Source organism: Marmota flaviventris, chromosome 5 (assembly GCF_047511675.1).
Source record: "Marmota flaviventris isolate mMarFla1 chromosome 5, mMarFla1.hap1, whole genome shotgun sequence".
Lineage (NCBI taxonomy): Eukaryota > Metazoa > Chordata > Mammalia > Rodentia > Sciuridae > Marmota > Marmota flaviventris.
Genome location: NC_092502.1, coordinates 38,867,492 through 38,981,287, shown reverse-complemented (window position 1 = coordinate 38,981,287; position 113,796 = coordinate 38,867,492). Strand labels below are relative to the sequence as shown.

The 113,796-nt window shown below is 42.1% G+C and overlaps 2 protein-coding genes across 10 annotated transcripts; one reads left to right on the top strand and one right to left on the bottom strand.

Annotated features, from left to right (window-relative positions):
• Window positions 1-20,244: 20,244 nt before the first annotated feature.
• On the top strand, window positions 20,245-36,531 carry Rnf44 (ring finger protein 44). 6 transcript variants are annotated; one of them, XM_027941030.2, is made up of 11 exons: window positions 20,245-20,442; window positions 30,873-31,023; window positions 31,214-31,403; window positions 31,803-31,970; window positions 32,406-32,582; window positions 32,743-32,904; window positions 32,994-33,118; window positions 33,388-33,475; window positions 33,563-33,684; window positions 33,820-33,919; window positions 34,107-36,531. In XM_027941030.2, exons 2-11 carry the CDS (start codon window positions 30,917-30,919, stop codon window positions 34,167-34,169), a joined length of 1,302 nt encoding a protein of 433 aa, XP_027796831.1. In that variant the 5' UTR covers window positions 20,245-20,442; window positions 30,873-30,916; the 3' UTR covers window positions 34,170-36,531. The 6 variants fall into 6 exon arrangements, with proteins under 6 accessions (XP_027796831.1, XP_071468266.1, XP_027796828.1 ...); XM_071612165.1 differs by lacking the exon at window positions 20,245-20,442 and adding an exon at window positions 20,768-26,082 and having other exon boundaries at window positions 32,409-32,582; XM_027941027.3 differs by lacking the exon at window positions 20,245-20,442 and adding an exon at window positions 20,768-26,082.
• A 13,760-nt stretch (window positions 36,532-50,291) lies between these two features.
• Window positions 50,292-111,743, bottom strand: Faf2 (Fas associated factor family member 2). Of its 4 annotated transcripts, none has more exons than XR_003583556.3 (12): window positions 111,578-111,743; window positions 77,327-77,395; window positions 70,882-71,016; window positions 67,811-67,887; window positions 65,214-65,352; window positions 63,502-63,587; window positions 63,313-63,404; window positions 61,326-61,503; window positions 60,093-60,264; window positions 59,150-59,293; window positions 51,415-53,481; window positions 50,292-51,102 (listed from the first exon to the last, which is right to left on the bottom strand). XR_003583556.3 is itself a non-coding variant. In XM_027941059.2 (12 exons), exons 3-12 carry the CDS (start codon window positions 77,372-77,374, stop codon window positions 53,299-53,301), a joined length of 1,254 nt encoding a protein of 417 aa, XP_027796860.1. In that variant the 5' UTR covers window positions 77,375-77,395; window positions 90,118-90,264; window positions 111,578-111,685; the 3' UTR covers window positions 50,292-53,298. The 4 variants fall into 4 exon arrangements, 2 of the variants coding, with proteins under 2 accessions (XP_027796860.1, XP_027796858.1); XR_003583555.3 differs by having other exon boundaries at window positions 50,292-51,474; window positions 52,211-53,481; XM_027941059.2 differs by adding an exon at window positions 90,118-90,264 and having other exon boundaries at window positions 50,292-53,481; window positions 111,578-111,685.
• Window positions 111,744-113,796: the final 2,053 nt, after the last annotated feature.

The following is a 113,796-nucleotide window of genomic DNA, read 5'->3' as shown; positions in this document are numbered from 1 at the left end:
AGAAGGGTTAGCCTGAGGGCACACAGAGAGTCAATGATAAGACCATGCGCTGAACACAGACAGGCCTTTTGGATGGTACAATGCACACCTTAACTACTATGCTACCCTGCCTGTTTGTTCACATTAATAGCATCCTTCAAACTCAGGGGCCTTGATTGTTCAAGACCATCAGTGACATTATGGGTAGGCAGGGTCCTTTGTCCCACTTGCTGATTCATTTAATAGCTGCCTTGTCAGCTTTTCTCAAAGTGTGTTCCATGGAAGCCAGCCCTGTAAGATTCTTTGCAGTAGAAGGATTCCCACCAAGTCACGTCATTTTGGTAAAGGGTGTATGTGCACTCCTCTTATTGATTGACAGCTACACAAGCACCCTTGGAAAACTCAATCTTCTTGGTCATCTGAAATTACAAGCCGTCCTTCAACCAGGAAAAGGAGAACATTGTTTTCCTGTTATTCAGAGATCTAAAACTCCAAGTCTCCTTCATGCCAAAGGACAAAGTGGCTTATTACACTAAAGAAGGAGCGAGCAGGACGGGATCCTGAAATGTTTTGTTTTCTGTAAAAAAAAAAATTTTTTTGAGCCAGGTGTGATGGTACACACCTAGAATCCCAGCGTCTCAGGAGGCTGAGGCAGGAGGATCTTGAGTTCAAAGCCAGCCTCAGCAACTAAACTAGGCCCTAAGCAATTCAGCAAGACCCTGTCTCTAAATAAATATCAAAAGGGTCTGGGGGGTGCTGAGGTTGTGGCTCAGTGGTAGAGCACTTGCCTAGCACGTGTGAGGCACCACATATAAACAAACAAGTAAATAAATGTCCATCAATAACTAATAAGAATGTTTAAAAAAAAAAGGTCTGAGGATGTGGCTCAGTGCTTAAGTGACCTGGATTCAATTTCAATTCCCAGTATAAAAAAAAAGAGAGAGACTTTTTGTATGCTGCTGCTCTGTAATTATTCTATCAGATAGCACCTTAGCCTGTATATTGTGCTAAGTGAATGAATTAACTTTTCCAAATATGAATTAAATCAAAGCTTTAAAGCAAATAAAAGAACAGTTGTGCCAAGCACCCTCACCTGATCCTGGGCACCTCCCCATCCACTCTCCCTCCTGCCCAGTGTTTCTGCACTCAGTACCTTTCAAGAGGGAGGCCAGTGGGAGAGAGAGGAGAGGGGTATAGAGGGGCTTCCAGAGTTAAAACCTTGACCAAGGGAACCTTGACCTTGAAACACCAGAACTCCTCTCCTTCAAACCACCTAACCCTCCTCCTGAGTTTCCACCTCAAAGATCCACCCATTTGTCAACGTCAATCTTAACGCCCCCTTTTCCAGAATGCACACATGTGTGAGTCCCTCTCCATTCCACTCCAATCTGTCTGCACCTCCCGCCGCCCCAGTGGCACCCTTCCCCTCTCCCCAGCTCTGTGTTACCAAGCTTCCTGGAAGGCTCCCTTCCCCAACCTCTCTAATTCTCCATTCCACCACAGTAACCCTTCTTCACCCAATCCCATGACCTCCCTACCTTGCTCAAACCGTCAATGGCTCCCCATTGCCAGAGTCCAAAGTCCATAAAAGGGCTTTCCAAAGACCCTCTGTGACCAGGCCGTGATGTCCCTCTCCATCTCTAGCCAGTCCCTGATTCTCTCCTCCACACCACTCTGCTTTTTCCTCACTGCTGGCCCTTTGCCCACGAAGTTCTCTTTTTCTGGAATGTCCTTCCCTGCCTTGCTGCCCAATATGCTCCTGTTCATATTAAAATCCTCATTCCAGGGTCTCCTTCTGTCCAGATACCCCATCAACGTGCCCGTGGGTGGAACCTATTTGTCCTTCAATCCTTTCTGAAATCTCCATCATTTCTGAAATAGTGGATCCCTGTCACCCCAGTGGGCTGACATGGAACACCTGGGAGTGGACCAGAGAGTACGACTAAGTATGTGGACAAGAAACCCTGGGTGCAAATCCAGTGTAATCTTGGGCAAGTAATTTTACTCCTCTGGCCCTCAGTTTCCTCAACTGTAAAAATGGGAAGTAGAATGCCATCTATACCATGGGATTTTTGGTGAGGCTCTAGCAACGCCTAGCTCACAGAGAGTATATATTACATGTTAACAACTACCATTATGGGAAAAGAAAGGTCCACCTCTCATCCTGCTCATTTTGGGGTCTCATTCCTGGTCCCTCTTTTCCCCAAATTCTGCCGTGGCCAGCTTTGGTCATTTCACAGACTCCCTTTCAGTGTCCCCTAGACACTCAGACAGACCTTGGTTCTATCGGACCTTCTACATCCTAGGTTGCTCCGTCTGCCACAAAGCCCAGAAAGAGGCTTCTTCTTACTTTTAATTCACATTTATCATGTCTGATTAGAAACATTTGGGAATTACGAGGACTGGTAATTTTAAATATCTGCTGATATTTCCCAAGTGCCTACTATGTGCTGAGTACCCTGATTGATAATTCATTCGCTTAATAAATATCTATGGGTCTCCATGATCCACTGTGCTCCAGCCCTTGTTCCCAGAGCTGGAGATACAACTGAGAGCAAAACAATCTGGGTGCTGCCCTCACTGAGCACATGACTTAAGGGACAAGCAGACTCTAAACAAGTAAATAAAGCAACAAATAATAGTCAGCTGCATTAGTGCTATGAAGGAAGAGACGTTATTACAAGAGTATAAAGAGAAACTATTTTGGTGGTATAGAAGACAAAAATAGGTTACAACTGTTTTTTTTTAATCTCTCCATGCAAAGGATGGGCACTATGTCCACTCCCCTGAATCCGGTGTATTAATCATGCTTTAAAAAAGTGTTCTGTGTTTTATAAAGCTTTGACATCTTTGGGGCCTTGCTGTCTGGGGAAAGGCCATCCCTCCAGGGCAAGCTAATTCCTAGAGATGGTAAACAACTTGCCTTCAGAGATGCCATTCATATATAAACCAACCAACCCAAAGCCCACATTCCCAACCACTCCCTTTATCTAGGTCCCACACACCCAATCAATATTTCCCCACCCCAGGGCCAAGTACTGGACAACTCAGGGACTGTAACCTACTGTAACCCAGAGCTCATTGAGAAACCAGCCAGTCCTAATCCTGTTCAGCTGCTTAACTGCTCCTTCCCACCTTCCTTCCCATGAATACACCATAAAGACTCTGACTCAGGCTTCCTCCTCCCTCCTTCTGCCTCCTGACCTACTCTGGGCTTTCCCTGTGTAGTCCTGTATGGTACAGCATGTCCCCTCTACTTGGGACTTTGAGTATCCAAATTTTCAAATTTCCTTTCAATACCATCAGCTCCTCTGTGTTGTTACTCAGTGACCTCTGTAAATTTAACATCCTGTGGGTACAATGAACATATCTGGCAAAATTCTGTGACTGACTGATAGAACATGGCTCCAGAGATGCTTTCTGGGCCCAGGCCACAGATACTGACAGCTTCCCCTTTCTATCTCTTGGAATACTCACCCTTGGAACTCAGCAGCCATGCTGCAAGGAATCCCAAGCAGGTCCCTGAAGGGGTTCATGTGGAAAGGAACTAAGGCCCTGGCCCAGTCAAGCTTTGATTTGATAGTCAAAACCTACTTGCCATTCATGTGAGAAAACCACCCTGAAATGAATCCTCTACCTCCAGATGAACCATCCATGCTGAGCCTTGCCCAAATTGTAGATTTCTAAAGATAATAAATGATGGCAGAAATTATTTGCCAGTAAGTCTGGGGGTAGTTTTTTCATGCAGCAGTTGATAATAGGAATAGATAGGATGGGGTCTCTGAGGAAGCAAAGTTTCAGCAGAGATCTGAAGAATAAGAAGAGAAACTCGTGAGTGGAGAAGGAAGCCTCCTATTATGCATGGATGATTCTATGTCGAGCTTCACCTCCTCCCTCTTGAGACCCCACTAAAATGATGTAAGGAAGCTGGAAAGAACTAATGAGAGATTAACAATTTACCAAGCTAATGATAATCGAGTAGGGTATACACACAGGAAGCAGACCCCAAGCCCCAGGTAGGCTAAAAGATTGAAGGTTCTAGAACCTTCTGAAAGCAGAGATGTGAGATGGCCTGAGAGAAGGCAAACTGGTTGGAAGTTTCTAAGAGAAGCAATTAGACATCCAGATACCATTTCCCCACATGCAATGAGGTGGCTACCCCACCCCACCCTCTGCACCAGAGGAAGTTGAATCAGAGAGCTCTGGACTTGGGAACACTAGCATAGAGGAGATGAGAATACCATAACAAATGGATTAAGTGAAAGACTGCACGCTAAATGGTGCCCTTCTTAACCCCCTTCCCCCACTTAATTCCAAGAGAATTGGCTGCCAGATGATACAACACCAATAACCAGAAATAAAAAGTTAAGAAAATGGATCTGTCTAAAACAAAAACAAAAACACAACAACAACAAAAAAACAACCCACAGATTCTGGAATGTGTGTAGTGGGGTGTCCTTCATTGGATCATTTAAGGAGAAGCCTCCAGGAGACAAGTCCTACCCAAAACTCAGGGCTATCAATCAGTTTTTAAAGCATTAATCTCTGCCTCTTCTTCCTCCATAGCTGGAAATTAAACCCAGGGACTCACATGCTAAACAAGTGCCCTACCACTAGCTACATGCCCAGGTCTAGAGCCTCATTTTTTATGAACACACAGATAGGAATCATTAGAAATTGAAGGTAAGGTGGAGAAAATTTGCCAAATTTTCAGGAATTCTGCATGGTGGTTAATATCATGTAGATAGCTCAAGATCAGCCACAGTGGAAGTATTTACACTAGAGAAATTGGGCAAACACAGGGATTGGGGATGTGGCTCCATGGTCAATGATAGAGCACTTGTTTGTATGTATGAGGCCCTGGGCTTGAGCCTCAGCACAAAAAAAAAAAAAAAAAAAAAGAAATGTAAGATGGTGTAAACACAACAATGAAGTTTTTTTCTCTCCCCCATGAACCTGCACACCAATGGATAGACACTGAGAAATCCAAACCAACTCAAAAGCCTTTCAGAAGGAACAAGACAATGGAAGAAACTGAAGAAAATCATAATTAGAATTCTCAGAGCCATAAGAGAAAATACTAGATTCATTAACATGAATATGGAAGATAATATAGATATTTTTAAATACAAAGAACAAAAAGAGTTCTTATAAATCAAGATTTCTCAACCTTAGCACTATTGACATTTTAGGTCAGTTGATTCTTTGTTGTGGAGGCTGCACTATGCATTGTAAGATGTAAGAACTCTAGCTTCTACCTACTAAAGGCCATTAGCAACTCCCAAGTTAGGATAGTCAAAAATGGTAGATTCTAGGGGCTAAATTCATCCCTCATCAAGAACCAGTGTTACCAAAAAAAAATTATGGTACTGAGCTCAAGACCCCACATATGCTAAGCAAGCACTCCGCCACTAAAATACATGCCAAGCTCTTCAATTTTAACTTTGTGAGAGGATATCACAAGGATCAAACTTGTGATCCTTCTGCCTCCATCCTCCTGCCTTGATATCCCAAGAAACTAGAATTACAGGTGTGTGCCACCATGCCTGTAATAATAACAGGAATAAAAATTTTAATAGATAGATAAAAATATAAAGTTGAAAATGTAAAATATGTGAAAAAAACATAAAAAATTAGAGGACCCAGTGGGTCCTATGTCAGGTTAACTGAAGTTCTTGAAAGAGAAGTCAGAAAATGGAAACTATCAGAGAAGTATAAAAATAGTTTCTCATAAATGAATAACAAATTTCCAGATTGAAAGGCTTCCCAACAAAATGCGGGGGGCTATAACAAAGGATTTTCAGAATACTAGGGATCAAAAGATCATGAAATGTGAAAAGAAAATACAAGTTATAGAATCAGAAGGCCATGGAACTTTTCAAGAACAATCCTAGGAAGTAAAAGACAATGGAACAATAAGCAGTTAATAAGTTAATTAGTGGTGTCTTCATCAAGAGGTGAAATCTGGGCTGGGGTTGTGGCTCAATGGTACAGTGCTTGCCTTATACATGTGAGGCACTGGGTTTGATCCCCCTGCCCCCAGCACCACATTAAAAAAGAAAAAAAAAAAAAAAAAAAAAAACAAAGAGGTGAAATCTAATCACATGCTCTTGAATCTGAACTGGCCTTCATGACTTGCTTTACCAACAGAGTGTGGCAGAAGTACATTCTGGAACTTCAGAAGAAGGCTTTCAACTTACACCTAGGCCTCATGAGACATTTGCTCTTGGAACTCCAAGGTGCCTTATGAGAAGTCCAACTACTCTACTATCAGGAAGCCATGTTATAAGGAAGCTCAAGCTAACCACATTGAGAGACCTAAAGAGAGCAGGATACTCAGCAACACCCACTGCTCTGGCCCTCAGCCTTTCACAAAATCCTTTCTAAAGTCCCAGACACTATGGAGCAGAATTAAGCAATTCCTTATATGCCCTATCCAAATTCATGACCTAGAGAATCATAAAATATACTAACAAATCATTGTTTAAGTAACTAAGTTTGGTGGTATTTTGTTATGTAGAAGTAAATAACCAGAATGCTATGCCTGCAAAATGCTGAAGACAAATTACTTTTCAACCTAGAATTTTATACCTACCAAAACTATCAATTTCATGTGCAAGCAAAATAAAAACATTCTTAGACACACAAAGTCCAAACGTTTACCTCTTATACATTTTTTCCCCTGGGGAAGCTAGTCAGGAACATAATCCATTATATTTATCAAGGGAGTAAGTTAGAAAAAGGAAAGGAAGGAATCCAGGAAATAGAGGATGCCAACACAGAAAGTGGAGAAAGGGAGCTGAGAGAGCAATGGGTCTCCAGAGGACTGTCTCTAAGAAAATGGAAACAGGGCTGATTGTTTCAACATTTTAGGGGAGATTTACACCTCGGCTAGAGTGAAGAGGGATCCTATACAGGAAACTAAGCAGAAACAGCAAAGGAGGTGGGTGGGAAATCTTTTCTGGAAAGGGCACAGGAACATAATACACTGAGGGGTTGGATGTGAATGTTTCCATAGTCAGTGGGCTGTAAACTTATTGTGAGCATAAGGGGAGTGCACTGAGGTATAAAAGAATAAAATCCTCCAGCTGGACCTGTAGCTCAGTGGTGAAGTGCTTGCACACATGAGGCCCTTGGGTTCAATTCTCAGTACCTTAAAGAAAATAATAATAATGAGGAGAGAGAGGGAGGGGGATGGAGTGAAGAGTGGGGAGAGAGTAAAATCCTCAACTTTCACTTTAGGAAAGAAACAGAAAATGTCTAAAGTGGAAAAAAAATTCAGAAATGACCATATAAACATATTTAGAAACATGCTGACAAATAGAAGAAACAGCTAAAAAAACTAAAGCAGAGAGTGGTTTAAGTTCAATACCCACATGGCTTTGATCAGATGAGCATTGTTATGTGGATGAGAGGTATTCCAGATATCATGGACACTGTAAGAGATGACCTTGGGTCAGGTAAGAACCCAGTGTGTTCCAGGAATTGAAAGAGGGTCTGTGTGGCTGGAACACAGGGAGAAGGGGAGAAGGGTGAAAGGGGAGGGAGGGGGAGTAGGCAAGTGCTATAGTTGGGATCTAGAGTGTCCACAAGGGCCCAGGAGTTAAAGGCTTGGTCCTAGCCTGTGGCACTGTTGAGAGGTGGTGGAATCTTTTAATGTCTAAGGAGCAGGAGGTCCTAGGTCATTGACAAGGTGCCTCTGAAGGAGATAATGGGCCTTCAAAAGAGGTTATGGAACTTCGGTATCTTCTCCTCCTTTTCCCCCACCACTTCCCAGCCATGAGGGAACAGCTTTGCTCCACCCCTCAAGTGCTCCTTCCACAATGTGCTGCTGCCCTGCCACAGGCCCAAAAGCAACAGGGCCAACTGATCATGGGCTGAAATCTCCAAATTATGGGCCAAAATAAACCTTTTCTCTTTTTTTGTTGATTATCTCAGGTATATGTTATAGTAATGGAAAGTTGACTGGCAAAGCAGGGGCCAGATCATGCAAGGGCCCACGAGCACAATAAAGATGGCTTTTTATTCTAAGAAAAATTGAATAAGACTTTAGAGTCTTAAGCAGGGATTTTGAGGAGCAGGCATTTTGCTCTTCTAAAAGACCTTTCTAGCTTTTGTGTGTTGGCAAACTGAACTGTGGCAGTAGAGTTGGAGAGAAGAGGCAAACGTAAAGCTATAGTTTGGAAGCAGAATGTTTAGAATTCACAGAATTTTTTCACAGCAACCCGTTACAGATGAGGAAACTGAGGCACTAAGTGATGTGCTGAGGATCTCACCATTGGAAGGGAGTGGGATTCACTCCCAGTTTCTCAAGCCCAAGACCCTGTTCTGTGCTTGACACAGAGGGAAGGGTATAGCCCTGGCCTTTCCCTTGGACCCAACAGGAAAGAAAAAAAAAAAAAAAGCACAGTTCAATGTGGACCCCAAACCTCCAAATGTTTATCCTTTTGGAACCAGTCATCCAACTAACCTAAAACAAGGAAGCTCTTTTTTCAGAATGTTGTCCATCCAAGTGAAGATTCCAACCCTGGCCAGTTGGAAGTCACCTAAACATGGCACACAGGGAATGGGTAAAGAAGAGGAGACCAAGCACTGGGTGGAATGTTTGGCAGCCATTAAACACTCTGATGATGAGCAATAATAGCTGCCACATAATGAACACCAACTGTGTGCCAGACACTGAGATGGGCACTATTTAAGAGCCACAAAAACCTTTTAAGGTAGGTACTATTATACCCACTTTACAGAAGGGAAAACTAAAGTTCAGAGAAATAGGGCTGGGGATGTGGCTCAAGCGGTAGCGCGCTCGCTTGGCATGCGTGCGGCCCGGGTTCGATCCTCAGCACCACATACAAAGATGTTGTGTCCGCCGAGAACTAAAAAAATAAATATTAAAAATTCTCTCTCTCTCTCTCTCTCCCTCCCTCCCTCTCTCACTCTATAAAAATAAAATAAAATAAAATAAAGTTCAGAGAAATAAAGATCCCTCTGGGTAGCACACTGCCCTTCTCCGAGCCTGTTTCCTCCTCTGTACAACAGGAATGGAAACCCTAGGAAGTGATGAGGGTGAGCAGGGTGTAGGGATGATCCGAAGGAAAGCTCTTTGTCAATGTCATGGGGCAACTTTTCATAAATGTACTCATTTGATCATAACACATGCTCAGTTGTTTTGGGAAATGCAGACGAACCCAGCCGCTCAGGAGGAATTAATAATCATCCACGGTCCTCACAATCCTTGGCAGTGCTGAGCCATGCTCAGCCCTCAGTGAGATGGTGAGAATGCTGTGCATACACCATGCTGTCAGAGTGTGGGTGTGATGGAGTTAGGGACAAGGGCAGTGACTGGGATGCTGCTGGAGCTGGTCCTGGAGGGGTTGACAGGGATAAGGCAGTGTTCACGTGGCGGAAGGGATGGCAGTGGGGATGGAAGTGACAATGGTGCACTGCTAATGTGTATGATGGTTAGGAGGGAGATCCAGGTGGAGCTGGTAGAGGTGGTGATTTTGGGGTAGAAATGTTGGTGGACTGGAAATGGAGGTACAGATAGAGTTCTTGGAGGCAATAGTTGTGGGATGGAGATGATGGTGGTGGGTGGAGACGCAGCTGAGCATAAGTGATGGGGTACACTGCTGATGTCCACCCTGTGAGGAAAACTCAGGGGCTTTCATGCTGGGTGGACATGTCAGGACCTGGCATCCCTGAGGGGCTGTAATCGTCCACTTAATCTCTCATCTCTTCTGTTCTCTCCTCTCTCCTCCTTCAGAAGTGAGTCAACAGTTGCAAAAACAGTCATTAGGTGCACAGCCAGCAGGAGTAAAAGGTATATTTATCTCCATTACAAAGTCCATCTCAGTCCCTCTCCCAAGATGGGAGATTACTGTCCTCAAGATCCCTCTACCCAGTCCTCAAGAAAAAATGGAGCTGACAAGAAGGGCCACGTGCTGTGAATGGCACTTTGTACCCATTATCACTGAGCATACGAGGTGGGGGAGAGACAGGGACCAGTCAGTAATGGGGGTCAGATCCAAAGCCAGGTAATCTGTGCTCTCTGTTCTGGCCTTCTGGTGTTTCCTTCCTGACCTGCCAAGATCCGCCCCCAGGTAGGTGAGGTTGAGGGAGATCAGCCTGAACCAGGACCCTCATTCCCCACCATCCCTGAGGCCTCCCCTCACAGCGCCCTTCCTCTGTACTTCCTCTTGCTGTTCAATTTGTCCCATTCCCGTCCCACTCTCATGGTGAGGGGGAGGTCAACAAGTCTACTGTCCTTACTCAACAAGGATGGGACCCTTCATCTGCATAAGCACATACAAAGTCTCCCTGCATCTGGTCCTCAACACCCCCTGGAAGGAAGAGGAGGCTCCTCAGCACCCCCAACCCCCATTTCCCATGGGGACCCAGAGTCTCAGGGAAGCAAAGGCTCCTGCCCAATAGAGGCCACCAGCCAGAGGGGGAGCTGGGATGGCGCCCTCCTGACTTCTGGCCTAGAGAGCTCTTTCCTGTCCTCTTGTCTCTCCTCCCTCCGGATCAGCTGGGTAGGCCCTGGGTTTCATTCCATCTTGCTTCCTCTTTGTCACACGTCACAGCAACTTTTCATAAACATACTCATTTGATCGTAATGAGGCCAAAGTTCAACATCATTCCCGGCATTTGGTTACTTAAGGAAAAAAATGTCCTGTGTGAGCCTGGGAAGGCACCAGGGCAGGCTGCCCTCTCTGAGAGCCTTCCCATCCGGCTGGGCTCACTTGCTTCCAAACTCAGACTCCCCCACGGCTTCCCCTGGCCGCAGGACACCCTTCCTGCCCTTCCCCCTGGCAGGCAAAGTCCTCACAGGGTCCGGGTCTCAGTGTTCATACCAGCCGTTCTCTCCCCTCCTGTGGTCCAAGGACACGGAAAGCCCCAGTTCTTGGTTCACACCCTGCATTTTCTCTCCTTCCTGCATTTGCATCTGTCCTCCCCTCTGCCCAAAAGTCCTTCCCATGCCTTTGGCACGTGTGCAAATTCTCCCATCTTTTAAGGCCTAGGTCAGGGGTGGAGCCATGTTCCAGCAATTGGTATTTCCCCCTCTGGGCCCGTAATTTTTGGTACTCCAGCAAGGCACCAATGAAAAGAAAGTGGGTGGACTTGCCCATGGGCAACTTTCTCTGGGTACCCCCTTCTCCCAGCAGGCGCAGCCTCAGGCCAAGCTTGGTTCTGAAGCAAGGCACAGTCCAGTTCCAGCTCCAGCCATCGCCATGCACAACTGTATGCGGTCTCCTTTCTTTCGGTTTGTTTCACTAAGAGTTGGAGACTCTACATTCTGAAAAGTCTGCTTCCTTGCCCCCAAGCTCTGGTCCCACTCTTATTCTTTCCCACTCTTTTTTTTTTTCTTCCAGGGCAGGGGGGGCAGGGGGGGAGGGCGGAGGGGGGGAGGCCGGGCGGGGGATGGTGCTGGGAACTCAGGGGCACTTGACCACTGAGCCACATCCCCAGCCCTGTTTTGTATTTTATTTAGAGACAGGGTCTCACTGAGTTGTTTAGCACCTCACTTTTGCTGAGGCTGGCTTTGAACTTGTGATCCTCCTATCTCAGCCTCCAGAGCTGCTGGGATCTATTCCTACTTTTAAAAAGTGTTTGGGGCTGGGCATGATGATGAACATCCGTAATCTCAGTGACTCTGGAGGCTGAGGCAGGAGGACTGAAAGTTCAAAGCCAGCTTCAGCAAAAGCAAGGCACTCAGCAACTCAGTGAGAACTTGTCTCTAAATAAAATATAAAATATGAGGCTGGGGTTGTGGCTTAGTGGTAGAGCACTTGCCTAGCATATGTGAGGCACTGGGTTCAAATCTCAGCACTGCATATAAGTAAATAAAAATAGATGGTCCATTAACAACTAAAAAATAAAAAAAATAGGGGGCTGGGGCTGTAGCCAGCGCTCAGTGGCAGAGCGCTTGCCTAGGTTTGAGGCACTGGGTTTGATCCTCAGCATCACATAAAAATAAACAAATAAAATAAAGGCATTCTGTTCATTTACAACTACAAAAAAATATATATTTAAAAATATATAAAAAATAGGGCTGGAGAGATGACTCAGTGGTCAAGTGTCCTTGAGTTCAATCTCTGGAACCAGGAAAAAAAAAAAAAAGTGTTTGAGGAAAGATCAGAGGCAAATGAGGAGATTCTGGACCACACCTCGGAGAATGCAGATAGTCCCTGGGTGTCCTCTTTGGCCCTGCTGGGCCCTGGAAACACCAGCTCATCAAGCTCATTTGGAGGAGGCTTCAGACAGCTCAGAACAGTCCAGGGATGTTCTAGACTTTCTAGAATTCAGATCCACTGGGATTCAGAGCCTCCAGGAGGATGAGAAGGGAGGCCTGCCCACCTTATCCAAGGGCCTAGCCACACCACCCGCCACTTACCACACTTTCATTTCTGCTTTCTCTTGTTGCCTTCCCAAGGAATTATCATTCAGATCACATCATTCTGAGAAAACTGAGGCTCAGAGATGCTCAGAGAAGGATGCCCAAGAGCAAGGGGCAGAGAATTAGACCCAGAGCAGCTTTAAACGCAGGAGACCCTGGCCAAGGTCTGGTTTGGGCTCCACTCAATCATTCCATGGCTATATCTGCAGACACCAACTCAGCTAGGGTGTTCCAGGGTGAGGATATGGGACTCACCACCCCTATAGTGCCCCTCCCACAGTTTGCTGCATCTGAGAGACAGATATGGAGTCAGATGGATTCCAACATTTCATCTACTCATGCAGCCCCAGGCCAATTCCTACCCCCCTCCCTGGGCCTCTGTTTCCCACACTGAGAAGTGGGACTAGGATAAGGTCATGGCCTGTTTTGTTTTATTTTTGTGGTGCTGGGGATCATACTCAAACCCTAACGCTTGCCAGGCAAGTGCTGTACCACTGAGCCACATCCCCAGCCTGCCCGGCCTGTTTTGATCAACAGACTCTCATGCTCACTGAGACCCTACCTTGGGCTTGTGCTAACCCAGTAAGCCAGTCCCTACCTTAGGAATGAGTCCGGGCCCCCGGGGGCAGCTTAGTCTCCACCATATAGACCACGGCAAGGTGATGTAGTAGGGCCTGGAATGAGCCAGGTTTGGGGGCCATTAGTCCCCACCTGACACCTCCTCATCCTGGCTGAGGTAGCACTGGACTTGATCACTGAGTCTGGAGAGAGTATACAAGCACCCAACCCTGCCTGCCTCCGGGCTGTTCAGCTTCTTGGCTGTACTAGCATCCCCACCCTACAGATGAGGAAACTGAGGCCCACAAGAGTTATGCAGTCCAGAGCTTAGATCTAAACCAAGCAGTCAGGGTCAGAGCCCAGCTTTTTCTCCTAAACCTCTAGGGCTCCCAAGGCTCACTTACCTTGTCCTCATCCTTTCCAGTCTCCTATGAAAGGAGCCCAGGTGGGTTAATTAATTTGCCTGGGAGACCCTGCCTCCCTTCCATCCTGAGAAGACTCTTCCGTAGGCCACATTACCCAAGGACTTGGAAGAGCAGGAAGTAGGCATTATCCCCATATTCCAGAAGAAATGGAGACCTCGCAGCTGGTTGGGACTCAACTCCAGGTGTGTCCAGCCCAGCACCACAGCTAGCTCCATCTGGCAGGCATTCCCACCCAGCGGCAGGCGGGATCTTTAAAGACCCCCAAGCTTGCCTCATCTCCAAGGACCCTACCTTACCCCCAGCCAGAAAATCCCAGAGCCCACTGCTGCATCTGAGCCGTGTGTTCCCTACCTGTGCCCCGGAAGGGGCCACAGAGGCGGAGATGATCACCAGCAAGCACAGATAGGCACTGTCTAGGCCTGGCAGCAGCACGCCCTGCAGACTTTGGCACCATCTCTGCCTCTTCTGAGCAATCATTAACCCTGCCAGAGACCACACCTCCCGGGATGGGGCTGACTCCTCAGGAGGCACTGACCACAGCTGGGGGCCAGGGGAGGAGGAAAGGACAGTTCCAGGGCTCACAGTGATCCTGAGACGAGAGTTCAGACTGGAGGAGCAAGGCGGGAAGGACCTGGAAGACCCCCAGCTCAGAGCACCTGGGAACAAAGATCCAGCCCTGTGGTAGGCGGGAGATGGAGAGGGTAATGGAGTGGGGGATGTCAAGACCCTCCCTGCTACAAGAGTCTCCAGGGACAGGGACTTGTGGAGAAGGCAGGGTTAGGACAGGAGAGGAGACTAGTAAAATGGTTTGACAGTCAAACGTGGCGACTCCAGGACAGCCCGAGAGGTTTATGCAGGGGAGCGAGGCACCCTGGAACTGCCCCTCCTGTCATTGCTATTTATTCTCTCCACTGAGGCCCTCAAAGAGCAACCACCCTTCTCCAGGAGTTTCATCCACCCCAGGCTGGCTAAAGCTGTCTCAATGCCAATGGCTTCCCATCAGGGACCGAGCCCCCAGCCCCTTCTCAGCCAACCTCAAGGCCCAACCATCCCATGTGAACACAAGAAAAGAGGGTCCCAAGTACAAGATCATCAGCCTTGTGTCCTGCCTCTTTCTAGCTGGGGAAGACAGTACCCCCTTCTGAACCATGCTGTCTGCACCCAGGTCCCTCTGGCACCTGCTGGGAGCCTGTAGGGTAGACAAGCAAGCACAGCGAACCCCGGCACTTCCAGAAGGGATCACGGGATGCAAATCCTTGGAACTGGCATCTCACGATCCAGAGAAGTTCTAGTGAAGGCTGATGTTATGCCTTCCAAAGGGAGTTGGAATCAGCATTTATTGAGTACCTACTGTGTGCTTTACATCATGTTCTCAATGATGCCTGACATCACCTAGGAGAGTTAGAGACCCATCATGCCCATTCCACAGAGGAGGAACCTGAGGTTTAGAGAGAGGAAGTGACCATGCCAATGTCCCCTCAAGAGCAAATAACTGAACTGGCAACACATTCTGACTAGAGCCTCAGGGCTCCACAAATGGAAAGGGCAGGGGAGTGGCCACCGTGTCCTTGCTCACTCACCTGGACCCTCCCTCTTGCTCCTTTAGAGGGGGGATTTCTCTGTGCACTTCTTTCCTTGTCTCCGTCTGCCTACCTCCCAGAAGGTCTCCCCTGTTCCCTGGCAGTGGGCACCTGATATTCCCATTGCCCAGTAGTCTTTCTCCTGGCAACAGCACCCTAGTTTTTATTTGGGGAAACTCCATGCACCACTCTCCTCTGCTCCATGCTAGGCATAAATGAGGCTGAGCCAGTCAAGTCACAGTGTCTCCTGGTCTGGGCAGGTGACCAAAGTTGGGCCAATAAGAATGAATGGGTCTCAAGTAAAGGATTTTTGTTGGAATGGTCAAGAGCAAGAACTTCCTCCCAGTTGGGATGTCTGAGTTGTAAGAAAGTGACTCTGGGGCTTCCAAACGCTATCTTACTATTTGGAAGGCAAAGTCTGACTGAGACATAATCTAAGACTGAGTAAAGCGGAGCTAAGAAACAGAAACACACAGATTCCTTGTGACTCTGTGTGAGCCCCTGATGCAGCCTGTTGAACCCATCTATCACCAGATTTTTCAGTTACTGAACCAAAACATTGCCTTTTCTGCTACAGCTTGTTAAGTTGGTTTCCGATCTGACTACAGTCCTCTTCAAGATGGAAGTTCCCTTTCTTCAACACCCAACCCTGATGCAAAGAAAGGGCATAGACAGGTGAGCAAGAGAGACAGAGTCTGAATGTGGCTTGGCCACTTCCCAGTTAGTAAGCCTCTTGGAGTCCCTGCTCCTCCTTGTATCATGATATCAGAAACCCTCATTTGTTTTGTTTTGTTAAACATTTAGTTTTTAGTTGTAGGTTGATACTGTACCTTTATTTATTTATTTATTTTGCTGAGGATCAGATCCATTGGCTCACGCATGCTAGGCAAGCGCTCTACCTCTGAGCCACAACCCCAGCCCCAGACATTCTCATTTATAACTCAAAGAAAATATTACCTACTGCATGGGATCTTGTGAGGATTAAATCAGGTAACTGAGACACCACTCAAGTCATGGGATCTTCCCACACACCCTCATCTGGGCTTCCCTAGCATTGAATTCATAACTTTCTTAAGGCATATGCCCTCCATCTTGTCAGCCCCATAGGGTGGCCTGTTCCTCATGAGCAGGAACCACATCTGATTCACATTCAATGGATACACATCAGTTAGTTACTATAGCCAGAAATTTTAACAGGATAATTTGTTCCCCAGCTCCTCAAATTTAAAACAGATTACCAATATATATGCTACAACAAGCTTTAAAAGGCAAAGAAATCTGAGGCTGGAATTGTGGCTCAGTGGTAGAGCGCTTCCTAGCACACGTGAGGCACTGAGTTTGATCCCCAGCATGACAGAAAAAGTACTAAATAAAGGTATTGTGTCCACCTAGAACTGAAAAATAATATTTTTTAAAAAGGCAAAGAAATTTGAAGGGAAGATGCTTGAGAAAACAAGGAGAATCTAAGCTTGAATGGAGTCCACAGAATATTTGCCTTAAAATTATGGGTAAAAGAGGTGGGCCATGAATCAGGTTCTGAGCTTTTCAGCAGGAAGGCAAAAAGGGAAACATGATCCACTGAGTCCGGCATCCATCTGTTTAAAACTACAAGTCTAGGCCAGGTACTGTGGCCCATGCCTATAATCCCAGTGGCTCAGGAGGCTGAGGCAGGAGGATCATGAGTTCAAAGCCAGTCTCAGCAAAAGCAAGGTGCTAAGCAACTGATCCTCGAAGTAGCAGAATGTGTCTTCATGCGCAGGTGTGCCTTCCTGCAGCCCATGGGTGGAGCTGTGCTCACCTGTACCTTTGTGATATTACCCCTTGCCCTGTTTGGGATAGAATGTTCCATGGAAATGCCTTTTGTGTGTCCCCTTCTCTTGCTCTGCCTTTGGGTGTGGCCTACCCAGGTGTCAGTCAACCTGCTGACAGCAGACATCAAGAAGCTAGATTCAACCCCCTGAAAACTGACCCCTTGCCTCATTTGAGTGGCTTCTCCTCAATAAAAGGGTCAGTACGTGCTCTCTCTTTCTGTGAACTCTTAAGGTCAGAGGAGCTGCCACAGGACCCCCCAAAGAAAAAGGTATCTCTGTCTCTTGTGTGGTTATTTCATGCAGCCCAGTTCCTGTGGAGTGACCCTTAGTGTTTTTGTCGCCAGGAATGTGACAGAAAGGATGCTGTGAATGGTTGGACAGCACTTGACATGACTGGCACAGAAAAGCAGTTAAGAGAACAGATCAGGGTGAGACTCCTGGGTTCAACTTGGGGAGAGGCAAGCTACACAATATCTCAGAGCCCTAATTTCCTCATCTGTAAATTGTGGGTAATGTATGACACCTTCCTTGGAAGGAGGTGGTGAAGATGAAATGAAGTCACATATCTAAAACCCTAGGCTTGGCTGGGGATATAGCTCAGTTGATAGAGTGCTTGCCTTACATGCACAAGGTCCTGGGTTCAATCCCCAGCACCACACACAAAAAAATAGCCCTAGGCTGGGTTCCTGCACAGAGTGAAATCCCAGTAAATGTTAATTTTTGTTGTGGTGGTGGTTGCGTTGTCATTACAAATATTGTCTTAGCCAGGCATGGTGGTGCACACCTGTAATTCCAGTGGCTCAGGAGGCTGAAGCAGGAGGATTGCAAGTTCAAAGCCAGTCTCAGCAAAAGCAAGGTGCTAAGCAACTCGGTGAGACTCTATCTCTAAATAAAATACAAAATAGGGCTGGGGATGTGGCTGAGTGGTCAAATGCCACTGAGTTCAATCCCCAGTACCCCAAAAAGCAAATAAAAATATTATCTTATTTAGTCCTCCCCAAAACTTTAAGGATGATCTTTCCCCTATTACAGATGGGGAAAATAAAAGCCCAGGCAGGCTGTGTCAGCATCTGAGGCCAGACTGTCAGTAGGCAGCAGAACCAGGACAGTAATACATATCTGCACAACTATTCTTGCCCCTGGATTTCCTGCCAGTTATCAGATTCTCCTCTGAAGAAAGTAGGCTCTAATTATCACTGGTGGCTGATAGGTAGAAGGAGAGGCAGATAACCTCACCCAAGGCTCCAGGTTCCAAGCTCCAGCTCTATTTCAGATCACAGAAGTAAGCCTGGTCTCTCTGCACAGACCCCAGACACAACCCTCTGCCCTCCTTCCATGCTGTGATGACTGGGGCCATCAGTTCTGAGTCACTGTTCTGGCTGTTAGATGTACCCTAGTCTACTTAGACCTTTGGACAGCACCTGGATGAGCCAAATGTGATCCTGGCCATCTCAAGGGACACCCTTTCACCTACCACAAGGCAGCCTGGGAAGCTCGCTGTGTTCTAGGCTGTGATGAGCCAGGTCTGAGTAACATGTGCAGGTTCACTTACTTTCAGGAAGCAAAAGACCAAGAGCCCAGGATGACCAGGATCCTCATGTCTTCTCCCAAATTTACCATCTGAAGCCTTGGGCAAGGTACTTCATCACTCTGAACCTTAATATCCTTATCTGTAAAATGGGTATAAGGGCAGACTCCAATTCACAGAATTATTTTTTCTTTAATATTTATTTTTCAGTTCTTGGCGGACACAAGATCTTTGTTTGTATGTGGTGCTGAGGATCGAACCCGGGCGGCACGCATGCCAGGCGAGCGCCGCTACAGCTTGAGCCACATCCCCAGCCCAACACAGAATTATTTTTAAAGATCAATCATTTCATGCATGAAAGCATCCAGCACAGGATAAGTAATAGTGATGTGCACATGAGGTAACAATTTAGATACACATTAGGGTTCCTTCATAACCACTGTTTTAAGTGGGTGCTTTTTCAAAAAGTTGGTCATAAAAACGTCATTGTTTATCTTTGCTAAGTGCACCCCTTATGTGCTCAGAAATTGATCAAGTCCAAACCAAGTGCTAGCTTGTCCCTGACTAGCTGAAGCACACTGGCTAGTTATTCTCTCTGAGCGGCCACTTCTTCATATGCAACATGGAGACATCCCCTAATCCCCACCCTAGTGGTCACAGGTCACCTTCAGAGCCTGAAGATGGCTGCTTAGCGCAAATCCACTCAATCTTTCCTCAATGTCCCAGTCATCCCTTGATGCTACACTCTGTCCAGGGTACAAAGTTAATTCGTTGTTGTTTACAATTAGTAGACCAGCCCAGGAAGAGCCCTCCTTGTTGTCTCAGATTTATTCACTGCCTCCCACCCCAGAAAGAACTTTGGGATACAGGAGACCATCTCTCTCCCTGTCCTCAAACCACAGACCCTTGAGCCCACTTCCAAGGCACACATTCCCTTTAAAGTGCTCTTTCCAGGTTGCTCTTCTACCAAAAAAGGAATCTTTAAAAACTAACCTCGTTGTGCTCTACATGTGTAATACGAAATGAATTACATTCTGCCATCATGTATAACAAATTAGAATAAATAAAAAAATAAAAAGAGGGGCTGGGGTTTGGCTCAGTGGTAGAGCGCTTGCCTAGCACGTGTGAGGCACTGGGTTCAATTCTCAGCACCACATATAAATAAGTGAAATAAAGACCCAATGACAACTAAAGAATATTAAAAAAAATGACACATTTTTAAAAATTAAATAAATAAATAAAAAGAAAGTATACATTTTGATGGAAATTAAAAAAAAAAACAAAAAACTAAGCCTCGAGTGTGCCTAACCAACATCAGCATAGGAGCTAAGTCCTGGCCTAAGAAAACCGGACACGCCCCGCGGGGAGCCTCTGGGAGGCGTGGCCTACAGGTCCCCGGAGACCTGGCAGCGCGTCACCCTCTGGGAGCTGTAGTATCTATTAACCTGCTCCTTCTGGGGCTGGGGCTCCCAGGTCTGTCAAGCTCTAGTCCAGTCCTATGTAGTGTTAGGTATACAGGGAACGTGGGAACAGAGCTGCAATCCCTTGGCCAGTAGCCTTGTCTTCTTGTCACCGGAGTCTCCCAACTTTCTCCTGAATAAATCGTCATCGCTCCATCTCGCAGACATGAGATCCAGAAAATGGCCCAAAGGAGGAACCAAGATCTATTGAGCCCGTTCTTATAGGTCTACCAGCGCCCCCTGCTCCATTCCGAGGCTGGGGAAGGGGCACAAACTTTCCGGGAAGCAAAGACTCTTTGAAAGGCCACCGAGTCGTATTATTCCTTATTTCACAGATGAGAAAACGGACACAGTCTTCTTCCAAGGTCACAGAGGTAGTAAGTGGGCGCTTTGCTCTTGCGCACCCTTTGCAGCCTAACGTGAGTGGGCGTGGCCGAAAACCGCCCGCCTTCTCCCGCCTGCCACCACCCCCTCGCTTGGTGCGGTCCAGCCAGTTCCATTTGCTCGGGAGCCTGGGAGGGCCTAGCGTGGATTCCCCCGCGCGCGCCCGGGTGGTGAAGTCCGCGGACGGTTCCACAGTGCGAGCCCAGAGGGGGGGCCCGCGGCAGGCGCGGCGTCCGGGCCGCCGCCCGACCGAGACCCTGGGCTGCAGCGGGAGCGACGAGCTGCCGCGGGGTCGGGGAGCAGCCCCACCACCGCCCCAGGTAACGCCCGGCCGCGACCCTGCGCCGAGCGCCCCAGGCGCAGGGTCAACGAGGACGCAGCGGTAGGGGGCGGCCGCGGGCTGGCAGAGTTAACGCTGGGGTTCCAACGAGGCCTCTGCGTGTGCTCACAGCCAGAACTAGCTGTTGTGCATCTGGGTGCCAGTGTGGCGCTCTCTTCCGCCGGTCAGCTATCGAAGTGCCTCAGCTCGGGGATGCCTGGGCAACTACAAGTCCCACTGAGCCCTGCGCCCCGCGCCTGCCCTGATCACAGCCCCCCAGGTGGGTCCAGCTTCACCTGAGATCCAGGCATCCGGGAGCCTAAGAGGCGCTGCAGTCCTAAGGCCTCGTTATGCTGGTCCCAAACATTTTTACTGACGCCCTTTGTGCTAGCCACTGGAATAACCAGAATGACCCGGGCCCTGCCCTGTAGCGGCTGCCGGACCAGGGAACAGACCTCCAGCCGTCCTTACTGCATTCAGGAAGCTGGAATTCCGAGGGGGCAAGAGAGGATCAGTGTCTTTTCCAAGACCACACAGCTTCTGTTGTTTGAAAGCCACTAAGCTCTATTCGAGCTGGTGCCGGGAGCCAGAAAGGAGAAGAGGTGAAAGGGGATATTTAATGTGGAGGAAAAATGGGGCACTCGGTTGAACTCATCTCCCGAGTCTGCCAGACACTGTACTCCTGCAGACACAGGTTATCATCTGTGAACAGTGGGTCGTGGTTCCTAATCCTTTTGCGGACGTTGACGCTCCAGTGATGAGAGTTACAGGGACTGGGGTGAGTCAGAAAAGGGAGTCCCCCTACACACACACACACACACACACACACACATCCAAATGCAGATCCGGAACCAGAAAGTTAAGCAAGTGTCTCACAAAATGTACAACACACTGAGATCGGTACTCTCATCCCTATTTTACACCTGGATAAAACAGCCTCACAGAGGTTCATGACTTCTTCAAGGTCACAGAGCTCTTAAGACAGAGCAGTTCCTTCATTTAACCATTAGTGTAGTCCTAACTTCTTAGAAACCTAAAGGAGATGAACAACAGTGCTGGGTTGATCCTTTGTGCTCAGTAAATGTCACTGTAATTAGAACTATCATTATTGCCCAATCTTAGAGATGAGAAACCAAGATTTAGAGAAGGCAAATAAATTACCTAGGGTCTCAAAACTGGAGCCAGAATGCTGCAGACATGAACCTCATACCCTGACATGTCTACAAGATACCCAGCACGGTTGCCCCACTGATGCATCTGCACAAACTGTTCTTTTTAAAGAAGCCAAAACTTAAGGCCTCAGATACATTCAGTCCTGCTCTCAACAGAGAGGATTTGTCAGGGAACCTGTCAACTCCCAGGTATTTGAGTCTCTAGGCTCAAGTCTGATACTCTGTGTTATCTGGGAGGTCTGAGTCCTAAACTGGCTCTACCAGGCTCTGCTTTCCCCTGAGGTGGTACATCAGTCTTTATCTCCTGCCAGCTCTATCCTGGGAAGGTTACTGTACCCTGCCTCTTTGGAGGAGGATTTGAGGAGCCATGCAAGAAGAGTGGAGTGCTCTGTGACTCTGAGGGAGGGAGGAAGGCAGCCTGCTGTCCAGGCTCTGAGTAGGTGGAAACCCTGGCTGGGCAGGGCCCCAGCAGGAAGTGATGACCACACCCTCCTCTTCCGGCCTCAGCCTGCCCAAGCCCCTCCCAGCTGCAAAGGAGTTCTGGAGGAGGAAGCTGGAATGTAGTAGCATCAAGTGCTTTATACTTGAAAGCATTAGGATTTGAGCCCCTCTGGCTTTCATCTGCTCTGTGTGACTTGGAGCCACCCACTAGTCCCTGAACCTCTGTGGTCTCCTCTTGCTTTTTTTTTTTTTTTTAAGTTGTAGATGGACACAATACCTTTATTGTATTTGTTTTTATTTTTATATGGTGCTGGGGATCGAACCCAGTGTCTCACACCTCACACATGCTAGGCAAGCACTCTACCACTGAGCATCAAGGCCCCTCGTCTTGCTTTTGATTATTGAGCAAGTTGAGTAATTATGGGGGCCTTTGTTGGCATTTGCTTTGCCTGAACCAAACTTCAAGAATGTGATCCTAAGGGCTGGGGATATAGCTCAGTTGCCAGAGCACTTGCCTCGAATGCACAAGGCCCTGGGTTAGGGTTGCCTCTTAATGGCTGTGTAGCATGGTGACTCATCACCTCTCACTTAAGTTTCTTCATCTGTAAAATGGGACAAACATTGGCACATAGCATTTAGTTCACTGTCAGATGATCATGTGGGATTGATCATCTGATCAATCCCACATTGCACCTGCATCTTTCCACAAACACTCAGCAAGTTACCCCCACCTTTGGTTTCTGGAGCCCACTGGCCACATTTCTGGGGCAGTGAGTTCCTGTCTCTGAACCACTTTTATTAGTAATATGAGAGTAAATAGCACTTGCCTTCAAGGGGGCAAGTGTGACGAGAAAGAGGCACATATCACTACATAGGGAGTTGTAGGCCACATCCTCACATTGTAGTTCCACCAAAGTATAGGATTTTGAAGAAAAGTTCGGATTTCTGCCTTGTATTGAAAATTTAGGATATCTGATAAATTTATGTCCCCTTTTCACTTTGCTCCAGACTGGCTTTCCTTGTGCCCAGAAAAGATATCTTATTGACCTCTGATCTTAGTTGATCTCCAAGGGACTCTGGAAATTTACTGAGGACTTCCTGGTCATGCCTAGACACAGGGGATAAATAAGAGAGTTGTACAGGGGCTGGGGTTTTGGTTTGGAGGTAGAGCACTCGCCTAGCATGCGTGAGGCACTGGATTCGATTCCCAGCACCACATACAAATAAAATAATGTGTCCACCTACAACTAAAAAATAAATGTTAAAAAAAGAGAGAGAGAGAGAGTTGTGCAGGAGAGATGATGGGGAGGAGTTTCCTGGACAAGGATGAGGGGCAAGTACAGAGCCTTTGCTTTGAGCATCCATCACCTAGTATGAGCCAGGCCCTGGACTGGTGTCTGGGCCCTGCTGGGAACAGGCTTCTGTTATTGTGATACAGTGTGACAATTCTGCTGGGAGGAAGCCAGAACAAGCCAGCAGGTTAGGGAAGGCTCAGAAGAGGTAGTCTTTGAGCTGTCCCCAAAGCTTGAACAGGATTTCGCCACAGGTGAGTAGGGGGAGTTGAGGATATATTAGACAAAAATTATGGCACAGTCAGAGGTTGGATCATGGCTGGAAAGTCCCTTTCTGAGGGTGAGAAGTGGTTAAGGTATTGTGTGGGTTTTTTGGCAAAGTCACTTTGCCTTTGTGAGTCTGAAATATTCACCTGTAAAATGAGATTGGGTCACCCCTGTGCTGCCTAACTTCCAGCAAAGGCCGACTGTTGGCACACTTAAAAGGGCTGAATCCTCTCAGCCAGCAAGAGGATTATTAAGACACGCAGTGATTGTGACAGGGCCATGTGCAAATTAAATGGCATGAGGGGAAGGTCAGGTACTAGCCCTGTGTGCATAGATGGAGGTGTTCAGTACAAGCTGGAGATATCACAAGCAGCTTCCTGAAAGAGGTGAGACGAGAGCAGAGCTTCAAAGGGCAAAAAAGAAGAATGGATTGGTAGGGATTCAGAGGGCATCCAAGACAGGTAGGGAAGGCCAGAGGGAAGCCATGGTGTGGGAGAGAGTTGAGGAGAGGTGAGCCCAAAAGGTTTGGACAGCGAGAATTTGTTAAGTACACCCCAAAGACTTAACAATGTGTCGTTGGCAGTAGGAAGTCACTGCAAACTCTGCCCCTGTTGAAGCAAGGGATGCTCTTACAGATGTAGACACCTTTAAATGTGGGGAGGGTTTTCCAACTGCTTTTATATGATGGGGAAAATTAAAAGGTTAAGATTATATGGGCGGTGAAGGAAGAACTGATGATAGGGAGCCAACTGAAGAGATCATCGTGTGAGCTGGGGTGTGTGTAGTGGTCGAGTGCTGGACAAATACAGCATTCCAGGTTACATCTGTAGCACTGTTTCAAGAACTGGGATCTTCTATTGCTTAGAGATCTGCAAATACCCTGCTGGGTACCATCTTTAGGATGTGCATCCACAGTAATACTGATTTGTTGTTGGTCTACTTGATATGTGATAAGCAAGTCTGTTCCCCAAACATCTTTCTGGATTCTTCCAATGGACATTTCTACTGAAAAGTGATTTCTGATTTCGAGAAAACAAAAGCTTTTATTGCTTAAAAAACTTAAAACATACTCTTATATGGTAGTTTTTATTAAATTTCCCAGTAGCTTGTACTCTAGAAATTTTTTAAATGAGCAAATGTATATGTTAATATACAAAAAAAAGTCTATCCTCCTGATTCAGTTCTCCTTGAGGACAACTGTTAATCAGTTTCCTGGATATCCTTTCAGAAATATTCTATGCAGATGTATATATCTAATTAAAGATATTGATAGTACCGTTACATCCTGTTCAGTATTTTGGATTCAATTTTTATTTTAAAATTTGAGATTATGGCTGGCTCAGTGGTAGAGTACTTGCCTAGCATGTGCAAGGGCCTGGGTTCAATCCCTAGTACCACAAAAACAAACAAACAAAAAAAACAAATTTGGGGTTACAAAACACCCAAGCAGCGTAAAAATGAGCCCCACCCTGTAGTCCATCACACAGATTTAATAAATCATAAACTTTGCGCTCGCACTTTGTTTCGAGCTGTCCTGGAAGTAGCCCCATGGAAATATCCCTGTAGCTGTGCAGGGGTTCAGTTATTAGTTGAACGGTTGCACTCACCAGTCTTTATTAGGCTTGTCCCCAGCTCTGGGACAGCTCTAGCATATTACTGATTGTTGTTTGTTTATATAATTGATGTGTTATGCTGCATTTTGTATGATGTCTCTCTGGGGAGGCATCCAGGCAAAGGATAACAAGGCTTGGCTTTGGTTCAAATGCCTGTCCCCCACACTTACCAGTTCTGTGATGTGGGGCGAGTGAAGGCTCATGCGCATGCACCCCCGCCCCTAAGGTGCTGGGGATCAAACCCAGGGCCTGGCACATGCTAGGCTAGCGCATCCTCAACCCAGGTTAGGTATTTATTAATCTTCATTTTCCTCATCTGTAAAATGGGATGATTGTCATAATCTCTCGTTTTATAGCTGCTGGGAGGGATAGAAAATTTAAGTATGGAAGCGTGACACAAAACTTCCTCGCCCAGCCAAAAGTAACTAGTGCCTGGTGACTCCAGTTTAATCTTAAACTACAATCTGTTCCCCGCCCCTTTCCCGTGGTCACGTTGGGGGCGGGGCGGCTAATTATCTCTGTGACGTCAACGCGCGCAGGACCAATCTCCCCACCTGGTAGACGTTAGCTCGTTTGCATGGATCACCCCTCATTGGTCTGTTGGGCAATCTAGGCCGTCCCACTAAATTAAAGGGGCCGCACAGTATAAACAAGGAGATGTGGGGCGACCGGATCATGATGTCATCGCGGTGCTGCAGCTCTTGGAGGTGACGTCATTCTGGGAAGGTTGCTGTCCCGGGGCTGTTGAAGCATCCTAAGTACTCGATCCGGCTGTCCCTGTCCCATTGGAGGTCAGCCCCACTGCACTTCAGTGTCCGAAGCGGCACCTGGTCCCCAAGGAGGTGACCATGACACAGTAAGTCTGGGCTGCGGCTCTGCTGGCGGGACTCATTTCTCCCGCAGGGAAACTAAGCCTCAGAAGCGCGAGTAGTTAGCGAGTTTGCATAGCATGTTTGAGTTGCTGCTCATCGGTCTTGTGCACCCCGAGGTCTTCAGCTTTTTATCAGGCTCTGTTGCCCCGCCCCTTGCCTTTAACAGTGGCTGCTGCGGTCGCTTTAAGTGCGAAGGTGGAAGCGAATAAGAGATTTAAAAAAAAAAAATCTTGTCTTTCAAGATGGCGGTCCGCCAGTCACGTGCCTGGCTGCGATGAGTGATTGGCTTTCTGGGCTGCCGTGGGGAGGAGCCCCTGGCGTGGGGCGGGGCCGCCGCAGGCTTGCAGCCGGCTACTGTTTGCCTAAATCTCCCGGCGCGCCCCCGCGAGCCCCCCTCCCACCCGGCGCGCGACCCCGCCGCTTCGAATGTTGTGAATCAAATGTGGGGTTTGTTACATTCCGCTGCCGCCGCGGCCAGTTCTTAAAGGGCCAGCCGCCGGCAGCCGCGCAAACCAACTGCGTCCTGCGCGTCCCTCGGCTCCCCTAGGGCCTGGGCCAAGAAAGACCGACCGCGCTTGGGCCTCGCGAGGCGGACGCCGTCCGGCGGACAACAAAGAGAGAGGGCCCCGGAAGGAGCCGGGCTGCCCCCGGACTGGGGGGTGGGGAGGGGAGCACATTGTTCCGCAGGGCGGGGACTCTTAAAGGGTCCAGGCAGCCCCCCCCCCCGCCCCCCTGCCCGGCCTAGCCTTTCTAGATCGCGAACAAAGGAGTCACCGTGTGGCCGGGCGGCCGAAGGTGAGTCAGGGCCAAGGCCCATAACTCCCGATTCCCGCACCCCTGAAACTCAGTTTCTTTCCCCGGGGAATGGGGTTAGTGATCCAGCTGGCTCTGCAGGGGTTAATCACGGGCGGTAGGGACTGGGAGCAGCGAGACCCCTGAGATCAGGGAAGCCCCCCTGCGCCCTCCAAGGCCGGGCCGGGTCTCCCCTCTCCAGAGGTAGAGCGCTGCGGTTGGAGAGGAAGGAGCCGCCCCCTCCCCCTGCGGCCGCCACTTCCTTTGTTGTTGCTTTTGTCTCACGCCGAGCACATGGTCCAGGATCCTCAGCTCTTAAAGTCACAGCGCTCCGGCCCCGGCGCTGCAGTCGGGCCTCCCGCCCCTACTGTCCCTCTGAGCGTGGCACAAAGGAATAGGAAAGAGACGCGGGAGGCCGCGCTCGGGGCAGGTATCCGAGTCTCAGATCTCTACCCCATCCCCAGGGATGGCTGTGGAAGGTTCCTGGAGCCCCACGACTTGCGCCTGGCCAGATCTGGAGAGGAGCCTGCCCCTTAGGGACCCGGGCTTTCCTCCCCCTTCTAATATGACCTCCAGTTTTCTTGTCCCCTGCGGCCTTTGGGTGGCATTCCGGGGAAGAGAGATTTCTACCCCATTTACAGTTGGGGCTGCTGAGACTTTCAGAAGCTAAGGGATTTCCTTGACCAAGGTCACCCAGAGAGTATGAACTAGCCAAAGACTTATGGCCCCGCGTGTGGTGGTCCCGCCTTCAACCGCCTCCAGGCACCACACGTTGGAGAGCTCCTCTTTGGAGTGGGGGTGGGGCAGGAAAGTAGGGTAGGGGCTTCTGTTCCTGCCTGAGTTTACTCATTCTCCTAGGGTCTGATTTGCTCATCTGCAAAAGGGTGTCTTTCCTGCAAGCAGACCCCAGGTCCAAAAGGCTTGGGCTCCTTAAGCAAGGGTCAGGGTATCTGCATGGGGCCATGGACTGAGGGAGTTGGCTGACAGGGAAGTGGGTGGATGTGGGAGTGTCAGTGCAAAGTGAGATACCTGCTTCTAGGCAAGGTTGGATTTAGAAAGGGGACAGTCAATCCATTTACACTAACGTTTTTGAAAGCAGAGCGTTAGTGTGGAAAGGCAGAGCAGTTAAGCTGGCCACCCTTGCTGTTTGACCTTGAGCAAGTTGCTACCTCCAACTCGGCCTCACTGGTTTCTCTCCACAACAATGCTACTCACAGGTGCCTGAAAGACAGTGCTTTCTCAGCCTCTTTTATGGCTTGGAACAAAATCTTCCTTGGGCTATTGATGCCAGTGAGAGAAAGGAATTGAGAGAGTCTGAGCATAGGGAGCCAGTGAGGACCAATTGTGTTCCTCAGGTTTTGTGGCCTATATCAAGTTTCTTCCTGTCTCTGGGCCTCAGTTTTGTCAACTGTGCAGTGGGTGTGTCCCCTTTGCTGCCTGTGTTCCTTGTGCTTAAAGTAGTGCCCTCTTTCTGCTTGGGGTTTGGGGATGGAGGTCACTGTATCTTATTTTCTGATAATGATCATTCACACCCAAACTGAGTTCAAACTTTACAAATCACTTGTACTGCAGTCCTTGAGGAGCCTTGGGAGGCAGTTAGTGGGTTGTTCCCCTTTTAAAGATAAGAAAGCTAAAGCTCAGAAAAGGGGAAGCCATGTACCTAAAGTCTTCAACCAAGACTCCAGCAAGAAGCTGGGGGTGTTAGGTATGGGGCTGTGATGGCTGACGCTGTCTGTCTGCTGGTCTGGTTTCTCAGCTCCTTACTTACCTTTCCTGAGGACTAGGTGCCTTTGTCGGAGGTCTGGCCATGGAGCAGATTCCCACAGACCGGTCTTTGTGGGATTAGCACCCATGAGCAGTTGAGGCCACTGGCCAGTACTGAATTGATGGCTAAACATGGGTGCTTTATGGTCAAACTGGGTCATGCCTCAGTGTCCTTACCTCCAAAGGTTGTATGGGGACTCATCAAATTGGCACATGAGAAATGTTATAATTCTTATTGTTACTATTTCTCATTGGCAGAACTGTGGCTCCCTAGATCTCTGGAATCAGCTAGAGCAGAAGTTCCAAACCTGACTGTGCCATAGAAATTGCTAGGGAATTTGATAAAATGTAGGTGCCCATGTTCCCTGAACCTCCAAAGAGGGTCTGGAATGGGCCAAGAGTTTGTTGCTTCAGTTATCTGTGTCTCCCTTGGCCCTTGTTTGCTTGGTAGATGGATAGCAGGAAATAGGAGGGCTATGTATATACATGTGTGGTAAGGATGTGCCCATGCCCAGAGTTCACAAACACTGTCGTCTATGGTGGGCAGGCAGAAAATGGGCTAGAGTGGCTTGGAGAGCACATGAGGAAGGCGTGCAGAAATAAGGCCCAGTGGGACCGAGTTTCTCACTTTTCTCCCCTCCCCTGAGAGGTTTTTTTTGTAATCTCCTGGTTTTTAATCACTGGCACTAATATCATCACTGCCAGACTATGTGGCCTTGGACCTGTGTGTTTGACTTTCTTCAGTGCACATTTATAACACCTGCCCTGTGCTAGACACAGAGTGGTCACTGCACCCTGTCCATACCCTCCTCTGAGTGCCATAGCTCTTGAGTTAGGGGAGAAATGTGAATTCCAACCTATATACCTCCTGCCTGTGTGGCTTCAGCCAGGCACTGTCTGTGAAGTGGAGGTAATAATTCCTAGGAAGGCTCATTTTCAGAATTAGGGCCCAAGCTTGTAGAGCCCAGCACTGAGGAAATGGTTCTTGTAGCTATTGGCAGGAAGAAACAAGATGTTGAACTGACAGTTAACACCAGTTCCCTGGCTGTGTTATTGACAAATAAGGAGGTGACATTTCAAGTTGGGTCTCAAGGATGTATTGGAAAATTGTTAAATGGAGAAGCGGTAGAGGGGGTTTCCCTGTGGCAGGAACAGCAAAGGGCTGGCCCTGTTTGATGTACTCTTCAACTTTGCAGGACCCGACAGGTTCTAGAGCTTTCCCTGCCAGGGCCTTATCCCAACCTATGAAGTTAATGAATGGAAGCCTGGGATTGAGCCAAGTCCCTCAGCTTCCCCCACCTGGGCCCCCTCTCTGACTCTGGGGAGGAGGTCCCGCCCCGCCTACTCTTTCTCAACTTCCTCTCTCAGGGTCTTGCTTCCCTTTTTTCCTTAGTAGGCCCCACGTTCCACTTTGGGGGCTGTGTTAGGACCCCCCACTTTTCCCCAGAACAAGGACCTATGCCAGACCCAATAAGCTATCAGTAACCACTCAGATGCAGGAACAGGCTTGTAGTGGCCCCTTTCCTAGCTTTAATGCTTACTGTGGGGTCTAGGGCCAGTCCTTTCCTCTTGCTGATCCTTGGTTTTTCTCCTCTGCCAAATGCTCTAACAATACCTTTCTTGAAGAGTAGATAGATTAAGTCACACTGGGGTGGCACTGTGGGAACTGGTCAAGGAAAGAAAACACTGCTTTGCCTGGAGCTGAAAACCCCCAGTGGCAGAAAACAGGTTGGAACCTCTTACCTGGTGATAGTGGGAGGAGAACTGGGTTCCAGGTCTCTTTGGGATCCCTTCTGAGCCAGCCAAATGGAAGGGAGGGTGTTTGGAGGCCAAGCTGCAGCCCATGGCAAAAGGAAAGGGAAGGTCCTGCCCAAGTCCTCATACCAGGGGTCAGTACCCAGGAGCCCTGTCCATTAGGATCCTTGCTGGAACCAGCTGGCCCCAACAAGTGTTAGCCAGAACTCTGAGGGGACTTGATGCCATTTCACAGAGCTGGAAGCTGAGGCCTACTTCCTTACAGGCAGAGCCTGTCCGTAATCTGTCATCCCTGGCCCCCAGGGTCCAGAGCAGGCCACTCTGAGGGTGCACATGGAGCCCAGGAGCATAATGAATATCACTGGCCCCTGCAGACATATTGCAGTGATTCGATTGAGTCTCCCCAGCCTGTAATGGGGCCAGTGACTGGACTTATCCACACCTCAGTATCTTTGCCTCCTAGGGTTGTGAGCCCTGGCCTAGCCCCTCCAACCCACTGTTCCCCTGATGCGACCATGGGCTCTGGCAGTGACTAGGTGGCCACCCTCTATCCCTGTGGGTCAGCGGCGATTCTCTGCAGGACCTAGCAGCACTCCAGGCCAGCTCTGGGGAAGGTAAGAGGGTATCTCCCAGGCCTGGTATTGAGGTGGCCAGCTTGACTAGGGCCTGGGGTTCCAGAGGGGTGGGGCCCAGGGTCCCAAGCTATCTTCCCTCCCCAGTGGGTGTACAACCCTGGCTTCTCTCCCTGCTCTGTGAATGAGTGGCACCCCTTCAGTCCTATGGGGCCTCCTCTCTGTGGTGCAGCCCCAGCCACGAGGGCCCCCTGGCCAGCCCACCTGCCCAGGATGAGCGCTTACCCTCCCAGCAGCCGCTGCCCCGACCACCACACCTCTTCTTAGAGGAGCACCGAGCCTCGGCTCCTGCCGGCGGGAGCCCACGAATGCTGCACCCAGCCACCCAGCAGAGCCCGTTCATGGTTGATCTCCACGAACAGGTAGGCACAACACTTGCCCACTCCCCCAGCCTTTGACAAACCAGTCTTAAGAAGCAAAGGCTACAAAACCCTGATTTCATCTTGCTTAACTCATTACATGGTTGTGGGAGACATTATTAGCCTTGTTTTACAGGTAGGTAAACTGAGGCCCAAACAAAGGCAGGGCTTTCCCTGGGGCCACAGAGTGAATGACTGAAAGAGATAGGTACCCTTCCTGAATTCCTAGAGGTCCTTCCCTGGGGTCCCTGGGCCAGGGAATAGTCTGGTCTGTAATTGGGTAGGTCCCTAGCTGAGAAGGGACAGGAACCTGGGAGTTGAGCCTGGCAGGACTTTTTCTCCTGAGGGTAATCTGAGTGGTGGGGCCTCCCTATAGTTCCCTGGCTCTCTCTCTACTCACAGGTGCACCAGGGACCTGTCCCTCTGTCCTACACAGTCACCACAGTGACCACCCAAGGCTTCCCCTTGCCTACAAGCCAACACATCCCTGGCTGCAGTGCCCAGCAGCTCCCAGCATGCTCCGTGATGTTCAGTGGGCAGCACTACCCCCTCTGCTGCCTCCCACCCCCGGTGAGTGGGTGCTTTCTTCTCCTACCCTCACCCCGGTTTCAAGCAGCTATCTTCCCCAGGACAGCTACGCAGCAACCCTGAACTGAGCTGAGCTTCCCGTGTTCCCCCAGGCTGTCACGGTTCCAGTCCGTAATCCTGAAAAGAAGTATCAAAGCATGCTCACTGGTAGTGATAGAGCGTTTCAGGTTCAGGGAACTCCCTGTACCCAGTGTCTTACATTGGCAGAGGTGCTAGAGTGAAGGCTGTGGGTCTTTAAAATACTATGTCCTCCTGGGAGCCTAAGACAGAGATGGGACTTCTAGATCCACTGAGGCTACTGGGTTTGTATTACAATGAGGATCTTTAGCTGGATGGAATAGCCTGTGGCCCTCATCACAAATTAAGGCCTAGCCCAGAACCTTCTCCAGCCTCCCCCTCCCCTTACCCCTCTCTCAGCAGCTGATCCAGGCGTGCACCATGCAACAGCTCCCTGTGCCCTACCAGACCTACCCCCACCTCATCTCCAGTGACCACTACATCCTGCACCCGCCACCGCCAGCCCCTCCACCCCAGCCCGCCCACATGGCGCCTCTTGGGCAGTTTGTATCACTGCAGACCCAGCACCCCCGTATGGTGAGTCTTGGTGTTGTGTCTGTGCTAGAGGGGGAGAGTAGAGGGGAGGGTTGGGCATGTGAGTCTTGGGGTTGGGTCTGTGCTAGAGGGGGGAGAGTGGTGGGGAGGGTTGGGCATTTCTTTTATCACTTCTGTGACTTACCACCCCTACCACTTCTAGCCCTTGCAGCGGCTCGATAATGATGTAGACCTGCGTGGGGAACAGCACCCCTTGGGTGGCTTCACTTATTCCACCTCTGCCCCAGGCCCAGCCTTATCCCCCTCAGTACCCCTACACTACCTGCCCCATGATCCATTGCACCAGGAGCTGTCTTTTGGGATGGTAAGTGCCAGCCCCACCTCCCATCCGGGCTCTGGGGCATTCAGGAAGCAGGCCTGCAGGCTGACCTATGTCCGGCCCCCCTCTTGCAGTCATATTCCCACATGGTGCCACGAAGACTGAGCACCCAGAGATACCGCCTGCAACAGCCACTGCCCCCACCGCCACCGCCACCGCCGCCAGCACCTTATTACCCAAGCTTCCTGCCCTACTTCCTGTAAGTACCAGCACATCTGCCCCAGAGAGCTGTGATACCCCATTGTCCTGGAGACCTTAGGTCCTCCGAAGCCATCTAGTATCCCCAGCAAGCCACATCCACACAACACTCTGTTGAGTTCCCATCCTAGAACAAGCATCAGGGTCCCCGTTGTAAACTGTGCAGAGCTGTGGACTGTTCATGGAAGAATTAGAGGAGCAGTTCTGTGCTCTTCCCGCCCCCACCCCATGTTAACCTTGACTTTGGGACCCCATACCTTCCTTCTCTAGCTCGATGCTGCCAATGTCACCAACAGCGATGGGGCCCACCATCAGCCTGGATCTGGATGTGGATGATGTGGAAATGGAGAACTATGAGGTTCCGTGGCTTCCCGTGCTGGGAGGTGGGGTTTGGGAGACCTCCAGCCCTGAGTGCTACTGACCCTCCCCTTCTGCCTTTATCTAGGCCCTTCTGAACCTGGCCGAGCGGCTGGGAGATGCCAAGCCCAGAGGCCTCACCAAAGCAGACATAGAGCAGCTCCCATCTTACCGCTTTAACCCAGACAGCCATCAGTCAGAGCAGACACTGTGAGTGCCATACCACCATCTCTTGCCCCTGAACAACTGGGCTGCAGTTGAGAGTCCCTTCAAGGAGAATTATACTCTGATGAGCCTTCCCTCAGCCATCATTGTGCAGCTGAGTGACACTGTGCTCCTCTCCAGGTGTGTGGTCTGCTTCAGTGACTTTGAGGCGCGGCAGCTACTCCGAGTCCTCCCCTGCAACCATGAGTTCCATACCAAGTGTGTCGACAAGTGGTTGAAGGTACGGTGGCCCCAGGTATTCCTCCCATGGTGAGGGGCAGGGCAAGCCTAGAGAACTTCTCTTCTTGTCCCTGCCATCATCCAGAAGTTCTGGCTCCGGGGACCAAGTCCTCACCAGGCAGCTGAACATAAAGGGGTGGGACGGAGGACAAGTGAGAGTGAATCCTGACTTGCTGCTGCTCCCCTAGGCTAACCGGACATGTCCCATTTGCCGAGCTGATGCCTCCGAGGTGCCCAGGGAGGCTGAGTGAAGCCCCACAGCTGCCCACGAGAACCCTGCCTGAAGCTCTGGAAACTCGGGGGGACCCAGGGAGGACGGGGAGGGAATGGCCCAGGCCTGCCCCTTCGTTCCCACCTGCATCTCCAGAGCTGGTGCCAGGGTCCTCCCTGTGAGAAGCCCCTGCAATAAGCCCCTGCATTTGCCAAGCTCCAAAGACTACTTCCCTGATCTGCCTGCCTGTCTGCCCGCCAAGGAGCTGCCTGGGTATCCCCAGCTCAGTCTCCCTCCTGTTCACCCTCGGGTCCTTCTTTTTCCTGCTGGCACTGAGAGCCAGGGGTCTGCTCCCCTCTTACGGCTGATAGAGATCCTTGGCCCCAGGATGGGCAACGGGCTCGCCGTCCTGGGTCATCTTGTCTCTTGCGCTGAGCGGTGTGCTCTCTGCCCAGGGGCACTGCCAGGCATGTGGACAGACGGTGGTATGAGACTATTTCCTAGGACCTGGAACTGAGTCCCCCTGCTTGACTCGGGCAGCCAGCTCTGTACAGGTTGCTCTGCAGGGTGTATCTGTGTGTCTCAAGGACCCTCGCCACAGGCGCAGTGATATTCCAGCCCCATCTCCAGGCTGGAGGACAGCCCAGACAGCCCTCCTGAGCAAATGGGAGACAGGCCCAAGCTGGGACACATATACCCTGAGGGGACCTGGGCCACACTGGGCAGGGTCCCTGTACTCCTGGTGGCTGCCCCTCCACCAGCTACGGGGTCAGATCCATGCCCAATCTTCTCCCCTGTTTTGCATGAATGTGAGGAGCAGCAGTTTTTGTTTATTCATTTGGCCCAAAAATGCGTGTAGGATTTGGGGGTGTGGATATTTAAGACATTTTTTTTTTCCTTTTGGTTTAATGGTAGGGGGTGGGGTATGGGGACCAACCAGGACCTAATGCCCAGGGGGCAGAGAAGGGTCGAGTGGTGCCGCCCAGCCTGCTTGCATGTGTGGGGCTGGGCTGGACGGCTGGCAGTCATGGGGCAGGGTTGGGGGGGGTCTGTGCTCAGCTGATAACTGCCATGCACTGTACTGCACACGTCCCTAGAGCCTACTGGGACCGTACGCTTTTCAGGGCATTTCTCCCTCTCCAGCCAGGGCCCGTCTCCCACCTGCCTGGGTGAGTCTCTTTCAAGGAATCCCAGGAGGATGGGGACCAGGGAGGGTATGGACCTCCACCTCCAGGGGACCCCTCCCAGCCTGATCCCTGCCCTCCAAGGTCTGGAGGAGGCCCCTGTAGGGTCTGGCTGAGCTCCCCACCTTCCTTCTCTGATCCTGTTCTTTCCTCTCTTACCCTCAGCTGGGGTTGCTGCCCTGAACGAACCGCGTGTGGGGCCGGCACATCCTAGCAGGCAGCCCTTGGCGCCTGCTGCCTCAGGGATGCTCCAACCACCCTCGTTCTCCCCGCAGCTGCCCTGGCTCCCTGCCTCCCACCCGCCCCAGCCTGCCACAGGACCTGTCAGCCTGGTCCTACCCCCATGGAGAACCCAAAGTCTTACTGTATATAACTCCAGGTGACGTTTCTATATTTATAGCAGTGTTGAAAACCCACGTGTTTTACACAAAGAACCACCCTTTCCAAAACCCCCCTCCCTTCCCACCCCAACAAAAGGTTTTCCAAACCCTTACCATTCCTGGGGCAGGCGGAAACAGGCTCACAGATTGTGTGTTGGCTGCAGCAATGATTCCAACAGCAGCTACTGGGGGGGAAACAACATTTTTTTTTTTTTTAAATCATCATAAAAAAGATTTATGAAACAATTATTTAGGATGTTTGTGATTTGCCGACCTTGCTATAGATGCCATGTTACCAATGATTTCCTGTGGTGGGGGCTTGTCATTGTTTACTCTTTTATTTACCAACTTCTGGCCTAGGCATGACAGTGGGCACCTTCCCCCAGCCCTGGCTGGGCCCAGCGCCTGTGTTCTGTGTTAGAAAGGTTTTATATATATATATAGTAACATATATATATATATATATATATATATATATATATATATAATTTCGGGGGCCCTGTTCCTTGCACATTTTACAGTTACCTCATTTTTCCCATGTATGTATTTGAGAAAATGCTAATATATAGAGAAAAAAAATGGTTCTTAAAGCTTAAATGTGTGGTTTTTTCCATTCCATTGGATTCACATTGGTTTGTAGCATTTAACATAACTAGTATGTTGTATTATATATATGTGTATACTGATTGAAATTTTTAACAGATTTGTACTTTTTTTAAAATGAAAGTTGCTAGTTCTGCTTGACCAAGTAGTGCAATCATTATTTTTTTTAATATTGTTGCTGATTTCAGAGGGATATTCACTAATAAATGTATGATGTATACCAAGTATCCACCAAGCTGCCTTTGGCTACCTGTGTTCTTTGGTGAGAAGTGGCGGATGATGTCAAGCTGAGGGTGTGGATGCGGGGACAAAGATGATCTGGGGGTGTAGAAGAGGTTGTTTTCTGCTGTGGAACTTTAGGGTAGTCAGCAGCACCTCATCAAGAGTGGCCTGCCAAGTCAGTTTAGTGATTACTTTTCCTGGGCACCTGTCTCAAATGTGAATTAGGTGAGATTCTGTTGGCAAGTAACAGGATTCCTTCTACCTAATTTGAGGGGGGTAGGGGGAAATTCTCGTTAGTGGCTCCAACTTAAAATTCTGAGGTGGTGGGCTGGGGTTAGACCTCAGTTGTGGAGTGCTTGACTAGCCTGTGCCATGCCCTGCATTTGATCCCCAGCACCACAACAAATAAAATATAAATGAATTCGAAGATGGTCTTCTGTTACAGCTGCTCAGGCCTGTCCTGAGGGGAAAAGGTCTCTTTCATCTTCTGACTTGGGCATCATCAAATTCCCATAGAATTTCTGGACTCAAGTCTTTTTAGACCAGTTTTGGTTGTGTTCCCAAACCTGAACCATTCACTGTGAGAGGGAGCCGTAATGGCGAGATTGATAGGACTGTTACATGCTGCCCATTCACAGGCCCCAGTGAAGCCACGGGAACTTGTACTCCTCAAACCTAGGCTCAGTGGGGAGGAAGTGCCCGAGACACCTCAAGTGCCTGATAGGCAATGAATTTACATTCCTCTTATCCAGAATGATGTCTAGTGCTGCAGGAATGGTGGCTGATTTATTAGCATGTCTAACAACATGATCCAACATGGTTTAGAGGCGCAGTAGGCTGAGATCTTATGTCTGATGCTACTAACTGGAGCCTTAGTCAGAGCTGCTTAGATTACCTGCAAGTTAGGGGACAATATCATTTGAGTAGTTACCTAAGTATGTTTTAGAAAAAGTCCAGTGGTAGCAATAACAGTTTGTGTATAATAAAAGCAGAAAAATACATAAGGCGCCTTTGGTCAGATAAGCTTGGTCAATTCCATGTTGAAGGCAGTAAGAGTATCAGGGTTTCTCTGAACCAGTATGACTCTAAATCTCCAAGAGTGGATGCTGGGGTCCACATTTCCTATATTGGTGTGTTTGGTCATGAGTAGGGCTCAAATTACATTCCCTGGAGCACTCTGGGACTTAGCAAGTTAGACCAGTAGTAGCAACTAAGTTACCAGGACCCTAGAAGTCTGAGAAAATTGTAAAGTGGGAGGAGTCTCTAAGCTTTTTTCACTATTTCAGAAAACCTAAAGAAAAAAAAAAAAATCACAGGATCAAATCAAATGATATAAAAAATTTTAATAAAATTCCTTATTTATCCATGATAAAAACTCAGCTGACCGGAAGAGTGTAACGTCCTCATCATCCTAAAGGACATCAACAAAAGTCTCTGCAACTTCATGCTTAATAGTAAAACACTAGATGCTCCGCTCTGATTAGGACAAGGCAAGGAAGCCCATCTCACTCGTCCTATTCGACACCATACTGAAAGTCCCAGCCAGTGTAATTCAGCAAGAAAAAGGAAATAAAGTGGGCTGGGGTTGTGGCTCAGTGGCAAAGCACTCGCCTAGCATGTGCAAGGCCCTGGGTTCGATCCTCAGCACCACATAAAAATAAATAAATAAAATAAAGATATTAAAAAAAAAAAAAGGAAATAAAGTTAGTCATACAGATTGGAAAGGAAGAAATAAAATTGTCCCAGTTGGCAGCTGACATGGAAGTCTGTAGAAAATTAAGAATCTTTCAGAAAACCGTCAAAACTAAATTCAGCAGATCAAAATATACAAGATCAACAAAAAATTATGTGAACCGATCCTGGTGGCATGCACCTGAAGTCCCAGCTACTCTGGAAGCTGAGGCAGGAGGATCTCTTGGGAGCCTGGGAAAACATCAAAACAATGTCTCAAATAAAACAAAAAATGTGTTTCATCCAGGCGCAGTGGTGCACGCCTGTAATCCCAGCAGCTCAGGAGGCTGCTGAAACCAGAGGATCATGTCTTTAAAGCCAGCTTCAGCAATGGCTAGGTGCTGAAAAGCTCAGTGAGACCCTGTCTCTAAATAAAATACAAAATAGGGCTAGGGATGTGGCTCAGTGGTCCAGTCCCCCTGAGTTCAATCCCCGGTACCAAAAAAAAAAAAAAATGTGTTTCTATAGCTTGCAATGAAAATGGAAATCGAATGCAAAAAACCCCACCATTTCTAATCAAAAGAAAAATAAAATACATAGATATGAATCTAGCAAAATATACAAGATTTGTATGCTGAAATCTTCAAAATACTGATGAAAGAAGTCAGAACTAAATAAGTGTAAACCACATGTTCTTGGATTGGAATAGGAAAATGCAAATTAAACCACAATGAGATATTATTACATACCTATTAATAACAAATATAGTAAAGAGATCATTTCTTCCCAAATTGATCTGTAATTTCTATCAAAATTCCAGGGAATCAGGAGGATTGCAAGTTCAAAGCCAGCCTCAGCAAAAGTGAGGTGCTAAGCAACTCAGTGACACCCTGTCTCTAAATAAAATACAAAAAATGGGCTTGGGATGTGACTCAGTGGTCAAGTGCCCCTGAGTTCAATCCCTGGTACCAAAAAAAAAAAAGAATTCCAGGGAAGTTTTTGTTATACCCCTACCCCTGCTTTCTTGCTCGCTCTCTCTCTCTCTCTCTCTCTTTCTTTCTTTCTGATGCATGCTTATTCTAAAATGTATGTGAAAAGGCATACAAAGTAGCTAAAACCATTTCGTAAAACAAGAATAAAGTAGGAAGAAATGGTTTTAAGACTTTAAACCTCACCTAGTTTTAAGACTTACTAGCAGAGCAAGGTAGCCCACACCTGTAATCCCAGCAGCTCAGGAGGCTAAAGCAGGAGGATCACCAATTCAAAGTCAGTCTCAGCAATTTAATGAGGTCCTAAGCAACTTAGCAAGATCCTGTCTTGAAATGAAAAAGGACTGGGGATGTGGCTCAGTGGTGAAGTGTTCCTGAGTTCAATCCCTGGTACAAAAAGAAAAAGAAAAATAGACTTACTGTATAGCTAAATAAATCAAGACAATGTATTAAAGATGGGAAAGACAAAGGAACAGAATAAAGAGCCCAGAATGTGGAATGTGGCCTGGTAGTTTCTTATAAAACTAACATAATCAACCTATGCAAGTACAACTGATTTTTTTTTTTTAATTTTTTAGTTGTAGATGGACACACACCTTTATTTATTTATTTATTTTTATGTAGTGCTGAGGATCGAACCCAGGGCCTCACATATGCTAGGCAAGCGCTCTACTACTGAGCCACAACCCCAGCCCACAACTGATTTTTAATCATCTGATGGATAGTCTTTTCCAAAAATCTCATAATTTGTACAGAAATTAACACAAAATAGAATTAAGATAACAGGTAAAAATTTTCAGGACCTGGAGCTAAATGAATAATTCTTAGATACAATATCCAAAAATGATCCATAAAAGAAAAAAAAATTAACTTCATCAAAATCAAAAACTTTTAATTTGCAAAATATATATCTGACAAAGGACTTGTATCTCATATATAGAGAACTCTCAAAACCCAAAACAAAACATCAACATGAATCTTATCAAAGAGGATATTTCACATGCTTATGAAAAGATGTTTGACACTGTTAGTCACTAGGAAAATGCAAATTAAACCACAATGAGATATTATTACATACCTATTAATAACAACTAAAAATATTGACTATAAACCAGGTGTGGTGGTGAACACCTGTAATCCCACCTATTTGGGAGGCTGAGACAGGAGGATCAAAATTTCCAGGCCAGCCTCGGCAATTTAGCAAGACCATGTCTCTTAAAAAAAAGGCAGGGGAAACTGGGGATGTAGCTCAGTGTTAGAGGACCTTTGGGCTCAATCCCTGGTATTAACAAACAAACAAACAAAAAAAATAGCCAATTCAAGTGAGAATGTAGAGAAACTGGATTTCATATATTATTTATGGGAATATAAAGTCACTCTAGAATATGGTTTGGTAGTTTTTTATAAAACTAACATACACTTAGCACTGCGGCCTTCAGAGGGATGGAGAGTTGAATACTTTCTCATCACTTTTGGCCTTTGTGTCCTTTGAGTTCTGCTTGTTAATTGACAGGAAATCAATCCCGAGGAGGATATAAAAACCTAGACACTCTATAAGGGCTATTTAATTGTCACTGTCTCCACAGGGCCTGGTATGGTGCTTGGCAGGTCATCTGTGCCAAATAAATTCATTGAGCAAAACTGACTGAGGCTTCTGCCCTGAGCCAACCCAGGCACTCTGTTCTAGACATCAGGATATCAGGAATCCCGTAGTGAACCTGACAAAGTTCCTGATTTCGGCATTCATAGGAGAGGTGAATATCTACAAATAAACAACCATTTCAAATTATAATAAGGGGGCTGGGGATGTGGCTCAGTAGTAGAGTGCTGGCCTAGCATGTGCAAGGCCCAGGGTCCAATCCCCAGCACCAATAAACAAATAAGGGCCATGAGGAAAAAGTGGTGAGTTAGAGGACCTAGGGCAGGGGCATCCTGATACAGGGGTGGCCTCTCAGAGGAGGTGACATTGAAATGAGTAAGACCTAAATGATGAAAAGAGCTAGTAAGGACAAGAGCCCTCCAAAGAGAAGGAACAGAATGTGCAAAGGCCCAGAGGCAAGGATGCACTTGAGTGGGAATATAGTGAAGTTTTCGAGGGTGAATCAGGTCCTAGGGGGCCTTATCAACCATAATGTTTTCATTTGCTCCTAAATATCCTGGCTAGAGAAATAATTTTGAGTTTCCTTTGGGAGGATTGAGACTCAGAAAAGCCTGGGTTTAAGCCCAGCTTCATAATGGAAAAATCAGCCCAGCTTTTCAGTCCCCACTCCTCTCTCTCTCTCCATCCCCCTCTGTAGTGGTGGGGAATAGAATCCTGGGCCTCATCACGTATGCTGGGCAAGTGCTCTACCACTGAGCTATTTAGCCTGCCCAAGAATCTGCTTTTGAAAGCGTGAAAAGAGAGGCCACTGGGTTTGGTTGGCCTTAGAACCTCTGAGATCGCTTGCTTGAGTCAGTTCTTCTCACCTTCTCCAGACTTCAGGTGTGCCCTCCCCAACCAGCCACCTACAGCTTCCCACCACAGGAGGATGTGAAAGCCCCTGTCCCTTGGAGGGGTTTTGAGGAGATCAGCTGAAACAGAAATTTTGTTAGTTTTTACTTTTTCTTTTTTTGAATGGAGAGATTAAAGTCAGCCCCAAATGTAAACCTTTGTCACTTCAGAGGAAAGTAAAGGATGTCAAGGAAATAGATTTCCTTGTTTGTCCCTTCCTCTCCCCTCTGTCTGCTCCACTTTCTCTGAGGGAAAAGATAGAGGCTGTGGGAGGACCAGCCTCCTTTGTCCACTCTTTGTCAACTCAGACCTCTCCCTCCTTCCTACCAGATGCTTAGGTTTTCCCCAGCCCACCTGCGGCCCCCGCCCAGCCCCTGTGCTCTTTCCTCTGCTTGAAGACCACTCACATCTATGAGTGACTACAGTGCTGCCTCATTATCTCTCATGGGATCCTGTTTTCTTGACTGTGAAACTCACCTTCCTTCTTAGTACCCACAGGAAACAGAGGCTCAGAGAGGAAGGATGACTTGTTCAAGGCCACAAAACCAACAAGAGTTGGGTTTCAGACCCAGGTGTGTGTGCCCCACCCCCGCGTCATACACTTCAGCCCATTGTCTCAGATGTTCTGCCCTCTCCCTCTCCCAGCAAGCAGGTTCCTTTTCCACAGCCCAGACCAAAGGCACCATCCAAGTCCAACCTGAGCCCTCGCTTCCAGCCTGCTGGCTTCCACTGGGGCTTCCACAAGCTGTCAGAGGGTTCTTCGTGTATCACCTGTCACAATCGTTCCTGCTGTTCCCCATCTCTCTGCTTCACTAGACTGAGGGTCGTCACATGCACATGTTCCCAGACCCTAGAAAAGGGCAAGAACATCATAGGCATCAGTATTTTCTGAATAGATGACTGAATAAGCAAACAAGTGGGTGGCTGCTGGGGGAGAAAGTATGTGGAGGTTGACCCCAGTCCTGGTGACTTGACACAGGCCCCACTCTTTCTTTCTAGTGGCCCACGTTAGTGAAACAGGGTGTGATATGTCCTTTATTATTATTATTATTTTTATTTTTGGTATAATGATAACTCCTTGTTCACTGTCCTCTGTGGTTCTGACAAACTGGGACAATTCCCTGTCTTTTGTGCTGTTTCTATTGAAAAGGGCCTCTGGGAAAGAGGCTCAGAGCAACCTCACAATGCCAGGTCTGCATTCGAGGCCAGCATCGGAGTCCAGCTCATTTCATGTTAGCCAAATCTCCTGCGTATAGTGGATTTTATTTTAGCATATGTATAAACATTTTCTGTGACTTTTTTTTCTTTTTGGTACTGGGGATTGAACTCAGGGGCACTCGACCACTGAGCCACATCCCCAGCTCTATTTTGTACTTAATTTTTTTTTTAGTTGTAGGTAGACACAATACCTTTATTTGGTTTTATGTGGTGCCGGGGATCGAACCCAGTGCCTCACTCATGCTAGACAAGTGTTCTACCACTGAACCACAACCTCAGCCCCATATTTTGTACTTTTTTAGAGACAGGATCTCACTGAGTTGCTTGGAGCCTTGCTGTTGCTGAGGCTGCCTTTGAACTTGCGGTTCTCCTGCCTCAGCCTCCGGAGCCGCTGGAATTACAGGCATGTACAACCTCATCTGGCTTCTGTGACTTTTTATCCAAAATATATCCACAGAAAAAAGCCCAATAGATATACCTAAGTATTAATGTTAATCATTTTGGATGGTGGAAATGTGAGCAATGATTATTTTCTTCTGTATATTTTCTGCATTTTTTTTTTTTTTAACAAGGCTCTGCCTCATCTTATGGAGTTCACCTGAGTACAGAAAACCCAGTATGCTTACTGGTTATGCTCCTTCATCCCAAAGGTGGATTCTGACAATGTTGTCCTTTATTTGTTCCTCTGTCCAACAACTAGGCTCAACCTATGCTTTTTGAGCTCTAGTTTTAAATTCTGGAACCCACCCAACTCTTCCAACAATCTTTCCCCCTTAAATTAGCTTTCTTGCCTGTTGCTTACAAATAAAAACCTCTGATATGGGGACCAAAAGTAACAGCTGTAGGTGTTAATCCAAGTATGTGCAGAGTTTGTGTTCGTATTAGCATACCATGCTAATTATGATTCATAATATTCTTTTTGCTAGTATCTGAGTTACACTGAATCCAAAGTTAAACCAGTTATTTTGGAGGGGGAAGGTACTGGGGATTGAACCCAGGGGTGCTTAACCACTGAGCTACCTCCCCAGCCCTTTTTATTTTTTAGTTTGAAACAAGTTTTCACCAAGTTGCTGAGGCTTGCCTTGAGTTTGCCTCAGCTTCCCCAATCACTGGGATTATAGGCACTTGCCACCATGTTTGGCTTAAACCAGTTTTATAAATATGATTCTGGAAATACCAGGGTCATGTGGTCTAGGCACTTCCCTTGTTGGCAATTAGAGGAGTTGGAGAGATTGACAGCATATCTTTTGTTTCTTTTTGTTTGTTTTTTGTGGTGCTGGGGATCAAACCCAGGGCCTTGTACATGCAAGGCAAGCACTCTACCAACGGAGCTATATCCCCAGGCCTAAGTTGATTCTCTTGATATCAAGAGATCAAAGAGAATAGTTGTCCAGCTATAGGCAGGAAAGTGCATGGTGTGTCTAGGAACAATCAGGGGATCCTAATTATATCCAACTCAAACCTGATGTGTGTGCCTCCATTAATCTCTCTGTCTCCCCCTCTCTTCTGTTTGTACTGTAGAGGATTGAACACATGAGCACTCTGACACTGATCTATATCCCAACATCCCTTCTTATTTTTTATTTATTTCTTCATTTTTTTAGTACTGGATATTGAACCCAGTGGAGTTTTAACCACTGAGCCACATCTCCAATTCTTTATAATTATCCTGTCTTCCCTAGTCTTAATTTTGAGACAAGGTCTCACTAAATTGCTAAGGCTGGTCTTGAACTCGTGATCCTCCTGCTTCAGCCTCCTGAGTCACTGGGATTACAGGGATGTGCCACCAATCCTGACTATTTTTTATTTCAAGACAGGGTCTCACTAGGTTGCTGAGGCTGGCCTCCAACTTGCAATTCTCTTGTCTCAGCCTTTTGAGTTGCTGGGATTATAAGCAAGTACCACCACACTTGGCCTCAACCCAAATCTGATGCTCTGTCTTGCTTAATGCCCTTCACTGGCCCTCAGAACAAAGTGTGAATTCCTTAACTTTAGTTCACATAATTTGATCTTTGATTTGTGGATTAGAGAACAAGGGGACATTTATTCTGTATCAGGTAGCTGCTTATTCAAAAGAGAATAGTTGGTAAAGGTTCTGGAGATGATGGAGACAGATGGGAGACTAAGCACACATTTATACGCTGCTGGTAGGAATATAAATAACTTTTCTGGATTACAATTTGGAGATACCACAAACATTTTTTAAAAAGTAAAAATTTCTCTCTCTCTTGACTCAGAAATTTCACTTCCAGGATTTTTACCCTCAGTAGGGCTGAGGATCAAATCCAGGACCTCATGCATGCTAGGCCAGCCTCCAGCCCCTGGATTCTTTTTTTTCCCTCCTGAGAAAATAAGCTTGGTGCCAGCTGTGGTGGCACACACCTGTAATCCCAGCAGCTCAGGAGGCCAGAGGCAAAAGGATCACAAGTTCAAAGCCAGTCTTAGCAATTTAGCAAGGCCCTAAACAACTCAGTGAAACCCTGTCTCAGAATTAAAATAAAAAAGGGCTGGGGAAGTGGCTCAGTAGTTAAGCACCCCTGGGTTCAATCCTCAGTACCAAAAAAGTAAAATTAAAATATTAAAATAAAAAGAGGCAGGGGATGTAGCTCTGTAGGAAGTTTTCTCCCTAGTACATCACACACACCAAAAAATGTGTGTAACCAAAATAATACAGTACTTATAATAATCTTGTTTCTATAGAAAAAAAGTTTTTATGTGCAATGAAAACTCCAGGAAGATATACATTAGAATATTAATACTGGACATCTCTGGACAGTGTGGTATGATTGCAGAGCAAGGCTGTCCACAGAGGTTCTCAGTCACCAGTTCTTTGCTGTCATGCTGGAAGGATTTCAAATGAGTCACTTAGAGTAGCAGGCATGGGTTTATTAGATGGAATTGGAAAAGGGAAAAAGGAACACTCTCAAAGGAGAAAGGGAGAGAGTGGATCCTCTCAGGAGAGGCACAGTATGTTCCTCCAGTCCTGTTTTATTGGGGGGGGGGGGGGTTTACAGGGAAATTTCTAGACTCCTGCACAGGCCCACTTCTTGATGATGTTTGACTGATAGTTGGATTGCCTCAAATCAAGTCCCATCTGCTCATTGTCTTACTCCATGAAGGATATATTTTCCTATTATAATGGCATGCTAAAGATCCAAGGCAACTCTGGGTCACTTTGGTCTGCCCTGACCAGTCCTAATTGTAACTAGTTTTTACATATTTTATGGTTGGGGACTTTGTTTCTAATCCTGTCTTCCCTAGTCTTGGAATCTGATCTGTGTAAAGGTAACAAAAGTTCCCCTTCAGGGCAACCCTTCCTCTTTCTATCTGCAGGGAAGAGTCTTTGGGGCTGCATTTCTCCTAATAGGAGAATCCAGAATTCCATTGATTGGAGCCAGGCAGGGCCAGAGCAGCCTCAAGCAAATTGCCCTTTAAAAGGAAGCTTTATATGAGGCACAGTAGGCCTGGTTCACAAAACCGACACCCAACTTCATATTCCTACCACTCATGTCTCTCTGCCACCTATCAGTATTACAAAATCATCTTTGTTGTCTTTTTTGTTTCTTTTCACTTCCTAAATTTTTATAAATTTTTTTTTTTTTTTTGTATCAGGGATTGAACTCAGAGACACATAACCACTGAGCCACATCTCCAACCCTTTTATTTTTGAGACAAATTCTTTCTAAATTGCTTAGAGCCTCACTAAATTGCTAAGACTGGCCTTGAATTTGTGATCCCCCTGCCTCAGCCTCTCAGTTGTTGGGATTTCAGGCATGCATGAGCCACTGTGCCCAGCTTCTAAATTTTCTTACCATGAAAAATAATTAAATCTTAATCAGGAAAACAATTTATAAAATCTTCCCCTTACCCATAGAGGCAGATTTCAAGAACAGGTAAAACTATGGGGAAAGAATTCAGAATAGTCATCAGCTCTAAAGGGGCTATCAACTGCAAAGACACAAAGGGGAATTTTCCAGAGTGGTAAGAATATTTTGCATCTTTTTTTTTTTTTTTTTGGTGTGCTAGGAATTGAATACAGGGACTTGCATGTGCTAGGCAAGAACTCTACAACTGGTCTACATCCCCAATCCTGTGTATGCTGCAGCTTATTTTGGTGGATACATAGTTAATTTTTAACAAGCTGTAGATTTAAGATTTGGGCATTTTACTGTATGTAAAGTACATCTCATTTTAAAAATATACCCATTAGACAGAAGAGAAAGAGGAAGCAGGTGACATTACAAAACAATTTTGAGGTGAAAAAGGAAGATAACAAAGTTCTGTGGCAAGAACTCAACTTCTTTCTGGCCAGCAGGCTGTTGTAATGGGCTTAGATTGGTGTGATGTGGTTAGACTTGGATTCAAGATAGTTCCTTTGCAGCAGAAAGGCAGGCATGGGAGCTGGATTAAAGGAAGGGGCACTTACACCCAGGCTTAAGGAGCATACAAGGAGGAAAAACAAATGGTTGCATGACCTTGAGAATTGTAAGTCAGACTGGCTTGTATTGGAGAAGAAAATGAAGACAAGAAAATAGGGGAAATGATATGAGTGGAGAGGAAAAAAAGGTTTTGAGGGCAGGGCAGGAACAGTGGGAGCTGGAAATATAAAGGTGGTCAGAGGGATTGGCATGAGTCCTTGAAAGTGAAGCAGTTACAAGTGCAAAATGGCACTCTAAGAGAAAGACAGGAAAGAGGACCACTGTATTTACAGAGCATCATCCACCCAATGCCAGACAGTTTGCACACACTGACTCATTTAAACAGCACCTCCACTTTGCAAGGATGTACTACTATTATGATATTTATAGATGAGGAAACAGGTTCTGAGGTCAATAATTTGCCTTAGAGCATATTAGCAAGCAGCAGAATAATTTCAAATCCAGATTTGACTCCAAAGCCTCTTCCCACCATGCTCAGCTGACCTTTAGGAAGAGAATTTTAAGGAATCCACATATGTAGAATTGGAAGTCCTCTAGTGCTAGTGGAGGTATAAATATAAGTAGACGGCATGTGTTTCAGCAGTATCTTTTAGAACCATGCTTCAAGTTGGCAACAGAAATAGAGATCCTATTAACCTGTTGGCCAAGAAAAGGGGAAATGTAACCTCCATTAACAGTTTTTTTTTTTTTTTTAAGCAAGCAGAGTCTTCAAGGGAAAACTAGGTTTTATTTACAGGTAAGAAACCTTGGAGTTTTGGGTCATCCTTCTGAGAGTTACAAAGAGGGACAGATGGGAGGGACTAGGGCTCTAAGGCTCAGGAAGCATGGTAGCTGAGCTCATAGGAATAAAGAAGGGACTGAGAGGGCTTGGAGTTCCATCAGGACATGTGGAGTTCCAACTGCAATGCCAGAGAAGTGTCAAGAAAAGTTATCCTGCATGAGTTGCCAATAAACAAAGCCTAAACCTCACCCCCCTCCTTCTTTCTCCTTTATCCATATCTTGTGTGAGTAAACTACAAACTTCTACGAACAGGAATAGGAGGCAATACTTACCAAATGCCTACTGTATGCCTGCATCCTGCAATGAAATTGACTTAAATATTTATTGCAATGCTACAATTGGTCCTGTTTTACAGCTGCTGAAACCTTTAGAATGAGAGCTGATGTGGCCAAAATCATGACATCAGTTTGAATTCTCCTTGATTTTGTTGATCCATGGCAATTTTTATACACAAGCCTCACAGTCAATTGTGAAACATTAATTTAGTGGCTTCTGACCTTAGGTGAAAAGAATCTTGCAGACCTAGACTAGAGCAGATGTTCTGGTTTACATTAAGAAGATGGAGAGCCCCAACTCCACCTCTTTGGATAAGCAACCAGGCAGACTTTGAAGGTAACAAGAATCCATAATTCAGCCAGGTGTGATGATTCATACCTGTAATCTTAGCAACTAAGGAGGAGAAGGCAGGAGTACTGCAGGTTTGAAACTAGCCTGGGCAGCTTGTGAGAGCCTGCCTAAAAAAATAACAAAGGGCTGGGGATGTAGCTCAGAGGTAGTATCACATGTACACACATACAAATCTGTAGTTTATAGGCATAAGTTCTTAGCACAGGAAAAGATAGGTGAAGACAGAAGAGAAAGGTTGAAACTTAAATGAAAACAGGGGGAAAATACCCTAGGAGAGGAATTCCAATAGCCCAGAATCTGTTGGAATGGAGTTACTCTTCTCTCATCACTGTTTTACCAGGATATAGCTCTAACAGGAGAAACAAAAACAGAGCTGGCGCTGGACACCTGAAATCCCAGCAACTCGGGGGGGCTGAGGCAGGAGGATCACAAGTTCTAAGGCAGCCTCGCAGTTCAGCGAGGTACTCAGCAACTCAAGAAGACCGTGTCTCTAAATAAAACATAGAAAAGGGCTGGGGATGTAGTTCAGTGGTAGAGAACTTGCTTAGCATAGCATGGGTGAGGCCCTAGTTAAATCCCCAGTGAGAGTTACCACTCCTCACCAAAAGAAAAAGGGGAAAAAAAATTGAATAAACTCCATATGAAAGGGAGTTTTTTTAAAAAAATATTTTTTAGTTGTCACTGGACATTTATTTATATATGGTGCTGAGAATCAAACCCAGTGCCTCACACATGCTAGACAAGCACTCTACCACTGAGCCACAACCCCAGCCCCGAAATAAGTTATTTCTGCAAGAAAATATTCCTTCAAAATATATCCTTACAGGAAAGGGGGAACAAATGATGGCATCTAAAGTATGTAAGGTGCTACACATTGATATGTTCTTTTTTTGGAGGCGAGGGGTTACTGAAGATTGAATCCAGGGGCACTTTACCACCAAGCTACACCCAGCCCTTTTTATTTCTGAAGACAGGGTCTAAGTTGCTGAGGCTGGCTTTGAACCTGCAATCCTCCTGCCTCAGCCTCCTGAGAGGCTGGGATTACCAGTGTGCCTCACCATTTTTGGCTAATTTGTTCTTCAAATCTATCCTGAAGAAGATGGCAAGTTTCATTTATGACAGTGGAAACTAAAGCTTATGGGAGCTAAGAACTCACCCGAGGTCAAAGCTAATAAATGAAAACGAAAATTTGATACCAGATCTGCCTGCTTTTTACACTACCATATTGCCTAAATTGCTATTTCTCACAGGGATACAACTCTTTATTTCTGATTTTTAAAAAAATTGTTATTGGGGATTGATCCCAGGGGTACCTTACTACTGAGCTACAACCCCAGCCCTTTTTATTTTTATGCTGACACAGAGTTTTGCCAAGTTGCTGAGGCTAGCCTTGAACTTGTGATTCTCTTGCCTTAGCCAAGCCGCCGGGATCACAGGTGTGCTGCACTGGCTTCTTGACAATGTGATGTCCCATTTACTCCAAAATGTTTTTCATCCTTTCCCTCACACATAGAAAAAGATGTCACACCTCTACTGGACAGAAAGACCCATAGCCAGTTGTGAAATTTTTGTTATAAAACATTTAATGTTAACCTACAATACAATGTAAACCTTTATGAAAAAAATTTAAAGTACACTAGATTTCTTCAGGAAATTATCGCGTAACTATTCAGCTGCAGTACAAGTTGGGGCACTGCATCCTTTGTGGATGGATTTCCCATTGCTGCGTTCCTTACAAATCCTAAAAAACAAAAAACAAACAAACAAAAAAAAACACCAGTTGTAAGGTGGAGCTCCTTGTTCAAGCACCAGGTGATAATACCCCCCTGACTTTGTTTTCTGGGAGTTACCACTCTTCATTTTCTGAAACTCTTTCCTTGGCCTTGGCACGGTTAACAATTTTCATAGTGACTGCTTAGTTGATTCCAGGTTCTTTTTAATTTTTTTTAAAGAGATAGTCTCCTTCTGCCATTCCTTCTCCAAATCTCATGGTAGAGGCAAGCAAGGAGAAATATTTGCTGCAGGAAATTCTGCACAAGTGGAAGAAAAGACCAGAAGGATCCCACCGAGGCTGCAAAAATTCAATGACCCCAATAGGTGTCTTTGCTTGATCGTGTTCCATGGTTATTCAGCTGTATCTACAACTTCAGTTTTGAGAGTGCAGAACAAAACTTCAAACAAGTGTTTTCTTCAGTTGATGACTTGCCATTTGAAATATCCCAGAAGTGATATGGAAATGAGCAAATGCTTGTAGCTTACCAGCACCTCAGCCTTTTCTCCCTTGCAGGTCCCATCAAGCTCCCAGAGGTCCTTGGGAGTAACAGACTGTACAGGCATTAAGTGATAAAATGTGCAGCCCATATTTCACCTACAAGGAAAGGAAATGGCATCCAGGCGGCAGTAGTAGGGGCAGCAAGGAGGCAGGCACAGGGTCTAAAAGGGACTAGATATGGGCAGGTGCTTCTGCTGAAGCTTCTTGAAACCTACAGTAAATTGGCAGGCTGTCCCAAGAGTTGTATTGATAGAGGGACCTTGTCTTAATATTCTGGCATCTGACCTCCTTTACTAAACAGTTATCAAAGAAAGGCAAGAGGCATAAAGTGCACATTTTAGAATGAGACTGAGTTATTAAGGGGAGAAAAAAATAACTTCCCCAAGGAGATGTGGGCAAAATACTTACATTGTACACCCAGCCTAATGAAGGTCCTTCACACCCTCCCATGTGCTGCCAGGGAAATAGCTGTGAATTGCAAACAGAGAGGGAGGCTCTGAGTGGAGAAATTCCTCTTTGCATGGTTGTCAATGAGCACACTTCATCCAAGGTTGAGTGGAGAACATCATTCATCTGATGTCCACTCCAGACACATTTTGGGAATTTGTGAGGGGGTAGTTTTCCACCCATCTGGCTCTAGGACAGCAGGAAACCAAGTGGAAGAATGATAGATAGGTAGGAACAGAACTACTTTCCTTACAGATGGTGTTCTAGATTCCTGTATCAAGGCCACTGGAAAATTCTCACACTACCCAGGTATTATGGATGAGGTACCTCCCTCAGTCCCATGGGTTTACCTCAACAAACCTGCAGAGGGCTGCAGAGAACAGTAAGCCTATTACTACTAGTAAAGAAAGTGGTCCTTACGTTTTAGTTAATCAACAGAGAAAGCCTTTGGAGACGACATATTAATCAAGTCGTACTTTAAACTTGACCTGAAGCCCTGCCCTTCACAGCATGCTAGCAACCACAGGACTTCTGAAGGCTTCCATGTATAAGCCTGCACCCATCAAGCTATTGAACAATAGCATGTTAATACATGGCCTGACCCATGTACCCAATATCATAAACTCAACCACAGACAAGACATCCAGAGGCTGGGTGGGGGAAACTATTACTTCAATACAGCAATAGAGGGAGAGGATAGGACCGCCTCCAGCTGGTAGCTACATCAGAAAGTGATCTGTGCCTTTCAACAGCTTACAAAGGCTGGGAGTCCAGTCTTGTTTCTCTTCAGGACCTCTCCTCTGGTTCCATCCTTAAAACACACTTCCACTGACAGGCAGGGCACTCTCATGTGTTCTGCTGGCTCCACAGCAGGCCATGTCAGTCCTTGGGAAGGCACCACGCTTGGCAATTCAGAAAAGCTGGGAGAAGCAGCATGCAATGTCAGAAGAGGAATGAAGAGCTGCTATCCTTTGGTTCGGACCCTTCACCACCACCTGGTACAGATCCAAGGCAAAGCTGCAGTTGTATGTAAAGGTGAACGTTCACCACACACATGGGTGTAATCTGTACATATATGGACTTTGTAGGGCTACAGATTCCTCTATTCCTCCAAGTGGGGTGGTTAGGTGGTAAGAAAGGACGGCAAGAGTTGGACCAAAATAGGACCTCTCTGGGAACATGAGAGGGGCAATAGCAGAAATAAGCACAAACCAGCCCGGGGCACCTTTATTACACTATTATGGGCTAAAGGAGCCCAGGGCATAAACTCATGTTTAAGAATTGGTTCTTTATCAAACAATGTTAAGGAAAAGAAATACACCTATGTCAGCCTCAATCCTTTGGTCATTACAAAGCAAGAGAAACAAAGTTATACATAAACTGTGGCAGTTCAAGGAACATCTCTGTTCTGTGCTTTCTCTTCCCTCTCTTCTCCAGAGGTGGAAGAAGCAAGTCCTCAGGAGATGCTGCTGTAGCTGTTTGATAGAGGTTTTTCACTTTTATTTTCCATAAAAGCAAGAATGAATGGAAACTAGTGGGAATGTCCCCTTCCCCAGTTGGGACAATGGACGGGTTGGAGGTGAAGAGTCTCCATTCACTTGGAAGATGCATGGTACGGAGGCCATAGGGAAGGGTGAGTTTGCCAAGTGGGTACGTTCACTGCTAACCTCGTGCACACACACAGGTTGTGACTCTTGCAGGCAGCATGGTTTCTGATCCTTCCTTAGGATGCAGCAGTCTTTTAAAAAAAATATTGTATTATAATAATAATAATATGAATTTCTCTTTTTTTTTTCTCCATTTCTTTTAGGGATTAGGGTAGGAGGGGGAGAGGAAGAAAAAGTGTCATTCGTCTGTTAGGTCCTGAACAAAGAGAACTTCTGTATGGCTGAGTCCCGCCTCCTGCAGTGTAGGAGGGGTGGGCCATTCCTCTGAAGGAACACAGGGCAGTACCCGCCTGGGAAAATTGGCTTCAATCTGAAACTTTTCGGGGCTTTCCTTCAAGGAGAATAAGAAGTCGTGGATTACCTGCAGAAGTCATATAGAAAAAGAATGACAGTGAGAAAAAGAGATGCATGCACCACTATAAAGTCAAATGTCACCCAACTCTTCCTAAGATGATTATGGAACATGAAGCAGTCATATTACACTGGAATTTTCAGGTGTTCCCATTTACCAGAACAAATATGTGGGGTAGTCCTTTAAAAAGAAATCACCTAAGATCAATATTAGTCCTACTCTGAATCGATTCATCTGTTAAAAAAAAAAAAAAAAACACTTTAAAATAATCACAAAGTTACAAAAAATCAGGATGTGTAGGATATAGAATTTTTTTTTCTTTGAACCAGGTCTGAGTGAGCTGCCAACCTGATGTCTCATCACCCCAAAATACTTGAAGGTATGTATGTTTTACAAACAGGACAACCTTCTACATGATGACAACACTGCCTTCAAAATCAGGAAATCTAGGGGCCAGGGTTGTGGCTCAGTGGGCAGAGTGCTTGCCTAGCATGCATGAGGCACTGAGTTCGATCCCCGGCACCACATAAATATAGACAAATAAAATAAAGGTATTAAAAAAATCAGGAAATCTAATTGACATATTATTACCATAATACAATATATCCCTCAGTATTCATGGGAGATTGGTTCCAGGACCCCACTGTGGATACCAAAATCCCCAGATGCTCAAGTCCCTTATATAAAATGAATACCAGTAACTCATTTCTGGATTGCTTATCATATCTAACAATGTAAATGCTATGTCGTTTATCTTCTGTTTTGTTTACAGAATAAATAATGACATTAAAATTTTTGATCTGTGTTGTTTGAATCCATAGATGCAAAACTCACAGATAGGGAGGGTTGGACTATATTACATTACTTGGGCCCCACTTAAGTTTTGCCAATTGTCTTTTCTAGCAAAAATTATCTAGTTTAGAACTGTTACATTTGTCATGACTCAAGTCTCCTTTAGTTCAGAAGAAATCATTCAATTTGTATATAAAGTATAGTCAAATATTTTTCAGAATGTCTTTCAGTTTGTCTGATATTTATTTATAATCAAATTCAGGTTGTGCATCCTTGATAGGAGTATTTCAGAAATGATGCTGCACTCTATTCAATGTACCCTATTCGATTGGAACACATTTTTAATTTGTTCCATTATCTATGATGTTCATTTTGATTATCTGTTTCAGTTGGTGTCTGCCAGGTCTCTCCACTGAAGTTATGCTTTTTCTTCAGTTACGATATATTTTGGGGATAGGATATATGTCTATTTCTATCAAACACTCTGAAACTATGAAGATATTCTGTTCCTTAAACATTTACATTTATTTGTAGCAATACAAATTTCTGTCTTCCTATTTTACTCAATAGGTTATAATGTTACAATCATTATTTTAATGTTCAAACTACTCCAGATACAGTCACTATGAATGGCTGCCTTCAGTATCTAACATGTCATCAATTTCTGAACAATTCCTTGCTTTCAGGGTCAAGATGTTCTAGGATAATCTTTTATATTCCTTGTCCAAGTCCTGGAATCAGGCATGTCCTCCAGAGAGATCTGGTTCTTCTTCTTTGTGGTGCTAGAGATTGAGTGAGTCCAGGACCTCATGCATGCTAGGCAAGTGCTCTACAACAGAACGTCATCTCCAGCCTGTTTTCTTAATGGACAATGGTATTCAAAAGCCAAGATCTTGGTGCTGGGTATGCTCATTTTGAATGAGAGGTGCTGTTTCTAGGCACTCACTATGGAGAATATGCCTATGTATGTATGGATAAACATATATACAAACTCCCACATCTAGTACATGTGTGTATAAAACCAAAACTTTAAATCTGTAAATCTATGACTCTCTATGTATATTCTTATTATGTTCAGATTTTTAGACACCAACCTGAGCTATCTGGACTCAGATTTGAGTTGCCATTCATGTAAACACACTCTTTAACCTGATCAAGATTTGACATTTGGGCTGGGGTTGTGGCTAAATGGTAGAGTGTTTGCCTAGCACATGTGAGGCACTGGATTTGATCCTAAGCACCACATAAAATAAATAAAAGGTACTATGCCCACCAATCAATCAATCAATCAATCAATCAATAAGAAAGAAAGAAAAAGATTTGATATTCTTAAAGAAGCTGAGGCAAGAGGGTAGAAAGTTAGAGGCCAACTGGGGCAACTTATTGAGACCCTGCCTCAAAAATAAAAGTTAAAAAGGGCCGGGGGACTGAAGTTGTGGCTCAATGGTAGAGCACTTGCCTGGCATATGTGAGGCCCTGGGTTTGATCCTTGGCACTGCATATAAATGAATTAATCAAATAAAAAAATCCACTGACAACTATAAAATATTTTTAAAAAAAGACTTAAAAACATTTAGTGCAAAGTGGGCAGTTAGCAGAACTCAGATTGCTAAAACTTAAAGTGTGAACAATCTGCTTGTATATAGGCCATGGTTATTTCTCCCTATCTCTTAATGCCCACATTAAGAACAGGTCATCTCCATCATGTTTCTATTTCTATCAAAGACTCTGTGTTGTGAATTGCGTTACTTTATTTCAGGTCAACCCTCAAAATGAGGAACACACCATTCAAATTATTCTTCCTTTTGTTTTGTAAGAATATATTTTCTTGGGGCAGGGCTGGGGTTGTGGCTCAGCGGTGGAGCACTCGCCTCGCACGTGTAAGACCCTGGGTTCGATCCTCAGCACCACATACCAAAATAAACAAGTGAAATAAAGGTGTTGTGTCCAACTACAACTAAAAAATAAATATTAAAAAAAAAGAATATATTTTCTTTTTGTTCTACCTCTCAGAACAATGAATTTTCTTGGCTTTTTCCCTTCTGCATGAAGCAGTCTTTCTCTCCTTTGTCTTCAATTCTTCAGAGAATTTTAAGAAGCTACATTTTTAGAATTTATGGATTAAATCTATTTCTCCCTTATCTAATGACTTTATAAACTTGTCATATTTTAGTCCATTAACTTCAAGCATTTTCTGATTCTTTGCAATCTCCATTAATACTAACTCTCATTTTCTTAAGATGCATCAGTTAGATTTACATCAAGTATTCTTGGTATGAACCCAAAACAGGTTTCATCTGAGAGTAAAATAATATATATATATATATATATTTTTCCTGGTGCTGGGGACAGAACCCAGGGCTCCATGCATGCTAGGCGAATGCTCTACCAGTGAGCCACATCCCCAACCCTGAAATAATATTTGTATATCAATTATTGCTTGAGACTATCCAATATTCTTATAAAACTGGCATGTTTTCACTTACCAATGAAAAGAGCTGACACCACCAATAAACATGTCACCACATTATGTCCCTTTTAGTTTATAATGGACAGAAAGATGAGTGCGTGGCTGAGTATAAAGTGGATCTTTTATACACATTTAATATTTATTTATTTTTTAGTTTTCGGCAGAAATAACATCTTTGTTTGTATGTGGTGCTGAGGATCGAACCCAGGTCACACGCATGCCAGGCGAGCGCACTACTGCTTGAGCCACATCCTCAGCCTCTTTTATACACATTTAAGAGAAAGCCAGATGCCACTTTTCTGCCCACTCATGGAATTTAGAGATTTTATCCTTTTTCATTTTAGCATTTTACCACTATCAAGAGCTGAGCATCATGTGCAAATGTGTCATTCTCTGATATTATATGTGGAGATCCGAGCTGATAGGAAAATGACACAAGATCTAAAGAGCACTGAAACATTCTAAATCATTATCTGGTTATATGTTGTTATGTCTGTGAATGTTAAATTCCAGGCCAGAATCAGCACTGCACTTCTCCTCCTTTATACTTTCTTTCTCCCTTTGCAAGCCCAATTTAAAACCAAACATTTCTTTCAGCCTCAGCTGGTTATGATGTTCTTTTTTTTTTGGTACTGAGGATTGAACCCAGGATGTTTTACCACTAAATTATATCCTATTATTTTTTTATTTTGGGACAGAATCTCAATATTAACTGCTTAGGGCTTTGCTAAGTTGCTGAGGCTGGCTTCAAACCTATGATTCTCCAGCTTTACTCAGCCTCCCAAGTCACAGGGATTATAGATGTGCACACCGGGCCCAGCAGGATGGTCTTTTTTAAGAAACATCTTTTAGGGAGAAACCTATTTACAAGTCTTTAGTTGAAAAGAGCTCCCAAGGGAAATACTGAAGACTGATATTGGCTAAATTATATTATGTGCATGTATGAATATGTAACAATAAATTTCACCACTACGTACAAATATAATGCAGCAATTAAAAAAATATGGAAAAAAGAAATAAATGGTTCCTCTTTAATCACAGGCCTATTCTTATTCTGTTCTACAATTTTTTTGGGGGGCGGGGGTGGGGAGTGCTGGAGATTGAACCCCGGACCTTGTGCATGCGAGGGAAGCACTCAACCAACTGACCTATATCCCCAGCCCACATTCCACAATTTAAAAAATAATAATTTTAGTTGTATACAGACACAATACCTTTATTTTATTTACTTACTTTTATGTGGTGCTGAGGATTGAACCCAGTGCCTCACATGTGCTAGGCAAGTGCTCTACCACTGAGCTACAAGCACACCCCATGTTCCACAATTTTAATAGATTTTTTTCCTCTAAAACTCTCAGAAGAGTAAATTGTGGTTATTTTATATACAGTTTTATCTGAGCTTTGGGGCTAGAAATTCCATAGAGCTCAGACGTACAAACTGTGAAACTTAGTAATACAAGCTAAAATCCACATGTCCATGTAAAACATGTAACTTGAGCAAGCAACTTAATAATATTATTATACCAATTTTACCAAAGAAGAAATTTAGGCTAGATATGTATCGCAACTAAAGAAATATATCTAGTAACTCTGATAGTATGACAGTTTGGTTCTCATTCTGTGAGACTCTAATAAGAGTCTCTGCTTTTAACTACTTACCTATGGAAATGACAATAACAAATATGGATTCCAAATTAAAAGGAGCCTCAGGAAGTGGGGCTTCTTATATGATAAGAAGGGCATAAAGGGAGAGATAAAGGCACCTGAACTACTTATATATATTCAGATATGTAATTCAGTGATTCTTAGGTCACTGAAGACAAAGCTTTCTTTAAACAACCAGGAGTTCTGAAGTCAATGTCAAAAGAGAACCTGGAAGAACCTCAAAGACATGGAAGAACATGGCCTTCTTCTTTTTTTTGTTTAGCAGAGTTCAAACATTATAATGAAAGAAAACCTTTTGAAAAAATGCTTTGAGCTCAGGCTGGGGTTGTAGCTCAGTAGTAGAGTGCTTGTCTCGAAAGCGTGAGACACTGGGTTTGATTTTTAAAGATATTAAAAAAAAAAAAAAAAAGTGCTAATAGCCAGAAAAAAAGCTGATAGCCAGAAAAGAAGAAACCTTCAATAGTTATTGTACTCTTCCTGGTGTTTTCTGATGTCACACCCGTTCTCTTGTTTCCTTCCCTGTTCATCAGAGCTGAAGATATACTAATAACACTCTCAGAAGGCTATGTAGGGGCTCAATGGTAGAGTGCTTGCCTAGCATGCACAAAGCCCTGGGTTCAATCCCCAGCACTGCAAAATACAGAAACAAACAAAACAAAACAAAAACAAATAAGGAATGAAGGCTATAAAAGCTTCTATACCTATGGCCCAGATGTCAGAAACACTTCAAGCCACTTAAGTGATGCTTACTGTTAGAGACTGTGAAAAGTGGAATCGTCTCTCTACTCGAGAATCATTGGGTAATTTGAAAATTATCTTGACACTTTCAGGGTCATCTGGGGAAGGCTCAGGAGGCAGGCACTCCAACTTCCTTTCCTTTTCCTCCTGTAAGTTCTGTAGAGACAAAAGCAAAGGTGAATACAGCTCAACTACAGAAACAGGATCATGTAGGTTTATTATGCACTTAGAAGAAAAACTAATAACTAATTACTCAGAAAAACCCCTGGAAAGAGACAAGAAACAACTATTGCATCACATATGTTATTTACTGATCATGTTCAGGTATTAGACTATTTGAGGAAAAGGGTAATGGCTAAAAGACCCTGGCTATAACAAGTACATTACTGAAACGTGTTATCAGCTTACACTAGTACTAAGAATGAATAAGGTCAAAAAATTATAAATCACCCATAATTACCACATAATTTTTCCTTTCATGTTTTCTTTTTTTTTTTTAGTTGTTGATGGACCTTTATTTTATTTTATTTTTTTAATTTTTTATTGTTGGTTGTTCAAAACATTACACAGTTCTTGATATATCATATTTCACACTTTGATTCAAGTGGGTTATGAACTCCCATTTTTACCCCGTATACAGATTGCAGAATCACATCAGTTACACATCCATTGATTTACATATTGCCATACTAGTGTCTGTTGTATTCTGCTGCCTTTCCTATCCTCTACTATCCCCCCTCCCTCATGTTTTCTTTTTCACATTTTTTTTCCACTTTTTTTTTTTTTTTTTTTTTAATTTCTCTAAGTTCTCCAGGCTGGCCTTGAACTTAAGATCCTTCTGCTTCAGCTTCCCAAGTAGCTGGAATTGCTGGTGTGTGTCAACACCAGGTTCCTTTCACACTTAAGCAATCTCAGTAGTTTGGGAATCACAGAGAACAGAGGCATGCTCCATCACCTGTCGCCTTCTCTCTTCTGCCAGCTTCTGCTGTTGCACCTCCTCCTCCTTCCGCCGCTTCCGCTCCCGTTCCTCCCTTTTCTTCCTTTCTTTCTCCTGGTCAGCCCTGAGAGAGGCCAAATAGGCCTCATCCTGCTGTTGTCTCAGCACCTGGGTCTGGTTCCTTTCTTCCCTATGAACAGATCAAAAGTATAAAAAGGAAAACAGCAATTTCACATAGCTCTGCGTTTTCATTCTCCGCCCCCCTCGCCCCTCTTTTTGTGTGTGGCATTCAGAATTAAACCCAGGGTTTCATGCAGTACTGACCATATCCCCAGACCTCTGTGAATTTTTATGTTGAAAATTTGGAACAGGGTGAAAATGTTGATCTTCTGAAGGATTTTAAAAGCAGAGAATGGCAGAATCTGAAAAAGCCACCTCTTTCCTCAGTGTAAGTTGGCAGGAAAAGAAATTACAAGCTTCCCTCTCAATTTTTAACTTTTAAAATAAAAGCTTATCCTTTATCATAACATTATTATTATTATTTTGAAATAATCATCAATACTGTATTTTATCAATACCCTTCTAAATTTCTGCACTATTGTATACACAGCACTTGACTCATACATACATCATAAAAGATTTGAAAAAGGTAGAAACGTTATTCAGAATTCTACTAACCACAATAACAACCCTTATCAAACCACCCCCATGACCAAAAATGAATTCCACTAAAAACATAAAATATCATAACAATTTGGTGTATTTCCTATTTTTTCACATAGCACAAATATTTAGCCAATCAAAATGGTTGAATAAATACATATTCTTATTTTATACTTTCTTCCCTTTTTTTTTTCCTTCCAGTACTGGGGACTGTATCCAGGGACACAGTACCACTGAACTACATTCCCAGCACTTTTCAGTTTATTTTATCAGGGTCTAAGTTGCCCAGGCTGGCCTCAAACTTGCAATCCTGCCTCAGCCTCCTGAATTGCTGGGATTACAAGTAAGTACCACCATGTCCGGCTCACAATACTTATTCCTGAGGATAAAGCCCTATATTTTGATTTATACCTCTAAGAACAGATGAAATGATGTAGAGTAATTCAGGTCAAAACATGCAAACATCTTGACCCCAATTAGGGAGGACTATTAAAATTGCTTAAGAGAAGGGAAAAAGGGTTTGTGGAGTTCCATGTCAGCCCTCCAGATACACAAACTGATCTTTTCCTTTCAGAAAGTCTCTCATACCTTTCTAAGCGTTCTGACACCAGGTATGTCTGGTTTGCATCCATAATAAATGTTAGCTGGTTAATGAGGTCATCGGGTTGAATAAGGCCCTCTAACCGTCCCACCACAGTCATTCTCCGATCCTTCAACATAATCATGGCCAGGAATGGATAGGTATTCTCTCGTAAAGCCTGTGAGACTGAAAGAAACACCCAAGAGATTAAGGGCAGAACTTGGGGATAAAACAAATCAACTCTCAAATTTTCCATAAAGGGAGAGAGAAAACTGCTTTAATCCCGTTGAGATAAATGGGAAATAACATTCATCTCTGCTTCTCTTTTCCCTTCCTAGACATTTTTTGTTTGTCTTTTTTTTTTTAACCTCAGGGATTGAACTCAGGGGCACTTAACTACTGAGCCACTTCCCCAGTCCTATTATTTTGTATTTAGAGACAGGATCTCACTGAGTTGCTTAGCATCTCACTTTTGCTGAGGCTGGCTTTGAATTTGAGGTCCTCCTGCCTCAGCCTCCCAAGGCACTGGGATCACAACCGTGCCCAGCTCCCTTCCTAGATTCTTAATCTTTTCTCTTTAAGGGTGTGGGGGAGAGGGGGGTTACCAGGATGGAACTCTGGGGTATTTGACCACTGAGCCACATCCCCAGCCCTATTTTTGTATTTTGAGACAGGGTCTCACTGAGTTGCTTAGGGCCTCACTTTTGCTGAGGCTGGCTTTGAACTTGTGATCCTCCTGCCTCAGCCTCTGAGCTGCTGGGATTACAGGTTTATGCCACCGCACCCAGCTCTCTTTGTTATATTTTTGAATCCCCACACCTAGGTGCTTAATTAGAATAGGACAGGCTTTCCAGGGGTGTGGTTAGTATATTGCAGACTTCAAAGACAATATCTTCCTTATGGTAGGAAAAGAATCTAAAAAAAATCTTTCTACTGTTTAGCATAGTTCACCCTAGGGGTCAAGCCTAAAAGGGGACAAGTTTACAAGTCTCACCTAGCCTGATGCTACTGGCGATGATTCCCAACATCGTCTTCTATCTTTTCTTTTTCTTGCTTAATTTCCTTCCTTATTACTTTCCCTTGGTCTAAAAAGGCTGTTCTGCTCCAAAGGAGAAAGAAAGATGGTCTCCAAATAACCAAAATTTGACCATAATGGAGTTCCATTTTCCTTATAAGAAGGGATTTTATAAATCTCTATAAAAAGTATCCTTAGTTTTTTCTCTTCATCTCCACTACCAGCCTCACAAAGCCATGTTAGAATGGCAAAATGTATGCTGCAGGAACATATCAGATGTTTGAGACATAATTAGGGAGTAAAACGATTCAGATTCCAGGATGCAAGGAAAACACCTGCTGCATCTTTGGTTCTTAAGATCAGCATAATGCCTGACATGCTATCACACACTCAGGGCTGCTGGAGACAAGGAGCTACAGAACAATGCCTTTTTCTTCACTGGATGTCTTCATATCTTCTAATGACTTCTAAAAATATTTATCTCCAATTAAGAGTTATTGTCAGCAAAGACCTGAGCTTCCTAAGTCCATATCAGAACTCAGGGTACTCAAACAGCTAACTCACTCTGCAAGAAGCTCTGTTAAAATTGCTGATGAGGAGAATAAATTCTTCAATAAAAATACCCATTGAGATTAAAGTGAAAATTACTAGCTAAGGCTCATTTTTAAAAATAAAAGTCTCTGGCAATGGTTAACTGTAAAGAATGAAAGTCTGTCAGACCTGATCTTGCTCCAAAACTTATTAACTATGTGATCTCAAGCCTGTGGCTTAAACTCTCTGAGACCGTTTCCTAAGCCACAAAGTAGAGGTAATACAATCCTCTCATGACTGCTAAGAAGATTAAATAACATAATATAAAAACCACAACTAGTACAGTGTCTACCACAGAACAGTCATGTTACAAATGACATGGTGTGTCTTTCAAGACCTTGGCAAAGATACCCCAATAATCTCAATAAGACAAAAGAAACACAACCTACCCCTGTATCCCTCAGGCTTGTTTGTAGAACATGCCCAGAACAGCATTCTCGTATTTATTAGTGAAATAACTTCAGGTGCACAGAGAGTATTGCTGTGGAAAAAGATGAAAAGAAGTAAGAACAACTTGTTGACTATAAACTGTCAGCAGAAAGGTCAGAAAAGAGAAAGAAAACAATTAATTAACTTACCGACAGAACTCATCAGAGTCCTGGTGGTCATCTCCATGAAGATAAACCAAAAGAAAGCGAAGCTCCCGCTTGGCATCATTAAGTGCCTATGAGAAAAAGAAGATCACTAATTATTATAAAAACAGTGCCCTGACCTTTTACTGAGGCTAAGGGTCCTAACATATACACTACAAACATAAGAAAAAAAGAAAAATAAGGAAAAAATGTGAGCAAGAAACCTAAAAAGATCCTGGGCTCCTACCTTTGCACCCCTGGTATTTTTCTCCCCATAAGAAATCCATACTAATAAGCTTTAATAAAAAGGTCTTAGAGTTGTTAGGATTTAAATTGTATCAAGCACATGAGAGTAGACAAGCTGACATACAAAGGTTCCTTACAAATCACAGAAAAGCCAGCTGTTCCCACAGTCTAAAGAAAAAACAGGAGAATCTGACCAGGTGAAAAGGGAGGTGAGAACTGTCACTTCACAGCTATAACATCCTTGAAATTAAAAAAAAAAAAAAAAAAAAAAACCCTGCGAAGATGACCCTGATCATAGGCCACATAACAAGCAGGAATGAAGGATTATGGGACTCAAAGTCATTCTAAGGAGCACAGGATTTAAAAGATTCTCAAAGTTAAGGCTAGTGTCCAAGAGTCTTGTTTATACTTTTGCATGTGTTTACTTCTGAGCACCATTTATTTTAATTATTTTCTGAATGGCCAATGGTGGTCTACCCCTAGGATCACAGGAAAAAGGGTACATGAGAGGTGCACATCTTTTTCATCCCTGTGTCTCCAGCATTCAGCACAGGGCCTTAATGCCATTATTAGATGCTTGCTGCTGGTTGGTTGCAGTGGTAGCAGCCAGCAAGGAGAATAACTGTGAGAAAAAGCAGATGTGGGAAAATCAAAGCAGAAGCAAGGATAAGCAGTTTTCTCTTTCTCTAGATAGATTCAGGAATTCTAAAGGCTGCAGAATAAAACTACCCTTTTGCCAATATCCACAGTCTTAATTCTCTTTTTCTCTTACCAACTACAGAAATGCCTAACATCCAGAAAACTCCAAAGTTTTCCTTCCCTAGGAGGTGATAGTCAGAGGTCTAAGTGGCTTAGGATAAATGAGATGAGCTACCCTGAGTCTAAAACTTATTCTGTAAGGGGTCATTCAAGCCATGTACAGTCTGGTAAAGGATATAAGACATGAACTCAAATAATTATAAGGAGGAAGTGGAAAATGCTATAAATTTAAAAAGGGGCAGGGGGAGAACAAAAGGAGAAATTAATATTTTAGACTACAAGGTAGGGCAGAACAGAACACAATAATTAGAATGGTTAGAAAGGGGAATGACATGAGCTGGTTGAAGATGGGCAAGATTTCAATTGGCCAAAATGTGAGGAAGGCATTCCATGTGGAGGGAATAGCAAAAGCAAAGGCACAGAGGTAGGAAAGTACAGAGTGTGTTGAGGGAAGGGTTTGGCTGGAACGTAGGATATAGGGAAATAAGTTATGCAAAAAGACCTCAAAAGAACATTGGAATTAGATCAAAGAGGGCCCAGCTAAAAGGTACAGTTTTTTTGTTGTGGTGGTGGTTGTTGTTTTCTTTCCCTGTAAGCAGTGAAGAGCTATTTAAGATTTTAGAGTAAAAAACATGATCAGTGCTGGGCTATGCTTTCCTTTGAGGACAGAATCATATCAGTAAGTTGGTATCTACATGGTTTGTGGCACTGACCTGGCTGTACGTTCCCTGGTAGAAGACAGGGTGTGCCCTCCCATATTTCTCTTCAAAAGAGTGCATAAATGAAACAATGTCCCCAACGGGGTCAGTGACCCGGCTGCGAGGGTCAGGCCGTATAAAACGAAGAGCAAACCTGGGGAAGAAGGAATAAATAATCACATGAATCCAGGTTACTGTAGTGCATATGGAGTGGGCCCATTTGTACAGTTTCCTACAACAGAGCCAGAGGCATGGCAGCAAAGGGAGGTGAATGGTCTAAGTGGATCATCAAACCTGGGAGTAGAATCTGGCTCAAAAGCCATCAAGCTGCAAGTGTTGTTCCATGGCCTGTTCAAGAAGAATGCAAACTACTAGGATTATAAATACCAACATTGGCCTAAACAAATGACTGGAGTGCTTTCTGCAGAAAAATTGAGAACTAGAAGGGGTGGAAAAGGAAGATACTATGGTAAAAAAAGACTAGGGGTCAGGCCATGCTCCCAGACACTGTTTAATAGAGTAGCACTGACCATTAGCCACTCTGGCTATTCTAAATTTAAATGTTATTAAATCAAAACAATTAAAAATTCAATGCCTCAGTCAGACATGCCACATTTCAAGTGCTTCACAACCATGTGGTCAGTAGCTTCCATACTGAACAGTGCAGAGATAGAATGATTCCATCATCACAGAAAGTTCTACTAGACAGTGCTAATCTAGAACAGACACCTCTTTCTATTTGTCTTATTTGCCCCTCTCTCTCGTTTCTGTTCTCCTGGTATTTTGGGTTTTTGTTCAAACTCCAAAGCAATTCAAATTATGGACTGAGACTTCAATCCTGAACTTTTTGTGATTTACTTGCTCTTCAAAGGGGCAAGTAAATTGGTTTGATAATTTATGGTTGATGTGTCCATGAAGGAAGATTTTTTAAAATAATCCACGATATACTGACAGATTTGTAGTATGGGTAGCTACTGTAAAGTTAAGGATGCATTACCTGATGGTAACACACATCTATTCCTAAAGAGCCCATTCTATTTGTATAGCACCATTTCTTTATGCTTCAAGCTTCCATAGAAGGCAATGGGACAGGGGCCAATGTGCTACACAACATAAACAAGTTGCCTGGATGATACAGCTGCATTAAAATTAGTAACACATGCCATGCATATTTTCCCAAAGAAAGCAAACAATAGTCATTTACTTCAACTTTCAGCACAGAAAAGGTGACTAAACTATGACATCTTCTTTATCAAATTCTAAGCCAATTCCTTCACCCCTCAACAAATCCCCCATGTGTATATAATTACACTAGATATTTTTCTGAGTAATCAAACCAAATTCATTGACACAAACATTCCACAGAAAATAAGAAACACAAAATGTAATAAGTTGTGTATGTAAGAGAGTCATTAGAAATCTTGCATAAAATTGATATTGTCTACTTTCTCTGAAATACTTTAGGGTTATCTTTTTAAGCATTCAAAATTTGAGAAATGGATAAAGATTTTAACTTTTTTATTTCTCATCACAACACATTCCTACAGCCAACACAATTTAGGACAGAGTCTTCATTATGATTTTAAAGGTTTTAAATGTGCCCATTCCTACAAGGATGAAAAAAGTACCAAGCAGGTAATTAGTGGCCATTAAGAACTTTGCTAAAGCAAGGAAGCCATTAAGCAGACAGTCTCATAAAACACCAAGAGGCCAAGGTATTATCTGATCCTTAAATTTCTGTAGCTGCTAGGTCCTAACTTCTAGCCCATCACTTCCAGCTTCTGCTCCTTAGAGCAGAGCAAAGCCAACCCCATATTTGGAGGAAGGTAAAGGTTATACTGTATGCAAGGCACAGGTCACATTTCTAGCTCCACCTGCTGGACTGAATACCCAAAACATGTTCATTTCCCATATAGCTTAGGTGTAGCTCTAGACAGATACACCAAATCTGAAAGTCAGGCTCCACTCAGCATTTCCTAACCTTGGACCCTCTGTAGCCTCCAACAATGAGCTCTTTGATTGTAACATGAAGGAAGCTAGAAGGTGAAGTTATAAAGCAAGTGGGTATATATGCAAAAGGGATCCAATGTCAGCATCCTAGAGATTGTCAGGGTAGAGGGAAATGTACATGACAGAGTGTCTAGAGAGATGCCACTATCGTAGGAGGAATCCAGGGCAAAGTAGGTGACCTCAGACAAGAGAATTTGTTGAGATTATGAGTAGTCAGATGGAGAAGTAGTTTAGGATAAAAGTTCCAAGGAGTGTGAAGTTAGGAGATAATGGTGGTTAGAAAGTAAAGGATGTGGGGATTAACTAGGAAATGTAGAAGTGACAAACATGGTGGAGGGAGAAAGGGGTGACCAATAAATGTAGGCAGATTGATTCTTGCAAACAGACAAGACTAACTTAAAACAATTCCATTATATAACATCTGCAACTATGCTTGAACAATTTAAAATATTTTAAACTATAGTAAAAGTTCAGGAAGAATATTCAATCTGATAACAAACTGGCAAGTCAAAATTGATAAAAGTATAAAATTTATGCTCATCTAAGCTTCAGTCCCAAGGTCTACACTGTTGTTATTAATACATAAATATAGAGGTACATACCTAAATATATCAAGTATTGTATAATAGGTAAACCGGAATGGAAGCATTATCAAGTAATAACCCCATCCAAGCAGCCCCTGAAATTCCAAAAACAAAGTTAGAGACTATTCTTCCAATCTCTAATAACTTACAAAATAGCTAATTTAAATTTTTGCACTTTTTTATCCTTTCATGTGATTTCCCCCACTATGATACTCCTCTTCCTCATCACCTTCTCCTTGTGTGTTTGTGTGTGTGTGTGTGTCTGTGGCAGGGGGTTTGGGGGGCATGCACGCATGTACAGGGTACTAGGGATTAAAGCCAAGGCCTTGTGCATGCTAGGCAAGCACTATTTAAAAAGAGCTGCATCCCCAGCTCTTTTTAAATTTTCTTTTTGAGTCAGTGTCATTAAACTTAATGAGAGCCCAGGCTGGTCTTAAACTTGTGATCCTCCTGCCTCAGCCCTCCAAGTAGCTGGCATTACAGGTACATGCCACATGCTGGGCTACCTTACTTTTTTTTTTTTTAAACTTCGTCCTTCTCAAATGCTACGGCCTTTGATCTCATTCCATTTAATACTATTGTTTTTCCTTTTTTTTAACCTGACTTTGTCTTAAATCTCCTTTAACACTTTTCCTGCAGCTGCTTCCACTGGCTATCAAATTCAACCATAAGTTTGCCTCTTCAAATAATAATATTCATTCTTTTCTTTCTATATATATATATATCAAAATATAGTATGTAGATATAGAAAGATCTACTTGGACATTTGTATGTAAATGATAAGTATACTACCACAATAACAAATCCTCATATGGCTGATAGGCTTAGTATTAATACTAACTATTAATGTGATTATTACTATTGTTATTATTAACTAGTAAACATACAGGGCTCTGTAGTTTACAAAGCACTGCTCAGATATCATATTGTGCTAACCTGAAACAGCCAGGGAACTCTGGAGCCCCACAGTTGACATTAGGGTCCCAAACACCTAGTCAAGCCTAAAGCAAGATAGAGAAACACTGGGCATACACAGAACTACTCTATGAGTTATATAATTCTTTAGGAATCTATACTCTTCTACCTCAGAATATCTTAAAACAAGTATGGTAGCTGCCCTCCTCTTTATCCACAGTTTTACTTTTTGCAGTTTCAGTTACCTATATAGTCAACCAAGATTTGAAGATATTAAATGGAAAATTCAGAAATAAAGAATTCATAAGTTTTAAAGTGCATGCTATTCTTATTGTGATAAAAATCTCACTCCACCCTACTCCATCCCACCCAGGATATGAATTGCCCTTTTGTTGAGTGTACTGTGTATTATATCAACCCATTAGTCAATGAGTGGCCATCTTAATCATCAGATTAACTGTCAAGGTAATGCAGTGCTTGTGTTAAAGTAGCCCCTACTTTACTTGATAATAGACCCAAAGCAAATGAGTAGTGATGTTGCCAATCTGGATATGTAAAAAAAAAAATTAGAAGGTGTTTCCTTTAAGTGAAAAGGCATAAGTAAGAAAGAGAAAAATATTCTATGCTGAGGTTGCTAAGATATATGGTAAGAACAAATTTTTATTCATGAAATTGTGAAGGAAAAAAAAAAAATCCATGCTAGTTTTGCTGTTGTACCACAAACTGCAAAATTTACTGCTGCAAGGAGTAAAGCAGTTGCCTAGCATGTGTGAGGCCCCAAGTCTAATCCCCAGTACCACCAAAAAAAAAAAAAGAAGAAGAAGAAAAAAGAAAAAGTTACATCCATAGTATGTGATAGGTGCTTAGGTAAAATGGAAAAGACAACAACCCGGGAGGCTAAGGCAAGAGGATCATCAAGTTTGAGGCTAGTTTCAGAAATTTAGCGAGACCCTGTCTCAAAATAAAAGTAAAGGACTATGTGTAGCTCAGTGGTAGAGTACTCCTGGGTTCAATCCCCAGGAGCTCCCCCCACAAAAAAGATGTTCAAGGTTTGGTACCATTGGTAGTTTTAGACATCTACTAGAGGTCTTGAAATGTATCCTTCAAGGATAAAGATGAACTACTCTACTTAAACAGTACTGACTGTATTTATCTATTTAGACAGAGTTCTGCTATGTTGCCCAGACTGGCCTTGAACTCATGATCCTCCTGCCTAAACTCTAATTTCCGCTGGGTATAGTGGCACACACCTGTAATCCCAGCTGAGGAAGGAGGATCCCAAGTTCAAGGCCAGCCTGGGCAACTTAAGTAAAAAATAAGAAGGACGGGGGATTTGGCTCGGTGGTAAAGCACCCCTGGGTTTAATCTCTAGTACCAAAAACCAAAATCATATTTAAAATTATCAAGTACTCCACAAAAGTATGATGACAGAGTAAAGTCTATGGCTCCAAGGTTAAAGGGGATGCTTTCTTAGGATTCTGAATGTATGCGTAAGAAGTGGATGTAATCTCAAGAAAGAGAAATTCCAAGAAGTTCTATGGAGTTCATTATCAATAAATAAATATAATATATATATGTATGTATGTATGTATGTATATATATGACTTCCCTAACTGTTGAGAAATTAAAATTTGAAATGGGAATCCACCTCTAGATGCCCAAAAGAAAAATACCAGGTTACTGGAGCTCTTAAATGCCTGTCAAACTTAAGTGTAACTCCTCTTTGCTTATTAACCCTTCAATATTAACTTTGGAGATGTGGTAGAGGACTTCAATGGATTCCAAACACTTTCTCAAAAGTAGCTGAAATTAACTGAAGCAACAAAGAACTTGGTCAAGAGATTCTAATTTAAAAGTGGGTGATCTATTAAATGTGTAGTAAATAATTTTACACATGTAAATGAACCCATTCAGATATTCAAAACGAGGCACAGAAAACACTCCAAATAACTGGCAAAGAACAACAACAACAAAAAAGATAGTTTCTATGTTAATTAATTAATTTAAAAATCAAATAAAATTATATCTCACTAAATCTACCAAGGGCCCAGGTCTAGCTAACATGTTCACATTCTGAATATTTCTTTCACTCCTACCAAACAGAGATCAAAAGAATCAAGGGAATGAATTTATAAAATCATAAAGGGGTAAATGCCAACTACAAAGTAACTTGCCCTTGGTTGTGGTCTTGAGACAACATAGCTGTAGATCCTGTGGTCAGCAGTATTAACCTGTAGGGGTCGGGATGGAGGTGGGTTGAAAACACTCGGTACACCCTCTTGCTCATTCAGCCTGTCTTGTACAGCAGCCTGAGAAGAAAAACAGAACAGCAAGTGTTTCAATGATGTTCACATCAACCCAGAAGAGATGAGGCAACCATTGGGTGTTTTAAAACAGGGTGATCATTACACAAAGGTGATCTGAGTAGTATATTTTCAAACCTGGTTAAAAAACAACAACAAACAAACAAACAACAACAATAACAACAACAAAACACAGAGAACTTGTCTGAAAGCTATATCAATGCAGCAAGTATAATGCTTTTAGTCAGATGGTATATATTATTCAAGGGAGCCGGGATAACAAGGTGCATCACTGTACAATCCCAAGAAAAGCCATTAACAGGGAACAACACAGTGTAGAGATCCCCTGGGGTTGTGCAATGGAGCAGTTCTGATGAGTGGCATCTGATTGTAGGACTCTGGCATAGGTCTGCACCCTAGCTTCATCATTCAGAAAAGGCACTCAATTTATAAGCCTCAGATTCCTTATGTGCAAAATGAAGGTATTTTTAAAAACTCATTCTCATCTCAATTCTGCCCTTGAAAAGGGGGCTATCCCATAGTAAAAAATTTGGCCATACCCAATGAAATGTCTGGTATCTTGGGCGGTAATCTATGCCATATCTCATAGAAGTACCTTTTTGTTTGTGGGTTGTAGTTAGAACTGCCTCACCCAATAGTCTTGGGGTGAAGACTGGCCACGCCAGAAAGAAAAACCATGTGACTTAGGGTGGGGCCTTTGAGTAACTTGGTTATTAGTCAATTGGAGACTGAGTTCAACCATATAAGTAATTAAATCAATTATGCCTATGTAATGAAGCCCCCCACACCACCCCCCAAAAAAACCCTCAACATTCCAGACCACAACTAGTTGACAAAATTTCGGGTATATTGCAAAACACCTGTGCCAGGATGGTAATGCATCCTGATTCCATAAGAGAGGAGTATGCAAGTTTTACATTTGGAACCCTTTGAGACTCTGCCCTTTGTGTCTCTTTAGCTGATTTTAATTTGTATCAGTTCCCTTTAATAAACTGTAACCACGAGTGTAACAACTTACATGAGTTCTAGTGAATTATCAAACCCCAGGATGATTTTTGAAATACTTTGAACTTGCAGTTGGTATCAGAATGGGGAGTAAGGCCTTGGAACGCCATATATTCTCTAAACTTGATAGCCAGTTTTAAACTGTGTGGTTTGGCTAATTTCAGACATTCTCCTAGTTTTACAATTCAGTGGGGGAAAAAATACTCTTTAAGCAGATTGGGCTGGTTTAACTACTTAGCCACTGCAAAAGAAATTGAACCCCTAAACCTAAACTATGCACAAAATTTAACTCAAAACACACACATTAAGATCTAAGTGTAAGAATTAAAATTTTGAAATTTTTTTCCACATTTTTTATTTTTGTGGTGCTAGGGCTCACCAAGCGTTCTCTACCACCAAGCTGCACTTCCAGTCCATTCTATTTTTTGTTCTGAGACAGGGTCTCACTAAGTTGCCCAGACGGGGCCTTGAATTTGCAATTCTCCTGCCCTGGCCTCCTGAGTAGCTGGAATTAAAGATGTGTGCCACTATGCCTGGTTGAAATTTAAATTTTTTTAAAAAATATTTTTTAGTAGTAGATGGACACAAAACCTTTATTTATTTCTTTATGTGGTGCTAAGGATCAATCCCAGGGCCTCACACAAGCTAGGCGAGTGCTCTACCACTGAGCCACAACCTGAGCCCTGAAATTTTAAATTAATAAAAAAAATTTTTTTTAGTTGTAGATAGACAGTTGTAGAATGCATTTATTTATTTTTATGTGGTGCTGAATTGAACCCAGTGCCTCACACGTTAAGCAAGTACTTTGCCGCTGAACTACATCCCCAGCCCCGTTAAAGAAAACAATGATGTAAATCTTCATGAACATGGATTAGGCCATGTTATCTTAGATTTGACACCAAAAGCATAAGCAACAAAGGAAAAAAGTAAAAAACATCTCTTTATCAAAATGAAAAACTTTTATGCATCTAAAGACACTCTCCAGAAAATAAAAAACAAACTTAAAAAATTGGAGAAAATATTTACAAATCATGTCTGACAAGGATCAAGTATCCAGAATATAAAGAATTCTTACAACTCAACACCAAAGACAAACAATCTAGTTTAAAAATAAGCAAAGACATCTTTGCAGATTTATAAATGGCTAACAAGAACATACATAAAGATACTCAACATTGCCAGGGATGGTAGGGCATGCCTGTAATCTCAGCGGCTTGGGAGGCTAGACAGGAGGATCACACACGGAGTTCAAAGCTAGCCTCAGCAACAGTGAGGTGCTAAGCAACTCCCTGAAACCCTGTCTCTGAATAAAATACAAAATAGGGCTGGGAATGTGGCTCAGTGGTTGAGGGCCCCTGAGTTCAATCCTCATACCAAAAAAAAAAAAAAAAAAAAAAAAAGAAAGAAAGAAAGAAAAAGAAAAAGAAAAGAAAGGGGCAACTCATGTTACATTCCAAAATAAATTATTAAAAAAAAAAAAAAAAGATACTCGACATCATTTCAGTCATTAGGAAAATGCAAATCAAAACCACAATGAGGGCTGGAGTTGTAGCTTGGTGATAGAGCCCTTGCCTACAATGTGTGAGGCACTGGGTTCAATTCTCAGCACTGCATATGAACAAATAAAAAAATCAAGGTCCATTGACAACTAAAAAGATATTTTTTTAAAAAAACAACACAATGAAATACTATCTCATACTCCTTAGAATGGCTAAAACTGAAAAGATGCTAACAAGTATTGGTAAGGCTATGGATAAATTGGGATATTCATACATTACTGTTGGAAATTAAAATGGTACATTTTGAAAACAGTCTAGCAGGTCTTCAATAGTTACCATATGGCCCAACAATTTCTACTTCTAAGTATATACTCAAGAAAACTAAAAATATACATTCACACAAAAACTTGCATACTAATTCACTGCAACATTATTAACAGCCCAAAGTGGAAAAACCCAATTATCAATCAAATGATGAATGAAAATACTGTGGTGCTATGGTCTGCATTTTTGTAAACCACCCTCCCCAATTTTCCTATATCAAAACCCAGCAACCAGTGTGGTAGGACTCATGATTAGTGACTTTTTTTTTTTTTTTGGTGGTGCTGGGGACTGAATCCAGGGCCTTGTGCATGTGAGGCAAGCACTCTACCAACTGAGCTATATCCCCAGCCCAGGATTAGTGACTTTTAAAAGAAGCCCTAGACAGCTGCCTACCCCTTCCACCATGTGAAAATACAGTAAGAAAGTGTCACATGTGAACCAGAAAATGGATTCTCACTAGACAGTGCCTTCATTTTTCCAGTATAAGACATAAATTTGTTTATAAGCCCTCCTGGTTATGATATTTTGTTGTAGTAAATGACTGGTCTAAGAGGTGATTAGTCTTAAAATTCCTTCACAAAGGAATTTTTTTTTTTTTTTTTTTGGTGGTGCTAAGGATTAAACCCAGGAACTTGTGCATGCTAGACAAGCACTCCAGCAAAGTTACACCCCCAGCCCATTGGGAATATTTTTTGACCATAAAAAGGAATGAGTACTGATCCAAGCTACAAGATGAACCTTGAAAACATATAAGTCAGTCACAAGAGACCACATGCTCTGATTCTATTCATATGAAAGTTTAGAAAAAAGAAATCTATACACAGAAAGTAGACTAGTTAGGGGTGGAAGGGCAGAAAGTAATAGTTAAAGAGTATGGGGTTTCTTTTTGGGGTAATCTTCTAAATGATCTAAAATATTTTTATGAAAATGTTTTAAAATTGATTGTGATAGTAACTGTACAAGTCTGTGAATATGAGATGGAACTTAAGGGAATTTTACCACTGAACTACATCCTCAAACTTATTTATTATTTTGAGACAGGGTCTTGCTAAGTTGCTGAAGCTGGCCTCCAATTTGCAACCTTCCTGCTCATTCTCAAATTGCTGGGATTACTGGTGTGCTCCACAGCACTCAGTTAAACATAGTTATCTTTTATAAAAGTTTTTTTTTTTTTTGTACTGGGGAGGCACTCAACCCCTAAGCCACCTCCCCAGCTCTATTTTGTATTTTATTTAGAAACAGGGTCTCACTCAGTTGCTTATACCTCATCATTGATGAGGCTGGCTTTGAACTCATGATCCTCCTGTCTTAGCCTCCTGAGACACTGGGATTATAAGCGTGCATGCGCCACTGCGCCCAGCAAAAGTAATTTTAATAGTTTTTGTTGTTATTGTTTTTGTGGTACTGGGAATCAAAATCAGGGCCTCATGCATACTAGGCAAAACTATGTACCCCCAGTCCAACATATAATGAGCTGTTTTAAAAATAAATTAATAAACTTCATTAGTATCTATAAACTAAAACTCCAGTTCACTTGGGAAAAAGCTCTGATCTATATAGGAAATATATAACAAAAATATTTTTAGGGGCTGGGGATGTGGCTCAAGCGATAGTGCGCTTGCCTAGCATGCGTGCGGCCTGGGTTCGATCCTCAGCACCACACACAAATAAAGATGTTGTGTCTGCCGAAAACTAAAAAAAAATAAATATTAAAAAAAATTCTCAAAAAAATATATTTTTAGATGGGCATTAATAATATCTGGACAAAATCAAAAGAAATTGTTAGCTGGGTATGGTGGCACACACCAGTAATCCCGCTGACTGAGGAGGCTGAGGTAGGAGGTTCTTGAGTCAAGGTCAGCTTAGGAAACTTGATGAAACCCTGTCTCAAAATAAAAAATAAAAAGGGTTGGGGATATGGCTCAGTGGCAAAGTGCCCCTGGGTTAAAGTGCTCTCCAGTACAAAGGGTGGGGATGGGAGAAGATAGTTAACATGGCAGTGTTAGGAAAGCAGGACTAAGAAACAATGTAGGAAAGTGATATTAATGGAATTTCTTTGATACTTTATCTTAGGCTTTCTTTGAACTTTTGAAAAACTAAAATTATTTTTATATATTTTGTCTATTATTTTTACAAGCTACTAAAATAGATTAAAGTGAAAAAAACTGCAAATATTGCACAATCCTATCTCAAAAAATTAAATATAAATCCATATAGTCATTTCAAAGGGCTGGAGTTGTGGATCATTGGTAGAGCACTTGCCTAGCATGGGTGAAGCACTGGGTTCAATTCTCAGCACCACATATAAATAAATAAAATAAAAGGTGCATTGACAACTAAAATATATTTTAAAAATAGTCTATTTTTAAAAAATCCATAGTCATTTCAATAGAGATTCAGAAAGAAAATATAACAATATCTATACATAAAGTGGTTTATAGGTGATAGATTTCTTCTTTATGCTTTTTGAAACCTTTTGCCTATGTGGGTGTGTAACATGTACATGGCTTTTCCTTTTCAGTGCAGAGGTACTCTAACATGGAGCTGCATGCCCAGCCCTTTTAAAATTTTTATTTTGAGACAGGTCTTATTAACTTGCTACGGCTGGCCTTCAACTTTTGATCCTCCTATCTTAGCCTCCTGAGTTGCTGGGATTACAGGCATGAGTCTATAATATTAATAAGTCTATAGTATTAATGCCTTGTAGCATTAATATTCTAAGAATGGATTCAGTCAACAGATATTTATTGAGAGTCCATGATGTGCCAAGCTCAGTGTTATATGCTGGGAACAAAGCAGTTAATAAAACTAGAAGAGGGCTGGGGACATAGCTCAGTTGGTAGAGTGCTTGCCTTGCATGCACTAGGCCCTGGGTTCGATCCCTAACACCACACACAAAAAAAAAACCTAGAAGAAACAAACAAACAAAAATCCTCTGCTCTCATAAAGTTTACGTTCTGGTGAATCTAACTCAAAGCAACAACCAATATTACAACTGATAATACAATATCAGAAACATGACAGTGAGAACAGATGTTTGCTACTACCATTGCTGATTTAGACAATATTCTAAAGTTCTAGCCAATTCATAATCAAATAAAAGAAACAAAAGATGCAAGTAATGAAAAAAAAAAATCACTGAGCTGCAAATGACATGATCACCTAGAAAACCCAAAAGAATAGGCTACAAAATATGTAATAAGAAGGTTCACATTAAAGTATCTGGTTAAACACCAAATATAAAAATCTAAAAGTTTTCTCAAACAGCTATTAAGAAAAATTAAGAAGGGAATAAGAGTATGGGATTTCTTCACCATTTATGATCTCATACATTTTTGACAGGCTTTCTCCATTTCCCACACCTTTAATTTCGGGGAAAGGTTCCTGCCATGGAAAAATACATATTGTTGATTCTTTGTCAGACCAGGACAACAAATGGAATAAGCTTAGAACAAATCCTATTATACCTCTATGTTCCAGTTATGCTGTTCCAAAGTATGGCGACATTGATCCATAGACTCTATGCCAGTCAGATCCTAAAAAGAAAGATAAAAGTTACTTAAGAAAAAATCAATAGTACTTACTTTTTTGTTTGGAGCACTTTTACCCCAAAGGAATCCTTATTGAATAATGATAGGAAAATGCACTAAATGTTTAAAGTAGATGTTTAAAGCATGGTAAAACTTTGATTAAAAATATATCTAGGCCAGGTACAGTGGCGCACATGTGCAATCCCAGGGACTTGGGAGGATAAGACAGAAGGATCACCAGTTCAAAGCCAGCCTTCACAACTCTGCGAGGCCCTATGTAACTCAGTGAATCTCTGTCTCTGGGGATGTGGCTCAGTGGTTAAGCATCCCTGGGTTCAAAAAAAAAAAATTATTCTAGACTCACAGAATTTCTAAAACTTCAAGGCTTTCAATTAAAGAGAACTAGTGATTAAAATCAATTTTTCTCACTCAAATTCAAGTTAAAATTTTAAATATTTCGTCAACCTCTGGGTCTAGCAAAATATTTTCTAAAGGTAAACAACTATTCTGATTTTAATATATAATGATACAATGCAGTTTTCCTGCAAAATGCTATGCCTTTCCTTAATTTATATCACTTTATAAATAGCTTCAATATGAACTATATAAAGCTTTTTATGAAAAAGAATCTGTAATTCAGATGTTTTCCCCGACTCTCCTCAGACTATTCTAAGGTTTCAACTAGACCCTGACCAAAACTCCTTCTCTGGTTCCTCTTCTTCTTATCCCTCTAAATGTAATTTCCTAAGGATGTATCCTTGGTTTTTGTCTCTCTCTTTGGCAATCTTATTCAATCCCCAACCTTCAAGCATCCTTTCTATGTAGAACTGCTAGTACAATCTCTGGGCCCACTATTTCTTCCGATTCTTAGCAACACTTCCAGTAGCCCATTCACCACATCCACCAAGACAAGGCACAGTACCTCATTCAAATCCACCCTTTAAAATTACTGTATCTGTTAGTGATACCACAAAAACATCTAGACAGAAGACATCTGGCTGGGTGTGGTGGCACACAATTACAATCCCAGCATTAGAGAAACTGAAGTAGGAGGATAAAAAGTTTTGAATAGCCTAGGCAATTCAGGAAGTTCTTATCTCCAAATAAAATAAAAGGGGATGTGAGGATAGACCTCAGTGGTAGAGCACTTGACTAGTATACAGGAGGCCCTGAGTTCAATCCAATCCCCATTATCACAAAAAATGAAAAAAAAAAGAAATCTGGAAACCTCAACCTCACCTTGCCACACTTCATCGGTAAACAAGTTTTGACAGTTCCATTTTCCATTTATCTTACATCTGTAACATTTCCATTTTCACAGCCAGACTCTTTAATTAACCTTTCATAACACCTCAAATCAACTGTCAATAATTTCTCTCTTTCCTTTTGATTCTTATTCCTGTGTATTTAGTGTGTTTGTGTGCATTACTCCTCTGTTCAAAACCTTTTAACAGTCAGTTGAAATAATTTCAAGTTATTTTTGTTATTTAAATGAAAGTAATAATTCCAAAATCCTTAGCCCGGATTTAAGTGTTTCTATAATGTGAACCCAATCTGGCTTTCTAGGTTATTTCCCTCAATAATTGCCTTGAGGGGGCTGGGGGTGCAGCTCAGAGGTAGGGTGCTTTCCTAGTATGCACAAGGCCCTGGGTTCAATCTCTAGTGCTGCCCCACATCCAAAAAGTTTCCCTTCAGATGCCCAATACCTAGTAAATCTAATAGTTCATTGCATATATGATATCCAGTGAGCTAAACCCTAGCCTTCCTTCAAGGACCACTATAGGCGTCTTATCTTTCCATCCATTCACCTTTTCATTCAACAAATGCCTACTGTGTGCCTATTCTGTATAGCAAGTATATAATGTCTAAGGGCTAGAGAAATGAGGTAAAAAGTCTATATCCTCAGGAAACTTCTCTTGATAACTGACAATCATCAGGACAAAGAGTGATCTCAACCTGACAAGAATACATTGACATAGATTAACTAGTCATAAGACTCAAGTTCTTGCTTGATTTTGCTCTCCATATTCATGGACAGACATATTTTAAAACATTCTGGAATTTATTTTCCTTTATTTACAACATGAGGGGTTTAATTTGGACTCGATATCCTTTACAGAGCTTGAAAAAACAAAAACACTAAAGCTTGGATTTTTCAGGACTTATTTATTTATTTGGTGCTGGGTATTGACCCAGGGATCCTCTGCCACATCCCCAGCCCCTTTTATTTTTTGAGATGGGGGTTTGCTAAATTGCCTAGGTTGGCACCGAACTTGCGATCCTCTTGCCTTACCCTCCTGAGTTGCTGGGATTACAGACATGCACCACCATGCCTTGCTATAATTGTTTGTTTTTTAAAATTCACAAGTGATAAATAAACTTTCTAATTAAAAATGTTTAAAGTTTGAATTACTATTAAAAACTCCAATACTAAAATTAAAAAAGTATTAATAGCTATACAACTCTGTTAAGAAATGATGACTTCAATAGCTCTGACAATCTGAATTTTATTTCCTGACCATTCCAGGCCTTTTTCCATTTTGGCAATGATCTTCTTTCTGGCTTGTGACAGGCCCTCCTTACTTTTCAATTTCCTACATTACAGTCCATATAAAGGACTTCCATGTCCTCTTTCTCACTGTGTATTCTCTTTAAGAATTAGACTATAGTTGGGTGCAGTGACTCATGTCTGTAATTCCTGTGTCTCAAGAGGCTGAGACAGGAAAATCACAAGTTTGAGGTCAGCCTGAACAACTCAGCAAAACCTTTATCTCAAAAATAAAATAAAAAGGGTTGGAGATATAATTCAGAGGTATTGTACTCCTGGGTTCAATCTCCAGTGCAACAACAACAACAAAAAGGAATGAAACTCCACGGGCTGGAGTTGTAGCTCAGCAGTAAAGCACTTGCCTGGCCCTTGCAAGGCGCTCAGCACCACATAAAAATAAATAAAATAAAGGTATTGGGTCCAATTACAACTTAGAAAATATTTAAAAAAAAAAAAAAGAAGAAGAAATGAAACTCTAATTTTACCGGGCTGGGGATGTGGCTCAAGCGGTAGGGCGCTCGCCTGGCATGCGTGCGGCCCAGGTTCGATCCTCAGCACCACATGTTGTATCCGCCAAAAACTAAAAAATAAATATTAAAAAAAAAAATTCTCGCTCTCTCTCTCTCTTTAAAAAAAAAAAAAAAAAAAAAAAAAAACTCTAATTTTACCTTCTCACAGGAGTCTGAAGGATCACTCCCTACCTAAAATACCAAAATTGTTTTCTAATTTCTACTATAATTATTTACATCCATGCTACTGCCTTCTCAGAGGGTGTAGGTTCCTTAAAAGCAGTGTCCATGATTCACTTATGATATTCCCTAGCACCTAGCCCATAGAAAGAGCTTAAACAGTTACAGAAAAAGTTAGTGCAAATTAAAAAGATTTTGCGTGTATGTTTCAATAGTACTAATAAACTGAATTCTTCTAGAAATTATCATAAAATCTTACTGTATAACCATATACTGATTTTTTTTTTTTTTTTAAGTGCTGGGGATGGATTTTAGGGCCTCGTGAATGTAGGCAAGGGCTCTACTACTGAACTACCCTCAGTCCCAGTGGGATTTATTATTTTTTCTTTTTCTTTTTTTTTTTAGTTGTAGAAGGACACAATACCTTTATTTTATTTATTTATTTTCATATGGTGCTGAGGATCGAACCCAGTGCCTCACACAAGCTAGGCAAGTGCTCTACCACTGAGCCATAACCCCAATACCCCCAGTGGGATTCAGAAACACCAAATGTTCAATTAATTAGATGCCAGACTACATGTTAAAAATACAAAATTGTAGAACCTTCCTAATCAGGAAACAGTACTTTTTTTTTTAAGTTCCTCAGCTAACCTTTTTTTTTTTTTTTTTAATTCCTCAACTGATTCTAATTACAGCAGGACTAGGAAGTCAGTGGTTATTAATATGCAATTCCAAGTATGAGCAGAGATATTTGCTTTTGAAGTACCATGGATTGAACTCAGGTCCTTGATCTCGGCAAATACTCTATCCTTGAGATACACTTCAACCCTGGAACAAAGATTTTAAGTCTCTTACTAAAACATATTTTTTAAAAAGGGTTATCAACATGTAGGAGAGAATAAAGTAATTGCACATTTTCAATATACTGAAATAACCTAATCTGCAAGCAAATCCCTTTTGTAAGTAGTGAGGCAGTTAATCAGGAAGCTGAATTGAACAAATCTGCTTTCAGATACTGTTAATCATGAAACCATGACTAGGAATAAGACTAGACACACCTAGGACAGGATTATTCATTCATACATCAAGATATTTTTACTGACCCAGTATTTTAAATATTCAGGAAACAGAAAAGTCCCTGCTCTCACTAAATTTGTATCTTAGTAGAGGGAGATTGTCCAAACAATACAGAGAAAAAGAGAGAGAGAAGAAATTAAATGAATACAATTTTTCATTTTGTTCGGAGAGTCCTTTAGGTTGAATGCCCAAGGAAGGCCTCCCCATTGAGCACAGAAGGGAATGAAAGATAAGGGGGTAACCATGGGGCAATATGTGGGAAGATTATTTCAGGCAAAAGGACAACAAATGTAAAAATTCTAAGACAAATAGATGTGTGACACTTTGCATTTATCAAAACTAACTTCACAGCGTGAATCTTAATGTATGCAAATTTAAAAAATCATATAGGATGCCAGGTGATTTCTGGATGGAGTACAAACTGTGATGAAATAATCTAATTGTATTTCAAATAAATTAAACAACCTCACTGAAGCAGGTGTAGAAAAGGTGCTGACCTAAGTAACTTTGGAAATGACTGGAATCTAAGACAAAAGGCAACAGGTACTACAAATAAGCACTAAGAGTCTTCCATAGGACTCTCTATTAATCTGAAGCTGCTGAATCTATATATGTACATTGAAACTGAACAAATAAGTAAATATATGATAGATGGTGGGAGCCAGATTTTTCACTGTTGAAAAGTGAGCTTACAGAGAGAGAAAAAACCAAAGAGAGAAAGCTGGAATGATCTATGTGATAATACAGACATCTGTACCAATTCATGTTGAGCTTTTCTTTTTTGCTACTGGGTTTTGAACCACGGGCACTTTACCACTTATCTATATATCCCCAGCCCTTTTTATTTTTATTTAAATCCAAGTATTCAGGGCTAGGTTGTAGCTCAGTGGTAGAGCACTTGCTTGCCTAGCACATGTGAGGGTCTGAGTTCCATCCTCAACACCGCATAAAAAATAAAGATATTGGGTCCATCTACAACTAACTAACTAAATAAATAAATCCAAGTATTCACTAAGTTGCTGAGGCTGACCATGAATGTGAGATCATTCTGCCTCAGCCTCCTGAATTGCTGGGATTACATGTGTACCACCATACCTGGCTCATGCTTAGGTTGCACATGGTTACATATAGAAAAACTCACTTTAGCCTCCTTGCTGTCAGCTTTGAGGCCCTATGTACACAACTAAGACCCAGATCTTATTTTTTTATGTAGTTTTTTTCTTTATTTGTTTTATATTTATGTGGTGCTAAGGATCGAATCCAGCACCTCACATATGCAAGGCAAGCACTCTGCCACTGAGCTACAGCTCCAGCCCCCAGATCTGATTTTCTAATACCATTCTCCAATAAAAGGAAACAGGGTTCCTTGCAGAAAGGGCTAACTAAAGAACTGCAGCAAATATGTAAACGAAGGTGGAGAAAATTATAATGCTGAGAATTAAGGAAGTACTCAAAAAATAAAACAAAAAAACTATAATGTCTATGTCAAAGGGATACAGTAGTCAATTGAAAAAGACCCCATAGGGGCTAGGGTCATGACTCAGTGGTACAGTGCTCACTTAGCATGCATGAGGCACTGGGTTCAATCCTCAGCACCACATAAAAATAAAATAAAGATATTGTGTCCACCTAAATCTAAATCAAAGTACAAAATAAACATATCTGGCACAAATACATGATTGAATAAATAAATGGAGGAGAAGAGACAAATATCCTATACAGAAGAATTTCAAATAACTTAGGTAGATACTTTACCTTCAAACTAAAGCATAACTTCCTAGTCTTTCCCAACATATAGTGACTTTTTTCCAAAAAATACAGTGTGGAAAACGGAATAGGGAATATTAACTTTACAGTGGATAAACTGATAAGCACTACCTCACTCAGGTAAATAATCAACAGTGTTAAATTTTGTTGAATACTATGTACTCTAAATATGATGTAATAAAAACAGTGTTTTACCTCTGTGGTCTTCCTCCCCAAAATATATAACTTTAGCCAAACGTCAACCAGAGGACATACAACAACCTGACATGTATTCCTGAAAATTGTCAAGGTTATCAAAATCATAGAAAGTCCTAAAAACTGTCATAACCAAGAGGAGCTTAAGATGTGACTACTGAATATAATGTGGTAATTTAGATGGAATCCTGAAACAAAAAAGGACATTAGGTAAAAACCAAACACAGAAGGCTGAATGAAATAGGAGGATCTCAAGTTTGAAGCCAGCTTGGGAAATTGAGGGAAATCTTGTTTCAAAATAAAAAAATAAGCCAGGTACTCTGGCATACACCTATAATCCTAGCAGCTCAGGAGGCTGAGGCAGGAGAATTTAAGTTTAAAGCCAGCCTCAGTTAATTTATGGAGGCCCTAAGCAACTTAATGAGAACCTGTATCAAAAAGTAAAAAGGGGAGGAGATGTAGTTCAATGTTTAAGCACCCCTGGGTTCAATCCCTGGTACCAAAAAATAAAAAGGGTGTGGGCTGGGGCCGTAGGTCAATGGTAGAGCACTTGCCTAGCACGTGTGCAGCCCTAAGTTCAATCCTCAGCAACACATAAAAATAAATAAATAGAATAAAGGTATTATGAAAATAATAATAATAAAGGGTTGGAATGTGGCTCAATGGCTAAATGCCCCTGGATTCAATTCGTAGTAAAAAAAAAAAAAAAGAATAAATAGGACTGGGGGATGAAAGTGCTTGCCTAGCATGTATGACGCCCAGAGTTCAATATCCAGCAATGCAAAAAAAGGAAGGGAGGGAGGAAGGGTGAACGGGAGGAAAAGACAGACAACATAACTTTTGAGAGGAGGAAACCTGTGAGGCTGAACAAGCGTGGGAAGTTGGCAGATAAGGTCTGAGAAGTAGACAGAGGAAAGATCATTCATCTAAGGGAAGCGCTCTCAATCTTGCCCGCATATCAGAAGCACTTGAGTAGATTTTTTAAATATCCTATCAAAAAAAAAAAAAAAAAGACCCTAAGCAGTTTATTCAAATTCTCTGAAGACTACCTAGCCTAGGTAATTTTTTTCTGTAGGGGTCTGGAATTTCCAGGTAATTCTAATATGCAACTAGGGATGAGAATCACTAAATCCAAAGCCATAATTTCAAATTCAATGGAAGTGGCATAATCATATGTACACTATTTAAGAAGCTATTCTGGTTACACATGAAAAATTAATTACACAGGGCATGAAAAAGAGCAAAATACCAGCAAAAAACCAAAAAACAAAAAAGGGAAAACTGTTGGGACAATGTTATTCATCTTTGTTAGAAACATTTATGGTAAAATAAAACTGTTTATAAATTCTTGATAGGTAGGAAGCCTGGCAGGATGGCCAACATCTGTAATCCCAGCAACTCAGGAGGATAAGGCAGGAGGATCCCAAGTTCAAGGCCAGGCTGGGCAACTTAATGAGACCCCATCTCAAAATAAGAAATAAAAAGGATTGGTGATGTTGCTCAGTGGTAAGGCACCCTTGAGTTCAGTTCCTAATACCTCCATGCCCCCCTCACACAAAGATAAAGTTGTTTAAATACTAAGAAAGTAGTCCCAACCACTAATAATACAGTAATTCAATGGTTTACATTTTAGTATATTTCCTTCCAGTTCCCCACACTCCAAAATAAGGATTTAGGATTTTGACTCAACCTCTTCTCCATATTCATTTTTTTTTTTTAATTATTGGGGAAACTGGTTAAAGGTATTTGCTCCTTTCTAGGCCATAATTATTTATCTATCTATAGTTCTGGGGATGGAACCCAGAGGCACTCTTACTATATCTTAGCTATATCTCCAGCATTTTTTACTTTGAGACAAGGTCTTGCTAAGTTACCCAGACTGGCTCAAACTTGGGTTCCCCCTGCCTCAGTCTCCCAAGTCACTGGGATTACACGTGTACACTACAACACTCAGGTATTTTTAATGCATGTGAAAGAACTATTCCAATTTACACTGGATAGGGCTGGTTTTAATTTGAGTTAAAACCTGAGTGTGTCTCCAGCACAATATCCATTCTCATTTCAGTACAAGAGTTTTGCAATGCCAACTTTGTTCAGAAAGAAAGTCCATAGTAGTTTTGGCAGGAGATAATTCCATTATCTCTGCTACCAATTCTTGCCTCAGCAATAATAAAGTTTGGCTATTAGCTTTAAGCATTTCTGGAAGAGAAATAAAACAAAGAGGAGGGAACATTAAACTTAATTACCTTGGTCACAGATTTCAAGCTCCTCCCAAAGTACTTTCTTTAGAGTTCAATAGGTAATTCTCCTTTAAAAAGTAATTTTTTGGGGGGTGCTGGAGATTAAACCCAGGGCTTTGCATGTACTAGGCATGTACTCTAAAACTGAGCTAAACCCTAGCCCTGCAAATTTTTTTTCCCTTAGAAAAAAAAACTTATTTATCTTTATATTCCCAAAACCTAGCATAATGCCTTGCAACAGGAAATGTTTGAGTAACTAAATAAATTCTCGATCACCCAAATAACTTGTTTCGAAACTTCACCTTTCTCATTTCTTTTTTTGTTACTGAACCCAGGGATGTTATATCCCCAGTTCTTTCTTTCTTTTTTTGAGACTGTGTCTTGCTAAGGCCGGCCTCAAATTTGAGACCTTCCTGCCTAAGCCTCCCAGGTTGCTGGGATTATAGGCATGAGCCATCACACCTAGCTACTTTTCTATATTTTCTTTTTTTTTTTAGAGAGAATTTTAATATTTATCTTCAAGTTTTCGGCGGACATAACATCTTTGTTTGTATGTGGTGCTGAGGGTTGAACCCGGGCCGCACACATGCCAGGCGAGCGCGCTACCGCTTGAGCCACATCCCCAGCCCCTCTATATTTTCTTAAACATTATTCTTCTTACTATTATTACTAATTTATTCCTACGTTCACAATATTTTCCTCAACTATCCGTGAGACAAATATTGTTGTTGTGTCCATTACAAATTGAGAATAATGAATCTTTTAAAAAAGAATATGTGGGGCTGGGGATGTGGCTCAAGCGGTACCGCGCTCAACTGGCATGCGTGCGGCCCGGGTTCAATCCTCAGCACCACATACAAACAAAGATGTTGTGTCTGCCAAAAACTAAAAAAATAAATAAATATTAAAATTCTCAAAAAAAAAAAAAAAAAAAAAGAATATGTAAACATCCCACATCCGTTTGGGTATAAAATTGGTGTTCATGGGCTGGAGTTGTGGATCAATGGTAGAACACTTGCCTCCCAGGCATGAGGCACTGGGTTTGATCCCCAGAACCACATTAAAAAAAAAAACAAAAAAAAAACTAAATAAACAAAATAAAGGTATTGTGTCCATCTACAATGAAAAATATATTTTTTAAAAGACTGGTCCTTGGGGCTGGGGTTGTGGTTCAACGTTTGAGCGCTCGCCTTGCACGTGCAAGACCCTGGGATCGATCCTCAGCACCACATCCAATAAATAAATAAATAAACAAGTGAAAAAGAAATTAATTAAAAAAAAAAAAAAAGGATTGGTCCTCACTATAAGTTGATCAACTCTCCAGTTTCTCCTACTGCTTTGCTCTTCAGAGTAGATGTGATTTACATTCAGATCTACTGATATCTAAGGTGACTACAAACAGCACTGGACAAAACAGATGTAATGGGAAATAGAGCTTAACTTTGGAATCTCTTTCTCCCTCTAATTTCTTAGGGGAAAAGTGTCAAATGTCACCAACTGCTGCCATACATCCCCCACTGGGCAGTTCATCCAAATGTCTGAGAAATATCCCTTGTTCCAACTTTTCCCCCTTTCATATCCCCTCAGAGGTAACTACCCTTCAATGAACTGACCTCCTAAGGATTTGGGAGAATACTGCATTTAGACACAGCAATTTATATAAAAGTATAACTGATAATAGCATTATAGGCAGAAGGGCAGTATTTACCTTGGGACACACACACAAAAAAACAAAACCAAACCCCAATCCATAGGCAAAACTGGGAGAGGGTTCTGAACTATTCTATAACCCTAGCCTATACCATCTAGTCTTGGTCTTAACTATCTCCTCTCTCAAGTCAAAAGATAAGAGGACATCAATCACCTGGCAACCAACTTTGGAACATTGTAATCCCTGAGCTATCTCTTGCCAAACTATGATCCAAGGATGGTCACATTAGGTGGTATGTGTATAATCACCATGTTGGTTTTTTTTTTTTTTTCTACCAGGGATCAAATCCAGAGGCATTTAACCAGCCCCTTTTATTTTGAGGCAGGGTCTCTCTAAGTTGCTTAGACTCACTAAATTGCTGAGGCTGGCTTTTAACTTGCTAGTCTCCCGCCTCTGCTTCCCAAACTGCTGGAATTACAGGAGTATGCCACCACACCCTATTTAACAGGATGTCTTAATCAAGTGTTTTGACAGGCATTGGGTAACTAGGGCATAATAACTTTCCCAAGAAGTGTTTCTCTTTTCATATCTCAACTGTTTATACAAAAACAAAACTGAAGGGGGGTGGTGTGGAAATCTCAGTTGAGATGTAAGTTCTCCAAATTCCAATTGGCTTGCTAGGTCTAGCTTGTTGAGGATGCACATTTTAAGCTTTGTTTTCAACTATGCCCAGAGAGAAACTTGGCAAAACCAAGGGATCTTTGTTTTTCCCTTTCTACCATGTAGACAATTTGGCTTTGCTTTATGTAACAGGCACTATACCTTATGTGGTACTAGGAACTGAATCCAGGAGTGCTTTACCACTGAGTTACATCCACAGCCCTGTTTATTTTTGAGATGGGTCTTCCTAAGTTGGCTACACTGGCCTCAAGGTTGCAATCCTCCTGCCTTAGCCTCATGAGTAGCTGGGATTATAGGCATGCACCACCATGCATGGCAGGAGAAACAGAAAAAGTCCATGCTAAAAGTAACCACAGCTGAGCCCTGATAAAAATAAATAATAAAAAATGAAAAAAATATATATATATGGGTGCGTGTGTGTATATATTTATTTATTTATTTATACTGGAGATTGTCCCCTTGAGTACTTTCCCACTAATCTAAATCCCCAGCCCTTTTTAATTTTTTATTTTGAGACAGGGTCTCACTAAGTTGACTAGGGCCTCACAAAGTTATTGAGGCTGGCCTTGAATTTGCAATTCTCCTGCCTCAGCCTCCCAAATCTCTGGGATTACAGGTGTGCACCATGTGCTTGGCTGTAACTAAAATTCTTATATACAGATCTTTATTATTCACATTAAATTACTGGTTTCCCAAATTAATTATCAGCAACTCCCACTATGTATAATGACACAGTAATAGGTGCTTATTATTGCTATACAAGCACCTATTACTATGTAATAAGCTCTGTAAACATCAAAACCCTTTTTTCAGCGCTGAGAAAGCCAAGAATTCAAAAAGCTATGAACCTTTTCTAAGAATACATAGATAGTGATACTAAGTAGTGAAGTTGAGACTGAAACCTAGAAAACTACCTCCAAAGTCTGAGTCCTCTCTTGTGCCATGATGCCTCCAATTATTATTTGATAAGTTCATGTTTGAAAACAACAAATTTTCAATTTAGAAAATGTCAGTTTCTTGATTTTTTTTGGGGGGGGGCAGGGTGGAGGGAGAATACTGGTGTTTGAACCCACGGTTTCATATATGACAGGTAAGCACTCTATCACTGAGCTACATTTCCAGCAAAAAATCCGATTTCTTTAATGTCTTTATCTGTAGCTGAATAAAAGCTCAAAGATGTACTTAAAGTTGTTCTCCTTTATGCCCAGAATCAACACATGTTAAAATAGTTTTGCTCTATAGCCAAAGGGCTTTGGGGTCAAATAAGACTAGAAAATGTTGTACAACAATTTCCCCTTTTGGAAATTTGCAATATAATCTTTTAAAAGGCTTTAAAAGGTCCTTCTTTGAAAAATAAATTTAACCTCACACCTTACATAGGAAAGATCTTTTTAGGAACTCTACTGATATTGCTCAACAAGTTTTCACTTAGAATCAAAGTGGAAATCACTGATTTCGATGATCACAAGATGTCAACTAAATGTCTTGTGTGAATCCGGAGATAACCATACCCACATACTAGAGTCTTAAATATTTGATAACTTATTTAAACCAAATTACATTATGTATGTGGAGATGTTTTATAGGCAAATATATAAATCTACATTAAAAACTGCCTAAGGGGTAAAAAAAAAGACTGAATAAGTAAAATGGGGCAGGGGGAATCTACACAAGGGCTGGGGATGTGTCACTCAATGCGAGAGTGCTTTGCCTAGCATATGTGAGGCCCTAGGTTCAATCCCCAGCACCTTAAAACAAAATAAAGCATACATACATACATATACCACAAACACAGACAAAACCCACATGAATGAATATTTCCAAGAAATCCATAATATCTTTTATCTGAACAATTAGAATACATGGAATAAGTGGTTGACCTTTGTTGGAAAGGTAGAAGGACACGGTCTTCAATAATCTTTCCTTTTCAGCTGAGCCAGGTGACACATGCCTGTAATCCAGGTACTCAGGAGGCTGAGGCAGGAGGACCGAAGGTTTGAGGCTAGCCCAGGCAACTTAGCGAAACCCTGTCTCAAAATAAAAATAAGGACTGGGGATGTAGCTCAGTGGTAGAGCACCCCTGGATTCAATTCCCAAAAGAAAGAAAGAAAAAACAAAATCCTGCTTTCTATTTCTACATTAACTACCTTGGTAACCTTAGAATCTTGTGTTTACTTTCCTCATTGGTAAAGTGTAAACAAAAAGTACTTAAACGTCTGGGTTGTAAAAATGACAGAGGTTAGCTATTATTATTATTAAGAAACATGAAGGGGCTGGGGATATAGCTCAGTTGGTAGAGTGCTTGCCTCACATGCACAAGGCCTTGGGTTCAATCTCCAGCAAAGAAAGAGAGAAAAGAGAGAGAAGGGGGGGGGGGGGAGGAAGATAGATAGATGAAGGACATATTAAAAAGACATTTGTTAATAAAGTGTAGTGGTATATAACTGTAATCCCAGCAACTCAGGAGGTTGAAGCAGGAGGATCAACAAGTTCAAGGCCAGCCTCAGCAATTTAGTGAGGCACTAAGTAACTCAATGGAACACTATCTCAAAATAAAAATAAGTAATGGGAATGTAGCTAAGTGGTAAAGCATGTCTGGATTAAATGCCTAGTACCAAGCGGGGGAGTGGGGGGGTGGCCTGATATTTAGCATAAAAACTTTTCTCATGGGGGTGTAGTAGTAACCCACACCTGTAATCCCAGCTACTTAGGAGACTGAAGCTGGAGGATCAGAAGTTGAAACCCTGTCTCAAAACTAAAATAAAAATAAAAGGGCTGGGATTTAATTCAGTGGTAAAGCACCACTAGGTTTCATCCCCAGTACTATGTTAAAAAAAAAAAAAAAACAGAAAGAAAAAGAAAAAGAAAAGAAACAAAACTTTCCATATATATTCCAGGACTGTGAGAAATTTTTCAAAATTTTATTAGTGGGGAAGCCCAAAGCCCACAGGCCCTTAAAGTGTTTATGGGGATTTCTGCTATTTATCATTTCTGGCACTCCTATTAAAGATAGTATTTTTAAACTGGGCATGGTGCCAAATGCCTGTAATCCTAGCTGCTTGGGAGACTGTGGCAGGAGGATCATAAGTTCAAAGCCAGCCTCAGCAACTCAGTGAGTCCCTAAACGACTTAGTGAGACCCTATCTCAAAACAAAAAAGGCTGGAGTTGTAGCTCAATGGTTAAACACCCCCTAGGTTCAGTCTCTGGTAGGGTGGAGGGAGTGTTTTTAATATTTTTAATGTACACACAAGCAAAAGCAGTTACCAATTTTTAATTTTATAAACTGTACTACTTCATTTTTGCTTCTCATTTTAAGCAAAAATATAATGTTGAGGAGACCACAACTAGAGTTCTTGAATGTATGCAATGATGCTCAGGTGGTCCAAAAGAAAACTGACAAAATTAAATAAATCTTTATTAAGACCTACCTTAGAAGACCTACTTCTGGGTTGGGGCTGTAGCTCAGTGGTAAAACGTTTGCCTCACATATATGAGGCCCTAGGTTCAATCCTCAGCACCACATAAAAATAAAGATATTGTGTGTCCATCCACAACTAAAAAAAAATTACAAAAAAAAAAAAAAGACCTACATCTAAAAGAATATGTATAGTACAGGGAATTCTCCACTCAGAGAAACCTGAAATTATACTAATGTGTCATGTACAGAAATACTCCTTAAAATACTTAGAAGAGGACATAATCATTGATGCCCAGCCCATCCTAAAGAAATAACACTAATCTTAAACCAATTTGATCATAAATGTTTGTATAAAATAAAGATTGGGGGGCAGCTAGCATTACTGAATCAAAAATTCCCAGAATGTAACCATATTCTTGAATAGGAAGATTCAACAATAAAAAATGTCAATCCAGCTCCTGAAGTTAGTTTACAAATACAATAAAATTACAGTTTAAAAAAGTTGATTATAAGATGAGCACGTTGGTACATGCCTGTAATCCCAGCAGCTAGGGAGGCTGAGGCAGGAAGATCCAAGTTCAAAGCCAGCCTCAGCAATTTGGTGAGGTCCTAAGCAACTTAGCAAGACCCTGTCTCAAAATATAATGAAAAGGGCTGGGTATGTGATTCAGTGGTAAAGTGCCCCTGGGTTCAATCCCTGGTGCCCCGCCCCCCACCAAGAAAAAATGCAGGAGGACCTTAAAAACAAAGAGCAATGGGGCAAAGGGGGGTGGGTAACAACCTTCTGGATTGAAATATATTACAAGCCTCTATAATTAAGAGTAATGTTGAGGGCTGGGGACGTAGCTCAGTTGGTAGAGTGCTTGCTTCACATGCACAAGGCCCTGGATTCAGTCCCCAGCACAACCAAAAAAAAAAGTAATATTGTGGCAGGCATGGGGCACATGCTCTAATCACAGCTACTTGGGAGGCTGAGGCAGAAAGACCATAAATTCAAAGTTAGCCTGGGCAAGATCCTTTTTCAAAATAAAAAATAAAAAGTGCTGGAATGTTGCTCAGTGGTAGAGTGCCACTGGATTCAATCCCTAATTCAAAAGAGTATTGTTGCCATATATATGCAAAGACTAATGGTACAGAAAAGAAAGTCTAGAAACAGTCCTAACTATGGATTGAAATCTAATATTGATATGGTAAGCATCTCAAGAACAATGGAAGAAAAGATTTATTTTTTACTTAATAGATTTTATTTCTTAGCACAGTTCTAGGTTTACAGAAATTTTTAACAGAAAATACAGAGTTCTCAATAGGCCTTCCCCCACCCCTTTCCCCATTTCCCCCAATTATTAATATGTTGTATTGGTGATACCCATTTGTTATGGCTGCACATCACTGTTAACTAAGGTCCATGGTTTACATTAGGGTTCACTTTTTGTGTTGTACATTCTTATGGGTTTTGCTAAATGTACAATGCCAGGTACAGTATCTAAAGAGTTATAGGGCATAGCTCTGCCTAAAAATCTTCTTTGCTTTACCTATGTTTCCCGCTCCCTGACCTCCATTCTTGGCATCATCCATTGATCTTTACATTCTCTACAGTTCTGCCTTTTCCAGAATGTCACAGTTGGGAATCAGACTTTTCTAACTGGCTTCTTTCACTCAGTAATATGTATTTAAAGTTTCTCTATGCCTCTTACATGGCTTGACAAGCTGAAAATATTTTACTTGCAGCATACAGACACAGAGAAATAATCCTCCAAATTACTTTAAAACATAGTAAATATATTATACACCCTTCAAAATAAAAGGCTCAGGGGCTGGGGATACAGCTCAGTGGTAGATTGTCTGCCTAACCCGCCTAAGGCCCTACTGCAGAAAGAAAAAGGGAAAAGCTTAACTTATTTAAATAATCATATTGTTAGTTAGTAGTATGGATATTGCTATTTTGAGACAGTTATGTGTTAATTATGTGCGAAAGCAAAAGATTTAGTTGTCTTTTTTTTTTTTGGTACTGAGGATTGAACTCAGGGGTACTCGACCACTGAGCCACATCCCCAGCCCTCTTTTTTGTATTTTATTAGAGACAGGGTCTCACTAAGTTACTTAGCGCTTCACAGTTGCTGAAGCTGGCTTTGAACTCAAGATTCTCCTGTCTCAGCCTCCCAAGCCACTGGGATTGCAAGCATGTGCCACCCACGCCTGGCTACATTTGTTATCTTATTAAAAAAAAAAAAAATTTGAGCTGGGCTTGGTGGCGCAAGCCTGTAATCCCAGTGGCTGGGGAGGCCAAGGCAGGAGGATAGCAAATTCAAAGCCAGCTTCAGCAACAGTGAGGCACTAAGCAACTCAGTGAGACCCTGTCTCTAAATAAAATATAAAACAGGGCAGGGGATGTGGCTCAGTGGTCCAGTGCCCCTGGGTTCAATCCCCAATATCAAAAAACAACCAGATTTGGAGACATGAAAAAGTAGACAGACATAGGTGTAATGCAGAATCAGGATTGGTAGTCTTAAATTTGAAATGGAATACTAAATTATTATATCATGAAAATAAACACAAATATATGTCTATGTAGATAATGTATTTCCAAACCGACATTAATCAATTCTAGACCAATCCAGTGGCAACAAGCATTCAGTTTCCATACTGTGGTTTCTAAATATCCTTCCTCAGATTCCTTAGAGATATGGTTGATTCTGGATCTAAGAAAGCACCTTGTTGTATGAAAAAGCTAAAAAGCTACCAAAGATGACTAGGGCCATGATAACATGACAAAAGTTCTTGAGAGCAATCATATAAGACTTTTTTACACATTCAAAGAAAGAGCTTTTTGGATTTCACACAAAAAAAAATGGGTAACAATTGACTTTTTAAAAAAACAGTCCTTAGGAGCCTTCCAAAAATATTTTCAGTTATCAAACATGGCAAAATCTGTGCCCCAATTAATATAAACATCATGAATTATAAAATATTAACTATGTTTAAATTCATGAGCTCATTGCAATATTCAAATTTTGAAAAGTCTCAGTAGTCACGTTTAGAGAATGCTAGGAAAACCAACTTATTTTAAAAAAAAGTAAATAACTAAAAACAATCAACATTATCATGTCTAAGTATATGATAATTTAGTATAACAGGTGAGAGAATATTTCTCTTTACAGAGAAATCCCTATTAATAAATACAGAAGTTGCTGGCTATGGTGACACACACCTGTAATATCTGTGACTTGGGAGGCTGAAGCAGGAGGATTACAACAAGCTTCCCCTCTAAGATCAGAAACAAGGTAAGGGTGTGTCCCTCCTACCATTGCTTTTCAAGATTGTAGTAGAGGGGACTTGGGTTGTGGCTCAAGCAGTAGAGTGCTTGCCTAGCATGCATGAGGCACTGAGTTCGATCATCAGCGCCACATAAAGATAAAATATTGTGTCCACATAAAAAAACTGAAACAAATAAACAAAAGATTGTACTAGAAGTCCTAATTAATACAATAAGATAAGAGAAGGAATAAAAAGCATATACAGGGATTGGGGCTATGGCTCAGTGGTAGAGCGCTCACCTGGAGTGCGTAAGGCACTGAGTTCGATTCTCAGCACCACATAAAAATAAAGGTATTGCGTCCATCTACAACTAAATACACACACACACACACACATAGTGTGTATATATATAATATATATTTTATATATATATATATATATATATATATATATATAAAAGCATATAGATTGAGAAAGAAGAAATAAATTCTTTGCAGATGAGATGATCATCTATGTAAAAAAAAAAATATGAAAGCACTAACAAAATAACTCCTGGAACTAGTAAGTGATTATAGCAAGATTGTAGGAAACCATTGCCTATATACCAGCTGTATGAAAAAAACAGTCAGGTATGTGGCACATGCCTATAATTCCTGTGACTCTGGAGGCTGAGGTAGGGGGAATTAAAAGTTTGAGGCCAGCCTGGGCAATTCAGGGACATCCTGTCTCAAAATACAAAATAAAAAGGATTGGGGATATATAGGTCAGTGATAGAGCAACCCTGGATTTAATCTGCTGTGCCACAATAATAATGACAATTATTATTATCATTATTACAAAATAAATTAGTTAAATTAAAAACTGCTTTTTGAAAAGACAATGTCAAGGGCCTGGGGTTGTGGCTCAGAGGTAGAGCACTCGCCTAGTATGTGTGAGGCACTGGGTTAAATCCTCAGCACCACATAAAAATAAAATAAAAGATACTGTGTCTACCTATAACTAAAAAATAAATTTAAAAAAAAAGAAAGAAAGAAAAGACGTCAAGAAAATGAAAAGTCAAGCCATGGACTGGGAAAAGAACTCTTAAAACTCACATTAAGAAAATGATTGTAATGTTTTGAACAACTAATAATAAAAAAAAAAAGAAAATGAACAACTCGGGCTGGGGTTGTGGCTCAGTGGTAGAATGCTTGCCTAGCACATCTGAGGCACTGGGTTTGATCCTCAGCACCACAAAAAAATTAAATGAAAGAAAGAAAGAAAGGTAGGTAGGTATCATGTCCATCTATAACTAAAAAAAAATTGAAAAAAAGAAAATAACTCGATTTAAAAAATAAAGAGAATTTCGATGATTAGCCATTCACACAATAAGTACTCTGATTGAAATTTTTTAAAAAAAATAAGATCTGAATGAATACTTCACCAAGAAATAAATACAGATGACAAATAAACACCAAGAGATACCAACATCATGTCATTAGAGAACTGCCAAATTAAAATTATGAGACACCATTATACACCTATTAGAATGGCTAAAACCCCAGTTACATCATCAAATACTGATAAAAAAAAAAGTGGAGCAAAAGGAAATACCATTCACCACTGATAGGAATACAAAACCGTACAGGTACTTTGGGACAGCTGACAGTTTCTTACAAAACTAATTAGTCTTATCATACAATCAGTATGCCACATCCTAAGTATTTATCTAAATGAGTAAAAAACACATCCATGCAAAAACCTGTATTAGGTGTTTATAGCAATTTTATTCATAAATGCCAAAGTTTGGAAGCAAATAAGATGTCCTTCAGTGAGTAATACCTACAGTATATCCAAATAACAGCATACTATTCAATGCTATCAGGCCATAAAAGAGGACTTAAATACATATCACCAAGTGAAAGAAGCCAAACTGAAAAGGATACATATTGTGTAATAACTATAAGATATTCTGGAAAAGGCAAAATTAAAGAACAGTAAAAAGTTTTGTGGTTGCCAAGAGTTAGGGAAGAGGGGTAAATAACAGAGACTAGAGGATTTTTAGGGAAATGAATCTATTCTGTATGATATTGTAATGGTGGATAAGTGTCATTACATATTTTTGTAAAACCACAGAATATACAACACCAAGACTCTAATGTCAACTATGGCATTGACTTCATAATATGTGAGTAAAAATTCATCAACCGTACCAAATTTTCACTGTGGTGCAGAATATGAATATTGTCTGTGTGGTAAGAAAGAGTATATGGGATCTCTTTCCACTCAACTTTGCTGTAAACCTAAAACTACTCTAAAAAATATAGTTTAATTAAAACAAATTCATCTGTAACTCTCAGAAGGTAATACCAATTAAGTAAAAAATTTTATTCAAAGAAAATACTTGGTTATTCACTCAATTAGCACTTGTCAAAATGCACAGATTTTATAGAGGTGGCCTGTTATACTTGGAACAGAGAATAACTATATACCAAGAGTAAGATGACTGGGATTCTAAAACAACAGTAACTTACATTAACTGAGTAATGATTATGTATCAGGAATTGTGCTGCACAGTTAATATACACTATCTAATTCCAATAACCCTTGGACATTAAGTACTATTTTTGTTGTTGTTTTTACAAAAAAAGAAACTTACTACTTAAAGAATGAACTAACATTCCCATGAACATTCCCATTAGTAAATGGGAAGCAAGTTGTACTGAACTTGGAGTACTCTGATTTCATTTTATGCTCTTGTCACATTATGCTTCCCATTATTCCTATGTCAGCTGATTTCTCACCTATTCAAATGAGATGTTGAAAATCATCTGAATCACCTATGAGTCACTAAGAAGGTAATGTTGTGAGGTAAAAGCTAATGAAACGTAATGCATTAATATTAAACTTGTGAGAATGTGTGAAGCTCTACTGATGTGTGTGTGTACATATGTATGTGTAATGGTAGTGGTGGTGGTGATCAAAGGCTGCCTTGGGCATGCTAGACACATTACTCTACCACTGAGCTACATTCTCAGCACCTAATATCTGAATTTTTAAGTGGAAAAAAAAATAATAAAGTTAAAGCACTTTTAATGTTCAAATGACAGGTTTAATTTTGTATATGTAAAAAATATCAGATAAATCTTTCATATATAAAAAATCTTTAGGTCCCTGTGAAAAGGACTTGCAGTCTTTCAAGTGTATATCTGGCTACATGATACATGGTTTAGTTTGTTTTTGGTACTGGGGATGAAACCCAGGAATGCTTCACCAATAAGCTACATCCCAACTCTTCTTTATTTTTAATTATTATTATTTTTTTTAGTTGTAGATGAACACAATACCTTTATTTATCTATATGTGGTGTAAGGCAAATGGTCTACCACTGAGCCACAACTCCAGCCCCCAGCCCTTTTTTATTTTAAGATAGGGTCTCACTCAGTTGCTTAGGGCCTTGTTACGTTGCCAAGGCTGACCTCAAACTTGTGATCCTCCTACCTAGTATCGGGATTATACACACGTGCCACTGTACCTGGCAATAAGTGTTTCCTATCTTAACACACTTAAAAAGGACAATATTGCAGACTGGGGTTGTGGCTCAGTGGTAGAGGATTTGCCTAGCATGTGTGAGGCACTGGGTTCAATCCTCAGCACCACAAAAAAACAAGCAAATAAAATAAAGACATGCTGTTCATCTACAACTATAATAAATAAATAAATAAATGACAATATTACCAGGTGCACTGGTACACACTTGTAATCCCAGTGACAAAGGAAGGCTGAGGCAAGAGGACTGAAAGTTTAAGGCCAGGAATGCAGCTCAATGGTAAAGTGTCTCCCTATATTCAATCCCCATTACAAAAAGTGTGGGGGGCAGATATTTTTGCACAAATTCTCAATTTCATCCTCTATTGAATGGTCCCCAGAAAAACGAAAACGAAGACAAATATTAGAGAACAGGAAGTGAGGATGTACTTCAGTATTACAGCACTTGCCTACCATGCACAATGCCCTGGGGTGGATTCTCAACACTGAAGAAGAAATTTTTAAAATACACACACACACACACGTGTGTGTGTGTAAAAAAAAAAATGTGTGTATAATTGAAGCTCAGGACTGTTCCTTTTGTATAGAATTCCCCTGAAACTATTAGAACAAAAGAATTCAGCAAGGTTGCAGGGTATAAGTCCAATATACAAAACCCAATTACATTTCTTTTTTCTTTTTTTTGGCAGGGGGTTACCAGGGATTGAACTCAGAGGAATTTAACTTAACCACTGAGTCACATCCCCACTGTATTTTATTTAGAAACAGGGTCTCACTGAGTTGCTTAATGCCTCACCATTACTGAGGCTGGCTTTGAACTCGAGATTCTCCTGCCTCAACCTCTGGAGCTGCTGGGATTATAGGCGTGCACCACCATGCCTAGCAAAACCCAGTTATATTTCTATGCACTAGCAATGAACAATTAGAAAATAAAATTAAGAAAATAATTACATTCACAATACCATCAAAAAGAATAAAACTTTCAGGAATACATTTTTTTTTTTTTTTAGAGAGAGAGAGAGAGGGTGAATTTTTAATATTTATTTTTTAGTTTTCGGCGGACACAACATCTTTGTATGTGGTGCTGAGGATCGAACCCGGGCCGCACACATGCCAGGCGAGCGCGCTTGAGCCACATCCCCAGCCCTCAGGAATACATTTAACAAAAGAAGAGTAAGACTTGAAAACCACAAATCAGAATAAAATAAAGAAATAAGAATAACAGAAAAAAGAATAGATAGGCAGACCCAGTGGTGCATGCCTATAATCCCAGATCTCAGGAGTCTGAGGCAGGAGGATACAAGTATGAGGCCAACCTGGACAGTTTAGCAAACTCTGTCTCAAAATAAAATCTAAAAGGGCTAGGAATATAGCTCAGTGGTAGAATGCCCCTGGGATCAATCCCCAGCAGCACACACACAGATACACAAACACTCAGAAGGAAAAGAAAGACTGAGGATGACCTAAATAAATAGAAAAGACTTCCTATGTTCATGGATTGGAAGGTTCAATAGTATTATGTTGGCAATGCCCCATACTAATCTATAGAGCCAATTCCAACTATCCACACACACCCCCACCCAAGAAATTAACAAGGTGATCCTTGTTAGGTGTTAGGTTGGTGGTGGCGACTTAGAACAAAGCAGCCCATGGGGGAAAGGAACATCAATCAGGCGCTGGCAGAAATGACTGTCAATCAGCAGGACCCCCTGGCCAATCCTCGAGTTCAGTCAACTCCCCTGACCAACTCCAACAGGACAATGGATCCTAAGAACACCTTTTCCTGTCCCAAGCCCTTCCCTTCCTGCTGTAAGCCCCATAAAAGTCCAGTCCAGTCGAGCTTCCACGCGGTTTCTCCTCAGCCCCTTCTCCTGTCCACTCTGTGGGTCTGATCGAGTTCTGCCTGTGAGTGGTATCTCAATAAAGCCTCCTTCGGCGGCCTTTTTAAATCTGCCTCCTTTGGTCGCTGCCTACCTCACTTGATCTGACAATCCTAACTTTCATTTGGAAATACAATGGACCCAGAACAGCCAAACAATTTGAAAAAGAGGAAAGTTGGAAGATTCACAATTCCTGATTTCAAGCTTACTACACAGGTGCAATAGTGAAGACAGTGGGATGTGGTTCTGGCATAATTACTGACACATGTCAGTGAGACATTAACAAGAGTCAGAAACAAACCCTCAGTTATTGTCAACTCATTTTTGAGAAAAGTTCCAAAGTCATTCAATGTAGACAGAATAATCTTTTCAACTAAGTGCTAGGAAAAATGAATATCCACATGCAAAATAAATCAGACCCCTAACTCACAACTGCTAACTACAAAAGGATCACACACCTAAATAAAAGAGCTAAAGATGCAGATTTCTTAAAAGAAAGCATAGATAGGGCTGGGGTTAGGGTTCAGGGGTAGAGTGCTTGCCTCGCATATGTGAGGCACTGGGTTCAATTCTCAACACCGCATATAAGTAAATGAATAAAATAAAGATCCATCAACAACTAAAAGAATTTTAAAAAGAAAGCATAGGCATAAAGATTTGTGATCTTATGATTTCTTAGGACATGATTTCTTAGGTATGACACCAAACATACAAGCAACAGACAAACTGTACTCTATAATTTAAAGCTTAAAAGCATACCCTCAAGAAAGTGAAGGGCTGGGGCTGGGGCTCAGCAGTAGAGCGCTCGCCTAGCATATGCAAGGTGCTGGGTTCAATCCTCAGCACCACATAAAAATAAATAAAATAAAGGTACTTTGTCCAACTACAACTAAAAACATATTTTTTTTAAAAAGTGAAGGCAAAAGCTGGGGATATAGCTCAGCTGGCAGAGCGCTTTTCTTGCACATGTGAGACACTGGGTTCTATCCTCAGTACCACATAAAAATAAATAAAATAAAGGCACCTTATGTTGTCCATCTACAACTGGGGAAAAAAAAAAAAAAAGAGTAATGACCTTGGAAGTAGGAGAGACCATAGAATGAAACTGATAAAAACATTATAAGACATAAGACTGATATTTATTAAAAAAAAAAAAAAAAAAAAAAAGATAGCTGGGCTCAGTGGTACACACCTGTAATCCCAGTGGCTGGGGAGGCTGAGACAGGAGGATCTCCAGGTCAAAACCAGCCTCAGCAACAGGGAGGCACTAAGCAACTCAGTGAGATCCTGTCTCTAAATAAAATACAAAAACAGGGCTGGGAATGTGACTCAGTGGTTAAGTGCCCCTTGGTTCAATCCCTGGTAGCAAAGAAAGAAAAGATAACCTACAGAATGGCAGAATATTTTTGCCAATCACATATCTGATTAAAGATTTGTATCCAGAATATATAAAGAACTCTTACCACTTAAACAAGTAAGTCAAAAAATGGGTAGAAGATTTAAATGGACATTTCTCCATAAATACACAAATGACCAACAAGCACTGGAAAGACATTCCACATCATTTCAGTTTTAGAAAATACAAATCAAACCCCACAATGAGAAATCCCTTCAAGCTCACTAGGATAATTAACAAATATGGACCATAACAAATATTGGCATGATATGGAAAAATTAGAACCTTCACATACTGAGGGTTGGAATGCTGGTGCAGCTGCTTCAGAAAATTGTTCAGTAATTTCATAAAAAGTTAAATATAGACCCAGCAATCTTCCCCCCACCCCCTAGTTCTGGGGATTGAATCCAGGACATTCCATCACTGAACTACACCCCAGTCCTTTTTGTTTTTTGAGACAGGGTCTCCCTAAGTTGCCTAGGCTGGCCTTGAACTTGTGATCCTCATGCTTCCCAAGTAGCTGAGATTACAGGCATGCAACACCATGTGTACAGATTTTTTGTGTGGACATATTTTCATTTTGCAATTCCAATAATCTCAAAACTGCATAAATGATTTTTCATATTTTTGTACTAGGGCCTGAACCCAAGGGTGCTTTTACCAGTGTGATACATCCCCATTTCTTTTTAATTTTTTATTTTAAGACAGGGTTTTGTGAAGTTGTTGTGGCTGACATCAAATTTTATCCTCTTGCCACAGCTTCCCCAGTTGCTAGGATTACAGATGTGCACCACTGAGACTGGCTAAAAGAGTGATTTTTAAAGGCAAATGAAAGCCCTTGTAAGAATTACAAATAATTTTTCAGGAAGAAAAAAACAAAGATTAGTGAAAGTCCTATTCTATCAGACATTAAAATTTAGTATAAATCTAAGGTTATTCAATAAATACCAGACCAGTTAGTGAAACAACATAGAGGGCTACTTAAAATCAGTGTAAACCTATAGTTTTTCCTGGAAAAAAAGTGAAATTGGTTTTTTATCAGATACCAAACACAAAAAAATTAAATGCTATGGGGATTAAAGATCCAATTTAAAAAAATAAAACTATATAGTTGGGCATGATGGCATATGCCTGGCTTCTTGGGACACTGAGGAAGGGAGATTGCAAGTTTGAAGCCAGTCTTGGCAATTTTGCAAGATCCTATCTCAAAATGAGAGGAAAAAAAAAAAAAAAAACAGGGGGTTTGGGGATGTAGGTCAGGTCAGTGGTAAAGTGTCCCTGGGTTCAATCCTCAGTACCACAAAAATAAATACAATTTTAGAAATAAAAATGAAATTAAAATTGAACTATATAAAATTCCAAAGGGAGGGCCGGGGTTGTGGCTCAGTGGTAGAGCACTTGCACAGCATGTGTGAGACACTGGGTTAGATTCCTAGCACCACATAAAAATAAACAAATAAATAAAGGTCCATCAATAACTAATAAAAATATTTTTAAAAATAAAATAAAATTCCAAAGGGAAAAATGTATTTGTATAGCCCCATTAAGTGGAAGCAAACCAGTGAAACAGAAAACCTAATAGCCAGAAAGAAAAAAAAGTGCTATAAAAACATCAAATAGCCAGATATTGTGGCATACACCTGTAATCCCAGCTACTAGGGAGGCTGAAGCAGAAGGATCACCAAGTACAAGGCCAGCCTGGGCAACTTAGTGAGACCTGTTTTTAAAACATTAAATTAAAAAATGAAAAGAGCTTAGAGATATAGTAGAGTGCCCAGTGGTAGAGCGCCTGAGCGCCTCTGGGTTCAAATCCTCAATGCCACAAAACGGGAGGGCAGGGAGACCAGCATTTGCTGTTTAAAACAAAATCAAATACCACAGCCTCCCTGGCACCTGCTGCCACCACCACTGCCTCCAGAAATGCAAATTAAAATAAGTTTCATTCCATCAGATTAATTAAAAAAAAAAAAAAGATATCTGAGACTAGCAGAAGTATGGGAAAAGGCATCCTATTAATGATCTTGGTAGAAATGAGCTGCCAAAATCCTTCTCGAAAATAGTCTAGTAGTCACTTTTAAAATTTAACAAGTATATTTGTTTAACTAGTGCTATGGTTTCAATGTGCCTCCCAAAGTTCAAGTGTTGGAAATTTAATCCCCAACACAATAGTGCTAGGAAGTAGGACCTTTAAAAGGTGTTTTGGTCATGAGGACAGGGATTAATGTCATCATCTCTGAAAGGGATCCTGATACAAGTATGAGTCAGTCTTCCTTCTCATGTTCTCTTACCCTTCCACCTTCTGTCACAAGGCCCTCTCCAGATGTGGACCCTCAACCTTGGACTTCCTAACCTCCAGAACTATAAGAAATAAATCTTTTCTTTATAAACTAACGGGTTTTGAGTATTCCATTACAGTAGCACAAAATGGACTAAGATTTTCAGAAACCCCCATTTTTAGTACTTTTATTCTGCAGAAATTAAACCCCCACTATATCAGCAATATTCCCTTTATTCTTAGCCTCTAAATATTTTCTCCATCTTTACAGTCTAATTGAAACCTTGAGCCACTCATGGTGGCCCACCACTGTAATCCCAGCAACCCAGATGGCCTAGCCAGGATCAAAATTTTGAGAACAGCCTGCGCAACTTAGCAAGATCTTGTCTCAAAATAAAAAATTTTTAAAAGGCTGGGGATGTAGGAGGATCACCAAGTACAAGGCCAGCCTGGGCAACTTAGTGAGACCTGTTTTTAAAACATTAAATTAAAAAATGAAAAGGACTTAGAGATATAGTAGAGCGGGCTGGGGATGTGGCTCAAGTGGTAGCTCGCCTGGCATGCGTGTGGCCGGCCCGGGTTCAATCCTCAGCACCACATACAAACAAAGATGTTGTGTCCGCCGAAAACTAAAAAATAATAAATATTAAAAATTCTCTTTAAAAAAAAAAAAAAGAGATATAGTAGAGCGCCCAGTGATAGAACGCCTGAGCGCTCTTCATAAAACAAGCACCCCTGGTTTCAGTATCACCACCACCCCCAAATAAAAAAAGAAAGAAAAGAAAATGAAACTGCTTTTCTTAGAGGGCACTCTTTCCAGATATTCTCTCTCCCCCATATCAGTGGACATGGTTCATTTCTGTTTGGGGGTGGCCACTTTCACATAAAGGATACTAAGAGTTACCATGAGTGATATGTCTAGAATAAGAACCACACTTTTTGTCTTCCTCTGCTGAATTCTCCTTCTTAGAACTGCCATGTAAGGCTCAGGGTATAGTTCAGTGGTAAAGCACCTGCCTAGCACAGTCAAGTTCAATTCCCAGCACTGCAAAAATAAATAAATAAATAAACCTGCTACATAGCTATTTCTACTGGCCCTTTTCCCATATGTGATATTAAAAACAAATTAACACTTAAGAGCCAAAAAAGTAGTGCTAGGAAATAGGAAAGAGGAAATGCAATCCAGGTCAAATCTCAGATCATAATTAACATTGAATGTTACCTACAGATACTAGTTAACTCGGCAAAACTGGAACCTATTCCATTTGTTTACTGAGAGAATTCACTGATAGAATGACTCTAGAATTATGTAGGCCAAAGTAAATGCTTAATAAATATTTAAACAACATCACAAAACACCTTTAAATCTCAAGGTTTCATCAGATTATACCAATCGATATCCTGTTCTTGTTGGGAAATCTGCTCACTCTAAATCACTGCCTTAAATTCTTTTAAAATTTTAGTTCCCGGTTGCCTGTCATCCTCTCCAACTCTACTAGTATCCTGGTGTTTTTACTATTTGCATAATTGTTCTAATACATTCAGCATTCTGCATCCATAAATTTAACCAATAGCAGATCACAAATACTCAGGGAGAAAAATGTGGTCTGTACTCAGTGTGGAGATTTGTTTTGGTCATTATTCTTTAAACAATACAGTATAACAACTATTTAATAGCATTTACATTGTATTAGGTATTATAAAATATACGGGAAGATATGCTTAAGTTATAAGCAAATACACTGCCATTTTATATAAGGAACTCAAACATCTTCAGTGGATATCACTGGGGTTCTTGGAATCCACTCAGATAATAAGAGACATCTGTCTGTTCTCATTTTCCAAGTACTTCACGACTCTAGGATATAACACTAGTTTTCCTTCTATCTCACTTGCTACTTAAATCTTCTTTGTATGTTCTCATGACATCCTCCAAATGCTAAAGATTAAGTACCTCAGAGCTTAGCCCTCTTACCTTTTCTATGTTTTTTTTGGAGGGAAAGTACTAGGGGTTGAACCCTGGAGTGTTCTACCACTGAGCTACACTTGAGAAGATCTCTGGCTAAATTAACCAGGCTGGCCTTGAATTTGTAATCCTCTTGCCTCAGTCTCCCAAATAGCTGAGATTACAGGACTGTGCCATTGTGCCCAGCTTCAAGCAGTTTCATGGCTTAAAATATTATCTATATATGGATAACACTCAAATTTGTATTGCCAATTACAGATTATTCTCTTGCACACAAGACTTCAGCTACCTACTAAGCATCTTCACTTGAATACCTAATAGAAATCTCAGACTTCACAGAACAAATCTAAACTCCTGATCTCACCCTTACATGGCTTCACTGGCATTCTTGTACTTTCAGTTAATGACTTCTACCCTTCCTATTACTCAGGGCAAAAATCTTTTTTTTTTTTTTTTTTTTAATTTTTGCCAATGGGTTTTTCACTTTGTTTATTCATATGTGGTGCTAAGGATCGAACCCAGGCACACATGCTAGGCAAGTGCTCTACCACTGAGCCACAGCCCCAGCAAAAATCTTAAAAAAAAAAAAAAAGGTACCTCTAACTTCCTTTCTCACCAGGCAATCAATCTCTCAGAAAATCCCATCTACTCTACCTTAAAAAACAGACTCAGAATTCAGCAAATACTCAGCATTACCACCTCCTTACCCTTGCCCAAGCCTTTCGAAACCACTGGAAAAAAATCCTAATTGGTCTCTACTTCCTCCCTTACCTCAGGGTCTCCTAAATATAGCAGCCAAAGTAACCCTATTAAATCATAAATCAAATCCTGTCATCATCCTATTCAAAACCTTCTCAAGGTTACCCACCTTACCTCAGAGTTAAACCCAAAACTCCTTACAATGGCTTACAAGGCATTCTACAGATGGTCTTATCACATCTTTCATCTCCTGCTATATACCTCCTTCCTCTCTTGGTTCAAGGCACACTGGCCTCCCTGCCATTCCTTGAAACCAAAAACCAAACCATGCCTCAGAGCTTCTGCACCTTTATTTCCTCTATCCAGAATACTCTTCCCTCAGCTATCTATGTGATTTGTTCCAATACTTCCTTCACAAATGACACTTTCTTAGTGATGTCTTCCCGTAATCATCTTATTTAAAATTAAACCCATTCCTCAAAATTCTTTATTTCTCACCACAGTACTAACCACGATCTAACATATTACACATTTCACTTGTTTATTTTATCTCCTGTCTCTTCCCCCTAGAATATGTTTACTGTACCACTGCATTCTGTGCCTAGAACTTTAGCACAGAGTAGGTGGCTGAATAACAGTTGACTGAGAATGGGATAAATCTATATGTACAAGGATGTATTTATTTAGTGAATTAGAATTATACATAATAGTGGGATTCACTATGCCATATTCACAGGAATATTCACTGCAGCATTATTTGTATGACCACAAATAACAAAAATAACATTATTATCCATAATGTTTTTAAGTAACTACAAAGTAATAATAAAGTTTAACATTCAAGTTTTTAATATTTCCTAGTGCTTTAGATATGGTAACATTTAAACACTGAAACAATCCTGTGAATAGGTAATATATTATTAATCCATGGATGAAAAAACTAAGGCACAGAGAGGTTAAGTGATACGCTCAGGTCACAAAACTAGTAAGTGGAGATCCAGAATTCAAATCCAGGAAGCCTTATTCCAAAGTTAATCTTCCTAGCCTCTTATTATGATCTGCTTTCATAAGTCAAATATGATCATATCCCTATAAAACAATGAGAGCAGAACTTCTCTTACCCAATAAGAATGAAAACTCATATAAAGCAAGGAATAAAAATATGCTATACATTCTTATTTAAGATGAAAATAAAGTATAAATGTTTATGCAGCAATTTTTTTTTTTTTTTTTAATAAAAGCTACCCTTTTCGGGGCTGGAGTTTTAACTCAGTGGAAGAGCACTTGCCTAGCATGTGTGAGGCACGGGGTTCAATTCTCAGCACCAAATATAAATAAACAAAATAAAGTCCATCAACAACTAAAAAATATTTTAAAAAATAAAATTAAAATAGGCCTACCCTTTTCTTCAGGGAATGGCTACACTGGCATTCCTTGTACTTTCTAGCAAAACCACACTGATTGGATTTCTTTAAGTGTAGTGCAACCTTAAAACAAATGCCAAGCAGTCGTGTACAATCTTCTACCTCAATGATTTTTCCAAAAGTCATTTACAGACATCTTGCCCACACCTAAGTCAATTACAATTTTTTTCAGCAACTTATCCTTATACAGCCTTTCTAAAGCCATAAAAAGTTTTCATATAAACTATGTACTGGTATTTTATTGGTTTATGTAATAGTTAATTAAATTTATATAACAAACAGCAGCACACACTAATTTAGGAATAAACACAATTGACTCCCTGTCAAGAGTACAATTCAACTGATGAGAGCAGAAACACTTAAATATATTAGAAAATGGAGGATAGTCTTTTTCAACTCATCAGTCCAGTGACAGGGTAAGAGATTCTACATTAAGAATTTATAGATGTGCACATATATTAGAAAAAAGTATACAAAGACATGCAACATACCCCAAATTAAAACTAGAAGAATGAGACTTAATTGTTTAATATAGGTATATGTGGCTAACCTACAAGCATGCATTACTTTTTTTTTTTTTAGTACCAGGGATTGAACTCAGGGGCACTCAATCACTGAGCCACATCCCCAGCTCTATTTTTGTATTTTGTTTAGAGACAGGATCTCATTGAATTGCTTAGCACCTCACTGTTGCTGAGGCTGGCTTTGAACTCGGGATTCTCCTGCCTCAGTCTCCCGAGCCTCTGGGATTATAGGCAAACCACTGGTATTACAAGCGTGTGACACCACGCCGGGCTAAAATAGGTTTGTTTTTTAAAGTAAAAAAAAGAAATCAAATGCTGTAAACTAGATAAAAGTATTAACAATTTATAAAAGAAGAAAGAGACTCAATGAAGGGAGAACTTGCCTGAAATTGCAGAATTCACCAGAAGCTAAACTGAAAGGCTCTAATTGTATATGCCTAGAGTTTCAAAGCTCACATTTCTCCACAATGTCAAATTCATTGCCAGCCTCAAAAAACAAACAAACAAAAAAAAAAACCCTCAGATGACTATGAATTTTTATTTTTGGTGCCAGGGATTGAACCCAGGGCCATTTAATTGAGCCACATCCAAACCCTTTTTATTTTGCGACAGGTCTCAATATATTGCTGAGGTTGGCCTCAAACTTGTGATCTTCCTGCCCATCCTCCCCAAGTCGCTTGTTGGGATTACCAGGGTGTGCCATCACAGCCATCTTGAATTTTTAAATACACAAAAAAAGCATCATATATTTGTTTTTTCCTGCTAGGTAACTAATGAAGCACACTGAAAGATTTTCAAAATGAGTATAAACTTGATTCTACAGCTCAATTCAGGCTTTACTTGCTATAATTCAAAAGAATGAGGACAGCCAGGTATGGTAGTACACATCTGTAATCCCAACTACCCAGGAGGCTGAGGCAGGAGGATCACAAGTTTAAAGCCAGCCCTGGAAACTTAGCAAGACCCTGTCTCGATATAAAAAAATAAAAAGGACTGGGGATGTAGCTCAGTGGTAGAGGAAAAAGAAAGAATGGGTCATAATACCATACTATACATTTAAAAGGAAATTTTTCTTTACTCCTGGTAAAAGCAGAAAAGAGATCACTTCTTCCTCCAGGGGCAATTGCATAGCTCATTTAGTTTCTTCTCTCTCTGTCCATATTGTCATTGTCTAGGTGTTCAACAGCAATAAAGCTCTTAGGGAAGTCACTATATATGGATATTTGGGGAATGGACTCCTTTCATATCCCTGCATTAGTTCTCCTTATAACACACGCCCCTATTCTCTCCCATTGAAATATCTTAAAACAAACACCTAAACTAGGTATTAATACTCAACTGATTCCAAAATAAACAGAAGCAATGGAGAACTACAAAAAAATCTTAGAAATATCAGATGGGCTGAGAAACATGATAAATATACTTTAGGGAGTTCCAATCAAATTACATGTCACACAAAAAAATAAAATAGAGGAAAACTTGAGATTTCCAAAATATTTTACTTTCACTAATCTCAATGTATCAAATGAGGAAATTGAGAGCCAGCTCCTAGCAAGCAGCATCATACTGTTCTATTCTGACCCTGTGGAGATTCTAAGTAAGAGTTGAATACTGTTTCTGAAGCAAACAGATATCTAATGTTGTCACTCTCTGGTTGAAAAAAACTTTTGATGGTTTCCCATGCCTACAGATTCAGAAGTTTAAACCATTGTGTAGAGATAAACTGTTGTACAGCAGTTAAAAGCCCAAGAAAGGCTCTGGAAAGATGGACCTGAGTTTAAATATGACACCATCACATACTAGCTATATAAGCTAAGCATATCACTCTAAAGCTTCATGTCCTTCATCTTTAAAATAGGTACTGTGACAGTTGGAGCCTGAGTATTAAATGAGATTAGTATATTTTTTTGTTAAATGTTTAGCAAAATGCTTACAACTTTGTAAATACTTAGTAAATAGTATTCTACCTGAGTGCCTGAGCACTAAGATTTTTCCTAATACTGACGAATAAATGAATATTTAGCACATTTCATATTAGGAAATAATTGTAATACTAACTTTAGTTCTTTTCTAAAGTAAATAATGATAAACAGCAGCAATACTGTTTGAGAGCATTTAACTGTTTAGAATGCCCTTCTAATATCCATAAACTCGTTTGTTCTCCACAACATCCTCAAGGGAGTAGACACTTTTAAAATATGCAGACAGGAGAACTGCTAACAAAACCCTGGTTATCCACCCTAATGGTCTCCTACAACCAGATTCTCCAGCTGAGAGGTGAAGTGCTTAGTGCCAAATGTTCTTAACGTAAAATTCACTAAAATGCAGATTCCTCAAGTATAGTCAAGCACAGGAGTCTAGGAATGAGCCGAGGTGTACCAAACCCCTCAGAAGCCATCGATGATCATATTTATGTTGTACTGTTTCGGTATATGGTGTCCTCCCACAACTACAGAGCAGGAGCCAGGCCTGTGTGTAGGTGTTTCCTCCCCCACCACAGCCCGCAACACAAGACCTGGTACCAAAGAGGCCCTGGGTGAATGTTTGTGGAAATAGTACGGGACAGTGGTGGAAATGATCCGGAAACCTGAATTCACGCCAACTCTGAGATAGGAATTATGCATTTCGGGCAGATCTAGAGTCTTTGGGCGGAGATAGTCTGACAGGTAACTAGGTTGACAAGGATGATTGAGGACTAGCTCCGCAAAGAGAAACGAGGAAAGCTGACCCGCTGAGGGTAGAGGGGCACGCAGAAGATGCGCCTGGCTGGCAGAGATTGCTAGAAGGCTGAGACCCGACAGAGGCTCGGAGACTAGGGGAATCCGGACAGTTGGCATCTGTGGGGGGGGCGGGGGGCTCCTGCTGGTCTGAGAAAGAGCCCGGACCCAATCTGAGTTAGGAGGGTTATGCGATCCTCTAGGGGCCCACTCCCCATCCCGCGGGGACATCTGCTGCGCCGACTACTCGCTGCTACCTGAAACTGCAGCAGCTTCTCTGTCTGCTCCTGGGTTAGATCCCGTTCCTCAGGCGCCGCCATTTTGCCGCCGCCTCTACGCTCCTGACCCGTCCGCACCGTCACCCGCCGGAAGTGACCTCAGGCGCAACCACTTCCGGTCTGAACGGTCGCCGGCACGCAACTGCGTGTGCGCGCGCTGGCTCACACGCCCCTTCCTCAGCCTGCAACCCGAGGGCGCTACTCGCCGGTCAATGCCGAACAATTCCGGAAACTGCCGAGGGGCTGTCGGTACTAGTCGCCCTTTGGATTCAAGCCTCTAACGGTGACGGGAGTCCCAAGATTCCTGAGTGGAACGCAGAGAACCGAAGGGGCTTGACTGTGTTTCGGAGAGGTCCCAAATGGCGTTCGGCCGATTTGGACTGCTCCCTAACCATCTTCCAATCACTTCCGATAATCCTGAAGGATTCTCAGCAAATCGTGACCGTTGGGAAATGTCGGCCGTTGACACTTGATTCACGTCCTGACTGTTCAAAAGTTCCGGATCGTCTCTCGGGAGGCTCCGAAAGTCTGAATGCTGGTGGGGCGTTTCCGCCGCCGCCTTCGTACAGGAAGCTGTGGGAAAGCTTTTTGTTTAAATTGCGATCTCCGCATCATTTGGCAGGAGTGTTTGAACCTGGCTTCCTGTCTGTTGATGGTGCTCCCGTATATTGGGGGAGCTTTCCAAAACCTTGTAGCCAAGTTACCTTAGCTTCAAGCTTTCTCAGGTCATTCTGCACTTAGCGCCAAGGGCCTAGACCAGTGGCCCCTACAGCCCAAGAAGGATCCCAGGACTTGGTTCAGGAGAGTTAGGTTCAAGTTCTAGTTACCACCTTGCAAATGCTGGGCGTCGTTCGGCTAACCTCTTGGGCTCCATCTTACCAATGATTGAATAAGATTTTCCCCTAGAGCCCTGACATACCGCCTCTATTCATTTCCCTTGGAGAAGGTTCCTTACCCTTTTCATAACTAACTTCCATACCCTTTTCATATGCTATTTCTGTTTTACCCCACCTCTGAGTCTCTACTTCCCTTGCAAAAAGAGAAGCCTAACACTTCTCCTTAGATCTCCCATTTTCGTTACTGCTACTTGATGCAAAGAGCTGGGTTTGGTACACACTTTTCCACTGCCATATTAAATACAAATATAAATTTGTGGGGCTGGACATGGCAACAGGGGCACTTAACCACTGAGCCCATTTTTATATTTTATTTAGGGATAGGGTCTCTCTGAGTTGCTTAGGTCCTCACTTTGAACTCGAGATCCTCCTGCCTCAGGCTCTGAATTGCTGGGATTACAGGCATACACCACCAAGCCAGGCATCATTTTCTATTTTGAGAGGACTCTCTAGGTTACTGAAGCTGGCCTTGAACTTGTGATCCTCCCATCTCATCCTTCTGAGTTGAGGTGATTACAGGCCAACACCATAGTGCCCAGTGGGAGTTTTTCCTCTTAACACTACCATGCCACTGCCAGCAAGGAATTTGGCCTCCTGGACCCCACCTTCCATTATAATCCCCACCCCTGCTAACAGAAAGTGCTTTGAACTTCAGTAAATTCTCTCAAGGGTTAAGTTAAAGAATAGAAGGACTTGCCGGGTACAGTGGCGCACACCTGTAATCCCAGTGACTCCAGAGGCTGAGACTGGAGGATCGTGAGCCAGCTTCAGCAAAAAGTGAGGTGCTAAACAACTCATTGAGACCCTGTCTCTAAATGAAATACAAAAAATAGGACTGGGAATATGGTTTAGTGGTTGAGCTCCCCTGAGTTCAATCCCTCTTGCAAAAAAAAAGAAAAAGAAAAAAAAAAACCCAGAATGGAAGAACTTATATTTTGCTTATTTTCTTTCTAGTCTTGATCAGGTTTCAGCAATAAAATGGAGCCCTTGCTCAATGGGCTACAGTCATCTGCTGGGTATTAACCAAAAGATAGGCTTACAATTGTAAATATGTGCCTCTCTCAAAAAAGTGGTGGCATTGGCATAACCTGGGGGTGGAGTAGGCCTCCAGATATCGAGGGTTCACCGGTGGGCTAGGGATATAGTTGGTAAAGTGCTTACCTCACATACACAAGGCCCTGAGTTCAATTGCCAGCACCACAAGAAAAAAAAAGAAAATGAGGTCATCCATATGGCATTTGTGCAGGCCAAACCAGAGAGCCAGTGTAGAGATTCAGTATTTCTGACAAAAATGGCCTTCAA

Coding starts and splice junctions, on each gene's coding strand:
- Rnf44 (XM_027941030.2), top strand. CDS start 30,917: ATGCGACCATGGGCTCTGGCAGTGACTAGGTGGCCACCCTCTATCCCT. Junction 31,024..31,213: donor CCAGGCCAGCTCTGGGGAAG/GTAAGAGGGTAT, acceptor TCTGTGGTGCAG/CCCCAGCCACGAGGGCCCCC. Junction 33,685..33,819: donor CATCAGTCAGAGCAGACACT/GTGAGTGCCATA, acceptor GCTCCTCTCCAG/GTGTGTGGTCTGCTTCAGTG.
- Faf2 (XM_027941057.3), bottom strand. CDS start 111,640: ATGGCGGCGCCTGAGGAACGGGATCTAACCCAGGAGCAGACAGAGAAG. Junction 77,396..111,577: donor AGAAGCTGCTGCAGTTTCAG/GTAGCAGCGAGT, acceptor CTTTCTTTTTAG/GATCTGACTGGCATAGAGTC. Junction 67,888..70,881: donor TCTCAAGACCACAACCAAGG/GCAAGTTACTTT, acceptor TTGGAATTTCAG/GGGCTGCTTGGATGGGGTTA.